Source organism: Amia ocellicauda, chromosome 18, assembly GCF_036373705.1.
Source record: "Amia ocellicauda isolate fAmiCal2 chromosome 18, fAmiCal2.hap1, whole genome shotgun sequence".
Classification (NCBI taxonomy): Eukaryota; Metazoa; Chordata; class Actinopteri; order Amiiformes; family Amiidae; genus Amia; species Amia ocellicauda.
Genome location: NC_089867.1, coordinates 18,661,267 through 18,803,092, shown reverse-complemented (window position 1 = coordinate 18,803,092; position 141,826 = coordinate 18,661,267). Strand labels below are relative to the sequence as shown.

The window sequence follows — 141,826 nt, the reverse complement described above, 5'->3', positions numbered from 1 at the left end:
TAAAACAACATAATTGAAAAAAATAAAATAAATAACAGACCTGAAGGAAGCCATGCGCATATTCCAGTGCATTATCAAGTTTATGAATTTAATTTATCTGTCAAAGACCGATTGATCAATAGTGTTTGATGTATTGATGCGGTGTGTAAACTTCTTGATGGTTCAATACCACATCCCTTTGTAATCCATTAACCTTTCCCATGAGTTCAGTCCTACCTGAGATTTATTGGGGCTGCTGTAATAAATGCACTTGTACATCATTAGTGCCCTGTGGGACACAACAGTGTGTTCTTATTCAGAAAGCCCCGCCGGATGCAATTTCTGATTCTTCCATACCGTTCTCTTTGTTGTTATTTTCGGTTTGAAGGGGAGCTGTGTATGATTTGGACTGCAGGGGGACAAAGTGGTTGGGAACAGGAACCTACTGCCCAAATATTTGGTTTTGTTTTGTTGGTGGAGAACAGAGTTAATTTAAGGGCCTAACATGTTCTAAGAGAATAGTCTTTACGCAAGTCTCCTATGTATTTGCTGAGATAGTTTAAAGCTTTCACCTCATCAATCTGACTGCTAAGCAGAGACCACTCAATAGCCGGGAATATTGATGCGGCCTGAACTCCATTGTTCTGTTTAACTGAACACTCAGCAGGTTAGCAGGATGAGTGTCTCCTCAGATCAATGATAGGATATTTAGCCTTTCACTTCCCCGTTGCCTGTTCCGTAGAGCCCCATGTGTCGTCCGCTTTACTATGACGGGGGGCTATTTTTTTTTTATCAGCGGGACTCCTACCCTGCCCTACCCTGCCCTATTTAAATGTTTACCCCCATCCTCTACACAGCACTAGAGCAAGGAGAGGCCTCTTTCATTGGGGCAGCCGTTTTCATTAGTTTAGACCTAAAACTAAACAATAGCCCCATTCACACTGAAATGCCGGCAAATTGCCAGCAAAGTTTGCCTGCTTTTTTCCTATTGCCCCCCCGATTCACACTGGGTTTGAATGTCGGAAAATTGCCGGCAAGGATCCATTCACACAGAAAACCGAGATTGCCGGCAAAAGTGCTGTGGCCATGGGAACGAGATGCTACAGAAGCCCGTGGATTCGAGAGAGGAGACACAGACAGATATTCTGGATCATTTCCCCATTTAAAGGTCTGCCTGTATAGAGAATATATTTTGCATGATTTATTGCTACATAACTTCTGACGTGTGGCAATAGTTAGCATTACATATACCAACCTGTTGGTTCATCAATAACACTCAGACTTGCTGTGACTATATTATTTTCAACCTCCGCCATTTCTAACAACCCGGTCCGTTTCTAGTTACGGTCACAAGTTCTTGTTCAAAGGTGGCTTAACCTTGTGTTGTGGTCGCAAAAATGGGCCCCTATTCCGATTGGGTACGGCAGTTATCTGACGCGCACTGTCAACGCGTAAGGACTTGACGCGGCAATCATTTTCCTGCTCCATTCACACAGACTGGCTGTCAATTGTTTCAGTGTGAATGGGGTTAATGTAGTGTACATTTTCCTCTTCAGATAAGGAACAGGTACCAAACAAGGGAAATGTTCTGGTTGTCGCCTATACAGCTGAAGATAACACTGAACAGTTTAAAAAACTGTGATCGAAAAGAAATGCCAACTTAATGTATTTTTTGCAAACTTTTCAACCAACAGACCTCACTTCTTCGGTATTGAACAAAATAACTTTTGTTTTGTATTTTGCAATTACTGAGGTCATTTTTCTTATCTACAGAAAATCTTTTTTTTTTTTTTTTTTTTCCTCTGCACTTCTTTCACATGTATTTGTTGCAACCCATTTAGCTGACTACAAAAGGAAATAAAACCACACAGAAAAAAAAAACGAAAAGTGGGGGCTTTTACGTTTGTCTGTTTTTTTTTTTTCCTTTCCACAGCTTGTCGCGAATTAATGTTCATGCGGCTCTGTTTTTGTAGATTTCTTCAATGTGAATGAGGTCTGAGAATGACCTTAACCTTAATTCAAACATGGCTTAATGGTGAGCTGCATTCCTCGATGCCCTCAGGTTGTAGTCGCCCTGGTAATCGGTGTCATTGCAGACAATTCTACTTACAAAGTATGGACTTTATTTTATTTCATGGTTATAGTGTGACTATTTTTATCATTTATATTTCTAAAAATACAAAAACTGAATTATCTCTACTAGCAGAAGATCCAAAACTACAAAGTGAGTTATTCTTGTGTGACACTGCTGAAACAATTATTGGTGGGAAAGGAAAAATATATTTTTAAAAATGTTGGTATTTATTTGGTGTTCATATTGAGGGCAGAGAATATTCATTATGAAGTTTAGCCTAAATCCATGAATTCGCAGTTGCACCTTAACAGGGTGTTAATCCAGAGATTTAGGCCTCTGATGTTCCATAATGTTTTGGAACTGTATTTAACTGCAATGGAAAAGCGGTAGATGCAGCCATGCATGTACCCCGATGTGCTGCCTGTATATGGCCTCAATACAAGGCAGTAGGAAGTCATAAACTACTTTGTCATCGCTGGTTATATAAACTCTCAACAATCGACCAGTATCAGATTTCATCCAGTGAGATGACAGTCTCTTGAAGTTCTCCTGGCCTAGTTTCAAGTCTAAATTCAACAAATATATGGATGTCACGGTCATGGGACCTGCCCACTACATTTGGGGGCTCAGAATGTTGGTGCAGCACGAGGGTCTTGGCATCTGTTAGACTGTGTTAAAGATGGTACAAAGATAAGCCGTAGAAAAAAGGCACAGCACCCTTAAAAAATGTTTAATAAATCTCCCTTGTATTGAGAACCCCCTGGAGTGTAAGTGCAAAGACGGTATTTTATGAATTGAGCCATAATGAACCATCACTATCACCGTTATGAAAAATGCGAAAAAAGAAGAATGCCCTGTCCACAGCGGTAACAGGTTAGCGTGAGAGGAATCGATTTACTCGCTTTCTTTGTCAGCCTGTTGAGCGTAAAAAGGACTGGAGGCGCTGCACGGGCAACAGGTGTAGAGCACTCCAACATTTGCAAATTAGACAAATCATAAACCCATAAGGATAGCACCTGGAGCATGTTAATAAAAGGGGAAGGAAAAAGAAAAGAGACTCGTCCTAGTCACTGAAACAAACATGTCAGCAGATCTGTTTTGGTAATTTCTCTGAATCCAGCAACATATGGGCCAAGAGCTGCTGCTGTTTATTATCTTTGCTTTCTCTGCTTGAATAGGAATTATTAATAATTTTTAAAAACAGACAAGTAAAACGGGCCTTTGCAGCACAAAAAGTAATGATGTGAGAGCTTTTGAGTCAAGACTCACTCACTTCAGCTGCCTGGTGCTGTGGCATCTGTTAATTGCATTGCTGATTGTTTGTGTTTTTTTTCCTAAAGATTTCCTTCATTAATTAAGTGGTTAACAGTGTGGCTTCCCTGTCAGGAGATGACGAAAGAAAAAAAAAAAAAAAAAAAGGACATCCTCTACCTCCCCATGCACCCATCCCCCCTCTCCCTCATGATCAAATTGCACAAATCGTAGCACCATCAGGCGTGTTTTGGGTACACAGTGAAGACATTCCTCTGCAAACGCTTCGTTTTGTGTGTCTGTATTCATTGACGGCCCTGCAGTCTCCAGGGGATGACCTTGTTGCCTACGCTCGTCCCTGGATTGTCACCCAGAAATACAATCCAAATATTCTGACGCTGCTCAAAAACACAAACTCCCTCGCCGGGCCCATAACCTCAGTTCTGGAAGGAGCCGCAGTACTGTCGAAATTCCTCTTGTAACAGAAAACCCCAGTCAGTGATGCACATTTTCTATTAATAGCAGCAGCAGAATCTTCCCAACCTTTGCATCTTCCATGCTGCAAATGTCACATTGCTGATGTATTCCATATTAAATTACATACGTTCGAGGGAGACTGACTGTGTGCGATCAACAACTATAATGTGGAGGATTAGCATTCTACCCCATCACACCTGTTTTAATTTTCCTGTTTTGCAAAGGACACAGCTGTAGCACCAAAAAGGGGCATTTTCAAAGACACAGGGCCTTTTTTAGACTCCAATTGTGACACTGCACACTGGGTTTCAAGCTAATCGTGTGGGTGATGCCTTTCACCACAATCTGCTATTAATAAGAACCCAGAGAGAAAAACGTGGGTATTCAATTGGCATGTCTGACTGCCGTGCCCAGTGAGGATCATTGAGGGGTTTTTCATGCTTTGAAAAGTAATTTTCAGTTGACCAGCATCAGAGAACTCAAAGGGGTGACATTAAAACGGACTGCTCTAACTACTAAACGCTGCTCATTGTTGTGAAGATGTTGCTTTCACTTGCTTTGCAAATCAGGAATTGTGAGCACAAGATCAGTGTGATGGTGTGAGCATAGAGGGGGACAAGGAAAAGAAGCTGAATTTTCCTACATTACACAAATGCAAGTGCAGCAACTTGCATTTCAAATGTCTAGCTGTGAGAGACACTTATACAATCAAATAGGATTCCCTTTCCGAGTCTTGTATAATTCAGCACTATATTTAGGTTGAGGTATCCTTGTCAATCCCTCCAGCTTGTTTGACATTACAGAGTATTTATTTTACATAACAAGCATGTGAGCAGAAGGTCTCTGAGGGCTTTTCAAAACTCAAATCTCAAAAGAAGTCAACAGAAAAACGATTTTTATCTCCAGATTTCTCATATGGCATTTTCCATTTGCTCTTTCATGAAACTGACTTCAGCAAGCGATAAGCTAAATAAACAGATTACTAGTGCTGCTGTAATTTAAAGCATTGATGCAAGTTTGAGAATAAGGGATTCAATTGGGAGCAACTCCCATGCTGGAGAGACCGTGTATTTTAAATGTATCATTTGAGAAGAAGCCATGAAGCACGGTTTACTCTTCATTACAAACGAGAACATTTCTGTGGAAAAAAACGTGGAGTTTTTCTTGTTTTGAATAAAAAAACTCAAGCTTGAGCACTTATGCAAAAATGATGAATGACATGCTAAAAACAAACCAAATGGTGCCGTTGTATCATTAGAATAACATCTTTATGGAAAGTTTTTTTTTTTAAACACTCCAGTTCATCGGCTTGCTTGTTTCATGTTTGTGTTTACATTTGAATTCATTTACAACTACTGCTATTTGATTTACAAATATCAGCATATATTTCCACTTTTTCCCGTCAACATGACTTTTGTTGTGTTGTCATTTCTGGTATCTGTAGGAAAACTCCTGCGAGCCCATCCGGTTTCTGCTATACATTGGGAGGTGGGGGGGAGGTGCAGTTAAGACAGCAGTGTTGCTGTCTGAAAAATTGTCCTCGGCCTGACAAGTAAGACTTGTTAAAACAAATATACAATGTGCCTGATGAAATCTTAAGACCTTAACGTGAGCTTTGGCTTTTATGTGCCTTGTGAAAACAGTTTTCACAGATTTCTACTGACTACCGTAATGGGAGGAAACACAGAATGATCTTGACTAAAACAAGGGTCCCTTAAACCATTGTCTAGAGGTCATGCAGTGTCTCGGCCCACCCAGATACAGGAGGTTGCAGGGGATGAGTGGTCGATGTTGGAAGCCCCCTTTGTGGCAGTGAGTTTGTACTGTACTGCAGACTCGGATCAGAGCTGCAGAGGGTGATGGAGGGAAGACACTCACGTTGTTATGTGTCGAAGGCTGACCTGGTGATAATAAGTCTATACGTGGGATGATTACATTTATTGGAGGGCTTTTCAGAGGAGGCAGAGGTGTTACCAATTTACAGATCATTAAAAGGGTTTTACTAATGCTTCAAAGCCAACTACTAAAGACTGTATATTTTAGTCTATGATCCTTAGACACAGCCTTCAGAAAGAGCTCGTTTGATGACAACATTCATATCCATTTGTATCCGTGTTGCTCTTAATAGCTGATTTTATTTTAATTTACTTTGGAAATGGGTGACAGACGTTATTTTGAGGGGGAGGCCTTTTTGAAACCTTCTACACTGTAGTTCAAATACAGGCACACTTGTAGTATACTTAATCACGTTCATCATTTGTGTTCCAATTACATTCACTTGTGTGTGTTTGTGTATTTGGAATATGGTTGATGCTCTACAAATACAATAATTTGATTATTGTGAAATAGTCACTGTCTTCTGTGATAAATAAATTCACAAATATATGCATATACTTGCTATTGTATTTGGTTCAGCTGTGTTTTAATTGTTGCATCTGTCCTCGGGATACCAGCAGTCTCCTCATATTACAGACATTAAGTTCAGACCATTAAAGTCTTCTGAATGTAAAGTGTTATAAAAGATGATAAAAACTAAATTTCAAACCATTTTTATTTGACCTTTAATAAGATCTTTCCTGATTAAAGCAACATCTTAATATCAAGCAACAAATTATATATCAATTAATTGAAAACACAAGACAGGTAAAAAGATACCATGTAGATATTAAATGTTTGTATTAGTACTGTTTATAACTAGATCGTACATCAAGTATAACTAAAACATATGTTGCTTAAAAATTGCAGAAGTTGTGAATGTAAATGAAAACTCTGTGTTGAGGAGCCGGCCTGCTTACACTGCTTTAAATCACTATTTATAATAAAATGCATATAAAGCAGGGCAAAATTAATTGTGAGTTTGTGGAGAATGACGAAAACCAGGATAGAATTCAGCGGGAGGTACAGGTATTTATGCAAGAATAACTGGTGCATTGACTAAATGGTTTTGTTTGAAAGAGTTGCCGCAGCAAAATTAACTAGTATTTCTACAGTGGACACAGGTGCAGTGTGATCACGGGAGCCGCTTGTAACTGTGGCCAGGTGATCCAGCTTTACAAGAACACACCTGCGAATACCCCAGCACCAGTGGTGGGAAAAACATGGCGGATGTTGCACTCTAACCAGGCCTCGGTATTTGTTGATGCTCATCTGTTTTCTCACAGAAGCAAAATGCCAGGTCAGTTCTGTGTTTTTTCGTTTTTTTTTAATAATCACATGAATGCAGTTTTTGGGGCAAATTCATAGGACAACAAGACGGAGTTTGGTTTCCTGGAGGTAAATTGGTTTTTCCTTTTGGTGATTTATGTATCTTTTCTTTTTGTGTAATAATAAACAAACAAGCATGTATATATATAGTATTTATTTTTAAAGCACTTGAGATGTTGTTTACCATTCATTTACTTGCGATATGGACAAGTTAAATTTAAATGCATCACTTAGGTTACATGTAAATGTTTGAGGAATGGCAAAAAACGTGTGGATTTAATTATATGGACAGGATATATTTTGTTGTTGCATAAATAGACAACTCTTATTTAAGTTTATTTAAAAATGTATAATAATCATACCACCATAGTTACTGGGTTAATTGTGGAATGTTGCTTTCATTTAACTTAATTTGGGTAATTTGTTGACATATAGGGGTTGTTCAGTGCTTATTATTGGAATATGGATTAAAGTCGGGCAGGGAGAAAGTATTTGGGAAAATTATATAATCGGTGTAGACGCAATTAATTTCGGATAATCCATTTGAGTGTACATTTTTCCTGTTTTTTTATATCCATGAATAAATGTAATTTAGGTACTACAAAGAACTATATATCCCTGAAGATTTGTGTTTATTCACACTGGCTATTTACTGTGTTGAAGCAGAATAATTAAACGTCTAATGTCTGTTATTATTGGGAATTTCAACAAGTGTCTGGATTGGGAATACTCGGATATGTTTATTTATGTTCCGCAGTGCATGATCCCGCTGTATATTATTACATGTCATATTATTTGTGTTAGGGGGTGAAGTAAACACATTTGTTGTAATAGTTTATTCATTTCATTGTATGTAGTGGGGGTTTTAGGCCTTTAATCTGCCTGCGATAATGAGTTTAGTCTTTCCTTACTTGAATTGTTTAAATGTATCGTTTAATGGGACATAGTCTTTTTGTTGAAAAATATTAGTTTGAAATGGTTTGTAAGGACAGATTGTATCCTATATAGAAGGTGATGATTGGAGCATATCATTATGGTAGCATCTGAATTACATGTCGAAACCCCGGTAGATGTGTCTGATGTCAGAGTGTAGTACTCATCCGCTGTGTACACACAATGTCATCCTAGATAAATGTATCATTAGCAAATCTAATCTTTTTCTCAAATTCCTCAAATTGTCTTTGCAATGTGCACTAATGACCCCCTTACTGCAGGGTCTGTGCAACAGCTGACGACTTCATCACACACAAACACATGAAAACGCCTCCTTCAGCAGGTAAAGTCTTCCTGTCTGAAGACAGAGGACCGTCCTCTACTCAAGTGTAATCCAGTGGTCTGCTCCTTTAAAATCTACCCCTTGGCTACATTTAGTAGATTTTTTTACATGCACAATATGATTGTGTAAATTACAGTAACAAACTGAAAGTGCTAGAGACCATTTCAGATGTCCTAAAGGTTGTTTTATTCTTGTCCAAAATTGCACAATTAATTCCTTGTGCCAGTGAATATATTTGACATAAAGATAATGGAGCAGACTTAAAAATAATTATGCAATCTTGTCACAATATTTCTTTTTACTTTAGTAATTTAATATACCATTTGGTATATTAAAAATTGGCACCTATAAACTATTTGTGAAACCAGAATTATGGTTTATCATTTATTGTAAAACCTTTGGGTTATCGTTCTGTTGTCCTCATATTAGTAACGTATAGAATCAAATGTAATGCACATTGTCAAATGTGGCCTTATAGAAGAAAATGGATTTGTAAAAGGGATCAGGCATTTTTATGCATTTTTTCAGCAAGACCTTACATTGTGTTTTAATGTAAATGTGATCCATTGCATAATCTTGAAATATGTTTAGTTATTTTGTACTTCGTTGTTGCAGGATTTTATTTGCTCATGTTTTAGGGTGCTTCCCTGCAGAAACTTGCTGCAGTTCAGGTTTTCAAAAAGTCATGATGTTAATTTTACATTCAAGTATTTTTTCCCTCTCTCCCTCTTTTGTGTGTGTGTGCATCTTCTGCCACCTTACCTTATGCAGATTTCAAAGCCTCTGCTCATTGGATTTGTAGTGGCCACATGAGATAAGCAGTGACCTCTAGTGTTGGCCCACTCAGGTCCAAACATTAACTAAGATTGTTAATGAGAAGAAAGGATGTCATTTTTCCTCTCAGGCTCCAGGGTTTAGGAGGATGCAGTTTACTGGCCACTGCTCCCACTAGCCACACTGCCTGGGAGGAACACCACCCAGTTCCATGTTTTCATGTACTTTCTTGGTTAATGAAGGTGGGTAGACTCTGGCCAACAGTTGTGCCATTTGGCCCTCATAATGAGGATGTTCTGCATGCTCCCCCTATGATCATCCCTTGCTGCCCCTAAATAAAATATATTTCCACCGTTTTCTCCTCATTTTAATTAGTGATGTTAGTTAAGAGATTTTGACAGGGAAAGTTGAAAAGCTCAACCAAAGCCTAGTATATGAGACAGGCAGCAGAGTGGACATCTTGAGGGCATGAAGAGGAGACTCAGCCACAGTCTGCTGAAAAAAATATTTTATTAAAATAAATGTTATATTATTTTTATTAAAATATCAACACATTTACAGTCAGAGGTCAAAGAGCAAGCCAGAATTGTTGCGATGGAGCAAGACTTGAGGGCTGACTCACTAACTGCTAGCTGCCAGAAGGGAACACCAGAGATTAGTTTCCTCAACAAGGAATAAAATACAATTCAAGGATTTAATATTAAAATGTAATGCCTTTACAATAACATTTCAGACACGGTGTTAAATAGGAAGGCTAATCCACATAACTATATTTATCATAACATTTTGTTTATCACCCTTCAGGTTATCTTTACTACTCTTAAAATAAGCATCACAGACTGCCAATTGTATCATTATCAATGTTGGGGGCTGGCGGAGGTGGTGTTTCCTATTGAACATAATCAGTGAGTCTAATCTGAAGATGGTGAGAGAAAGTCATGCAAAGAGGTTTGTTGATGTACAATATTGACCAGCCATAATGACTCAATGATTCAATTGGAGCCGCACATAACATACGTTTTACTATACACATCTATTTCAGTAATCAAAACTTTCATGGCAAAACAAAATAACTACTACTGGGAAAAAAAAAATCTGTTTCTCAGTGTTAATATATGAATAATATCATACCTTGTCAGTACTGAGAAATTCTTATTTCACCACCTGGCAGAGAAATCGGCAGAGCCCAGCCAAATGTGATGTGAATGCACAGGGACAAATATATTCCATCTAGAAAATATAAGAATAAATGCATTTACTTTAAAACATTTCACACAAAGCTTACAAATACACATTTCTAAGAGATCAAAGTAAGTTTTACACTTACTTTACCACATCAATGGCATATTTTCTTGCTTTAAAGTCAATTAATGAAATATGGCTCTTATATTCAGCAATGGTGGCATAGGGTACCTGACTGTAAATGCAAATAAGTGAGCAGCACTTTGAAAAGTGGAGTATTTTTCAGTCGAAAATAGGGTGCATTGAGTTGAGTTGTCAACAGCAGAGCAAGATAAATCATTCACTATAATTACAGATTTCATATCACTTTTACTGCCCTTAAACATTTAAAATGTATTTCAAATAAAATAAATAAATAGTGGAGTTTGCCACTGTTCAGAACATAAATCCCTATGTTACTATATTATCACTAAATATTTATTAATTCACTTCACATGATTACAGCAAAATTATTAAAAAAGCTGATAAAACAGGTAAAATCTAATTATATGTAGTTTAGTGAACACAATATACAAAAAACAAGCACTGCTAACACTAGGCATTTATTTAAAAGAAAAAGAAAAATAGTACACTGACCAACAGGCCTCGCATAGGCAGTACATCATGTGCATTCCCAGGTTATATTTTTAAACCCAGTCAATTTTGTTCTTAACAATACATATTCTGGTTGCCTATCCCTGTGGAAACAACGTGCAGAGACCGATATCAGATGTTCAGGATCTGACCATAATTTAAGCTGCTGCTCACAGCAATGTAGGTTTGAATCCTTGGCAGAATTACACAAGGAAAGTTCTGCAAAATAATAATTTCATACAATATTGATATTCACTGAATCAAAAAAACAAACGGATTTTCTTCATAATAATCAAAAACGATTGTAAACATTTTTCTTGATATGTTAAATTAGAAGATTTGAGAACAATAGTATGAAATTGGCTTCCCATTCATTAGGCCTTGGTTTTAAATTTTTGTATTGATGAAAACACATATAGAACCAAGACTTGGTGCTGGTGTCAGTTTAAACAGACTGCCATATTACTTGGCAGTAATATTACATAATAATATGAAAATATTATGTCAGTCTTAAAGTTTAACTTGTTCCAGTAAGTAGAGAATACAGTAGTACATATGTACAGATAATGATCCACTGCAAAGTAAGTACAGTGGGGGAAAAAAGTATTTGATCCCCTGCTGATTTTGTACGTTTGCCCACTGACAAAGAAATGATCAGTCTATAATTTTAATGGTAGGTGTATTTTAACAGTGAGAGACAGAATAACAACAAAATCCAGAAAAACGCATTTCAAAAAAGTTATCAATTGATTTGCATGTTAATGAGGGAAATAAGTATTTGACCCCTTCGACTTAGTACTTGGTGTCAAAACCCTTGTTGGCAATCACAGAGGTCAGACGTTTCCTGTAGTTGGCCACCAGGTTTGCACACATCTCAGGAGGGATTTTGTCCCACTCCTCTTTGCAGATCCTCTCCAAGTCATTAAGGTTTCGGGGCTGACGTTTGGCAACTCGAACCTTCAGCTCCCTCCACAGATTTTCTGGGGGATTAAGGTCTGGAGACTGGCTAGGCCACTCCAGGACCTTAATGTGCTTCTTCTTGAGCCACTCCTTTGTTGCCTTGGCTGTGTGTTTTGGGTCATTGTCATGCTGGAATACCCATCCACGACCCATTTTCAATGCCCTGGCTGAGGGAAGGAGGTTCTCACACAAGATTTGACGGTACATGGCCCCGTCCATCGTCCCTTTGATGCGGTGCAGTTGTCCTGTCCCCTTAGCAGAAAAACACCCCCAAAGCATAATGTTTCCACCTCCATGTTTGATGATGGGGATGGTTTTCTTGGGGTCATAGGGAGCATTCCTCCTCCTCCAAACACGGCGAGTTGAGTTGATGCCAAAGAGCTTGATTTTGGTCTCATCTGACCACAACACTTTCACCCAGTTCTCCTCTGAATCATTCAGATGTTCATTGGCAAACTTCAGACGGGCCTGTACATGTGCTTTCTTGAGCAGGGGGACCTTGCTGGCGCTGCAGGATTTCAGTCCTTCACGGCGTAGTGTGTTACCAATTGTTTTCTTGGTGACTATGGTCCCAGCTGCCTTGAGATCATTAACAAGATCCTCCCGTGTAGTTCTGGGCTGATTCCTCACCGTTCTCATGATCATTGAAACTCCACGAGGTGAGATCTTGCATGGAGCCCCAGACCGAGGGAGACTGACAGTTATTTTGTGTTTCTTCCATTTGCGAATAATCGCACCAACTATTGTCACCTTCTCACCGAGCTGCTTGGCGATGGTCTTGTAGCCCATTCCAGCCTTGTGTAGGTCTACAATCTTGTCCCTGACATCCTTGGACAGCTCTTTGGTCTTGGCCATGGTGGAGAGTTTGGAATCTGATTGATTGATTCCTTCTGTGGACAGGTGTCTTTTATACAGGTAACGAGCTGAGATTAGGAGCACTCCCTTTAAGAGAGTGCTCCTAATCTCAGCTCGTTACCTGTATAAAAGACACCTGGGAGCCAGAAATCTTGCTGATTGATAGGGGATCAAATACTTATTTCACTCATTAACATGCAAATCAATTTATAACTTTTTTGAAATGCGTTTTTCTGGATTTTTTTGTTGTTATTCTGTCTCTCACTGTTAAAATACACCTACCATTAAAATTAGACTGATCATTTCTTTGTCAGTGGGCAAACGTACAAAAATCAGCAGGTGATCAAATACTTTTTTCCCTCACTGTATATGCCTATGGATTTGAGTGTCTAAATAGCTGACAAACATTATATACAGGCCAGTGTTTTGATATTTTTTTATTTAAGAAGTTAAATATATATATTATATATATATATATATATATATATATATATATATATATATATATATATATATATATATATATATATATATATATATATTTAGCCATGTAAATATACAAAGAGATTAATCCCCCTAAAGGGACATGTATATTGACAGAATTGTATGTATTTAATGCTCAGTATTTGGTATTTGAGGGGTTAAATTGCCTTAGGACCTCTCATCACCTAACAGATATTGATTTACATTTGTCATAAATCTTAAATAAAGTTGATGAGTTCCACAACAATTTACTTCCTATTCTCCAAGTTTTCCACTAATATTCTATATTTTAAATATAAATGAAACATCCGAGTTGGTAGGCCTTATGCATATGCATATCCCCCATTATATTTACCTACCTACATATTACTATGTAAATATTATGTAAGCAACACAATTTGCCTTAGAAATATCACTGAGTAAGAAGCCAAGCAAATATGATTAGGTAAAGGAACTGAATTTCAGTTTTGCCAGATCCTCGCCTTAATTTCCCCCCAAACTGGTCATAAAAATCTTCCAAATCACACATTTTAACCCCAAACAACTTTTTGTACCGTTTTATAGTATTACAACAATATGGGGTGGTGCTGCTGATTTGTCGAGTGGTACTGAATTGTCTGCCGCGGGGGATACAAGATCCATAAGAACCTAATTACACAGAAGATAAAATCCACCCATTTCAATCTGCATCCCCCTAGGTTAAATATATAGGCTATCCCCCAAGATTGCCATACAACATACAAATGTTACCCCCAAATATCCCTCAGGGCACTTAAAAATAACCCAAATTTGGGGTAAATTGTACGATCTGGAACCTCTGGCAAACTTAAACAAAATAATAATAATAATGACACAGAGTAAACTACCTTTTAAAAACTAAAAGAACTACTTTTTAAATAGTACTTGTTCTGGGTATAGCATATAAAAAGAAATACTGATTACATTTGAAGGAAAGGTATCTGTAGCTAACACACTTTAAATAAAACTGCTGTGAATTTAACATTGGTGTACTCTCACAGGAGTGCCAGGTTATTTATTTGTAAAGTGTTAATTGTCAACGATGCAAACAGTATTTTCACATTTACAATTTCAGAAAATAACAAAATGTATACGCTAGATCAAATAAAAGTTTTATATAAACATCACATCTGTTAAGATGTCACTGTCACTAAAAGATAAGGCACGTCATATCAGTAGTCTAGCATATATAATTTAAAATAGAGATGTACTTGTCATTACAGTGACGCCCTCGATTCTCAACATCTGGAAGTTTGAAAGGCTAAACGTCCCAAATTCCTGTATTGACTGACACGTTGGCTAGATAATTTTGAAAACCAGACTTGAAATTCTAGTATTCTTTTTAGATAAGCAAAACATTCACCCCCTCGCCTTTGAATGAAATATATGGGGAAACCCCTTTAACAAATTGTAATGCATGCTTCCTCATTCAACCCCATAAAGTCAGCACTGCTGCCAAAAACATAGTTTTTATTTTTGCGTAGCACAGTGTTTTGTATTGTCCCCTCCTTGTCGTGGCAATATATTGCATGATGCCATTTGTGTTCATTGTCAGCGAATCTGCTGGGGTTTCTCACAAGCAAACTGCCCTGTTACTCTCTGACTTGTGCTAAATGAACCAAATTTAAAGCTTAGCACTTAAAAAGTCTTCAGCTGCCAAGAAGTGGTTGTAGGCCAGCTAGTGTTTCACTCACTCGCCCGCTACTGTAGGATCAGAAATGCTTTCAGAGACCCTCAGCGATACAGTGTTGCTCCGAGCAATCCCCCCTTCGGATTAAGTTATACTGTTGAAAACTATTTCCCTCAACCCTGGAGACCAGTGGTTTGGTTTGAAGCAACTACTTGAAAATGAATGGTTCTTTGGCTTCAAGCCAGTAGAGATTAACAATTTTATCCACTTGTTTCATGTTGCAACTTGCTACTTGTTTGTTCTCGTTCAAAGTCCTGTTAAACACCATGAATGACTAATTTATAGTATGAAACATACTTGTAACAAACTAAAACAAACAGCATGAACTGTTTGGTATTGCTGTGTAAACATTTATATAACAAACTGACAGAGATGTCAATGTTCAAGCTATTTAACATTGAAGATTATTTTAGATTACCTTTACATGTTTCTGTTTGCTCATCAAAATAAAATACTAGTTATACTTTCCACACAACAACTATTCAGCTCTGATTACGGCTGATTCCAAAGTTTGCAGGATGATTCTTGACTGCTAAGTTTAACTCTGTACAAGACCATTTGCCCATATTTTCTAAAATTGCTTACATTACTAAACCCATTTCCAATCTGTCCCCAAAATGATAAGTAGAAATCACATAAATGAGTATATACATTTACATTTAATTCACATTTTTCTTTTAATTAAACTAGACATCACAGCAATTTAGCTATTTAAGTGCTCAGTTGCACCATGTCTGAAATACACAACTTAAAACCGTCACACAAATAATGTCCAGGTACATATATAAAAAAACACCACCACCAAGACGTCTATGATATACTGTTAGTATACAGTTCCATAGTCAAATTTAACTGCACATTGTTTGACACATAGGATATAGCACTTTTGGCTGAGTTTATTCTGATGATGCAGTGGCAAATGCTCAATAATGTTGTAGAGACGTTGGCAAATTCACATTATATTGAGCCATGTTCTCCTGTCTCTGTGGTTACTGAGAGAACCATTGCATTTGTGTAATTGTGACTGTTTTGACTCCACTGTTATGCAGAACTGATGTGTGTACCTATTGCTATATTTTCTGTTCTTACACAAACCTTCCCGATAATGAACCTGAAAATAATCATGCAATGTAGTAGGTACTTACTCTTAGTTAATGTTCCTCTTATTAGGACTGATAATGGATGTTCTTGCTCATACTGTGATTGAAATGTGTGTATTTTTCGACAGCTGCAAATCAACCACTCATGTATATCACAATGTTTTGGACAACACTGCAATAATAGCAATGATTGAAGTTGAAGTTGATGCCATACAGATAAGGCACCATAGGAAAAAGCTGGGTGTATAACACACCAGGTCAAGGAGAACTGCATTGAAAACATTTCATAGCCTACTCAGAATGGTCACTTATGTCTGGAATAGTGAAGTGGGAGAAAAAAACATAGATACCAGTTTCTTTCATTGGTGGCAGGGAGCATCTCCTCTTGACTTGCAGTTTCCCTCACTGTATAAATGCATTGTGAATAGCTGTCTTCTGTTGTTTTGTCTGTTGTCCCAATACCTTTGGTAACATATTGTTTATGTACATTATGTAATTCTAAGTTTGTGACATTAAGTGTTATCCCCCACAAAACATTACATGACAACACCTTAAAATAAAGACTTTTGGCAGTTCCCTGCTAACACAGGTAAAGTCAGATCAAGAATGTTGCAGTTTTATTTATTGTGTGTTTGACAATTGCATTTGAAGATACTGTGCACTGGATTCCTTTCTTCTACACTGCATTTAAAAAAAACATTTAGTATGACCACTCTTTGCCTTCAAAACTGCATCAATTCTTCTAGGTACACTTGCACACAGTCAGGGATTTTGTAGGCATATAGTCAAGTGTATGATTAAACAATTATACCAAACAGGTGCTAATGATCATCAATTCAATATGAAGGTTGAAACACAATCATTAACTGAAACTGAAACAGCTGTGTAGGAGGAATAAAACTGGGTGAGGAACAGCCAAACTCAGCTAACAAGGTGAGGTTGCTGAAGACAGTTTACTGTCAAAAGTCATACACCATGGCAAGACTGAGCACAGCAACAAGACACAAGGTAGTTATACTGCATCAGCAAGGTCTCTCCCAGGCAGAAATTTCAAGGCAGACGGGGGTTTCCAGATGTGCTGTCCAAGCTCTTTTGAAGAAGCACAAAGAAACAGGCAACGTTGAGGACCGTAGACGCAGTGGTCGGCCAAGGAAACTTACTGCAGCAGATGAAAGACACATCATGCTTACTTCCCTTCACAATCAGAAGATGTCCAGCAGTGCCATCAGCTCAGAATTGGCAGAAAACAGTGGGACCCTGGTACACCCATCTACTGTCCGGAGAAGTCTGGTCAGAAGTGGCCTTCATGGAAGACTTGCGGCCAAAAAGCCAAACCTCCGACGTGGCAACAAGGCCAAGCGACTCAACTATGCACGAAAACACAGGAACTGGGGTGCAGAAAAATGGCAGCAGGTGCTCTGGACTGATGAGTCAAAATATTAAATATTTTGTTCGCCGAAGGGCTGGAGAGCGGTATACGAATGCGTGTCTGCAGGCAACAGTGAAGCATGGTGGAGGTTCCTTGCAAGATTGGGGCCGCATTTCTGCAAATGGAGTTGCGGATTTGGTCAGAATTAATTGTCTCCTCAATGCTGAGAAGTACAGGCAGATACTTATCCATCATGCAATACCATCAGGGAGGCACCTGATTGGCCCCAAATTTATTCTGCAGCATGACAACGACCCCATACATACAGTGAATGTCATTAAGAACTATCTTCAGCGTAAAGAAGAACAAGGAGTCCTGGAAGTGATGGTATGGCCCCCACAGAGCCCTGATCTCAACATCATCGAGTCTGTCTGGCATTACATGAAGAGAGAGAAGCAACTGAGGCTGCCTAAATCCACAGAAGAACTGTGGTTAGTTCTCCAAGATGTTTGGGCCGACCTACCTGCCGAGTTCCTTCAAAAACTGTGTGCAAGTGTACCTAGAAGAATTGATGCTGTTTTGAAGGCAAAGGGTGGTCACACCAAATATTGATAGATTTTTCTTCTGTTCACTTACTTTGCATTTTGTTAATTGATAAATATATATCTATGTCTATTTTTGAAACCATTCTTACTTTACAGCATTTGTTTACACCTGCCTAAAACTTTTGCACAGTACTGTATGTGTCAAAGCACAGAAAATATAGTTATATACAGAGAATAGCTGTTTAGCATAGGTGATCTGTCTGCACAAAAAGAAAAAATGTGACAAAACCAGAAAGAAACCATGTAGGAATGCATGAGAATTTTCTTTTGTTTATTCAAAGTTGTACAACTTTGGGCACACTTCCTTGTTGCATGACCTAACTGGTGCCAATGAATGGAACAGATCTAAAAAAAAAAAAAGCAACAAAGGGATTTCATCTGTGCCGAATTATTCACATGCAAATGCAAACACCCGAAACTCATGAAAAACTAAAAAAAAATCTTAAACTTACCTACATAAAGAAGAATGTGTTGGGTTGATGCAATACTTAGGCTGACTTGATTGCAATGTTTGTGGTGTTATTTGAAATAGGAGATGAAATAGAAAAGAACCCATCCCCCAACACACACCTCTCTTCCTTCCTTCAGAAATGCACCAGTTGTTTTCTCCGAGTGTTTGACCTGTAGTGTGTCAATTGATTAAAGCAGTGATACTCATTATTGGACCTGGAGAGTCATGGGATCTTCTGGTTTTCGTTCCACCAGAATTAACAATTACTGAATCAATTATGGGCTTAATTGCTCTAAATTACCACTGTTTCTATTAAGGCTGTTAAGTTACCTATACAACTGGCAGGACTGTAGCTCTGCAGGACCAGGAGATAATATCAATGATCTATTCTGATAGAACCTAGATATGGCTTGGTGAAAATAATTGGACATGAATGTGTTTTATCACTCCCACTTTCTCCATTTACCTCTGCATTAACATGAAACAGATACGACTAATTTGAGGTTTCGTACAAAACCGTGGCAGCAGATAAATATGTTAATTAAGACAGAATATTGAAATATGATTACTAATATTTGGTTTGTGAGGTCTGACAATGGACTGATGGCTTTATAACAGCCCAGATCTCCTTTAACACGCCCACAAGAAAAACCCCAACAACATTCAAATGACCTTTCCTACATTGTAATTTTTCAGATTGTAAAGACAGGAAGGATTCAGATTCAACAACGAACACAATTAAAGGAGACCCACATATGTTGGCTTTTCATAGAGTCTTCATTTATACTAAAGACTTCCACCTCAAAGCCACTTATAATTGAATACCCGAGACATAGCTTTCCATCTTGCAGATTAAAGTTCCCAGTTATCCCTAAATTATCTCCCAACTAATATGCACAAGAGCCTGTGTGTGCAATACAAATATGCAATTTCAAACGTACCTGAGGTTTTTCTGTCTCATAAGCACAGGCCCAAAAAAGACGACGAAAGAAAACCTTGCTGCATGTGGCTGCCATGAAGCCCTGCTTTCAATAAGTGCTTGTTAATGTTAAATTGGGTGAATGTGTGTCCAATTCCTTTTTTTCCTTTGGGGTTCCTGAATTCTAATTTCTCATTCATGGAACAGCTGCTACCAATGCCACAATGGCTTCTGAATGAGTTAATCTAGTCTGCATGCACGTATTTAAAAGACACGACCAAACAAAACAAAACAAACAAACAAATGAACCAATTGAAAACAAAGACCACCAAAAGCAGCCAACTCAAGCCTCATCTGGACTTAAACACCATAACCTTACTGTTCGATAAACCCTGATTATTCCGTTACAGCTGCAGAAATTATAGCTTATACAGCCTGGAGAGCACTAGCATCCTACTTACTGTTGTAAAGAATGAAATCTGTCTTGACAAGTGCTGATCTGTAGATCTCTGACATCGTTGTGATACATTGGCTCTATTACAAAATCTGTGGAACTACTGTCTACTGGACGATTTCGACCAGGGAAGAGTGGTGACACCGTGCTAACCAGTTTAGCCAGCCACGGAAACTCATTGTTTCTTATTACAGTACAGATTGGTCCTGGCCAGCAACAGATATTAGTTGCACAATGTCTGTTGACACGCATTAATGTGAGTGCAGTGTTTGGGCAGCTTGTAAATGTAAGAATTAGATTACAGTTTTGTCGTTAGACTAAAAAAGGAACAGCACTATTTTACACAGAAAGCAAGTCATTTTTCCCCTATGTGACAATACAAAATAATGTTCTTGAGGTTTCAAATCATGTTTGGGTTACACATATTGGATTGGATTGGATTTTTGTAAAAATTCCCCCCAATAATATGAGCTCATATTAAAATGAGACCTATGTTTTCACAAGCTAGATTTGCACATTTAAAGACATCTTCCACTAGAGCAAAAAGCTTTAAAACATTTATCTGACACTATTCTAAAAGTAAGTATTATATAGTAGATTAAAATCCCATTCCAAACATTCACTAATGAAAGCACATGCAGCTCACTGAGATACTGTGTCCATAAGCTGTCTCCATTACTGTTATTTTACAACCAAGGAAATCAGACTAATAAGTTAGGATCGGTAGCTATTCTCTATTCCTGATTTTATAAGCTGTGCAGTTATTAAGTTGAAATAAAAGGCTCTGCCCTTGAGTTTTATGAGATCCATGAACCCCTTTCGTCTTGTTCTTGTTTCATCGCAACAGACAAGGCCAACTGTTATCCTATATAGGTTCTGCTGTGTGATCATAATCAAAGCTGCTATTAACAAGTCATTCATCTGTTTGTGTACTAATCTGCTCTATATCAGCCATGTGATCATCACAGCACAGAGAGCTCAGACATATGCATGGCACACCTGCCATGTGTTCTTGGCCCTGGCTTTTCTACTCAAGACTGTGGCATGATATGTGAGCAATTTCTCATGGAGCTGCTCTTGGGACATCAGTGATATAACACATTTTGTGTTCAAGAACAAAGCGGAAGCACAAATCTGAATGAAGTAATCAGAATACATGTGCATTTCTGTCATTGACATTCAGTTTCACAAAATGAATAAATCTATAGTCTCTCGAACAGGCAAACGTTGAGGTTCTCCCACACTCCAGAGAGGTATATCATTACTGAAAGGAGAAAAAGCTGAATGAATAATAAATTATATATATATATATATATATATATATATAAGTAAAAACAAGCAACTGGCCTACATTTTTTCCAGTTTTTTTATTTTATTGAGTGAAAATCTCAACCCTTGCATCAGTCATGCAGAAAAAAAAAAACAAATAAATAAAACACATATATTAAATTTCTAACAGCACTAAATTCAAGTGGAAAAATATTCAGTTATTAATAACATAGGTGCCGAGGGATCAGATTCAAGTATTGGAGCAAACCTTTTTCAATTTTTTTAAAATTCTTTTTCGAAATCATATAAAAAAGTCAAGAGTTGTCTCCATGTACAGAGTGTTTGTGAATCAAGCCTTTTTTTCCCCACAGAAAAAATAAAATAAAATTACACATTAAAATTCAATATGAGCTAGAGATGGCTTATAGTCCTAGTGTGCAATATATATTACAAAGGCTAGAATTTTATTTTTTCCCCCTCTTTTGCTACATTGTAGTAATCTTCCTTTTTTATTTCACTCTACAGAGAACAGACATTTAATCCAGTTTCTTTTTTTTTCTTTTCTCTTTGTCGGTTAATTAAAACAGTAAAATGATCTGTCATTTCAGCAGCAGCCTATACAGGATTTGGAGGTCGCTTCCGTCTGGTTTTTGTTTAATATAATTTTCATGTTTATTTTTTCATTCTAGATTATATACAGGATGCCAGCTGGCAGACAGATGGTGATGCGTTTACCCGTTTTTATTTAAAGAAACATCACAAGGAAAAAAAGAGAACAGGAGGAGAGATATGAGCAGCTGTGAGAAGGGATGAGAAGGCCGGCCACTGTACGGGATTCACTGCGCAAGCCAACATGAAGCCACTGGCTACCAAAGGAAAAAAAGAAAAAGAAAAAAGTGATTTTACTCCTTTTCCCCAAAAAGAAATAGAAAAGAAAGATAACATAATCATCCAGCTGGCACCAGCCGTAGGATTTGCCTTTCGTTTGAGAATATCCTTTAAAGATACCCAGATGTTCAAAGTGGTTTAACTGGCCCATACTGGGTCTGACTGGTGGCTTACTGGATGGGCATACGGAAGTCCACGGAGCATTTTTGTACTGACGAGTCCCACGTCATGTCACTTTTCAGCCACAGAGGGGAGGTCCATACCAAAATGACAACAAATATTGTTGATTCCATATCTGCACACGGCAGATGTTTTATTTTCAATCTCTCTTGGGACAGACGAAGAAAAAAGTATACACAATATAAGCACTGTTCGTCCTTGGGAAGAAGCGTGTGTAGGCGAGAGAAAGAGAAAAAAAATCGAACATTGTGAAAAGGGCAATAGCTTCATTCTGACAACTACACCAACCAGACAAATCCTACAAAAAAAAAAAAAAAAACGAATGTGGGCAGTCTAGTCAACAGCATGGCTCTGGCAACAAGAACGCAGCGCAAACGGGTACCACAAGTGGATTGATACATAGTCTGACTTTTCACCAATAAGGGCCTGTTTCTCTTTCAGTCAGGGATGTCACAGTGGCAGAGAAAGCAGTCTGATAATCGCCTGCAACAATCTTATTTTCTGCACTGGCCTGTCGCTTTCAAAAAGACTGATGCTTTTACAGAGTTTGGAGGTGGGTTTAAATTAAGATTAAATTAAGGTGGGTCATTGCCAGAACAGAGACCGTAGTAGATTCACACAGACACAGTTTACACCCAGCAGTTCAGCTAAAGTACCACATGACATCCCCTGGCTGAAACATAAGTGTGCACATTTTAATTGTTATAATAATTATAGTTTTTATTTTACTTTTTACAAATCTCACTATTTTACATACGTAAAACTTATCCAAGTGCATATTTTGCCTCCCAGCTCATTTTCTGTTTTACATTTGTTAACAACAACAACAAAAAATAAAAAATAAAAGCAAATAAAGAACTGCCTTTAAGTTTGAGAGGAGACAATATGCTTTAAATTAACCAGTGAGGTGGAAGGCAGGCAAGAAAAAACAAACAAAAAACAATAACAATTTAATTAATTTAACAGCACACAAAAATGACCAAAAAACAAACAAAAACAAAAACAAAAAAACAAGGTATTAAATTAACTAAAACTTATATTAACAATTCTATTTTGTGTTTTCTTGTGTATTGTTTTTTAAAATCTTTTTAAAAAAATTATTTTTATTTTTATACAAAATTCAAGTTAAAAACTTAATCACCCCAGCTGCTGTCAGTGCTAAAATCTGTAGAGGGCCCAAAATAGGGTGTTTGAAAAAGCCCCTAATTAATGCTATGTCTAATGGAACAAAAAGTAAAATCAAAAAATGTCACACACAACCAAACTATATTGGGACTATTTCAGAATTGTAGTTTAGTTTTCTTTTAAGGGAAGCTTTTTTTTTTTTCTTTCAAAGAGCATTTTGTTCTATATATAGCCTTTACAGGAAAAATACTGTACATTTTTTTTAAACTATTTTTAAGGTAATCATCCACACATTGAATTACCTATAATCTCTTCAGAGTCACGTTCAATATTGACATTTGGTGCTCTTCATTTTTACACAATAAAATACATACAGTCACTCTCAAGTTTGAAAGATACAGTCATACATTTTTCAACCAAGAGATGGGCTCGGCTACAAAAGCAGGATTCTTTTCTTTTAATTTGTAGCTATCTGTATATTTTTATTATAATATTTTTTAATATAAAGAATTAATTTAAATCACAGTCCTTGTTAGTGTTTCTCCTTTGGCCGTCTCAACTACATTTGAGAGACCGGTTTTCTGGCAAATTCATCCAAATCTGGAAGAGGATAAAACCAGTCTTTAATTTAAATAAAACACAGAGCAACAGTTCTTTGTCATATCAACTGTTATTGGCGACTCATTGCCAACTGAATAGTTTATATGATCTTCCCTGTTAGAAACATGATGTAAATGTTGTATTTTTTCATAACTGTGTAAAAAAATTGAAACTAAAAAAGTGCAAAAAACCCCTCTAATTCTCATTGCAAGGTCACATAAATATTAAATAAAACCATTACAATTTGAGTTCAACCATTCTCATGGTTTAGCAGAACAAAACAAAAATAGAAAATTTACAGTTTTCTTTCTGTACATTTCACACACACAGTCCCGTTCCGCCGCCCCACCAGAGCCCAGTGAGTATTCAGATCAGCTGTTCAGTAAATCCAATGCCAAACAGGAATGAAGGTGTCATGACATGTTTTTTTCCCCATTAGATATGCAGACTTCCTTCAAGAGAAAACACACACACACAGATACACACACACAAACAAAGTAAAGCAAACAAAAAATTTAACAAAACTAAAAAGCATCTGGAATTACATGTGGAACAAAGAAACCCTGAAGACTCAGACTGCCTGTTGTTTTCTACCATACACTTCCACTGACAAAAGAGTTTTACACTATAATCTCTGGCTACATGATTTGGAAAAATGCAACTCCTTCTCTTCTTACTTTGCAGATGTATCAAAGCGTTATTCCAGCCCACATATCTCTCCTAAAAGCCAGGAAGACAACCTCGGCCTCTCCACACCCCCCTGGTCAGTAGCATCTTTACCTCATTCTTTGCAATGCAGAGTTTGCTTCTGTGACACGCTTTCAACCTCTATAGGTTTTATAGGTAATGTTTGGACAGAGAAGCTGTTGTCCTTGTAAATCATTTGGTCAATATTGAAACTCACTTTTTACTCAACATTTTAATGCAACTTGCTATTGCAGCAAAAGGCATTACTGACGAAAATGAAGGAATGGTTATGCAAAAGCAGATTTCCCATCCGTGTTCTGAGCTCCATAAGATAGAGAGACAGGTGGCGTTCAGACATCACACATAAAGCTTGATGTGTCGGGGTGAAAAACAAAAAAGTGGACAGTCTGTAGACTTCTATTTTTTCTTTTTTTTTTTTAGCAAGGGTCGTCCCACGTTTGGATTTAGAAGGACTTATGTATTGTTTCCTGTTCTCTGCAGCCTTCCTACTTTCTCGATATTCAATTTTGAATACAGCACAAAATGAAAGCAGAAAAGCATCGACTCGTCACAGAGCTGAATCTTAGATGCTACTGGCCAAGAGTAAGACCTGATCTAAATTAGTAAAATACATTTAAAAAAATAAATATGGAAAACAGAAAATAACCTTGCAAGGGATGAACGGAAAGGGCACAAGCCACAGTTTATGCAGAGCACCCTGCACTTCAATAATAATAATAATAATGCATTTTGTGTTTCATTTAAATAAATTACTCTAACGCATCCTTTTTTTATATATATTTCTCTCTATATATTTATACAGTGACTTCCCTTTTACTGGTAATAAGGGTTCAGCAGTTCACGTAATGACTGCCTTGACAATTTCCTTTGTATATCAACATCCACACACATATATATATCATATTTTTTTCCCTTATGGTGTTTTTTTTTTCCACACACTAGAAAAATAAAATAAACAAAAAAATAAATAAAAGTCAAACATGCACACACGCAAAGAAAGGATTGATGTGTAGCAAACTGTTTACATTTATTATAGCCCATGTTATGAAAGGGGGGCTCCGTTTGTTTCGTCTGTTTGTTTTATGCATAATTAAATTAATAATGTTGGTCATCTTGTAAACATCATCATAAATCATTTTGGGCCATCTTTTTTGTTGTTGTATGTCGTGTGTTGTTGCTACGCGAAACCACTTTTCATTTATATTTGTTCATTTTATACAGATTTATTTTCTTCTTCATCCTCCTCTCCTTCTTCTCTTTCATTTTTTCAAACAGCAGTTCTTAGGGGTCGGCTTCTTCATTAGCCAGTCCGGAAGAGTCAGCGTGGTTTGTGGAAGCATCGAAGCTCTCTCCATTGTCTTTGTCGCCAGCTAGGCACTCGGGCTCCGGCATGGAGTCTTCGTAAGAGTCTGTGTTCAAATCTTCATCCTCATCCCCGTCGTCATCCTCCTCGTCCTCGTCATCGTCGTCTTCTTCGGGGTTCATCTCCTCCTCAGGCGACAGGTCGTCCTCGGCCTCCCCAGAGGTGGCGGTGGTGTCATCCTGAGGGGTCGGCAGGCTGAGCTGGGTGGGGTTGGACCCGGCCAGGTCTGGGATGTCGTGGTGCATCTTCTTGCTCAGGTCCAGGGAGTCGTTGAGGCCGATGCCTGCCGGGTTCTTTAGGAAGAACAGGGAGCTGTTGGCGTCGGTGCCCAGGTTCAAGGAGCCGTCCAGACTGATGGAGGAAGCTCGATGGTCGTACTCAGAGGAGCTGCCGGCAGCGGGGGGGAACGCAGGATTATCGCTGAGAGGGAGGGCTTGCCCACCGTGGGAGGTCAGGGGCAAGGAAGCAGCTGAGGTCATGGCTCCGGCGGCCCCTCCCAGGAGATGAACCTCACGGCCGGGGGACACGGCGGGCAGCTCTCCCCGCTCCTGCTTCTCATGCTTGCGCTTGTGTGAGTCCATCTGGGACATGCCTACCACGGTGTGCTTGCACTCGGGGTAGGTGCAGTGGAAGTGGGAGCACTTCAGCTTGTACTTGCAGTCGGGCACCTCACAGTCGGCACTAGAGCTGAACTGGCAGAAGCCGGCGGCGCTGATGACGTCCTGCTTGCCGTGGTGCTTGCGGTGCGCTGTCACCTTGGTGCTGTCAGTGCAGCGGAAGCCACAGCGCAGGCAGTGGAAGTGGGTGCTGTTGCCCGAGAACTGGCAGTCGGGGAAGTTGCAGCTGAGCGACGACTTGAAGCGCTTGAAATCGTCCAGCACCAGGTTGTCCACACGGTCGTGGTGCTGAGCGTGCTTGTACATGTGAGTGCGGCCGCAGAACTTGTAGCCGCAGTTCTCACGCGTGCAATGGTAGTGCGTCACCTTCAGCGAGAACTGGCAGCCTGCGTCCTTGCAGTCCTCGTACAGGTCGTAGCGTCGAAAGCCCTCCAGCATCATCCCCTCGTCCAGCATCTTCCGCGACGAGGCCGTCTTGCGCCGCTTGCCGAATGGGGACATGTCCTCGATGATCCAGAAGCGCTTCTTGGCTCCGGAGGCAGTCGGCATGGAGATAGTGTTCCCTGGGAGGGGGAGGGGAGAGGAGAGGACATCAGATTAGGAGACTGATCACAAGCATCTCCTCAGTGCTGCACCTGCACTATATGCATGGGCGCAGGGAGACCGGAGCTCAACGGATTCGATGAGAATATCAAATTCAGTTCCAGTTTCCACATCCCTCAGAGGAACCTCGTCTTACTCAATTAATTTACTGACCTGATACTCTTTGATATTTCACTTCTGTGCCCTGTGTGTGTGAGTGAAGCCTGAGATCAACAGTACTTTTCAGATCTGCGCTTTCATTTGGGCAAAAATCCCTCAAGCCAGTTAGTGTTTAAATGTTCAGTTTCAGCTGAAACTTGAACTGAAATCTGATTGTCTTCCGGCCTCAACACATTTCCATTACAGTCATTTATTAATACTTCTACAACCTCCCGTAAGTCACGTCCTATTCATCAGCATCTATGCAGCTTTAGAAAAAAATAATAATAATCTTCTACAGCCAATTTCAAAACCTTACTTTATTTGGGGTCTCAAATTCCACAGTCCACTGCTAATGAGGTGACTTGGGGCCAGCCCAGCACTATAAGAATCAATGTATTCAATAAAACTTTAAACTCGATTAAAATAAATGGCTGTTAATGGCCACTGCAGCCCTGTCCAGAGTGCTGTTTATGAGGGGCACATTCCTCCACATTTACTTAGCAAATTGCAGAAAACTAAACCCATTAGACAACTGCTTGGTCAGGAAAGTCAGGCACTGCGTTACAAATTCGGTGATCAGTTTGCAAATCTATCGACAAGACAGATATATAGCGACAGATATAAATAGAATGTGTCATGTTAAAAAAATTAAATAATAATCACTTCATCAGCAGGCAGTACTGATATACATAGACATCAACCCATAGGTATCTTCTGTCAATAATTATTTATACTTTATATTGGTTATTATTCTTATTACAGTTTTACTAGTAATGGTGTAAAATTATTTTTCTTATTTTGGAAATGTTAGTAACATACATATATACAACACTTGCAGGTGCAAAATGCAGTAAAGCATGGGAATTGTGTACTACAGCTGCACAACATGTGAGTGTCTTAGAAGAACGTGATTATGACAGGTAGGGTATTCCTTCATTCTCTATGCTGCAGATCAATATGAGGAATTAAATTTAAAAACACACTCCAAAACAGTGGAAATCTATAGTCATTGCAAACACAAATCCCCCTTTCCCCTCAACAGCAACTAAATAACTTAAATTGTGTTGCTCTGTACCTTTAATTGTTTTAGCACGGTCATACTACTATTTTCCTGTTCCTTTGATAGAAAAATTATGCGGTTTTATGACACTGAACAGAAAACACAAAAACAAGACCTTCTATCATACCTACTAACCACATTTTCAGTGCAGAACCTGGCCTATTCTGTATCTATGTTTCAGCCTCTGTTACTCAAAAGGCTGCTGTCAGGAAGTTTGACCACCAGTGTTAAAAGTAAACTCAACTTCACTTCAAGGTTAGCGGTAAGGAACTGCGTCTGAGGGAGTACAGTATTGCTAATCTGTACTGAAGACATTTTGCATCTTTTCAGTTTTTTAATGCAATATTCATGCATTTTGTGTGTCACAGATATATTAAAACATATTTAACAGTCATGGAAGGTTCCAGAGAGAGCACAGTTATGAGACAGCACGACAAGGTTGACCTACTTATCAAATGCAACCAATATGTTTTGCTAAACTGCACCAATTAATGATGACACCCTCTCTATATGCCCCTGAAAAATCAGTTCACAATAGGACAGAGTAAGTGTACAAGTCGGGCGTATCATGAACAGTAACTATTAAGGGTACAGAGATCATGTGTGAGGGGAGGGGAGCGTAGGTGTATTGGTAATAAGTCATTGTGTTCTACACAAAACCAAGATCACCTGTTTTGTTAACTTTTGTTTAGTTTTGGTCTGTATAAGTACCTGCAGCATCCTGAACTATAGGGACGTCACTTTTAACCGGAGACGGAGCGGCAATGATAGGACTGAAAGCTGGCGTACTGGTTGGCATGACAACACTCCGAGTGGCTCCGAGAGTGGCGCTGAGCAGAGAATATGAGAGACAGGATGGAGACAGGAGGTATGGAAGGGAGGGAAGAGGAGGCCGGAGGAGGGCTGGAGGGAAAGATGAAGGCTGGGGTTGGAACTGTGGCTGAGGAAGTGGAGGTGGAGGAGGCTGAGGTGCATTGTGGGTAGCGGTAGCATCAGCAGGAGTGGAGGCAGCAGGAGTGCTGGCCAGGGAGCCTGATCCTACACAGATAGACAATCCAGGGTGTGGAGGACACAGAAGCACAGACAAGGGGAGATACAAAAGGGGAAGAAATTAAAAAGAAAAAGGAAAAAAGAAAGAAAGCAAATGAAAAGAAAACCCCAAACAACAGCCCAAGCAATAAAGATGAAAATGGAAATCAACTCATAGCATGAAAACAACAAACACAAACAAACAAATAATGAAATCCCATTAAATGAAGGCAAGCCATTTTAAGAAATAGAAAGCTAAAAAAGCAAAAGAAATCTGTAGTTTTTGTTTTGTTTCTGTGAGTGAGAAAGTGGAGAAAGATGCAGGTTCCAGCCCACTCCATCCACAATGCCATTTTGGCTTTATTTTTCCAATGGTTGTTTCCAAACCTTTGCAGTTGCAACAGTTAAAACAAATGTGATGGTAGGTGGTGATGACTATAAAATTGTGATAAACATAAAACTGCAGAAAATGTGTACTGGATACAGTGGCCTGTCAACACGTGGTAACTTAGCTTAGTGATTGAGCTGCAAGATAACTAAGAAAAAAACAAACAAACAGCTACTTAACTGGTATCAGTTTTACACCTAATGACTAACCACAGGAAATAAATAAATGTACAACAGGATTTCTAAAAAAGCACAACTGTCTGTGACGTTTGAGTCTTCATTTCCCAGAAAAAGACTAAAACATTTCTGTGGGTGTTTCACTTTTCTGCTTGTGTTTATGAAAAGAATACGGGTGAATGCATCATATGTTTAAAAAAGAGAAAAAATATTCAGTTTTCTAACAGCTTATCAACATTGACCTGCTGGAATTATCTGTACAATATAATTTTTTTTGTAAGTAGTTTGACGTAAACGCCTAGAAGTGATGGCTGAATTATTACACCCCCCAAATGACATAACTTAAACAGCCATTTTCCTTTCCTCAGAGTGCTGAGCGCTAAGTGAAAGCCCATAAAGAGTGGTGTGCACGCTGCTTCCTTCTCACCCTCCTCTTGACTCACCTGCGGGGGAGCTGTCGTTGCCCACCGGGGTGCTGGTGCAGCTGCGGTCTGGGTTCGAGGACTCAGAAGAGAGGCCCATGGGGCTGCCGCCACCCATGTAGTCCATGTAGTCATCGGTCTCGTCCATCATGCTGGAGAAGCCAGGGGTCAGGCTGGAGTGGCCGGGGCCAGCAGACATGTTGGCCATGGAGTGGATCTCGTCATGCCTCTGGCCGTGAGAGACCATCTGGAACAGCAGCAGGAGAGAAAGCTCAGTGAACCAGGAACCCACGAACACGCACACATTAGTGCTTCCCCTTAAAGCTAGTACTGTTATGCATTTATCTCAATAACTAATCCATTCCCTAATAAGAGGTCTAGGCTTGGTCAGTTTGGTCGCTAGTTACCTGCGATGGGACCCTATCGAAGTTCTTGCCCAGCATCCTTCTCATGTGTTTGCGGGCGTGGGAGGTCATCTGATGCTTGAGCAGGAAAGAAAACTGGCAGCCCTCTCGAATGCAGTGGAAGTGGCTATTCACTTGGTTGTACTTACAACCTGCATAAAAATGAAGAGGAAGGTGTCAGTTTAGCACTTTATTTTACCAGTGGTAATGTTACGCATCTGTAGAAAAGGAGAAAGGACAGTAATCTAGTCATAACCATTGTAAAATAATATTCAATGATTTATTTCAAGTCAGGTTGCATATTTGTGGAGTAACCTGTAAAACCTGTATGCTGCATGGAGTAGGGAAATTTCGATTAAAACTTTATGGTCTTACGTTGGCAGCTTTATACATTGTCTTTAGATAAATGTTACAGGAAATATTTATGTATTTTGAAGGTCCCTAGGTGTGTTCAGTAAATACCTTTCATAGTGGTGTAAGAAGTAAAAACTAAATTAAATCTCACGCAGGAGGGGAGAATCAAATCAGGTGGTGCTTGGCTTAGACAGTCCTCTGACAGTTGACAAGTTGAGAATTTAATTATCTTCGATTTCAGTGTTTTTTTTTCTTCCCCTCAACATTTCCCATCAGTTTTCTTTTCTTTCAGCCTTTCTCATTCAGGAGCCACAGTGGGGTAAAGAATGTGAAAGAAAAGCACTGCTCACTGCTGGGTACAGCTCCTTGGGTGTGGAAGTGGGACGGCGAGTTTCAAATCTAGACTAAGGGGCTACATTAGTGTTGAAAGGACAGAAGGAAATGTGAGCGCTAACACTTGGGCCTATGGTCTTTCAGAGAGGAGCCAGCACTTAAACCAAAAGAAATTGTCTCATGTGGGGTGGTGTCTGCCAAGAAAACAGACATATACCTTTCCATAATAATATGGAAAACACAATAATACATAAATAATACATTTCTGTATACAAATGCATCTGTCCAAGCTTTGTTTGTTCTAATTATCTGTGAGGCAGATGGGGCGGGGTGCTCCGGGGTGATGTGAATGCAGGATTGTAAAAACTAAAAACTAAAAAAGTTTAGGTTTAGCAGAAATGCTTGAATGAATGAATGAACACCACAGACAGTCATTACATCAGTGGATTTTTTTCTATATTTTAGGCATATTTTATTCTATTTGGCCTTTAAAATATGTGTTACCAATATATTTAAAGTTTTAGTGAAGCAATAAAAGCCATCTACTGCCTACTTGTACCACTTAAATAAATGCAAAATATATTTTATATATATATTTTTTAATCTAGTGTATTGCTGCCTTAAATTTTTTTTTTTTTTTTTTACAGATCTACAGATCCTAATTGCTATACGAATTCAAATTAAGTTACTGGTTTTCGTAAGTTAATCAAATATTGTGGCAAGCTAGTTATAATTTTATTAAGAATCAGGCGCTGTGAAATAATTGAAACTCGACCATGTAGGGCAGGTACAGACTCGTTGGTTACCATGGTGCCCACAGCACTGTACAACGCGATGTGTCATCAAATTGCTTTGTGCGAACCAGCTATCACATTAAACACGGAAAGTTGAGTAAATAACAGTAACTGCAAAATATCAGGGCTGTTTGTAAAGTGAGATTCAGGTAGCACTCGGGTTCTGTTTACTGTGGCTGTCATGGATACTGCAGCCAAGTAAGCGCTAAACCATAAATTCTTTATGACTGAATGCTTGGTTTTGTACTAGTTCTCCCCTCTTTCTTTATTTCTCATTAACACACAATGCAAATAGTACCTGGAGAAAGGGAGGGACAAAGAATAGACATTCAGTTGCATAGCAATTTGTTTATTTTTTTCTACCTCCAGCAAAGCTGCTTTCAAACAGAATAACAACTTACTTCTGTTGATTTAGACTTGAAATAACGTGGCAGCACAAACAAACTGAGCCAGACGAGCACAGTAATTAACTCAGCTAATTGCTCATTCTAGGCAGGTTAAACATATATATATACATATACATATATATATATATATACATATACATATATATATATATACATATATATATATATATATATATATATACATACACACACAACATAATTGTGATTACATACAACAAAATACAACAAAAACAACTATGACAGTGGCAGATAGAAAAAAAATATTCATCAGTATGCTTGTTGCTCAGTGTTAACTAAAAAAAAAAGAAAAGAAAAGTATAACTCTGATGTCTAACACCACAGCCAACACATAGATTTCAAAGGGTCGCTGGCTGTACCCTGAACTGAGTGACTGGAAAGGGTTCATGCTCATTTCTTGCTCGTTCCTGCCCGCTCTTACCCAGCCTGCCACATTCCTCCCGCTTGGTGAAGTATTTGAACCCATTGGCGGCCCGGCGCTCGGCCTTCTCGTGTTTCTTGATGTGCCAGGGCAGCTTGGTGGTGATGTTGGTGACAAAATAGCAGCCGGGGCGGAGACAGTGGTAGTGCCCCCTCATCCGAAACTCACATTGCTGGAACGGGGAGTTGGAGGGGTGGTGTGGGGAGAGACGTAAAAATAACATATTAAAAATTAATAACAACCAAGAGATATATCTCTTTTGTTTGTTTTTGAAGTGTATCCAGCAGCTATAGGATGCTATAGGACTGACTGGTTTGTCTGGAGGACTCTTGTCCTCCGCTCAACACCGTGAACCCTGCTCTGTAACAGTCTCCTGCACTGCCCCGCCTGAGGCGACTGGCATCCCTCCAGACCTCTGAGACCTCTGGTCACCTCCAGGCGCCACCTCCGATGGTCCGAGGTCTCGGAAAACACTATGTTACAACAGACTCTTCGTCTGTGCTGCCAGGCTTTTTGCTTTTCATTTCTTTTCTTTTTTTAACCATTTTTTTCTGTTTGGTGGTAACCTGTTTCAAAGCTGCCATCTGTTTCCTTTCCCTGAGCATCCCACAGGAGGATGACTAACAAGATCCGCTCATCTCAGGAGGGTATTTCTAGGGGAATGATTCTAAATGCATAAATGAATGGATATAAGCTGGCGGTGGTTGAGGGGGGGGCATATTTAGGATTCAGTGCAGGACAGGAAATAAATAGCAGGTTTAGAAGGCAGTAGTAAGAACCCCCATCTGGTGGAGGACAGCTGTCTGTGTCGGGAGTGACGGGGCTCTCGAAAGATATCTTGCCTTGCGTGCCGGCCCAGAGGATCGGATCCTGTGATGTTTTTTCCTCACCTGATTGGGACAGAGACACTGCAAGGAGTAGTAGGAGAACTGGTCTCGCACATTCACAAGGTTGTTGTTGGGGTTGATGTGGTCCAGGCAGTGTGACTCTGCCTTTCCGGAGGTCTTGCACACGTACTTGCAGTTGCCAAACAGACAGTGGAAGTGGAACTTGTTTGCGTATTTGCAGTCTGTGGCCAGGCAAGGGTCGCTGCAAGCCAAACGAAATGAGAGAAATCAAGCAATTCAATGAGTCCGTGAAGTAATTAAAAACTAATTCACAAATCAGAAAGAAAAAAAGAAAAAGGGAAATAAAATCAAAAGGGCTTTGAAAAAAAAGGTTGCTTCAATTATAATCTTAGCAAAGACAAATGGATGTTTTTCCCATTAGTAATTAAGTGTTCCCAGAGGTCAGTTTACAAGGTAAAGCATATAAATACAATTTCAGAGACAAAAAAGTAGAATCTCAGTCATAACCATTCATAGCCCATAGATTTCTGTTCTTTTGCCAGGGAGTGACTGGCCGTAAACAACTGGAACTTATAAACTTCTGCTTCCCGAAACAATCTCCTCTCACAGAGAGAAAACCGAAAAACAAACAAACAAATGTGTCTTTAATAACAATTTAGGGCCAGATCATTTTGTTAGGGGGTAAATAAATCTAGTTCGAGCGTGAGGCCGAGGAATGCATGTGTGGAAACCATGAGGAGTCTGAGAGGGGGCTGTTTTTTCGGCAGACACAGCCATTACTCAGTGGTCCTGTCTGCTTGGCGGATGTTAACGGGTCCCTGGGAAATTGTGGTAGGGCCATTAACCCCGGTACAGTCCCTTCAGATAGAACCCCAACTTCCTCACCACAGCATGGGAGCACTGTGTCTCTGGAAGGAACCACGAGGCCCGTGCTTAAAGAACCGCTTTGTACGGCATATAAACACATATCGATCTCTGCCACCCCTGGCCCAGAGCAGCAGCAGCGATGTCTTACGCAAAACTTGGGCTCATTTCAACAGAGAATCTTCCCAAGGCCTTATCCCACTCTGCTGCGCCATTCTGTTTGTAACAACACCTCTGACTAATAACTAATTAAAGCGTTCTTTCCTTGCACAGCTTGGATGGGGAAAAAGCGTTTTTTCGATGAATCCCGCCTTGACGTGGCTCTGAGTGTTAATATCCATAAGAATCTCATCTTCAAAATAACTAGCTCCAACAAATACAAGGCCAGCGGCCAGCGGCCGGGAGAAAAAATATTTGACACCTTTGTCTTTATAGGATGAGGGTCGTTGTAAAACTCCATGCATCTCACTGAGAATATCGATGCTCTGTTATGATGCACTTTATGCAGTGATTTCACCGCTCAGTGCTCTGGCCTCTGGTACACTTACTTGTCCTGAAACTGAAGGAATCCTGGCTTGACTTGCGGCTTGGCGTTCTCCAGGGAGGTGGTGGCCAGTGGGGAGGTGGCAGGCAGGCTGGGAACCGAGGCGGGCAGCTGGGGGATGGAGCCGGTCAGCTGTTTCCAGGCCAGGAAAGATGGTGCAGATCCAAAGCTGCCCGTTGGGGTGATAGTAGGTACCTCCATGGAGGGTGCAGTTGCTACAGAGATGGGCACAGGTGGCTGGTGGGGCACCCCCTCGTCGTGGTCCTTGTCCTCACCCGCAGGGTTTAGGGACGGCTCGGATTTCACCTTCAGAGTCGCCCGGAAGTGGAAGCTGAAACACATGGATGGGCAAGGAGCATACTGTCAGGAGACTTTTTTTAAATGTTAGGGAAAGCATGGTACAGTAAAGGATGTTTGAAAAAACAGTCAGTACAGTAGATGTACATTCTACTGACATTTTTAATTTATTTTCCCTATATCTCCAAACTATAAACAGAATATTGCAGAATCTCAAAGATATCAATGAACGCACAATGATAAGCAGGGTGCAGAATTCTTATATTACATATACATTTCTAAGCATTATCTTCTTGTTGCTGAAGTGCTTAATTCAGGAGATTGCTTCGCTGGCGGTGAGCGAGCCCCACAAACAGACTAGCACTGATTCCGATACAAGATGAGATTAGCCAGTCAGTCTGTGTTATTTATCAAAGGGAGAGAGGGTAACAAACATTTCAAACTCAGCGATGGGAATAGCCCAGCCATTAAAAATAAATAACCCCCCCCCATAAAAACTCAGCAAAGCCTGGGCAGGTTAGACTGAAGTGCATGCCCATACTCACTTGGCGTGTTTCACTGCCCCATCGAGTGTGCTGAAGAGAGCGCCACAGTCCTCAACGAGGCAGTGGAAGTGAACTTTGTGCAGAAAGTCACACTGAGACTCACAGAAGTCTTCAGTGTCAAACCTGGCAGAGTATAATCAAGATGAGTAATGAAATTCTTAGCATACAACAACTTGGAAAAAACAGCAAGATGCATAGTAAATAGATATATTTATATATCTATTTTTCAATTAATGAATTACTTCACAGTTCCTTTATACTCTTAATAAGGCCTTACGCAGCCTGCCTACAGTAGGGACATATTATTTTAAAGGGCAAATGTATGAGTGTAACAGGTAATCCAGTATTAGACAACCAAAAGCAAAGATAAAGATTTTTTCGACAGGAAGGAGAATTGTGGGTTCATCTGCAGGGAGGGCTCACCTCCTCAGGTAGGTCCTCCAGAATTCCACAGGCTTCTCCTGCACATGAGTCTTCATCACCCGGCTGAGATACTGAGCCGCCTCGGAGCCATCCCCTCCCTGGCCGCCCTCCAGCTCCGTCTTCAGGTGCAGGGCGCTGAAAAACGCCGGGTTCACATGCGACATCTGCAACACACACAGCGCCCAGTGAGAGGGGTCCCCCATACGCCTCTGCAGCGCAAAGGTCTGGCCTCTCGGAACAGAAGGTAATGTTCAATCAGACGGCTTGTGACACGTTAGGTTTATTATATATATTTAAGTATACTGTATAATATATTTTTAAGTATAATTAGCATTTCCTTAATGTGTGTTTTTCTTTCTCAGTATGGAGTATCGTATGTCGTCTTCAAGTTTGAACACTATTTTGCTCCACATACATGGGCACGAAGCACATCATTCAAGGTCATCTGGAGCGAGACTTCCTGATTGAAGCATCCCCTGCTGAGCTTTTACTTACACTTTGTGCATGGATTTATAAGTGTGTCAAACAAGGTCCCCCCCCAAGCTAGTGTGTGTGGCCACAAAACTGTATTCCAATGCCTCTTTAAATCATCAAGGTAATGGATACACACACTGCATTTATTTTAATCTGCAAGATATATGATTAAAACTATGTCCATTTTAATTTCCTCAAAAACATACAACATTTAAATGCGTTCTGCTACTTCAGCTCCGAGGCTGAGGTTCATTCTTTATTCTTGAAAAGAAAAAACGGAAGCTGACTAGTTTTTTTTTTTTGTTTGTTTTTTTCTTAAGCAAATAATTTGCTAACTCCATAAATAAAGAGAGAGGGAAGAAGGGTAAGACAGAGAGAGAGAGAGAGAGAGAGAGAGAGAGAGAAACGCTGGCAGGGTTCAAAACAGCTCATCAAAAAATAAACATCTCTATATATCTGGCATCGCATCCTGCTACCAGTTCATTATATTAATTTGTGAGCAGTGGGCTGAAATTATGCTGTATGAAAAATGGCTTGAAAATTTAAATGGTACAAACTCATCTTATTAGCGATGAAACATTAAAAAACAAACAGCCCCCTCTGCGTCCTGCTAATTTGTCTTGGGATGAAAGCGGTTTGATGGATGTATCTTACCTTATTCATAAGTGAGGATAAAAGAGATGTATTTTCTGGTACAGGGTGTCCGTTTGATGCATTACTAGAACAAGGAAAATGAACAATGTTTAGTCAAGATTTGCATGAGAACAGTAAATATTTACATTCATCACAGAGTAGGAGAAGTTATCAGAAAGAAAAAACAAAACAAAACACTTCTTATTACAAAAATGGCCTGCAAAGGAAAATGGGACCTGAAGTTCAAAGCCACATCAGGACTGAAATACCCTTGAAAATTGAACATAGCGTAAAAACATATAAATATGATGCCTTTTTTACTGCTTGACCATGCTAGAGTTCAGAGGAAGAAAAATATTCATATCCGCGAGAGGTGAAATTATTTGGGGGACAATAAACAATAAACAAAGCACAATTATTGTTCTGTTACATTTTCTACCACTCTAACATCAAATGCAGTTTTACACAGAAAATAAAAATTCTTGCATTCTTGATCAGACGTGGTTATTTCCACTCAGTGATGGAAGTTGTGGATCTCTTTTAATTCCCCAGGCGAACAATGATGAAACCTTCTGGACACAATGGAATTTTCCCTGCCTTTACCATCAGCGCCACATAGAGTGAAGGCCAACAGGGAATCTGTGCATTTAGTTACCAGCAGCACACTTATACTAATTAGCACAGGGGGGAGAAAGGGGTGTGTGGGGGTGGGGGGTTATATGCATTATTGAGAGAATAAATAGATTAAAAAAGCAAATAAATAAACACAAAGGGCAGACATGCCTTGATGTAGTTAAAGGTTTAAACCAGATCAGAGATGCACAGCTCGGCAGTTGCCTTTTCCCCCTCTCATATAAAGAGCACAGAGCTGTAATGTGTGCAGCACTAAACCGGTGTTAAGGGTGGGATTGCTGTACCTGTGGTCTTTCTTGCTCAGGTCTAGGCTGTGCTCCTGCAGGGAATCCTGGGAAGCTCCAGAGGTGGCATCAACTGGCTCTTGCTTCACTTGAACCAGATTAAACCGGCCTGCTGAAGCTGACTGCCCATTCCCTGAGGAGCCAGAAGAGAAAACAACAAAGTTATTGTTGGTCAGCATTATTTCCCTGTGACGAGATCTGACCTGACTTCTGTCCCAGCAGAAAGAATACTTGCAGTGATAATTATTGCAAAATTATGTCAGGCCGTCAAAGCTACCGGGCTTTTAAATGGTGATTGAGAGAAGGGGAGAATGAGGGAAAAAGACTCCTTTTGCAGCAGTGCTTGTCAAAACTCATTTGCGAGCCTGCCTCTTAACTATTCATTAAATGCGATGCTAATGCTGAGGAAAAGTGGCAGTTTCAGACTGGCCACCCCTCCCTCCCATCTTTGGCTGTCCTCGTTACCCCAGCAACGGACAGTGGCCACCAAAACTGAGCATGCCCAAAAGGAACATCTGCCATGTCAGTCAGATTGAACCTGACAGCCAATCAGATCAGTTCAAATAGCGTGACCTCTCGATCGGATTTCCTGGATAGGTATTGCATGGATGTGTGGCTTGAGACAGGAATGGAAAAAAAAAATTAGAAGATGACGATGAAGAAGAAGAAAGGGGGAGAGAGAAAGAGAGAGAAAAAAAACTGACAGAAATATGCGCCCTGGATTTCTCCACAATACCCAAGTGACTGAAATATTAATTTATCCTCAGGCTATACAGAGAAAGCTGTGCTTTTTTGTAGATGGTAAGTGGTATTTTATTAAAAAAGAGAAAGGAATAAGAAAGCAGTCCCTGGCACGACCTTTCCAATCTTGTGCTTAGTACATCAGCAGTGATTTGTTTCAGAAGGAGCATGCTCTTTGAAAAAGGACTACTGAAGGGATTTTGACAAGCAAGGAGTCAACAGCTGTCTCTGCACTTGGCCTGCCATGCAGACACATCCTATTCTAACAATCTCTGCTGATCCCTGTTGAAGGAGAAAAACCTGTGCAGCTACTGTACGACAGCACTGAAGTACAAGCCAGTCCCTCAGACATAAAAGCTTAATCTACAGGCTGTTCCCATTAGTTGTGCAGGTGAACATTCCCAGTATGACTTGAACTTCATTACAACCTACAGAATAAACAACAGAGAGGAAAGGTGGACTTTTTATCCCAGAGCCAGAAATATCCCTCGTTTTGTCAGTCTCCTCGGTGTAAATCGTTTTGACAGTGGGTGAGGTTTACCCACAACAACCTAGCTGTCAGCCCAATGTGAAAGCACAGTAATATTAGTGTCAGATCCCCGTTCGGTCATAGATCAACAGCTATAGCCCTTGGATAAACAAATCAAACCTCTCTTGCCAAAACGTAAGGAGCTTTCTGGGACCAGACGAAGGATGGAAGGGAGCAGTGTGCTGCTGGGTTTAGCCTGCAACAAATATATATACCTGCTTACTGAATACATGAAAGAGGTGGCAGAGCCCTGATCTACAGAATACCAGTCCAGAACATTGCCCCCTTGGTAAGAACTGCCTACAGACAAATAGAGATGGCAAGGTTATGTTCATTTGGAGCAGAACCAGAGGAAATCAATTAAAAAAGAACAAACAAACAACACAAACATGTCTCTGGATCACAGCTGTCTTAACACATTCACCAAAGACCAAGAAAAGAATCAGTGCAAAAAAATAAAAAAACAACTGAGTTGATCTCAAAGCAATGTTTTTCTGGAAATTTTCCAGGAATAATGTTCTACCATGTAATTACTCCTGGTAAGTTACAATGCTAGTGAGAGATCATTTGTAACAGCGTGTCTAATTAGTATACCCTTAAGATGTCTGAATCTGTTTTCAAAAACCACAACTCGGAAAAACACTTTTGGGTAAATTTGTTTGAAGGACTAATAAAATAACAGACACAATGCCTTGACTGAAACAGAGTGATTAAGAGAAAGGCATTGAGAGTCTCTCTGTTTTAAATGTCAGGTGCTTTTGTTGTTTTTTTGTGTTAGGTTTGTTTATGCCATATCAGTTTTGCTCACAACGTTTATGTAGCCAAAGCTCATGTATATATAGCCGATTGTATAATTTGAATACATTGCATAGTAACTCCACAACAAATGTAATAAAACTGCAACTGCTCATTAGTTATTTAGCCATCTGTCCACACCTCACTCAAACAAGCAGAGAAGTGACTTAAAATAGCCGCAGTCCTGAGCTCTTTCACACCTTAAAAACAAAGCTATAGCCTCACCATTTACCACTTCCTCCTCATATTTCAGAGAACTGTCCAGTTCACACAGAATAGATTAACAAAAGAAACATGATTTTGCAGCAAAGTGAAAGATGCCTTCTTATTACATTGTTTTCACATAAAATGGGCCAGTCCAAAAGAAAACAAACAAGACAAGAATGCTAACTAAAACGGAGCAGCTTTAAAATGTGTTTGTGTTCAAGAAGTGTGCATTCAAAAATGCAACTCAGATAGTTCATGGAAAAGGTGTGGAAGATCCCCTGGCAACTAGTGGCATATAATATCATCTGTGATTTTCACTTTACTGGCCCTGGTATTGAGTGTGCCTGTTTTCCTGCTTGACATTTGGCCTCAAAGTTTTTACATACAACAGATGCTCCGGTTTTCTTCGCTGCGTTGTCTTCTAGAAACATGAATAAGCTCAAAGCCATAGGTACCTGTTTAACTGGTCTTAATCCACATACCAGTCTAGTCCTGAAACAGATTCAGTAATCATATGCACTGTTTCTGCAATGTGGAAAAAACTGAACAGGGCAGGTTTTAAGATCTTCCACTGGGATTGTGTCCTCTGGCGAACATTATTTTCCCATCTTCTTTTCCCTAAACAGACTTATTGTATTACAATCGTTGCATTGCAATAGCTCCAAATTCAAAACTCAAATTCAACCCTGCTCCCAGTTCCTGAACTTTTTTATGATACAAAGTGCGTGTTACATTAGCGCTGTGCAACAGGAAGCATGCAATATTGACCGATTTGCAGGCAGATTTTGATGCAAAGCGGAAATATGGTTATGAAGTAAGAATGGTCCGGGGCTGGAGAGTTATTGAACGCCGCAGACTGGAACACATGGACCGCTTGACCAGATATATCTCCACACTTGTTGTATCGTTATGTTTTATTTGGAGGACTGCGCACTCATTCCCACATGTCTCCAATGCCCATTCGATTACAGTGGCGGGTGATTTATATGTACAGAGGAACAATTCACCCTCAGAGTCGGTGCCCTTGAGGGGAGAAGCGATTTGTACGTCACTTTGAGGTGTGTGTTATAATGGAAATGACTGTAATGGGATTGTCTGCCTCTGATTCAAGGTAGAGCCACCTCACTGAGGAAATGGGGGGGGGGGTAGTAGAGAGGTTGGTGGGGCAGCTGGTGGTGGGGAGCTCCTCCAGCTTTCCTTCACGACTGTCAGTTCCTTCACATGACTCAATTGCTACTGATTAAAAAAGCAAGCAAAGCCCTTACACATTCCAGTTAGGAAAGTGCATTTTGTGAGAACTGTAGAGGTATAATCAGAAGATATTTCTAAGATTTGATAGGTAACGATAACATGACAATACCACTTACTGGTTTACACCCAGACTAACCACCATATAAAGTAAGACTGTTTTGGAAAATCTCTCCCATGTGCATTTAAAATAAAACACCTTAGTTTCAAAGTCATTTAGTTGCAAATCAGTACAGTGGGGACAGAGAAGTGTCAGACAACATCATGTATTTTTCAGTGTTGCAATCAGGAATTGAATACAAGTGTGGAAATCACTAACTGTCCTCTCAATAGGGGTTGTTTGGAAAAGGGGAAGATCTTTGGGCTATTGCCTCATTGGCTCCCAGACATCCCAAGAGCTCAGCGTAACAGCTTTTCTAGCCATTTCTGCTTTTACTTCAGCTTGAGTGAGAACAATTGTGAAAAAATAAATAATTTTGTTCTGTACTTTCAATTTCTGAACTTCACATTATGCAGCTTCCCTTTGCTCAGAAGCAATACGCATGCTGATGAGACCAAAAAAAAACGTATAGGAAACGTGCACAGCACAGACCCCCAGAGCATCTCCACAATCACATTAGGGGATTTTAAAGGGTCTGTTATTTACTGAAGGCTCATCTATCTGTTTACGTGATGTAGGTATCAAGTCAGTTATTATTAATGTGGGAGGAGGAGAGACAACAACCTGTGCTGAGTATTGGGTTTTTATCACTTGAAATTGGGCCTTCCTCTTCTGGTTGTGTTGCCAAATGCATTTGTAGGGCCCAACAGAAGCTCTCTCATGACTTCACTTGGCAAGGGGGAGCTCAGGCAAGGAAAGGGGGTTTGCCCCTAGTAATGACATGCTGTAAAAACAACCCCTGACAGCTATATAATCTTTTTGTGTTACTGGACAAAATATTTATAAGTGCTTATTAAAATGTTGCATAAACACATACCAAGATTCATTTTCCTAATAGCCTTGCCACATAAATCAGCCATAGTCACAGTTGCATTTTTACTTGGGATGTTGGCATGAAAAGCTGACCCAGGTCTAGCTGAGAAGAACTTGACACATACCATGCAGGGCAGTAAAGGCGTACCAGCTCCTTCTGGGTATACAAAATAATAATCAGGCACCCTTCTGCCAATCTGTTTGTTGGTACCTAACAAAGACTTCATGGTAGTAGGAAGGTACAACTGATTCAAAATGGAGGAACTTGGTTCCTGGTTGTAGCCACCCACCTGTGTCTGGATTTCCGGAGGGTTTGAGAGCCGCAGCTGCCAGTCTGGCCATCATTGGTGATATCAAGCCCTTACTGGCAGAGATCTTCCCTATGAGGGAGGTAGCCATGAGGGAGGAGGGGGTGGGCCCAGCTGCTGCCTCCCCCGAGGCCGAGATGCTCTGGCAGAGGGAGTCAGTGGGTGCAGAGGGAACACTGGACACGGCTGCGCTGAGGAGGTTGGCGGTCGACACAGGGAGCTGGAGCGGGAGCCTGGGGAGGAGGGGGAAGAAGGAGCCGGTACCAGAGAGAGTGGGGTTGGAGAGGGCCAGGGCCACTGGCATACTGCTGGGCATCGTCTGGGAGAGCAAGCTGGACATCTTGCTGGAGGGAGGGAGGGCGGTGGTGGGCTTGGCGGTCTGGCTGGAAGTGACGGCGGTGGTGGGAGTGGGAAGAAGGTGTGGGCCAGAGGAGGACTGCTGGGCGGTGGGCGAGGCGCTCAGGCTTGAGTTCTTGCTGCTGATGGCCGAGAAGTCCATCAGGTCGTCGTTGCTGGACTCATCTGGCTCTTCTTTGGGCACCAGGAAGGAGGAGGACAGACCCAGGACCCCCGTGGAGCGGATGTGGCGTCTCTCGTGCTTGCGTTTGTGGGAGGTCATCTGGCTGGTGGAGGTAAAGGTGAAGCCGCAGCCCGAGCGGATGCAGTGGAAGTGGTTGGTGGCCTTGCTGTAGACGCAGCCCTCGTACTTGCACTCCTCGTACTTGTAGAACTTCTTGAAGCCATCCTTGGCGTACGCGTCGTCCTTGATGTGGTAACTCTTGTGCTTCTCGATGTCACATTTGTTCTTGAAGGTGAAGGTGCAGCCCGGACGCCTGAGGAGTTAGGGAGGAAGAAAGGAAAATCATTGGAAAAAATAAAACCAATGAACTAAAAAAGCGAACTTATCAGTCACAAAAAGGTTTTTAGAGAGAGTTTGTAAATCTGATCGACTATTCCTATAATTCTTAGATTGTTATGTATATAGTATATCTGTGAAACATATATTCAGTCTTAAATGATTTTCCTATTCAAAAGCCTTGGACATTAGATCAATCAGCACTGTGAAGCATGCTGCTTTCTTTCAAATTAGTCTTTTATTAAAAGTCACCTCAGGACTTTCATTAGTGACTAAAATCATAATTACCATTCACAATTTTTGGAGGCAAGGTGATCCAGGTTGGCCATTGACTCCCATGTGTCACCTTCAGAAAGTTACTTAACCTCTTCGTACTACAACCTTTAAATCCTGGTTGAGTTATTTTGGAGGACTGTGTCTATGAATGATTAACTCTTATTCTTGTTGTTATTTTCTCACCTGCAGTGAAAGTGTGTGGTCTTCTGCCCGTAGAATTGACACTCCACCGTGCCACAGTCCTCAGTAGCCCTGAACCTCTGGAAGCCATCGTTGATGAGTTGTGCGTTCTTTTTGTGGAAGTTCTCGTGAGTCATTACGTCTGAAGTGCTGGTGTACACTTTGTTGCAGCCCACCTGCACAAGGAGAAGAGGCCCGTGTTATAAGAAAATTGAATTTTAATACCTGAGAGTGCACAGCTTCAGCAATGAAAATGCATCATAGTGGTGATTCACCTTTAACCTGTCATCCCTCATTCTTTTCTTTTCTCCTCAGTTAAATTGCTAAACTTATGAATATTAAACAAAAATGGGAGGCTTGTTAAAAGTGGTTGCTGTCCATAAAAAGGGATGCTTTCCCACCCCCCCACTGCAAGTGTCTTTGTATTGTGCTGCGTATGTTAACCCTTTACAGCACCACTAAGGTGCAGGAAGTCTTTAGAAACCAAAGAAAATAACAGGAAACAGGACGTCAATAAATAGCATAAATACTTATGTATGCACCAGTAGAGCATGACATTTTCCTGTCAAACAACAATTGCTTGCAACCTCATATTACATAGATTTGAGGTCTCGACTTCTTAACAGGTAAAGGCTCTGTGTCTGATATCTTTCTGGTATGTTTTGATGACTGCAGTAAGTTGCTGCCCATTTGCTAGAAACTACTCCCCAAAGCATTGAAATTGTTAGGGAGAGATCACCTGGATCACTGATCACAAGACTGGTGCTGCTCAAGGCATTTCATATTACAGAAGCTAATCGTGCCTCCCACGTGTTTTTGCACTTCGAGTAAAACTTGACTTACAGAGTATGCACATGTATTGGGTTTGCAAGATCTTGCTGTTGCCGAAGCATTTGTGAATCTCTGTGCTACTCTACAAACCCTCAAGGTGCAGGCTGATGTAAATCTTACTACAGCATAGAGGAGTGAAATAAAAATAGCTCAATCATAGAACGAGCTGTATGTGGGCAAGGAAGATTCCGGTGACCTATATGCAACTTGCTGAGCGTTCTCACCCTCACAGAGGGTTTTTACAAGATCTTGAACAGGTTTCCCTAATCTGTGGTCTACTGTAGTAGCAGTTTTAAAAAAGAAAACACCACATAAACCAAAAAAGTGTGGCAGAGTAGGACGAAATGCTCAATCTAAAATATTTGATTTCAACCATTCCACTATTACCCTTCGACTCTAGTTTGGATGGAAAGAGCAATGCAAAATTGTTTAATTTGTTCTGCACCGCCCCACATTAGCTAACTGTACTCCCTGGCTAAGCTTTAACTTCTGTCATGAGTGTTGCAGGCGAGCTGTCACATGCTTTGGTTTAAAATGTTCTGTTCCGCAGCACTTATGAACCTCCTGGGTTCGAAGAAACAGCAAATGTTTGAATTAAAAAGAGCAAATGTATATCAACCTTGGCACTTTTCTCGCTAGCAAACCGGGCAACTTCACCATATTGAGTCAAACAATGAAAAAAATGCCACTCTGTTTTTTTCACTGTAAATCACGCGAACTAGTGCCAACATCTGCTCGTTCTCAGAGCTGTTAAAACAAGAGCTGAACTGTCTTATAACAATTATGCCGTTAGGGGGGTTTAAGAAAGAATATATCTTAAGCAATCCGTACCCCCTCCTTCATTTTTCCAGGAAGACAGTACTGAGCATTGCTGTCACCTTGAAAATAAGCAGACGTAAAAAATTAAACAAAACTGGTGGGGAATAATCTTCAACTCAGTACTTGGTACTAAAACATGAAAAATGTTAAGTTTATATAAACAACTAACTGAATTTTATCCATGCCAATTATGGAGAAAGAGACTGAGAGGGAACACACTGCTGGTTAGCGTTCATCCTTTTAATTTTTCTTTTATTTACTTTATGACACCTTTTGTCAAACGAATGAAAACTGCTCTTAAATGGTAATTTAGCCTTAATGGAAAAAGTGGAAGAACCGTAATTTCCTTTTATAGATGCAGTTAAACTGCGTGCATTTAAATTGCTCTGGAGACCCTCAGTGTATTTCTTGATTTGCCTCTGACAGCACAGTAGCTTTCTCTGGTTTCAGTGGAGAGAGAGTGTATAATAACAGGGTTGGTTTTTTTCCTGTGTATTTATTATTTTGTTAATTCTTCACATGCCCACTGGCGTTGCAGCTCACATCCTCCACAAAGGGCTGACACCCACAGTTAACCTGTTATGACCTTTGCATTATGATTCATGCGCTACAAAGACACAGACAGACGCCCCGTCTCTGCAGGAGAGCTCACTGCTCTTCTCTGCACTACCTGTTGGAAATGCCTAACAAATTCCCCGGGGAACAACACTGGGTTAAAACAACAGGGGGAGAGATATTACATGAGTGGTCCAGCTAGGTATGCTCTGGGCAATTTACTGTAGAGAGCAATGTTTTCAGTTATTACTGAGATAACATGCCTCAGAAAGAAGTGCTGAATAAATCAAGGCAAAGGGAGAGAGAGAGAGACTCGCACAGGAGGAGAGTAACCACAGTTGGACCAGAGAGCTTGCCATTTATTACAGCAGAAGGTAAGTAGGGTTAATTGATCTCTCTCCTCTCCTCAGAAGAGTGTCTGACACCTTGAAGTAGAGCTGTAACAGGTACTGTATCCCCTATGGCCACTATTAGCTCACCTTAGCACTGGATCCAGGTATGATTCAGATGCTATGGGATTGTTCCCCCTCTTCTGATATTGAGTGTTCAAAGCAAATGACAAGATTGAATTTGCTTTTCGTTGTTTCAATTGGTCAAGCCTATTCAAATACTACACTTTCAGCCCGTGGTTTTATATTTCAAACAAGTTTCCTTTGAATGCTTTTCCCTTTTCTTTTTTTCTTTCTCCAAACCCCTTCCTTTACTGTGGGCAGCTACTATATCCCAAGCATAGGATAGCCATGCAAAAATGTGAATCAAAATAAAAAAATAAATACAAAATAAAAATCCCCAGAGAAAGTATACAAGTTTTTTTTTTTCTTGCTTTTGCTTTTGTGTGTCAAATGTTGGAAGTGCTCAACGTGTTGCACAGTAGAAGGAAAGAAAAATATAAAAATGTAAAAATCGTTGCGAGCCGAAATCCAATGTGTGGAAGACTGCGGCTGTTTTGAAGTGAAGGTGGTGGTGTGTATGTGTGGGGGGGGGGGGTGGAGTGGGGCTGGGAGCTGAAGGGATAGTAGTGGAGGTGGGAGGTGGGGGTGTTAAGCGTCTCGGCAGGGGTCCCATGAGCTGGCCAGTGTGGGAGGGTTACCTGCATGCAATGGTAGTGCGTGCTCTTCCCATTGAGGTGACAGCCGTGGTAGTACACGCTGCAGTCGTCCAGGGGGCTGAAGCGCATGAACCCGTGCTGAAGGGAGTTGTCCCGCTTCTTGTGCATGTTGTAATGCCGGATGACATCCTGCTTACTGGTGAATCTCTGCGAGGGACAGAACAGACACAGCAACAGGTTTTTTTTTTTTGTGAGAAAACCAGCAACAGGTCGCTTTATCGCTCTGGCAACAGCTGCAGATAGCAGAAGCCAACTGGCAACGCAAGGAGCTGTGCACAGCCAGCAGAGGAGTCCCAGTTCACGTTAGTCCTTACTTATTTATTTACTTTTGTGAAATGTATTCTCAGGAGGGGGAAACAGGGAGGGTGGGGGTGGTGGTGGGACGTGTGAGTGAATGAGTGTATGTGTGTGTGTTCAATGAAGAAAGTCCACTTTGAAATGTGGGAACAAGCTTGGTGTGTTTTTTGGCTTCGAAAAAAAAAATGCAGTTCCATGCAGATGGTTGTTAACAGTACAAGGGGGAAAATAAAATAAATGAAAACAATAAATAAAGAAACCAAACCAAATCAAAATGTTTCTTAAAAAGAAAAAGAACGAAAGTATTCCCTATCTGAGACATTATTAATTTTTCTAATTAAAGAATTAAAGCATAACGATCTGGCTGACTTACAGTGCAAGAACTAGGGAATTTTCAAGGATCCAAAATTAACCAACTTTCCCAACCCCCGCCCTACTGCTGCCAAAATGGACTACCAACACAAGGAATACAACACTGACTCCAGAGGAATGGGAGCAACCCCATCTTCTGTAATTGGGTTTAAGCTGATATTACAGGAACTGAAACAAGAGCTTTTGTGTATAAATCAATGTGTCTGTCCAACTTTAATCCATCTTTTTCTCAATGTTTCATGTTAACTACAGAAAGAGGGGTGAGTGCGGGTGAAACAATAATCAGAGCTCTAAGATACTTAGAATAATTGCTCTTTGCTTCAACATATGATACTTTTACATGCAGAAACACAAATAACAACAACTAATGTAGTGGTAGTAATTTATTAGTTTTTGTCAGATTACCCCACTGCTCCGAAGTCCTTATTGATTTAATATATAAAGTAGATGGTTCCTGTAACCAGTCTGCTACCAGCTGCTGCTTTATGAACCATTGCTTTGCTCCCTTTCGAAAATCATGACAAAGAATAGTTCCCATGTTGAAGCACTAGTAAAGCAAAGGCCTACATATATATATATATATATATATTCGTGTATAACAAGAATTTAAAAAAAAAAGGGGAAAATGAAAAGGAGGTCTTCAGATGAAAATGCACATATTTAGCTGGGTACTCCAAAGGTCGCAAACAGTCGTCACATTTATTTTAGGTTTGGTTACACTAAGGGGTGGGAGCACATTTCCATGAAAGGAGAACATTTGACACAGCAAGTTATTGGAAGCTGGCAGAAGGATAATATTCCAAGACTGTGTCAAGTAACATTCCATGAATTATCACCTTGAACGTTTCTGATTTGAGGTTGAAAGTTTAGCAGTATATCGACACCGGAGAGTGCAAATTACCCTTTGGGTACTTGATGTACTCTTTCAGAAAAACAGGAATGCTTTCTGTTTACAAGGCAGATTCTGGAGTCTATCAAACAGCACAACAAGATAAAAAAAAGTATATCTGCTTCATATATATATATATATATATATAAATAAATACACACACAAACAGACAGACACAGACACTCATATATGTTTATATATATATATATATACACGTATGTTTATGTGTGTGTAATTAAGCATATAAACTAATTATACAGTTATTTCAGATATAATGGAGTGACAGTTAAAACAGCTTTTTGGGCTGGTGTATTTAGCAAATATACCAATGGTGAAATATATTGTTTAAATAGTTTCTGAGCAAAAAACAAACAAAATTAGAATATATATAAAAAAGTGTTTAGTCCAATTTCCCTGTAATGTTCTATCAGGCATGGATATACTTTACTGACAGTTTAATATCATTTTGGAATTTGAGGATAGTCTTTTTTCTTTTTAAACATTTTCTTTGTATATTTCTTTGTATACTTGCTAATGCTAATTGTGTTTGTTTTGTCCATGACTTGTCCAGAGGCTAGCAAAGGATTTATATTGTGAATAGGGATGAACAGCACCCCCAGGACTGGAGCAGGTGTCCAGGAACCACAAAAAGAAGACGTATTTCAAGTGTATTTACCATTAACCCGAAACAATTGTTGGAGTCCAACTGTTCCTAAAACTTGGCCATGTTCCAGTAGTTTGGACCAATATCTCACCGTGTTTTGCTCACATGAGGTGAACTTTACCGTGAGTGAGATTAGGCATGCCTCACAACACTGTATTTTTATCACTGTAGTTTACTCAGATAAGTCAGATATTTTAGAACTGCTGAAAACACAAATCTGTAAAAAACACCTGGGTGTTGTCCTTCAACATGCAGGATGCTGTAATGAAGTTAGCCCACCAAACTATAGCTACTAATTCCAAATTATAAACTTAACCAGGATATGGCAATTTGGCCATCCTAAAACACTATGCATCAGTTTTATGCAGAAGACCTTCAATCTACCTATGTTTCGGGCAGCTTATTGGCGGACTTGCTATTATTAGATGTGCTTTCACTCCCCGCTTTTGTTTTTTCTCAGATTGCCATTAACAATCACTGTGGATAAAACTCAGTGGGTGTCTTTCTTTTGAACATCTACAGACATAAATAAATGCATGAACAAACAAACAAACGAAGGACCAATAAACAAATCAATCAATAAATAAATAAATCAATACATATTTTAACAGAGCCTTGCAATAATCATCTGGTATGAAGATGAAGAAAATGTGTCGGTAACAATGGGGAGGAATAAACTGAGAGATGGAGACGTCCCCGAAGCAAGCAGTCAGGGAGAAGAACCTTTTGTCATAGCAGGACACGTTTCCAACAGTCCTTTAGTCCTCAGTCACAGGTGGAATACACTGCCGTTCAAAAGTTTGGGGTCACTTAGAAATGTCCTTTTTTTGAAAACATACATGAAATGAGTTTGAATAGGAAATATAGTCATTGACGAGGTTAGAAATAATGATTTGTAATTGAAATAATAATTTTGTCCTCTCCCACAACAGCTCAATAGGGTTGAGATCCGTGCTGGCCACTCCATTATAGACAGAATACCAGCTGACTGCTTCTTCCCCAAATAGTTCTTGCATAGTTTGGAGCTGTGCTTTGGGTCATTGTCCTGTTATAGGAGGAAATTGGCTAAAATCAAGCGCCGTCCACAGGGTATGGCATGGCGTTGCAAAATGGAATGAGATATCTTTTACCCTGTACAAATCTCCCACTTTACCACCAACAAAGCACCCCCAGACCATCACATTGCCTCCACCATGCTTGACAGCTGGCATCAAGCACTCCTCAGCATCTTTTCATTTGGTCTGCGTCTCACGAATGTTCTTCTTTCTGATCCGAACACCTCAAACTTAGATTCGTCTGTCCATAACACTTTTTTCCAATCTTCCTCTGTCCAGTGTCTGTGTTCTTTTGCCCATCTTAATCTTTTCTTTTTTTGGCCAGTCTGAGATATGGCTTTTTCTTTGCAACTCTGCCTAGAAGGCCAGCATCCCGGAGTCGCCTTTTCACTGTTGACGTTGAGACTGGTGTTTTGCGGGTACTATTTAATGAAGCTGCCAGTTGAGGTCCTGTGAGGCGTCTGTTTCTCAAACTAGACACTCTAATGTATTTGTCTTCTTGCTCAGTTGTGCTCCGGGGCCTCCCTCTCCTCTTTCTGTTCTGGTTAGAGCCAGTTTGCACTGTTCTGTGAATGGAGTAGTACACAGCGTTGTACGAGATCTTCAGTTTCTCAGAACAAGAATAGACTGACGAGTTTCAAGAGAAAGTTCTTTATCACTGGCCATTTTGAGCCTGTAATCGAACCCACAATTGCTGATACTTCAGATACTCAACTAGTCTAAAGAAGGCCAGTTTTATGTCTTCTTTAATCAGCACAACAGTTTTCAGCTGTGCTAACATAATTGCAAAAGGGTTTTCTAATGATCAATTAGCCTTTTAAAATGATAAACTTGGTTTAGCAAACACAACGTGCCATTGGCACACAGGACTGATGGTTGCTGATAATGGGCCTCTGTACGCCTATGTAGATATTCCATTACAAATCAGCCGTTTCCAGCTACAATTGTAATTTACAACATTAACAATGTCTACACTGTATTTCTGATCAATTTGATGTTATTTTAATTTACAAAAAAAGTGCTTTTCTTCTGAAAACAAGGACATTAATAAGTGACCCCAAACTTTTGAACGGTAGTGTATATCCAGCAACAGTTGCCGATGGGTGTCACCTGTTGTAACCTAGCACAGGGAGGCAACTGTTTGGTCATTGTGGTTGGCTCTGCTGGTGTCACTGAACCACGGTTGTTTGACTGTGATGTTATTAGGTCGGCATAATCCCCATGATCAACATGCCACTAGTTCAGCTCTAAAGTGGGGGATGCTAAGCCAACACTGGCCTAATGGGATTAGGTTATCGGGTTGGCTGAGGAGGAGGAGGAGGACCTAGAGAGATCGCATCTGACCCATGCAGAGAGCGCACTCCACATTGCACACTGCTTACCTGGTAATTGCACTCTGGATCCAGGCAATGGTAGTGTTCCCGGTACTGATAGGCACAGTGCACATGTCCGCAGTGCTGACTTCCAGAAAACCTGAAAGCAATCCAGTGATAATTATGGTTAAGGCATGAGTGGCACCAGTTCACTGCATTGCGATATCCTACACCTGTTACCAGGAAGTAAAACAATGAGTAACCAAGGCTTCCGTTGGTCCTCAAATCGCCCTTGACGACGCAGGAACATAGGAATAAACAAAACAAAACCGAGTGCAGTAGACGCTGGAGAAAAAAAATCTATGAAAACTCTGGAGCGATTCAATTTTAAAATCATAGCCTGCACAAAAATCGTATTATGAGCATTTCTCTTTGAAAAAGGAGGGGAATTCCACCAAGCTACGAGAGCCTAAATCCCTGTTTTCTGAATATGAATCCAAAGACAGACAAACGCAACACTGAGGAGCCATGCATCCGATATGTCCGCAAGTGATGGTGATGCATTAAAACTGGACTAATGGGCTAGTCCGTCTGTACATACGACTCCAAACATGATGGGACCTATAGTTAGTGACTCCTCCTTGCCTAGCAGGGTTACCAGTCTTTGACAAATCTAAAGGTCTCACAAGCTTTTATTTTTTTGCACTTTAATTCAAGTAATTCACAACATGCATTGTAGTAAAAAATCAGATCTGCCCTATATATATATATATATATATATATAAAAGATGAAGCTATGAATTGGAGTAAAACGCACCATCTGATTGAATTTTCTTTCCTTTCCCTATGATTAGAAAGCTAGTGGTGATCCCGCAGTTTACAAATGACGTTTTGAAGTGTAGGGCGGTTGAGGCACAGTCTTTATGGAATTGTTCCTGTGTTGTAGGCTAAATGACTGCTTTTTAAGTTAAGTGCTATCACTTAGATAGTATCTCTCCCTCTCCCCGTGAAACCACAATGCCAATGGTTCAGCTGATGGCGCAGAAATGTGTTTTTTCCACATGGATTCTCACTAGGAGCTCTGCAGTTCACTGTTCAGAGCAGACGCTGGGGATGGGCGATAGTGGTGAAATACTGGGTCATAAAAAATAAAGCACACCAACAACTGGCCTTCACAGCTGCCATGCAATATCCCAGCTGAAAGAACTGTCTTTAACAATAATTTTCTCTATATTTTATTTCAATATATAAATAGGGGAATTGTAATTTCAATAACGTTTTCATTTTTTGTTTCACTTTATTAAGTCAACATTTCACCAAACAAAGATTTGATTATTTACTCAGAAAGAAGATTCAAAACTAGCGAGCAGGTAAAACCCCCAGAGTAGAGGACTGGAAGTCAACTCAAGAAACAGGGTGCAGACACCACGACAACATCAGATTCTGAGGTGATGTGAAACAAACGCTCCTCTTCTCCAATCGCTCTTCACTAAAGAAAACATCACTCTATTCCAGGACCATTTTGTACACTCTTATTAAACTCTTAGCCTTAAGCAGAATTAATTAATGAGCAGACACTTTCAAACCTAGCCAAAATGTAATTTAGATTTCAGGTTAGCAGTATTGTTTTAATCAGAACATTATTTAAAAACATTAATGTAGCATTCCTGTTATGTTTGTTTATTTATTTATTTATTTTGTTTTGTAATTTTACAGCTTTCATTGTGAATTACCTCCTGCACGTTGTCAGAAGTTAAAGAGACGCATTTGCTGAGTGTTTACAGGCTCATTATAACCCTGCCAATGATGACTGTTAAAAACATCCAATTATAGCTAAAAACACACAAATAAACATTTGCACTACTGCTGCCAAAAGCACCATCTGCCAAAGCAAGAAAAAAAAATCCCACTGAACAAAATAGCTAAGTAAGAGATTTTTTTTTTCAGTGCAGGCTGGATTATCCCAGGGTTGCTTTTAGTGATCACTTTGCTGAGTTCATTAAGCTAATTGAACGACAAATCCACTGCATTTTAAAGGGTGGGGGTGGGGGGTGGGGCTGGGGCAGGTTGTTTGCATTAAACAGTTATGTTGGCTTCTTTCAAAAGGTTAATAGAAAAAAAAGATAATAAATAAACGAAACCCACGCCTCTTTCCTCCACATTTACAAACACACACACACACCCCCCTATACTGTATACACAACTAACTAAATAAATAAACACACACAAGGCCTCTGGTCACCTCTTTCTCTCATTCCTATGCTTTACTCTGGACAGTTTGAACGCGATACCTTGCAAAGGCTAATTGCCCGCCGCTATTCACTACCAGATTAAATATTAATAACGCAACGATATAGAGATTTGCTGTGCATCTCATATTACAACAGAGACATGCGGATCAAAGTGCCAAGAAATGGTGGGTGCATGAAAACGTTTAAGAGGGGAAAACAGCGAATAAATAGTACCAGGGTGCTCTTTAAACATCAAACTACTCTGATGCGAGAAGATAAAGTACTTTTTTCCCTTTTTTGCAAGGGAAGGTGGGTGTTGACTGGTTTACAAGGAGACCGTTTTGAAAGAGTGTGGGCTCATTAGTCTCAAAACCAGGGACAAATTTTCCCGAGTCAAGCCCCAGAAGCTCAAGGCAGCATTGCCCTTTTCTGAGGGTTTTCTTTTCTCTCGTTCTTTCCCCTTTTTTCTCTTCCCCCTCCATACGGAAATTGAAACTGTATCTCAGCTTATCTCCTGCCACCCTGTGCATCAACTGCCGAGATGTTTAGACAAATTTTATGCATTATGCAGCGCAAATATCAAAACAGTTCTTGGCAGTGCCAGTAGAAGCCTCATTAAAAATTCCTTAATTAAATCTTCTTGCAAAATGTAATCAGTCCAACGAGGCTTTCTGTGTGTGCACGAGGAAGTGTGTGTGTGTCTATCAGTTTGCTAGGCTTTGATTTGTGGCCTTCATGTTTCAGCTTGGAAACCTAATCATTAATAGCATAGGTACTTTTTCTTTTGAAAATTGTATTAGAATAAAACAAATGTACAGTATAAACAAAAAAACAAAATGAAAAATCTGGATGTATTTCAAAATGAATAGAGATTACAATACTGATGGTTGTTGATACAAATTGTACAAACAAGGGGCCTTTGACTGGATTACGCACTGAGAATATTTTGATCCAAGTGAGTAGATATGCTGTGGATCATAATGCTGTTGCAGTGTATCAGCATTAATGTGATAAATACGAATAGTGGCCCAGATCTCTGGCTTCTGACTTCCTCACCATTTATCCTGTACTATGCCACAAGCCAGTGGCTCCTTCAAGATTTCATTTTGACAAAAGCATGCACTTTCAGGTGCAGAAAAAATATATAATTAATCGTAGAAGTGTGAATGAAAGCCTTGATCATGTGAAAAGGTCTTTTAAAATGCTTATTTAAAAGGACAATCCAGTGAGATTTACTTAACTCAACAAAAGATTAAAGAAAGTGGTTCTTAATGGGGTTTCTGTGGCAATTAATATAAATTATTATTATTATTATGATTATTATTATTAATAATAATGAAAGCCTTTCATTATTCGACTGTCCAGAAGGAAGTAAGTAATTGTTTATAAGGAACACGTGAGGAGCGTTTTAGTATGTGGCTACTTCCACACTTTTCAGAATTACACTTCAGCCTCCACTATTCTGCTTTCAATTCATCTTCTTTAGTCCATAAACTCAGTTGCTTACTAATAATTTATTGACCATGCACGGAACTTCTTTTTCCCATTTATATCCAACTTTATCACTGCATAAAATATGTCTTCAATTAAAAAGAGGTTATTTTAAACTTTCCAGAACCCCTTTGCAAACCAGAAAATTTGCATACCTGGCGATATATTTCTGGTACAGGTTGACATCTTCAGTGACTGTTTTCTCGGGCGGCAGTCCATTCCTAATGCAGCGCACAAAAGAGAGAGGATTAATGTGAAACGCCTCCGTCGTTAATAAAAACAAACTGACACGATATTTACTTACAAGCAATTTCAAACTTCGGGCTATCAATATACATTTCTGAGGTGTAACAACGTTTTCATGTACAAATGAATCAAGAAGGCATAAGCGCACTTTGATGCATGGCCTCCCAACAATAAAAAGAAAAATGCGCCATAAATCATTAACGCTCTTTTGGAGAGTGCACTTATGCAAAATTAAGTATGCAAGAGGTCAAAAGCCCTCCAAAAATGCACCTTTCTCAAATTTATTTTGATGAGATCATGGTTCGCATGTGTCTGCTGCTGTGATGAGCTGCCTGCCGCACAGCGCCCTGCCCTCCCCGAGCAGCAGCACGTTTCGGCAGCTGCCTCCATGCCGTACTGCTGCTCAGGCTGGGGGAGGAATATAGGCTGGGCGATCCATTTATACTGCCTGTGGAGGCTCCAAAACCTGTCCTCTCTGTCTAGAGAGCCAGGATCCCCCAGAAGCGAGATCCTCAGCGTGAGAGAAGCGGAGGGGATCTTGGATTAAAGAGCTATTTTCTCAGAACTGAACCCTGCATGGCCTCGCCTCTTAGTCCGGGTAGACTCTGTGGCCACCCACAGGCAGTTAACACAGCGGTTACTTTTTAGCCATCAGATGGCTGCATTGAAGCATCAAGAGCCGACTCAGCGGGCTTTACCTGGTGGATAATTGACCGCAGCATCAGTTAAGTATACCGAGCTGAAATGTGATGGCCCTTAACGAAAGGCAAGGTCAATTATCAAGCACATAAAGCAAACTGCAGCACGCACTGATGCCATCAATGCTTCCAAACTCCTGTATGCTTTAAAGTGCATCTACTGTTGCAGACAATTTCAGCCTCCCACGGCTCTCGTGGAATTTAGTTATGGTTCAGAAGTAATTAAACCGAGGTTTGTTACACCTCCACTAAAAGAATAAGTTACTCGCTTTGCAAGGGCTATGCAGAACATACACTTCGAAATTATCTTCTGCAGCGCACAACCAAGGCTTTTAGCTGCTTATGATGTAGTGTATGTATAGGGCCTGATAGACATTTAATACAATTTGTATTGTAATCTCCAAACTATGACAAGTATACATAATGCACCATTTTATTTCTGTGCACGGTACAGAAATGTTTTTTGTAGAAATTGTAATAAAAGTCATTTTGAAATAAATGATTCACTGTAATTGAATAGTATGTGTAAACTGAGTAGTGAAATGAATACACATAAACATTTTAGCCAGTGTGCATTATATATCATTGCCTGAATTATAGACTACTCTCATAACATTAAAAGATAGAACTTGGTGGTAAAGTACATTGGTGATTGGTCACCAGAAAAGAAATGTCAAGCTTTCCCCACAGTTTATGCAGTGATCAAGTTAAAGACAATTAATCAGCTCATTCACACATTTAAAGAGTTCACACTTAAACTATTACGTGAAAAGCCTGTCAGCCTGAAAATATTTGGTTTCTTTCAGTATTATTTCTTCTAGCACGAGGTGACTACAGAATGCCTATATTACTTTTGTGGTGCTTACCATTCTCATAACTATCTAATTAGCTTATTTTTTTCCCAGGTACAAAACACAATGAAAAGACCATCTGGGAAATATCAACCATTTCTCAGTACTGAAAGGAGGAACCAAAAGTCCACCTCATGCTTTAGAGATTCTTCATTTCAAGCTTTGAGAAACACAAAGGGAATTAAGAAGGAACTATACCTAATAAAATATGTCAGGTACACAAATAGGCTGAGAATATGACAGCCAGTTTCACAATAAGAGATTTCACTGCTGTGAAGGTGGTCTTACTTGACAGTGGACACGGTCCCAGTTGTGATGGAGTCAGTCTTGGAGAAGCTGGACTTCATGTAGTCCGGGGAGCTGAAGCTGAGGTGAGCGGCCTGGTCTGCGGGCACGGATGTGGCCCCGGTGGCAGCGGCGGCAGCAGTGGAGGAGGCTGTCGGGGCTCCGGGGTTCCCGGGGGTCCCTGGGGCGGTCGAGACCTGGGTGGGGAGGAGGGGCGGCTCTGTCTTCACTGGCATGAGCTTCTGGATGTTGCGGATGTCGTACTTGGAGGGCCTGCCTACCTTGCCTGTCTTGAAGGCAATAGCGCCACCCATGTCGGGGCTGCCCTCCCCGGGTTTGAACAGGTGCAAGAACTTGACGTTCTCCAGGTCGTACTTGGAGGGCCGCTTGTAGGCATTGCCGTTCTGCTGCCTCAGGCTCTCTCCCGTCTTCAGCTTCTGGATGAAAAAGTCATACTTGGAGGCCCGTGAGGCCAGGCTCTGGATTTGTGAGGAGCTGGGTGGGGGCACGGGCAACGGCCCAGGCTTGGGATCCACAGCCCCTGGGAAGATCTGACCCTCAGGGTTCTGGTGACGCCCTGTAGCCTGCAGCAGGGTCCCCTTGTCCTGCGCCAGTTTGGAGTTCAAGTCCTCAGGTTTGGGGGCGTGCACAGGCCAGGGCAGGGTCTCCCCAGCCTTCAGCTTACGGATATACTCCTCATATTTGGAGAATCTCACTCGCCGTGTCACCTCCTCGCTGCTGAGGGTAGAGGAGTCTGAGGTAGCAGCTTTCAGCTTGTCAAGGCTGATCTTCTTGGCCAGTTCGTCCCTCACTTGCTGGTCGTCATAACCGAACATGCCCAGGAACTCATTCATGGTGTTGGCTGCATAGTCGCGAAGAGCAGAGGCTTCCCCTGAGAAAAAGAAAGGAAACAGCCAAGGCCAGAGTCAGTGATGGACTTTATTCTTACAAACAAACATCAGCAAACACAACCACGTAAATATAATTATGGACAGACAGATAGATATAGATAGACACATGTATTGTGTGGATATCACATCTCTCCCCCCACCCCAGTACATACCAGATCCCCTCATTGGTCAAGCCACACTGTTAAATAAATTAACATTCAATATCTAAAATGAAGCAGTCGTAAATACCTAGATATTTTTTCACCAAATGTACGTAATCCTCAGCTGCTCTTCTGCACGGCACTTTAATTTTAAGACTTCCTTTTTGTATTTTTTATAAATTAAGGAAAAAAAAGGAAAAAGAGATAATTAATGCTCAAGGAAAAAAGGCAAGTTCATCAATGTCACCAGAATCAATTTCACTAAATGTTCTTGTCGATGGCTTCTCAGTACATTAAACAAAGTTTTCATAAATGTACTGCTCTTGCAGCTCCCACAGTTAGAGATCTTATTAATATTGAACCTTGCCAGCATTCAGCAGTCAATTATGAATCCATTTTAGGGGGCTTTCCTGGCAATTCAGAAGAAAAATATAAATTATGACCAAAATTATGATGTGATCAAAACCACAGCTGCTCCTGTCTTCTTGCACTCCCCTTCGTTTATTTTTTTTTATTTTTAGCTAAGATACTTTTAGCCTCAGGGACAGAAACGGGATTTCCAAAATGAAATATTTGACATATTCAGCTGTGTTGTTCTGGCAGTACTCATTTCTTCCCTGTCTTATTTGGTAGAGACAGTTTAAAATTGGACCAGTTTTATTAAATGCTAGGTGCTTGCCCATGATCTGCAGTCAGTAACAAGCTGAAAAAAACACACCATTTGATTGAAGTCAGGTAGCTGTGAAGGATCTGTTTTCCTTCATAACATCCTAGGGCATAACATGCTAAACTTTGTAACGTGATTCTGAAGTCATCCTTTCAGGCCTTTTGAAAACAACAGCTGGGCACATGGTGGGACTTGCAAATGACAACAGCATGGCACGACCTGTTTTATCTTGAAGTTTTTCTTCTATTTTTTCCTTTCTCCATATGAGCAATTACAAACTCTCCTTTTCATATCGTTCTGGCCACGGTGCAGCACCTACTTATTTGTGCTCTAAAATTCAGCTTCTTATTTTAAGAGTCCATTAAACTCACCACCCTCCCCAAGGACATATGGAAATGGAGTAAATGTATAGTTTAATTGCATTATGTAGAGATTAATTCTGGCCCATTAACTTTCACCCAGGTCGGGGGGGGGGGGATTGTTTCAAAGGGAAACAATACCACTGTACCTTATCAAGACAACATAGCTGCAGTAGGAAAGCAAAGAAAAAACGGAACAAAAAACTAAAAAACTAAAATGAAAGTGTGGGTATCTTTATTTTTCTGATTCAGACTAATACAGGTCATTTTCTGACCATTTCTGTGACACTATGAACAAGCTAACAACTTTAACTGGATGTTACGAAAACTCAAGAGACTCTTGCCCTCTTTTTAGTTTTTATCAGAAAAGGCCCCAGCAGGAACCCCAGCTCTTTTCTCCATTTATTTGATTGCTTTTTCCTTCCTCCGCTTGCACTCTAGACTGTGCGATGTAACGCTAGCTACAGAGCTGGTAATTAATACTCAAAATTTCATCTTTGGTCTCGGATTTCTGTGTTATTGCTAAATCTGTCTCTCTCGTGCTTTTCATTTCTCCTCCCGGCCTGTAAAATAATCCTTGAATTTCCATCATGGCATCATGGTTACTCCTCTTGGTGGCACATCAATATGAAATGAGATCCGTCAGATCGAAAAGGGGCATGAAAAATTGAAAAGAAATGTATCGGCTATGTGAGAGGAAACATCCCCCCCCTTCTTGGTTAGATTGCCTTTTGGTTTGTAGTTGAACCTTCACAGTTTGCAATTACATCCAAAACCTTGGATGTCTAACACCAGGTGATCAGATCATTTAACTGATATTAACATATTAATTAAGATAATTATTTACTGCATTGCCACATTTAGACCCTTAAATAAGAAATAATACCTAGGCAGGTATTCTAAAATAATCTTTAATAAATATATTACTTATTTTCCCCCGTGTTGCTTCTTAACCTATTAAATTACAGAGCAGGACAGAGGCAATTAACACAAGAGTTTAATGTTGATACCATATAACAAATATCTTTGACCTGTTTTTATTATAATGCTTTAAAAAGAAGCTCTTGGTTCAGCTCCAGTTTTAAAATGTCCCTGATCATGCAGTTGCACACACACTGAGCCTATTTATCTTATTCTTTTACAAAGTGTAGCATCTACAAATCTCACCAGACTGAATCCAAAAGGGTTATATGTACCTATATACCAAGGCAACTATAGTAGCAGCACTTGGTACATTTGACACTTTTTACAAAACCAATCAGTCACATATGTCTTCCTTTAGGTTTCAAACATGCTTTGTTTGTTTACTAGGTTTTCCCACTTGATATCTGCTTTCAAGATACAGGAAACCTCTAACAGCATTGCCTTCTTATTTTCTTATACCGATGGTTTAAGGTACCAACTCTCTATGGTTTACTGGCTTTAGCTACATCAGCAGTTGAGTAAACATCACAGGAGAGAATGACAGGCCAGAACTGAGTTTGTAAAGACGTAGCTGAGTTTCACATTGAGTCTTGCTTGCAGTATTTCACCAACGGACATAATAACAAAAAAAAAACACCAACAACAACAACACAAAAATATATGTTATATAAAATATATACACTGTTGTTTGGAATTGAATCACAAAATATGGACTAGCAGACTGAGCTCTCCTCATGTGTATCTGCAGGAAAATAAACCACTTAATATTTTCTTATTTTTTAATATGGAAGGCTTGTATGTTTGAATATATATATATATATATATATATATATATATATATATATTATGGCTTCAACACCTTAGAGGTTCATTTTAAGTTTAGCTGTGAGGACCACCTTTTTACAGTTATAAAGGCTCTTGTCATTGCTAGTGACGCTTCATTGTACAAAAAGCATTGAGTGAGCAGATTTTATTTTCAGTAATTTGCAGGAGTATCCCATCCAGCCCTCTCTGCCCCCTTTATCATTATCAATCTCTTGATTGTTGTGAAGAATCAGATGAGATCATATCACAGAGACACCTTCCACTCATTTTGAGAACCCCTGATCTTTCTTAGTGGATCACTAGACAGCAAAGGATGCGTCATTTTTTCTTGATTTTTGTTTAATTGAGTCTGTGGTGAGACAGGTGAGTTCATAAACTTCAATAATCGCCCCAAGTTTAGACCAAGGTAAGTCAAGAAACTACAGAAAACTATAAAAAAAACAAAAATAAAACAAAACGAAACAGAACAAAAACAAAACGTTTTCCTGATATCAGGTTTCATCAGGGATTGAGTCTACCGATGTTTCAGTGCCACTATGTTCAGGAGTGCTGAATAGACTAAATCTCACCAGTAAAAAGACACTGCTCTCCGTGCCTGAGCTGGCACAAGTTTATTTCTATGCCTTATTTAAACTCATTCTTATGCAAATGCAGGGGAAATCCTTTTTTTAAATATTTTTTCACACACACACGCGCAAACACACTATCTTAAATTTCCCTTCTTGTTTACTAGAAATCCCCTTCCCATTCTTCTAAAGCCTTATCAAAGTATAGGATGTTACAATCTATGCTACATCACATTGATCTCTGTAGATGATCCATATCTAGAAGATGCACATTGTACAAAAAAATATATCTGTTTTAACCCCAAATAAGGCAGTGCTTAAAAAAAACATTCAAACTAAAACAAATACACTTACTGCATTGTGGAATTACAGATTTATATATATGTTATAGTTCCCATTGGTATTATTTTTATGTTCATTATGACATCACTTTTACAAAGGTGGCAAAGCTTTCTGCACTAGTTCGCGCATCTGAGGATGCCGGAGAATGAGCGGCTACAGGCTGTATGTAATCCAGGGGGACGCAGCAGCCGATAACCTTTTAAAACCCAGTGTAAATGTGTTTTTGCTTGAACCTTATCATAATTCCACTTAATGATGCCGCCCGCGAGTGTGTTTGTGAAGGCGCGGATCTGAAGAAATGTGTGGATTTGGGAACTGGGCTCTGTCTCTCTCTCTCTCTGTTGTCACTGGAGAGTATTAAAAGAAGTGCCCCTAATCGGAGTGCACTTCATGCTGGCAAATTCCAGAGCGCGACACACGCAGGCCTTGTCTATGTTTGAAGCAATTAGGGCACATTTTTACTTCAACAATGTGATAACAAATGGGCATTATATCTCCCTTTTCACTGACCAAACATAGACATAAAACGAGTATAAATATCGCCTATCCCACTGGAGTTTGAAAGGGAAAGGACTGGAAATATCTGCACAGCACATATGGGACTATATAAGGAGTAATTGTAGGTTTAAAAAAAATCAGACACTCATCTCACATCTCAAAGGCTAATAACTCACATATACCTCAAAATGCCACTGATTCAAGGTTATTCACAAGTACAGAATTCTTTATTTTTAAACAAACAAATAGTCTTAGTTTTACTTTTAAATAAACGCCCGGAAAGCCTGGGCTTAATTTTTATATAAACTGAGTCAGGAGCAATAAATACATGGGCATACTATGCCTAGTCAGGAAGATGCTAATGTGAAGTTAAATTTGAGCCTACTTCCTAATTTGGATGCCCGTCAGTCGTTGAAAAGGAAAGTATTCAGAGCAACTCGAAAATAAAATAAGACATCAGTGTGTGCTTTGTTTAGTAATCACAAAAACCTGCTTTTCAATCCTTTGAAAGCTCCTGAAAAATAATTACTCCAGTTGAGTTTACCAACAGTAAACAAACCACAAATACAGGGGGTTTGCAATGATGTAAAAAAAAAAAAAGAATGTCGTCTTTTGTAATACTAGTACAATTTGGCGTTTAAACCATGGTCAAATGTGTGTATTCCAATTAACTAGCTTCAGAATTCATTGTTTTCCTAGTTTTATTCTGTAATTGCCATTGTGCTGCCTAATAGAATATAATGTCTAACATCTAAATTATCGAGGAAATATTCTCCAGTTCTGCTGATATTAAATCCTTGCTGCGCTACTGTGCGAGGAGTTAAATGTTTTGAAGGTCACAGTTTCTCTCATTGATCTTGCAATGTTTGTTAATTACATTGTCACTGATGTTGTGAGAGATAATTAAGCCACTATGTTTATATGCATAATTATGTGCGCGCTGCATCAGGATTTGAAAGACAGCAACAGCAAAAAAAAAAAAATCAGACTTTTAATTGTGAGCTGTTCAGAAAACGTCGCAAAATAGACGGCCTATTTAAAAGATAGCACTGAGCAGAACTCCAAAACCTAGAGCTCTGGCTTTTGCTACCTCTTTACATTGGTAGTTTTCAGATTATTGCATTTTCTTTTTAAAGCTTGATGCAGCAGTTACCCTATCAAAGCAAAGGTGTTTCACAACACAAACATGTATTTAGAGAAATTCTATTTTAACCATGAAATAAACACTAAATGACTAATTAAAACCACAAAGCTCTTGCACTTTCCGGAAATAAAAGCAAAAAAAAAAAAAAAAAAGCTACTCTTTTCTGAGAACACTTGCTCCTGCTTCCAGAGGCTACAGATACTGCGTATTGTCGGGTGTGAATAAACCAAAAGGTTCAGAGCATATGTACATTAAGGGCATGTGCATAACAATACAAACAGATGCATCATCGAGAAAAAGCAAAAACCTCAGGCACCCCTGCTTTTTTGTTTGTTTTGTTTTTGCTTTTGATAATATTCCAGTTAAATCATGTAATTTGCTGTTGCAACTTAGTCTTATCTGCATCTATTATCACACAGTGCTCCTGCCTGTTGCATTTTGTAGCTTATTATAACCCATTCTTTCAGATAAAAGATGCAGATTGATCAAAGTTCACCAAGTGGAAACCTTAAATGCCAGTTATCCACCTGTTTTTTTCTCGAACTCTTGCTTTAGAAAATCTAGCCGGCAGTGAGCTTATCTAAAATAAATAATAATAAAAAAAAAATCATAATCTGTGCTGTATCATGTGTATCAGCTCTGGACTTACAAACTTTTTTCCCTTAATGCTTTATTGCCATGTTGATTCACTGATCATTAAAGATTAATTTTTAAGACAACTATTACAGCTTGGTCAGGGAGGTGCCAAAGGTTAGTGATGTGTGTTGGGGAACAGGGGGGGTGACATTGCCAATTAGTGATCTGATACTAAATATACGTGTATGATTCATGTATAAAACAACAAGCCCACTGATTTTTAAACTGTTAGTAGCTCATTCCATAAAGATGAACTATTGTAGCTTGTACCTGTTATTTGATTTCACTTGGTTAGTGAGAGAAAGCTGAGCTGTTGTGGGCGATGGGCTTGTTTCCACTCCAGAGAAATCCTGTTCTCGAGTGTAGGTTAGTTTCCAACCCTGGCTCTGCAGGTTATGCAGGCAGCTTCAAAGAGTGGCTAACACATTCCCTTTCCCATCCACACTCATCTAGGCTGATTAAGCCAATAAATGGTTCATGTCAGTAATTGAGATGTTGTTTGGATGGAGAATCTGAAACGCTGGGACCATGGTTGAAAACATGTGTCTTAGGCCTTGAAGAAGGGCAATTGTGCCCTCTCCAAATCATTAATCTTCCAGAGACAAGTCTGCATTCACACTGGGCCTTTGACAGCAGAAATTAGAAATTTTACTCCTAATGATTCCAGAAAGGAAGTTCCATTCCGGTGTGAACATGCAATGCAATTTAATCTGTAGTCTTACATTAAATGTTCTTTATTCTCAAAAATATGTATGCAGACCGGACTGGTGACATTTGTAATGCAGTTAAACCTAAATATAAAATCACTGAAAGGGTGCAATCAGAGTATTGTTTGATTCTCCAAGCACATGGGTTTGTTGGGAATTACAATGCAGGCATCAAATCATATTTTCTAAGAGATTTTGTTGACAGTGTGTAAGTGCTGCTGCAGCAGACTGCATTCTGGACACCTGTAATTGTGTTTGTGTGTGTGTGTGCGAGTGTGTGTGTGTGTTTCAATTATTATTACACTTGCTTAGGTGTTTCAGAATTTCTGAGGAAATGAGATTAAGTCACACATGTAAAAATAAAAAAATGAAAATGTGTTTGTGGAGGAAAACTGCAGAACACAGAGGGGAAGTTGCAGCTCTCACCATTTCACAACCAGGCAAGTTTTGCGTCACTTCAAAGTAGTAGAGCAAATGGCAAGGGGGAAATTGAAAACATTAAACCTAATTATATTATGGTGCTAAATGCCATGCTTAAAACAGCTTTGCATAGGTCTGTAAGTTTACTATATATCCTGCTCCTCATTTTTCACATCTTCGGATACGTTCTCTCACTAAACTGATCCAGTCTTTTTCCTGTTTCCATTGTCCTCAGGCTTTCATAAGAACTAGAACACAAGAAAGTGTACATACACGAGAGGAGACCATTTGACCCATCATCCTCTTCTGAACAGGCAACTTTACAATCCAAGAATCACATCCCATCTGATCCCAAGGAGACAACTTCCACTGGATTCTGGCTCTGGAAGACTAGTGGCAGGGAGTCTTTGTATTCACAAAAAATTGCCTTTCAGAGGATAAAAAAGCCACCACTTGGGCTATGGCCTTCATCAAATGTATGAGTCAGGATGTAAAGGAAACCAAGACAGAACTCAACAAGTTGGCCACACAAAGATGTCTTTCACACAAAGATGTCTTTCACACACAGGCTGACAGGAGGTAGGACAAATGGAAAATGGTTGATTACCTGGAGAGGAGAAGGAGGGCTGTCTGGCAGGGGCCTCGCTGGCGGGGTTGAAGGTGTCATCCTTACGTGGGGTGTCCTCTGAGTCCCTGTCGCCGTGGTAACTGCTGTCGCGAGAGACGGGCAGCGTGTAGGGGTTGTCCGCACTGTCCTCCTCCTCGCTGCAGCCTGTGGGCTGGACCATGTACACTCCTTCGGGGGGGCCATCCTCTGAGGCATCAGGCCGCAGCCCGTCAACACCGCGGTCCAGGGGCGGCTCATCGGAATATTCCCCGTTTACCCATTTTTCGATGGCTTCCCGCCTCCTCTGGTCCTCCTCGAAACTTGGGCCAATGCTCAGTCCTTCTGGGAAGTCTACATCAGCCCTGTCAGGTTCCTCGTGGTATAAGCTCTCCCTCTCACTGCTGTCCTGCAGGCTCAGGTCCCCCTCGGCATGCTGGGAGCTGCAGTCGTACACCACCTGCCGGCTCAGTTTGGCACAGATAGCGTTCAGCTTTAGGCCACCTTTCCTTTTGGCGGCCATCTTGGATTTTCCTGAGGTCTTTTCAGTGCATAAAGTTCTTTCAGCTGTTGAGGGTCACACAAAAAGAAAAAAAGAGAAAATTAAGACTCATCTGAATTTTTCAAATAAGATGACAAATTAACTCCTAGAGTAATTGCTTTAATAGGACTCAAATGAAATGAATAATTTATAATAGTCCGTATTCGCCAAAGCTTTAAAAGGTTTAGCATTGCCTCCACTAAATTTACATGCATTTATAATAAGTATATAAGTACATCACACTTGATACATACTGCATACATACACACTTATTAAATTACATTTAATATGGAGTTCTGGACCTGATTTTACCTTGTGTAACACATACTTGGAAACGTCATAAACATAATTACTGTCTTTCTCTATCTCAACATGGAGGGTTTCTTTATTAGAAATGTCAAGCCCAACATCACAACCTAATACTCTGGACAGGTAAAGTCTGGTGAAGGTAAGGTGAGTGTGTATGTGTGTGTGTGTGCATGAGTGCGTGTGCACGTAGGTGTGTGTGCCTGTTCCATTAGCTCAGTGTTACAAACAGAATGTCACTGGAAATCTCGAAATGCGTCACCGTTCTACCTGGCCAGAAATTACCTTTCACCAACTTAGTTTTTAGTCATTAGTGAAACATTCACTCTCACTAACAGAGATCTGATCAACGAGAGGCCGATTTAAGCTGAGAAACATATTGCTTTCCTAATGGTCTCACCTCACATTTAGCACCATTTACAAATACATCCTAGTTAGGCTTGCTAAAGTGACACTGAACTAGTACAAGAAATCAAAGGCATTAGTTCTTAGTTACTCTATTTCACAGTAGCAAAGTCTTGTTCCAATCACTGCAAAACTGTTCTAGGAGAATCAAGCAGAAAACCACATTTTAGATATAAATCAGACCCCCTACGATGCTCCCAGCAGTCATTCCGACGTGATATAATCCTTTACATGACAGCAGAATAGAAACACAGTGAAATTTTATATTCTCTTTACCGAGAGAGGCTGAAATCCTGCCAATAAGGTGGCTGCTTAGTTTTAACTCTGACAGCTTGAAATGGAACTTCTGTCGATTGTCAGACTCCATCCCGCAGCCCTCCAGCTTCCCACTGTTCTGATGGCAAGAGCCTTTCAGCATTGTACCTTTTCTCCGGTCTAGATGGGTTGACAATGCCCATACTGTATCACACAGCTACTGCCTTCCTGCTCTCTAGATTTAAGCTTCAATAAATAAACTCACTCCCTCTCTCTCTCTCTCACACACTCACTCTCTCGCTCTCTCTACACCCTGAGACAACTTTCACTTTCAGCTTCTCTCTCTTTCACTCTACCTGAAGATTGTGGGGATTTGCTGAAAGGGTAAATAAAGCTATTTCTATATGTTTCAGAAATGTTCAGAAATGCACTTTTATTTATAGTTGTGCAAGAGCAGTGAACCACACAAGAAACATGGTGCAGCCCTACACACACACTTCATCTATAAATATTTACAAAAACTATGAACGTCAGAAATTCTGAAGTGTACAGTCTCTCGCTCTCTCTCTCTCTCGCTCGCTCTCTCACACACACACACACACACACACACACACACATTCTCTAACTCTTTTCACCAAAGGTGGTCTTCATATATTATCTCATGGCTACATAATATATTATGTCTGCAGTAACAGTCTCAGTTCTATTTTCATTATTCCACAGTCTGCTCATGTCAAAGAGAGGAGGAATCATCTCGAATGGTCAGAATGAGGGTAAATGAAACAGCAGAACAGCCTGCAGACCCTCTATGGAAAGCGTGCCTATCTTGAAGGTTCAAAAGGTGTCAAGGACGCTGTGGCAATGCAGGGGCTGTTGATTCACTGTGATCTTCCAGTAATGGCTTGATGTGGTTCCACTCAATAAGCTGCTTATGACTGGACAAGTGTGCAAGACACACATTGCTTAGCTGTTATGGCGTCATGTTGAGAAGTACCGTCTTTAATAACAAAATAAGTCTCCTTGAAAGATATGGCCGGCACCATGAATAACAAACTTCAGGATCCTGCCTATTTTTAAAAGAGTGATTTCTGTTTCCTCTGCCTGACTCATCTGCTCTGGGATCAATGTTCATCACACAGGCAGGGTATGATTTCTTATCAAATGTGCAATTATTTTCAGCTCTGCCCTCTTTGCATTCAATGATCCATCACGTTTGCTCCTTTGTACACTGGGCAAAATCCAGTTAAAAAACCCTGAGCCCCCATTCTTCCTGCTTTCCAACACGAAGTCGGTATTATGAGGAAGGAAGAAAAGACAGGAAGCACAAATAAAACAGGGTCGGACTCATACACTAGAAGAATAGGACCTGTGACCCATTATACTGCTCACGAGCGAACAGCAGGCCGCGCAGAAAAGGAATCAGAGCCATGACACCAGCACGGCACACTCTTTTCTAACATTTCCATACATGCGCAGTAAGACCACACTAGAGTCCTTCATGCAAAGGCAGTCTCTACTTCTCATTGCCAGTTAAAGTGCATGTTTTCCGCCTGTCGGGGTATTTACATAAACGACATAACGACATGTATCTCCAAGAAGCAGACCCTGATGACAGATGTGAAATGTTATTCCCCTCTTGGTCCTGCTTTGGTTTGAGTTTGGAGTATCAACCATCAGCGGCTGCCAGTACATTCTACAGCAACCTGCAAATACTTGAGCCCCCATAATGGCAGCCTTCTTGGGCAATTGGTTCAGATAGTTTTTTCTACATATATATATTTTATGTTACATTATTTATTTCATTCTCCTCGTCATTTTGTATCTGATCCAGTTGTCTCTTGATTAACATGTGCATAGCCCCGCCAGGTCTGAATAGATTTTCCAGCCTGAAATCAAGCTGGTTCGAAGTCCAGATCTTTATCGTGCTGTAAATAACTCACAACAAGCCAAAGCCTGGAAGTTCAAGAGCCAAATATATCATATTAATCCCTTGGAATTTTTTCTGAGGTTTAAATGTAGCCACCGGGGCTATTTTTACGCAGCAGCATTATAAAGTTCCTACTGTAAAGCAGGTCTGCAACACAATGTGCCATTTTAGATTTTTATTTTTTTTGGTGTATTTGTATAAATAAAGTCACCTGGCAAAAAATGTGATATGTGGGTCTGCAAATTTGTGTGAAAACTTTCCTTAACAATTATATCACTTTAAAATAATCATGCCAATTATAATTCACAGTAGTTAATCAGTTAACACTTAGAGTCCAGTAAGCTACCTTCTTTAATATATTTGTTTGATTGTTTTATAAACTTAACTCATTTTGTTTGCACACAAACTAAGTACGTTTAACTCAACCTGTCCACGTATAATTCATCTACATATAAACTAACCGTGGTGTTAATATACATATAAAACCACAAAAGACATACAACGAGAGTCCTTTCAGATATCATAGATTATTTTTCGTATTATTATTATTTTCTCATTGGCTGATTTCCTTTGTAAACCTGTTGAAGAAGCTGCTCACATAGGGAATCAAAACTCATCCGAATTTTTAGATCAGCTTTTCAATTCACGTCGTTTCTTAACACATGCTTTCTCAGTTACTGTATTTACATCTACAACTTCCTTTCGAAACAATGACTTTAGGAATTATGTCCAGTCTAGAGACGGCAATATATAAACAGCGCATAACTGCATTTTTGTGTTAGACAATCACAAGCTGGGGTTAAAAGGTCAGTGTCTAGAGGACAGCAATTTGGAAAAAATCAGCTGGAAAAACTATTAGGAAGTGGAAGACATAAATTTTAAAGTATTTTTTCAGAACACCTCCGAAGGAAGATTGAGGTCATTTGGGTGTAACAGTAAAGGTCATTTTTGTGTTTACTGCGCTCAGTATTTCATGCTTTAACTACTGATTTCCTTTGCATGGCAATCTTGCTTTCCTTGTAGGAAATGACCCCTAAGACGCTATTTCTTTCCATTACTGACTATTTATGTGCATTTTCACAAACAAGCACGTGGACGAGCTACTGCCACAGTGCCACAAATCTTCGGCAAGGGGGGAAAATGGATTTGGTGAAACCTTGTGAAAATGACCCTCTTTGGACTCAACAAGCTTGATACAAGTAAAATAGAATAATAATATTGAACAACAGAGGTGGAAGAAAACTTGTTTCAAAGGGACATTGCCTATCAGCAGAGCTCCATGTTTGAAGGTAGCTCTCTTCCTTCTACAATATTAACAAGTGACAGGGATTCGGCAGTGCACTGTTTTGAACATGACTGTAATCCAAAATGATTATTTTGGTTCGAAGCTGCACAGCACTATAACTTTACGAGGCTGAATATGAACAGTGGCCGGGATTACTCTGTTCACTTAAGAGCATACAATGGGAATTGCTATGGTTACACCCTGGTGTTTACCTCACTTGTTTGTGTGCACAATAATAGACAATACAGTCAACTCTTTAGGGACACACATGAAAGAACAACCTTTGGAATACCTAGGGAGAATCCCCCCCACCCCTCGTCTCTCTCTCACTCTTGCCACAATAATAATAAAGACAAATTAAGCAGTCAAATCAAATCCACATTGCTGACTTTAAAAGTACATTAACCAAATCTGTCCATGATGCAACACTGTTTACATACCACAAAAGCGGTTTAAAGTGTAGAACCCCCTACACAACACCAACAACAAACAAGACAAAAAACTGCCTCACACAAACCCACAGCTAAAATGGTGATTTAATGATTTCTTCTCCAGTGGTGGGGAGGTTAAAAAACAGCAGAATAGAGAGATTGAATTAAACATTGCCTTTTTGTGCAAGTGGCATTTTCTGTTATGCTGATAAGATTCTACAGGAAACTGCTGATATTTTCATCATGGGCTTATAAGGCAAAAACCTTGATAAAAGTGAAGAAACTATTTTTAAAACATTAAGTGCCGCTATGCTTATTTTTTTTACAGCAGTAAGACTGTACTGAGATTATTTTAGGTACAGTATTTCAGTAACCATACCCTCTGCCCACATTATTAATAATGTGGGGAGTGGGTAAGGTTACAACTGGATGCTGTACAATATTATTTGATCACCATCTTTTGAAAATTAACCAGAGACCCCCCCGCCCCACACACACACACACACACAAATATAAATAAGGAATGTAAACTTTGTATCAGACACATACAAAAAAAGATATTAGCAAGAAACATCAAACTTATTAAAAGACATATTAAAAGGGACTCAGTACAATTAATAAATTAGCCCACAGTAGTCTTCATTTTATGGCACAGAGTATCTTTTGTAAGATGATGTGTTCAGTCAGCAGTTAGACCAGAGTACAGCCCCACACTGCAGCACACTTTCAAATGTATTATCAGACCAAAACCATCAGAATCTGAGATGGGTTTATTTCCTTCTCCCCGACAGCCAGTGTTACTTTACACTGTGTCCCTCTTATTGTATTCTAAATTTCTGTTTGTGTGCCTGAGTGATCTCTTGCCCAATCAAGTGGTCTTTTAAATCCCAATAACACTGTTGGAAGTCCATTATATCTATGGACGTGCGCTGACTTTAATTATATTATGAGCGGGGCCTGCAGTGACGAGGTGCTTCACTAACGAGTGTTTGGATTGGTGTGATCTGGCGGTGACCCTTCTCTGACTGGAAGGAAAGGAGAATCTAAATGACTGCAGTTGCACTGTTAACAGGTAGCAAACAAACCTCCTCAGGTTTTCTGTGGCAGCCTGACAGGTTTTTTAGTTTTTCCAGAAAAGCAGAAAGCTGGACCTTCGAGGGACCCTCTCAAAAAACATAACTGCGAGGGAGAGAAACCCACGAGGGAGAAAGAGAAAGAAAGAACAGCTCTGAATCTTGCCTGGTCCACTTTCCCTGCTGCCAGACACATTTTACTGATAAGTGTAAAGCTGGAGCAGGGGCAGCGCTGGCCCTTGAAACACAGACTGAGGAGAAATTATGCAGGGCTTCATTGCATCTTGAGTGACACGAGAACAAAAATAAATAAATAACTTGAGTTAATTAATATGAAACACGTCTGGGAAAAGTCTGAACAGCTCTACATTTTTTTATTTTTTTATTATTATTTAATGTACCTCCTGTCAAAGTTTTTTCTTTCCTTTTCTTTTTTCCTCTCTCTCTCTCTCGTCTGAAAGCAGACCAGTAAGAGATTATAAACCTTTAACAGGTCCCAGATTAATTGTCACGGCCTGTGCTCAGAGTCCGCTCCCTGACGTGTGCCACAAGCGAAGCCTTTGTGCTTCTTCTTTCCCAGAGAGCTTTGGGTCAAACCCCCCTTTGTGCCCCCCCCCCTTTAAGTTTCTTTTTAATATTTTTCTAATTTACAGCCATCAGGAAGACAACGGTTTCCCTCTCTCCTCCTTGGGCTGCATTTCGACCCCGAGTAGCACAGCGGAAAGAGGGTGACGGACAAAAACGCTGCCTAACCAGACCCTTGCATGTGGCCTCTTTTTTCATTTTCATTACACAAGAATAACAATAAGCAGGTCTGTGACCCTGTCGTGAGATTTGCAGTATTTTTTAAACAGTCTATGCTGATGCTAAAATTTCCATTTTCCGCATGCATATTTAATTGAGATTTGTCCCAGTGGTGCGGAAATGATTTGTTTTTTGCTCTCTGTTCACTTGACTCCTCTTCAGTGTCGCTAACCCTGATTAAGACGTTCGCGTTAATTTCCCAGCGCACACCTTTTTTCCCCCTCTTTTTTTTGTGCATTAATGGTTCTGATCGTCTAATTAAAACTTCTCGGCTTCACTGCTGATCACCGCTCGTTGCGCATCTGACCTGAAGTTTTAATTGCCGCGTCAGAAGCGATAATAATAATTTCTGGCTTCTGATAATTAAAAACAATGCCATTTCCAACTACATTAAAAAAAGGAGACATCATAGAAAAAAGTTTATGGTCGGAATATGGGAAATAACTGTCTAAGAGAGGCAACAGAGATGGCTAGATTGCAGGGGGATGGAGCTCTCTCAAGCATCACCTCTCTGTCTGGTAGCGGAGGAGCGGTGGAAGGGGTTTGCTGGACTCAGTGTTATTAAACCAAGCCACCAGAATGTGTCAATTACAAAACTCCTAAAAGCTGCACTTGCAGGGTAGGCTTAAATGCTTAAATGATAAATGGTTGTCTCTTTTGTCAAACTATTAGAAAGAAAACTATAAAACCTGATATCACCCTTGAATCAGGTTTAATTTTCAGGAGGGCCCACATTGTACAAGTCTTAGCTTAGTCAATTGCTATAAATAATTTGCTTCATACACCAGTATTTCAGAAGACTCCTAATATAATCTCAAGAAAATAAAAAGGAAGCTGGCATCAACTTGCACCTATCAAAGTATATTGATTATTTATGGCTTAACTGTAGGGGGCAGAGTTCAAGACCAGTAGATGAAAGTCCATTTTATGGGGTGTTCCTCTCACCCACAGTCTTCAAGCTACTTCATCATTACAGTTTATCAACTGTTGGAAACTGACTCAAATGATTTTGTATTTCTAATATATCAGTCATATAATTGAATTGGATCTCCACTAAAACAACAACAATAATTTCCCAAAAATATGATTAGAATGTAAAAATAAAAACAAAAATGTGCTTATTTAAATGATAAAACATTTTGCTTGGCGTTTCAGATTTTACTCTGGGAAACCATCTTTCGTCCATTAGAACACATCTCGGCGAAAAATAACTGGAAAAAACACAACACTAAACAATCAAACCTAAAAATGGCATCTAAAAACAAAAATAAAAATAAAATGTGTTCTTATAATATTAAAAAACAGAAACAAGCACACACGCACGCACACACACACACTCAAATCCATTTTATTATTAATACATCAGCTGTATGTCATCTTGCTTGCTTTTTTATCAATAAAGCACTTATTGCTTTTAGTCTAGAATGTGACCTTGCGCGCGGCGTGCTGTCTTTGGGATGACCTCGTGGAACCCAGGCTGACTTTCTACAGCAATAGCCTCCGGCAGTTATCAGCGCCCAGAGCGGCTTTAGCCTCAGTGCTGTCCTCCAGCCACACAACGGCAGGAACAATCCGAACAACATCCAAGAGAACAACACAAAAGAAAGGAAAAATGCTGTAGAAAGAGAGACCGATAAAGCTTGAATATTTTTTTGAAGTGCCACAGAAAAAGAAAACAAGCTCACTGGAGTGCCTGACAAGAGTGTGCTTTAAAGTGAAATACATGCCTCTAATCACAACCTCAATGCTTCTGGGTTTCACAGACAGAATAGAACAGACCTCTTCACACTTAAAGAGACTTCTCTGTTACATATTCAGTGATGTATATATGTGTATATATCTACATGTTGTGTATATATATATATATATATATATACACAGCTCTGGAAAAAATTAAGAGACCACTGCACATTTTTCTTAAATCAGCATCTCTACATGTATGGCAGCCATTCCATTCCATTCATAATTTTATTTGGAATTTGGGAGAAATGTTGTCAGTAGTTTATTTAATAAAACAAAAATGTTCATTTTACCCAAAGACATACCTATAAATAGTAAAACCAAAGAAACTGATACTTTTGCAGTGGTCTCTTATTTTTTTCCAGAGCTGTGTATACACACATAAACACAGACACATACATGACAAGTTTTTATGAAAAGCTTAAACTCCCCCAAAAATGTAGACAGATTGATAGACTATCTTAGATAAATATAATGTAGGTAGATATTTTTAATGTTTAATCAGATATTTGATTTTCCTGACCTAACTTGAATTCCTTTACAAATGGAAAAAATACAGCTTACTGACAGCTTGCTACTGAAGAATGTGTATTTAAAGTCAAGCTTGTTCAGCTGGAATAGTACTTCAGATTTTGGGTTTTTCTTTCTTCCCGCCTCCCTCCTGTATTTTAAAAAGTGCCCTTACAAATGATTAGTCACAGCCCTTTCCAAGAACACCCAAGAGCAGGGACAGTGGGTAAAAATTGTATCCACTTCACTATATTGCCTTGTTTTCAGGCCTTTTTGCAAATGAAAGGGGTCTGTCACCATTAATGAGCGTCTGTCAGACTCAAAATGCAGAATTACAACCTGAGCCCACCAGCTGGGTGCGAGTATTAACTCTGGGGAAGGAAAATTAAAGAACAGATGACCCAGCCGCATTCCTAGCGATAGCACGGCTCACTTGGAAAAAAAACCCCTAAAAAACACACACACACACACACACAGGCTGTTTGCTGGAGAAAATGGGCAATGGCGAAAGAACGCGACAAGAGCGAGACGGGATGATCAGTCAACCGTTGAAGGACCCTTCAGCTAATATCGGTGCAGATTAGCTGGTTGAGTTGTAATTTTGTCATGGAGATCCCTAGTTAGCGACTAGGCAGGCAGGCAGGGAGAGCGGCAGGACGGAGAAGGGCTGCAGTCCAGCAATGCAGTGCCAAACGCGGTCGAGGAGAGAGACCGGGAGCCCCGGTGGTGGTTGTCACTCTGACTCATTATCTTTTGGATATATTTAATTTACCAGTTCTTGAGTGCGCTGCTGAGTAAGCCACTCTGCCATTAGGACCAACTCTCCAGGGTAAAATACAACAGAAGCCAGTCGATTAGTTATCAATTAAGAGCGGAGAAATCCCCACCTGGTGCACTCGGTCGGCAGGCTCCCCTGAAACGCCCGGTTCTCACGCACAGGACAGAGTTCACATCCACCTCCGTCTCAGACAGTTAACAGAAATTAGCGGGAGAAAAAGGCCCTGACTATTGGCCTCTATTTGGTGGTTTTGTGCATTAGGTTAACCTTGATATGAAGCACTGTCATACTGGATAATGTCAATCACTGGCTGCCCTCTCCAAGAGCCTTAATGTGAAAACCTAAAAAGCATTCTGTTTAGATGTTTAGACATGCCCCCTCTCCCCAGCATATGAATTTCATTATAGGGAAATGGGTTGTGGCATTTCTTTAACAAGACTCTTAAGACTTTTTGACAGCCTATAAGGCACTTTGCAGTTTAAAAACAAAATAATAAATAAGGTAAGAATGAACACCAGCTCTTGCCAACCCATGAAGTGAGCTGCGCAAGGACAAGGAGTAAAAAATAACAATTGATTAAAGAATGAAAGAAAAAAAGAAAAAAAAAAAAAAACAGAATAGAACAAAAAAAAAAGAAAAAAGAAAAATATGAGGTAGCCTCTCTCTGGAAAAACTTTGTAGCTCTAGGGAAGGCTTAATTGATTTCCAAGGTTACGTTTTTAATTTGTTTTTCAGATACAGAGCTTTCTGATGACCACAGCTTGTGTGTACTGGATGTTTTTAAAGCAATTTCCTCAAAATCGGCTGCCTTTTTATTGTTTGCCTAAAATGTTATTCCTGTGCTCTCTCCTTGAAATATGAGGAAGAGGTGACATTAACTAAAAACATACATTCCCAGACAGGATGCCTTTCTGACAGCATCGATCCCAGACTGCCATTAAAATGTTTTCTTTGCTGCAGTCCTCTCTCCCTGTTTTCTTTTTTTGATTTTGGAGAAGAAAAAGTTACAGGTGTCCCCCTGAGCAGACTTGTGGGAGAGGTATGCATCTGAATGTAGCTAACTAAAGGCTTTTAAAAAAAATAGATTCTATCGCATGGCAGCAGATATGTACACAGATGTGAGAAACACCCATGCACACACACATATATAAATATAGATGTATAGACAGATAACGAGATATAAGTGGATATGCTGTGTTAACTGGAAACAAAAATAGTCTCTATAACTTTGAATTTGATGCTGCCATGGCCTAGCAAAACATCCCCTTGTGCTTTTAAATGGGTATTCACACCTTAGTTTTTACTTTCACATGCAGAAGGCATTTCTTCTGCATTCTAGCATTGGTGCTTCCCCTACATTCACTGCACTGAGACAAAATCCCTTCTTTTATGCCTTCCTCAATGCAATTCGGGGTCGGCAAACCGCATGCTTCGCTCGAGCGGCCGGATCGGTTGAGGATGTCAGTGGTGGCGTGCCCACGCTGTCTGTGTGGTGTCTGCAGTGAGCTGGGGAGTTCCTTCTCTCCGATTCCCATGACCACCAGTGCCTGAAGACATGATTTCCACAGGGGATTCCCCAAATAGCAGTGGGGCTCGTCCTCCACAGTCTTTACGGCTGGCTGCTAGCTCTAGGTCACTGCTGCTGCTTTTACCTTTTTCAGCCCGTTGGGGTCACAGCACTGGAACACTGGCCTCTTAGAATCTCTATTGAGGTGTATTTGTTTCTTGTTGTTATACTGTTTATGTTTTGTTAAGTTTTACTACCATTGCATTGTTGCTTAGCTGCTGTTTGATGTGTGTGTGTGTTTTCAGATTGTTGTTTGGTTTGCTACTATACATCTACTTTGGTTATTAGAAAATAGAAATAAACACTACTGCTGTGCTACAGTGTGTCCTGGAACCAATGCTACTTCTGACCAGTCATCAAAATTTGCAGCACAACGTCTCACAAACACTAGACACCATGAATAAAACAGGGATGGGATTTTAGAATCGTATTGTGGTATGCTTCTTGCACATTTCAGTTGTATTTGATAAAGACAATGTGTGTGTACTGTACCTTACACAAATATTAGTTTGATAATTTCTACAGTGAATATTTCTGTAAACTCTAAACTCAAAGGTGTTCTCTTTTTCTTGTTGTTGTTAGTATTGAGAACAATATAAAAGGAAGCTCAGCTTGCTGACTCAGTTGCAGTTTAAACTATGGCTATGACCACAAAATGAATGCATGTACCTTTCAAGTCTTTATTCTGCATCAAGAGTCCTTTAAGTGGTATAACGCAACATTTTCAATGCACAGTAACTGAACTTGACTAATTAAGATCGAACAAATGTGATGTAAAAATGTTGTTTTCTCATGAAACTTAATATATACTGAATCTATACATATATATATGATTGCATATTTCAAATAAAGAAGCAAATACGCTCTGAAATACCATGTTTTTTTTTACTTCAACTCTTGAAAAAATATTTAAAATTTCTGAAAGATTAATATTCTTCTTCTTTTTCTTTTTTGTGTGAAAATGGATACTCTGTTGAAGTGCAAATCTGATGAATTACCGTAGCAGATTGCTGTTATTAATTATTTAAGCATATTTTATAAATATTCAGGTCTGTCATGCATCTAATAATGAACGCTTTGGAGAAGGTTACTTCCCGTGTGCATCCTAATGTGTCAGAAATTTCACTTTTAATCACAGTTGTGCCAGGGCACCATGTGAAATCTAAAAATATAAATCTCAGTTATAAAGCTTTGTAATGTGCTGAACTACACAACCACAATTTCTTAACCCGGTGTTTTACAGAACTTAAATGAGACTATTTGGTTTATCTGCAATCATTACCTATTAATACAATGGTAATATGAGAGAGAAATAATGTGTCAACAGAACTCTATCTTCTGGACACACCTAGTCCCAGTTCTCTTCCAACCATATGGCGCTTTGCATATTCATACCGTGCGCCTGTGAACTGCAATGCTTAAACAGTTCTTCAAGTCAAAAGAAGAAAAGCTGCTAAAACTTTTTCTTCTGCTTCTGCTTCTTTTATTTTTTTCATGTCTGGTTTCCTTTGAGACCAGCACGGGCGATGAAAGCTAGTCCCACCGCTGCTTGAATTACAAAGGCTTGCAAGTAACCTTTAATGAATGTCTCATAATAGCAATAATAATAATAATGCAAAAAAATAAAAGCAGGTACCAGTGACTGTATGTGGGTAAACGGTTTTGTTGTGCACGCTGACGGCTTCACAGGCAGAATAGATATCGCGGGCATCCCCCACTACAGTCCTCTCAGATTTACACTGTCAGAGTGGAGCTGCTACCCCTTCATTAAGTGTGTGCTGCTCCTTGCAGAAGCTGCTTCACGATTCTCCACTGGCTCTTTATAGAACTAGTAATTACCCCAGCAGCCACCCTTTCTTTCCTGTGCCACACTTGTTCACAGTGCCAATCTTTAGCCAGGCTTTGTGACGCAGTTGACAGAATGCCAGCTATAGTGGCGGCAATGTGTGCTGTATTAAGCGATGCTTTATCAAATTAGTTGGGTACCCAGCTGATACATAATAAAGGTAAGAATCCCACTGTTCTGCAGACATCAATCCTGCACACTAAAGCCAAGCCAAATAGCTGGGATTTGCCTGCAGCAGTGACTCAATCCCCACATTATCCTGATCAGTCTGCAGCTCAGTACCAGGTTAATCTCATCCTACCATACAAGATGATGATATTTCATAATAATTAAACTAAATAATAATAATAATAATAATAATAATAATAATAATAAGGGTTTGCATGAAAAGAAAACCAAATTTTTAGCAATGCATCTACTCTGCAGGCTTGTTAAACTTTGTTTTTATTTTAAATATTTATATTGTAACATTTGTCTCCTGTAAGTTAGCACACCATTAAAATATAAATATATATATACTTCAAAGAGAATGAAAATCTGCTTTTTTCCACACATTTTTTATTTTTTAATAATAATAATAATAATAATAAATTATTATTATTATTATTATTTATTATTATTATTATTATTATTATTATTATTAAATAATTATAATAATACTAATACAGCTGATTACAAAATGTTGTGTTAATCAAAACTAATGCGCTGGTGAATTTATCAAAAGTGACTCCTTGTATCTGCACATTTTCTGAAATGTCTAGTACTTACAGCGGTTTCTCTCTGGTGAGAGCCAGCCGTACAATTGGAAAAGATTTGATGGCAAGATCAAACAGACCACTCTGCACCCAGGGATCAGGCTACCTAAGAGTGCCAACAGTGACTTTAATTTTTTTAAGCATTTCTTTAAACACACAAAACACAACAAGAGGAAAAGAAATCAAAACTGAAAATTCAACTTCACAGGATCTCAAATGCTGCGAACATGTCGACGTGTCAGCTTGTCCCAGTCAGTCATGTTAAAAACAGAACTCCTAAGACACCAGCCTTCAATGCACCTTTAATTCAGTTAATTTGATAGAACTATGTTTGATATAAATATAAAAACCGCAGTGATGCACAACATCTGCAGACCACAACACTTTTCTGATTCTGTTTCAAGATCCTCAGATACAAAGGCTCCTAAATGGATTGAAGTTTCTATTCCACTGGTTATAATACAATTCATTCAAATTTCTCAAAAAACAAAACAAAGAAGCACAAGACCCCACCAAGTCAAGAATCCTGTTTATTTTTTCATCACAGATTATGCAGTGAAGGACTGCAATATCCAAGCTTATTCAGAAAATGTCTTTCAAAATATCTCTACTCTGACTTGACACTTAGGACTCAAAAGCAGCAAATCCTTTTCTACAGATCTTTTCCATCTGTAGAAAAAGAAAAACGCAAGATCAGCAGTTGACGTCAGGATGAACATTGTGTGTGTTCTCAGTAATTTATCACTAAGGTAGAAAAAAAATCTGGCAGAAAGATAAAAGTGGATTCTTTTAAAAAGTTAAGAAGTTTAATTGACAAAAGAAGAGCCTCTTAATCCGACAGGTGTGGAAAATCAAATAGGTTTCATGGATGCACGGAGAAATGAACAGAGATGCGTCTCACACAGTCCGGTCGGAGTCTGTGGCAGGAAGTGACAGATCTCCCTTGCATCCAGAGAATGTGGTTTCGTACAGGTGTTGCCTGGGCTGTGTGTGAGCGTTGTGTGCTTGCGGGACGTTACAAATTAGGCCTCTGCTAAACTGTGGCCTGTAAAGACCTCCAGAGAAGATATGCTTGAAGAACTAAGCTCTTTCCATTGTGCTTCACGTTCAACAATTGATTGAAATTCAGTAGCCCTAAATATCCCAAAGTGAAGGAAGAAAGCTGCTGTTGTCTCAGTTCTAACAGATTTGCTCAGTAACTTTGTGAGAAGAAGAAGTGTACTATTAAGTATCAAAGCCATGCTTTTTGCCGTCTCGACACCAGCTTTGAATCAAGAAAACGAAAACAACACAAACAAACCTCCTTTCTGCTAGATCAGTTGAATCTGCCACAGTGTTAGAAGATGAATTATGACTACACTGGTGCAGGGGAAATCTGTATTTATGGGGGAGCTGAGCGAGTGTTAAATCCCTTGTAAGAAATAAAGTCGTCCCTGAGCGGACTAGAGAAACATTTCACTCAGTCTAAAAGGTGGTTAGGAAAATGAAAGCCATTCCTCTTCGTAGGGATGCACTGTTGCTTATTCTAAGATGGGGGGTGAACTGCATTCAAAGCACATGAATCTTAAAATTGTGTCTGACTGTTTGCTGAATACTTTCTTCATGCCTATTCACAGGTAAAGTTAGAGGCAAATAAAAGAGAGCAAATCCTAGAAAAATCCTCACAACACACTTGTTGCATTTCCTGTATTACTGTCCAAAGCTGGGAGTCCAGTGAACGAACTGGTTTGCAAACATAGCATACAAAGTATATATATATATATATATATATATATATATATATATATATTCCTACATTGGGAAATAAAGTAATTTGATTTATTTCATAACCCTTTCATTTATAAATATATACCTCAATATGTGTGTGTGTACCTTGAACAATTATAGCATGGCACACAATTCCACAAAGATTTTATAGCCACAAACACCAGGGCCAGACACACCTCTAATTAAGATGAGAATTTCTGCCCCCTTTCTTTCTCCGCAATCAGAATTATTACTTAAAAAAAGGCTCTATCTTTTGCATCAACTTAAAAGGCCTATATCTTTTTTTTCCCCTTCGACTCTGTGCAGCCTCACTTACCCTAAGTATCTCTATAAATCAGCCGTTACTGTTAACATGTACTCCACAATTCAGTCATCAATCTCGTACTAGGTCAGAGTGAAAACAGAGGAAAAAAAAAAAATCTGGTTAGTAAAAACACGCGCACACACACCGATGCATTAAAAACAACCAGAGCAATCTCTCCAGGAAACGATGCCAGGTCACCAAGGAAACAGAAGCCAAACTCAATTGTGACTTCACCTTTTTAAGCGGGCCCTGCTCTGTTTGCCGTAAAACAAACAGCACACACTGAAAACAAAAACCTGCTACTCAATTACTGGAGGTTCCTGAAAGGGATTCTGTTAACACAGCTCACGCTGCGCCAATTAGGGGCTGATTCGGAAGCTGGGCCGAAATGAAAAAGAATCGGTTGTGAATCTCTTGTCTGAGTCTGAATGACAAAAAAAGTATTTATTGAACAAAAGGGGAAACCTCTGTGAAATGTGAACTGGATTAAATCTTCACAAACATTCCTTCCCTCGTCGAGAAGCAACTTGTGCACACACTCCAGTGCCACTGTTTACACCACTGCACAAAACCCATTAGTTGTTAACAGACCTTGTCCATAATGATAGCATCCAAAGCCAGACAAAAGCCCCCTAATAAAAGAAGCTGGGCACTGCTAACCCAACAATTAGAAGCAATTTAACTTTTACTTGGCTAACAAAACCAACTGAATAGCATCCTTAATTTCAACTCATACAGCACACTTCAGCAATGACATAGCTTCCTGGATTATACAGTGTGTGAATGTGCGCGTGTGTGTGTGTATATATATATAGAGAGAGGGAGAGAGAGAGGGAGAGAGAGAGAGAGGGAGGGAGAGATTATTTATATCCTAAATCTTAAAAGATATACTTAAATTATTATTATAAACCATGCATGAAATAATGTTAAAAAGTTCTGACAGCAAAAGAAAAAAAGTTTCAGCAACATATTCACAATGCACAATTTAAAAAAATCACCTTTACCAATTACGCGTAAAGTATTCAGTGCAAGTTCCACCTCTTTTTGTATTTTGCAACAAAAACTAAAAAAAATGAAAAGCTGCATGTGCTAATTGCCATGTGAACGCCTATTGAATTGGTTCATTGTTAATCAGACAGAAATGTAACAATGCAATTCAATTACAGGATGTTTAACTTGGCAGTTTTTCCGTTTCTCATTTTTATGATAAACAAGAAAAATGAATTATAATTAATAGTGATTGCATTGTTTCTTTAATTGCTTCTCCAGGACAAGTTAATTGAACAACAGAAAAAGCATTATTATTATTATTATTATTATTATTATTATTATTATTATTATTATTATTACTACTATAATTGTATTATTATTATTATTACTACTATTATTATTAATACTTGTAGCTGTAGTTGTACTTGTATTAATATGCATTGTTTCAATAGTAAGTGCAATTATTAAATTAATACAAAAACAAGTCCCAGACATCACACACCCTAACACCCCACCCCACCCCCACCATCACCTCTACTTTACACAGAACAGAAACTCTCTCAGCTACACAACGTGTTAATCACATCATGAACTGAGCTCCCTGCTGCGCCCGGCGCTGAGAGCTGTCTTACCTCGTACGAGACAGTCCAGATTGCTTTGTCTCACCTCTCCCTGCAATTGTGGTGGAATTCGCTCCACGAAACAAGGCATTTTCCCCTCTGTGCGTCTCCTCGCCTGAGCTCCGCTAACTCTCTTTCTCAGCACAGATGTCAGGGCTGTACATGTTTACCCACTTTACCAGTAGGGGTCCTTCACCACCCTCCGCTCTCAATAGCTGGTGTGGAAAAACAGCCCGGGGAAGGGGCCACTTAACCCGCTCTTTAAATTGTCACACTGAACCTGTGCCTCCTGAGTGTCACAATACCTTTGCACGCCTGCTCCTGCAGTATGGGGATGTACTCTTACCACGGCACAAATGGATTGCATTACAAAGTGTCTCTTCCTACCGAGTCGGTTTTCAAGAAGTGCAGTTGCAATTGGAAACATTACAGCGGGAGCCTTGAAAGGGAGCATGCATGCAGTAATTACGCTGCTGACATTTATGATGTGCAGTTCACTTTAAGGGCATTTCTCTGACAGAAATTAAATCTAGTATATTTATTCATATATATATATATATATGTTTGTGTGTGTTTATTCTAAATATTTATGATTATGATTACTTGTGTAAAAAGCATATTTACACAAAAGTGTAATTTGTAAAAGCCTTACACTATTTTTCCACTTTCTTTCTTACTTTTGGAGCATATGATTTCACACTAAAGAAATGATCAAAATTGAGGTGTGCCATGAAAGTCAAGGTCTCCCGGTAGTTTATGGTTAGGGACAGTATGGAGCTATTCAGACATACAATTATACCACAACACTGAGAATGCCAATGAACGTTCCCCAATCAATTTTTTTAAATTATTCCCCTGTAGCTAAACATGTACAAAAATCATTCTGACGTGTGAAATGTATCACAGTTAGATTAACAGAGATACGTGTTTACAGCAGCTTCTGTAACTGACACAACGGTGGAATCGCAATGAATTGGAAATATTCACAAAGAAAGTAAAGGGAGATTTTGTGTTAGTAAGTTTGTTTGTTTGTTTCTGAATGACTGGAAGTGATATCAGAAGCTCTGGAGCCAAATTGCGAATTTAACTCTTTGGGTTCTGTACTAGAATTGACATCGTGCCAGGTCTGCTTCTGTGTGTTGTCTCTGAAAATGCAGGACTGCATGATACCTAAAAAAGGAAATTACAGCTGACAGAAATTCTTGGAAGATAGCAGAGGAGTGGCAAGGATTCAATGATCTAAATCCCTTGTATGTTAAACATTACCACGCACAATGAAAAAAAAAAAAAAGTTCCAATCGAATTTTAAAACTCGTATTGCTGACTAGACTCATTAACTTCCTGCCTGGTACAATTAAACTCCTGGTGAGAGTTACTATGTGTCCCGACTCAGTGAGGTGAAGATTCATAGTAAAGTATTTATGAAACTCAACAAGGCACCTTATTAGGGCAATTTTTATAGCACTCAGTCAAAGTGTTAAAATATGAAACCTCAGGAATGACAGCTGTCTTCAGAATATGAAACTTGTAATGTTTTCAGTATTTACCTCTGGCTGAAGCTTAATTTACTGAGTCCTTTTTAAAAAAGTGGTTTGCCATACCAAGGCTGAGGTATACATAAGTACAAGGTGTCTGCTAGATTTCCTAATTTGAATAGTATTATTATTATTTAAGGTTTTTTTTTTAAAGTCACACCCCCCCCCAAAACTTGAAGAAATACAGACTGCTGGTCAATTAAAATAAAAAATTCTGTGAACAATTTTAGAGGAATCTGCTATTAACAGGTGGCCGTTAGAGCAGGGCTCTTCCAAATCAGTACAAATATACCCAAGAAACTACCCACATCCCATCATAAACTCTTATGTCATATCACTATTTTTCATTGTGCCATAAATATAAAAGATACAATTAAACTAAAATTATAAAAGTACTTGTGGTGTGGAAATTCAGTCACGGAACTGAAATCCTGCAGAACAAACTCGACTTCAGTCTCATCTCACACCTTCCCTCCTTGAAGCTGATGAAATACAGAGGCTGGTTCCTCTTTTCCCTGCCTCGGTGCATGCAGGCAGCTCGGTGACAACTGTGACAACACGCACAAAACAAAAAGAGGAATCCCCTCTTTTCTCTTTCTCTCTTAATTGTTGTTTGAGAACACAGCCTGATGTGTCCTCCTCTCTACTCTCAGTACTACTGCAAATGGCTCTCAAATAGCTGATCTGTAAATACAGTCAAAGCTACTTCCCCTGTCAGTCTCCTCTCTCTCCATTGCAGACTGCCTGCAATCCGGATCCCTCAGCCACAAACATTCACTCCACCCCCACCCCCCACCCCCGCCTCCTACCTCTCTGACACCCCCCACCAAGCCAACTCCATTCCCCCTACCACTATAAAAACACAAATATGCCATAACTCAGTCTGCTGAGCCAACCAGCCTCCATGTTGCCCTGTATCAGGGGGCCTCTCAGGAAGGTCACCAACAAATGGTTTTCCGATTCACTGCCCCTGAAATAATTTTGTGTATTAAAACCTGAATCTGCACTTTCTGGCCTGAAAGCTTTTCTAATTATTCCAGCGTCCTTGGGACAGACACAGATCCTTCACAGGAGAAACAGCCGACCAACCAACCAACCACTATAACCACTGACACCCCCCCCCTCTCTCCTCTCCTCACTCCTCACCCCCTCCCCTCCACAGACAACCCCCCCCCAATCTGTTTTCAAAGCGTGTCTGTCCTTTATTAAATTGTTTTCTTTTCCACATTATCAGTTGCCATGGAGACCTCATCTCTCGGATTATTTGAATTTCATTATATCTATTGATTTGGGAGCATTTCATCTTTTTTATTGTTTTTCTGTCAATTTTCGAAACGAATAACCATCTAATTTGCGTCAGCGCTGATTACGTTCGTCCCTCAATAGAGGTCGGCAGCTGCACCGGGGAAACAAATCAATGAAAAAACATCATAAAACTCGAAAGTACAATCAACCAGGATATGGGTGACATTCCGTGGTTGCCGAGACGAAGTCATCGAAAAATATATACTTTTTTGTGCCTCGTGTGTGTGTGCGTGTGTGTGTGTTTGTGTTCATGTGTTTTGACTATTATGTCTGTACTATAGTAAATGTACCTTATACACACAAACACCCCCCCAACAAAAACAAAAAAAGAAAGAAAAGAAAATGCTTACTTTGGATTTAAATAATTTATGCAATTTTAGCATTTATGTATAAATTTTTTAATAAGCCGCCCGGAGCAAAGTGGCCATTAACAAAACACACAGCTGTCCAATGGGCTAGGCTCTGCAGATCAATTGCGCTTTTTTATGACATGATAAAATGCTTTTAAAGCAATTTACACAAATATGGAAAAAAAAATTGCTTTACAGGCTTCATTTATTCATAAGGCAGGGCATAAAAAAAAAGTCTTGCAAAAGCCAGCAAGAGAAGATGGTCCCGGACTTAACTGGAATGGACTAGCTGTCCTTCCTACAAGGACATAAAGTTTCATTACCAATGCACACAGTCAAAGGCAATTTAGGAAACGCAGAGTGCAAAAGAAAACATCAGCATATTGGAACTGTTCATGTAATAACAGTCACTGGCGTTTTCTGTTGCTTTTTTTTTCTTGGGGGAAAAAGAAAAAGAATGTAAACTTTGCATCCCTCCATGGGTGTCCCTTCGACCTGGGTCAAGGTGAAGGAAAGCAGAGCTACAGGAGTGAGCGAGGAAGTGCGTTGTGCTGGTCGGCCTGCTGTCAGCTCACAGGGCTGCACAGCCAAAGGCCACCTGCACATGCTTGCTCTGCTAGGATGAAGTTGTATTCGACAGAATCGCACATCAGAGTTTTCAGCGGTTCAACAGGAGTCTGATTTATCAGGTGGCACCCATAACTTTACAGGCTGAACTGGCATGTACATCCCTCAAATATTGTCAGTTTCACACAGCGCAACATGTGTGATTCACATAAACACTCCCTTCCTGATCTCATTGTACACAGGTTTGCATCTTTGAAAAGTACAAATCTATTATTATTATTGTTATATATTTTTAAACAAGTATTAATTAAAAGGGATACAATCTTCTTCCCAATGTACTTTTTTTAAAGCAGGTATTAGCCTGCACAGATAAAAAAAAAAAAAATCAAACAATATATTTCCGTTTGTGCACATGTCTAATTATTTACAGCACAATATAGGAAAGTGTGATAAAGTGTAATCTGATTTAAAAGTGCCTCCTGTTCTGAGTGTGACAGTGTGCTGAATGCTTTAATAAATTCACTGTGAGGGCTCCATGTTGGTTACACATGTCAGCGTTTGACAAAGCATTACTTTTCTTTAACAATTTTCAGCGCTCAGGCATCTCTGAAATGAGCGGCTAACAAATGAGCTTTTTATGTTTATTTGTGAGTGGGTGTGTCTTGCTGGAAGGCTCGTATCCAGACTACTAAAAGAACCAAGCAACCAACTGTTTGAGAGTCAGGGCTCTGTATTGCTGTGCTTTGTGGCGAAAAACTTCTATTTTTTTTCTTTTCTTTTTTTAAACAAAATACAGAACAAGTTAACAGAAAGAAATGGCACATTGCAGTAAACACTGTTTTATGTATCAATATGGATTCAATGACAGTAATTACAATGTTCTCGCTTAACCCTACAATGAACTCCAGGGAAGAATTGTAGTCATTTTGAGTGTGGGTGTACAAAACAGCTGAAATGATTTCTTCCAAAACAGAAACAAAAAAGATTTACCATGCTTTAGTGTATCAGATGTGTGAAGTAAACAACAACAACAACAATAATAATAATAATAATTACAAGGAAACCTCACAATTTTATATGAACAGTTCATGTAATATAACCAACGGAATTGTCTAGTCATTACATTTTTAACCGAAAATAGGGGATTAAGTTTCCTTTGAACAATTCCATGATTTTGCCATTGTGCACAATACGGTAGCTTTGAAAAGGCTTTTCACTCTCTCTCTCTTTTTTTTTTGGTCTTTCCAGCAGCTTCATTTTTCCCCCTTATCAGCACAATAAAAATAACAAGCTTGTGTCCCAAGCTAAACATTCCCACACAGAATAATAGGTTGTGTTACATGAGATCCCCCCTCTGCGAAGTGTTTACATAGAAATGATCATAAATGAGTGCTTCCTGCACCAGAGGCTTTCGATTACAGTTTAAACAGTAATTAAAATGGCACAACAAAACCAAGGCCTGGCGAGAACTGGTCCACATGTCTGGCTTCCCTCTCTGACTCTCAGAGAAAAGGGGGCGGAAGGCGAAGCCCATCTCCGAATGAATAACAGGGTGCAATCCCGTCAGCCTCAGACTACTTATCTCACATGTTCTTGTTTCTCAGTTCCACACTGCAGTTACTGTACTGTTACACCGACTACACAGATCTGCTGGCTTAACCTCAAAACATGTAAGCTACAAATGAAAAGCGACGGTGTACACAGACATCTCTGTTTACAGTAACCGCAAGGAAAGTTGAGAACTGTACTGAAGGTAAAATCCTCATTTACAAAGTCCTTAAGGCACACAGACTACAGGGTATGTAAATGTTAATGTTTTTTTTCTTGTTCACGTCAAGATTTGTAAACGCAAAACCCGACAGAAATATATAACATGACTCGGGAAAAGCACCCCGTACGATCTCTTATGTCCGACTCAGAGAGTTGGCTTTATTTCAAGTCTGTTTTAGCAAGACAGGGGAAAACGGTGCGTTGTCTAGGTTGTTTGCCGGGTCTCTCAGTCTGGGCTGTAAAATGGTCAGTGTGAAACAATGACAGTTTCTTTAAAATTAGGTCACAGGACCAGACAACTGTAAATGGCCATGTTTTTTTAATCATTCCCCATTCCACCCCCTCCTCCCCACCCATCTAGTTCTCTGGTAATTAGCCTGCTTGTACATGGAGTACAAATGACAAAAACCAAGGCAGAAAAAAAAACTAATATTGCACACACACACAGATAAAATGACCTATTTTATAGGTAATCCACAAGAAAGGGTCACAAATGCACAGCAGTTACACTAAAGGAAAACATTGTATTCCTCGAAACAAATACATACATACATAAATAAACAGAAAAACAAATCTGTGCTCCACACAAAAGCTACAAACTAATTCTTGCAAACCAGCCAACCTTCCCAGTCAGCTCCAGCCCAGGCCAGCTATAAACCATCAAGCCACTGTCAAAGGCCTTAAAAAGCGCAATTAAGCCGGACTTGAGTTAATTATTAAAATGTATAATTATTGACCCCTGTTTTCAATTCCCCTGAAAGTACATTAGATATATAAAACTCAGAAGACTGAGGAAAATAGTCTCTCCCCAGCTCCCTAATGCACTCGCACAACTTCCTCCAGCTCAACCTAATGTGGCTGCCCACTGATGAAGACCGCACTTAATGAGAAGCTCGTTCTGAAATGAAATATCTCAGAAACTATCAACAAGGATTAGAGTCAAGGCCTGGCCAGAGACTCCCCCTCCACCTTTCTATGTCACTTCGGGTTCAGGCAGCTGGGGCAGACAAGGCAGGTTTGAGGGTTAACTGTCCCCAGGAGGCTATCACTGAACTGGGCAGCCATCACTCTGCTGGTGTCCTGGGCTCTAATTTGACAACTAGGCCCTAACAGATTAGCATCCAGTCTAGATTAATAAAATTGGGTGACTATAATTAATTAAAATCATTGTTGTGTTGTTGTTTTTTTATTGTCCTTTGGTTGATTTTTTTGTTTTGTTTTGTTTATTTTTTAAAGCAGGGGGCATATTTTAATTAAAAGAAAACATTGTGTCAGCAGGAGTGCATTTGTCTGCCTGTGTGTATATGACCTTTACAGTGAACAACATTTTGTATACCCTTGTGCCAATTACGGGGGGCCGATTTCTAATATTATTGGCAACGAGCGTGCAAACGTCTACCATGTATGCTTATTTTTTTACCCTTTTTCTCCCCTGAGAGACAGCAGTGATTAAAGGACTGCAGGTGTGGGAATTTTTAAGGGAACTTCTGTAAAGGCATCCTCTGGCCTACCATTTGTTTAAGGTTATTATTATCAATACGTTTTGATTCTAGTCAGTATGGTCGAAGTAGTGTATTATAAACATCCTGTTTGTTCTAACATTACATTCATGTTTTATGCATCTTTACATTCAGATACAAAACAGAAAACGTCATAGATTTGCAGATATCGTTCTGAAGAAGATATGGGTCTGGTAGAAGAGGACCAGGGAGAAGAAATACTGTATCTTTGACAAGAACCTACATGCAACACAGTGAACGTGTGCCTGGAAAGGACAGGTTTGCTATTTTAGTGATGCATTTATTGTGATGGGTCCTCAAGATGCTGCAAGCCAAGGGCACATGGATTAAAGTATTACAATAATCGCATTTCTGTCTTGAAATACACCTGCCTAGCGATCAGTGCAAAATGCAATAGTGAGCGCAATAACTGCTGGGCATATGTGTATGTATTTAATGTATATTACAAGGCTAAGGTACAGATACTTTCACAAGTTGGTCACAATTGTATTTTTCCTGTTCTTTCCTCTAATATAAAACTGCCATTATAAGCCAAAGAATTAGACACAAAATCTGTATCAACGGCACAAACGAAAGTCTTTGAAACAGCTCTCATCTAATTAAGGATGTGTGGCTTTTATTGCTGTTGGAAGGGGGTGTGTGGAGGGGGGGACATAAGATAGCAAGACTTAAGCTATAATAAATATGCTTATTCGATTTGCAGATGAAAATTAATAAGAACTAAAGGTGATTGTGGACTTGCGTGAACGTTTAGGTAAGTGGTTTTAATTTAATGAGAAGCGTTTAGTACGCGTGTGACAAGCCCCAGCGATAGCGATCCTTTAAAACTAGGTGAGTCACAATAGAAGGTCCTGCAGATCCTGTTGCTCACATTAACATGGTTTAAAAATATATACATAATTTCCAACTCTGTAAAAGGACACAATAGCCACCGAGACAAACATGTCTTCACCTTGCTCTCTGGGAAGGCAAGGGTGCTTAACAGATCTGTCTTGTAAGGATGTCTGACATCTGAGCATGCCGCATTTGTTGGAATAGAATGGCGTTCGTATTCAAATTTTAAAAAATCACTGCACTTGGGCACCCTCAACGTGGCACTGTATGGCCGAGGAGATTTTCACAGCGCATTTGTATAAGAGACCGATGCCGTAACGGAGGAGCCGCACATGAGATGTACTTTAATAACAGCAAACAAACAATCCAACAAAAAGAAAAACAGATGTGCTTGATTACGCTGAACTAAACTGACACTAGCTCTAGACTTGTCTGCAAATCCAAATCAGGTAGGCTGAGATTTTTTATTTTTTATTTTTAAATCAGACTCTGTACATGCAGGCTCTTGATAGCCATCATATTGTTAACTGACTCCACTGAGATTCAGCCCACGCACACAGATACAGGAAGAAACCCACTGTGAAGATAGAAAGATATGGTGGAATGGGTCATTGGCTATTTTAGCTTTAACAGAGAAAAGAGGAGCGCTGGTGAACTTCCACTCTGGTTTCGAGTTGACGAGGACCGAGCGAATGTTCTGCAGGTGTGCTGCACGCTTTGAAACACACACAGTTTCCAGCCTGCAGATCGCCAGTGACACAAACATGACAGATCCAGAGAAGGAAAGCATTGATCCAACACATTCTATCACTGAACCAAATTCTAGTGAACCACAATCCATCGGTGTGTTTGGTGTCAAAAACTGTGTGGTGCCTAGCAGGATTATTATTCAGTTCTCAGTACTGAATACTTAAAGGTAGAAGAAAAGATGAGTGCAATATGATGAGGGCAGCAATGAGAGAAAGAGAGTGAAGTCTCCTCTTCTTTTTAAATTTCTAGAGTGACACAAAGCAATGGGATTCAATTTCTATCAACACCAACATATGAATAAGAAGCAGAATCTTAGAAGCAGGCTATACTCTACTTATACCAATCATTAGCCTTAATCTGGAAATATTATTTTTTGTTTTACACAAAACTGATGATGCAATATATAAATTAATAATTTAAGCTGATCCCAACAAAAATAAAACAGAAACAACATTTATGAGGACGATGTACATTTGTCTTAAATGTCAGATTGGGGGTAGTCCTGGTAAAGTATCTTTTTTATAGAAGTATTCTAGAGCATGTTGAGAACTAGGAGGGGAAAAAACAACTTTAAATGGTTTAAGGTTCCATTAGTCTGTTCATTGCCATAATGGAGTCCTGTCAGTGAGAAGTGCAGCTGAGTCTTCACAGGACCCACTGTTTTTAAGTTATTTTTATGTGACTACAGCTATGTTATTAACATTTAATTAGCACCCACTGCAAATGGATAACAAATTATATATATGTGTTATATATATATATATATATATATATATATATATATATATATATATATATATATATATATGTGTGTGTTATATATATATATATATATATATATATAGCACACAGGCATTGCATTTTTATAAATATCTAAAAAAACATTTATTTCTAGAATGCAACACTTCAAAAATAAAGAAATTATCCTGAAAGTAACATTAAAATGACACGCTGCTTTCCTTAAAGGGCAGGGGCGACTGGCCAGGTTCTTATCATCTGGGGGGAGTCATTATCTTCACTACAGGGAAAAGAGACGGTTTCTATTAGGTGGTTAGTCGCTGGGCTGCATACTAATTTCATTTGTGATGTTTATTTAACATGGGAGGATTGATAATTCCATAAAGATCACACAGTCAGATTTCTGCATACGAGTCCAACAGCACATAGGGTAAAATTACTATTTTTGTTCCTTCCACTGCTCTGAATTATAGAAATTAAAAGCCTGTCTGGGCAGGCATTCTGAGGTTATTTCCAATGCTAGTTGTGTGAAATTGCAAATCATACTCTTTCAGCTTCTTTTTTTCATACCTCCTGTTTTGGAAGATCCCTCTATCTCTCTCACCACAAAACTTTTGAAATCACTATTATGCAAAAATAACCTTGATTAGCGGAGTAAGAATGTGTGGACGTGCCTGTAGTGTTTGTGACTCTGGTTGGAAACCAAAGTCTTTTGTGTACAATACAACGGCAACAAAAATAACAAAAATACGTGGGGTATTTTATTATAAATGACAATAAGTTATGTACAATGTGGCGTATGAGAGGTGGGCAGGAAATATAACTTTAAACATGACTACCACACAGCTCTACCTACATTGTGACCGAGAGGAAAAGAGTAGTAGGATATTTTCCACATTAAGGGATGTTGGAGGTATGTAACTAGTAGCAGCAACAGAAGTTAAACACAGAGGTCTGTCATCATAAAATAAGCAGGTCTGAAAGACAGATAGCCAAACTGGGCCTGATATATATACCGTAGCACAGCAGGACCGGGATGTGGTCATTTTTAAATGGCTTGGACTGTTTGTCTCTGAAGGTGGGAGCCTGAAACCCTCCACAGACACAGACCCACTTAACTTGGACAGACAGATGTCGGCTCTGTGAAAGGGGAGGTCACCCAGGGAAAGGAGCTCAGGTATTCATGGCTTTCTTGGAACACTGATCATCAAAAACTAACCAGCGAAGCATCAATGGGGATTAGAGGCCGAGCCATCTGTTTTCAAAGTCAGCGCCTAGCCTTTTTTTTGGTTTTATTTGTCTTGCTATGAGAACTGCCCTCACCCTAGCAGACTTCACATCTTATTGGCTTTGACTTGACCCAGGCAGGCCAAGAGCAGGTCAAGACTGAATTGTATTAGCTGGAGACGAAGGAGGAAAAGAAAAAGTGGACCGCAATTAAAAACAGATGAGACAAAAGTGGGGTCAAAGATGATTCTAATGGGAACGAGCACTCAGTATGAGTGTGGGTAAGTGCTGGAGCGCTGGATGTGGATGTGTATTGTATTGCAACAGGTGGAACATGTCCACTGTGCTGGGAGGTCAGCTGAAGTGTGATATGTTTAAGCAGGACACGGCATTGCACGACTGAATATCACCAGAGAGCCCTGCAATTTCATTATTGAAAGATTTGGATGGATGGACCTTGCATTATATATATATATATATATATATATATATATATATATAATTGTAATATAATTGTAATATAAGTCATCATTTGATAATGTATGTTTGGCGTACCAAGCCATTAAAAATGTGCCTAGCTTATAAAAAAACAATACCATCAGAGAAAAATTGAAAGGTCTAGAGGTCAAATGACTTCAACCTACGGAATGACAGCTTTAGAAGTATCAACCAATCATCCCCAACTTTCTGAACTCAGTCGAGAGAGAGAGAGAAATGGTTTCTGCTGCCAGGACTCCTACCGCACTGACACTTCTGAGGCAACGTCTGTCAGTCCCAGTTTGTAGAGAAACAACTTGAACTTTCATAAGTTCACGAGCACAGTGGAGGCCACCGCCCCCCTGCCCCCCTAAGCCCCCCCACCCCTCGGGCCCTGGGCCCCGGGCCCTTGCAGGGTCAGGACTCTCCTGGCGTTCGGTCTCCCCAGCGCCCTGATGACTCTCTGCTAATACGAAGGCTTTATTGACAGTCCGCGCCGCGGCTTGGACGCATTAATTTGTTTAGGGTCCCTTCCCCATCGACGTTTCCTCGATAGTCGGCTGCCTTTAGCTCTGCCGCACAGCCCCTGACCTGCCGCCGTCGCTTATTTCCAGTGCTCTAATTGTTGCTTAATCACATATCAACCTGTCACTTAAAACCCCCTTTTTTCAATTGCAGAAATTTACATATCGCATGAAACTAATTTCTATCAAAAGCTATTCTGGCTGTGAAAGGTGTTTCTCTCACTCCCCCCCCACATGCACTTGGATAAAGTGCTTGGTATTCACATAACAGGCTATTCCAGCAGCAGGTTTGTTAACAGGGTAACACTTAACAAGGGTTTAAAAAAAATAATAATGGGAAGAGCAGACAGGGGAAATGAGGATTAGGGGTGAGACGTGGGAAGGGGGTAAGCGTATATTAATGGAGTCTTCCTTGTCATCATAGCTCTATTACAATTATTATTAATAATAATAATAATCATTGACTGTAACAACATATATTACATATGAACTTACAACAATCTCAAACGAACCCTTAGAGTTAGCCTCCAGGAGGACACTGTGGAATACTGCAGGAATGTCTCACACCTCCTTTATAAACAGTACTCCTGTAGTGCATTATCATCACTATCTCAAATTTTTTGGGGTTATTATTGTTGCTGTTCCTGAGGCAAGGTGGAGGAGCGGGAGCAGAAACAGGTGCTTTAGCCCCACAGATCGAGAGCGTCTTCTTTTCCACAGCCCAGTGAAGTCTGCTCTCGGGGGGGCTTTTGTTTTAATCAAAGAAGGGAGGGGAGGTCCTTTGTTCTACCCTTTGTTAGAATAATTGATAACGGGGGCTTGAGAGTTTGCAGGTCTCCGGTGGGAGATGTTCACTCTGAGCTCCATCCCGGCCTCCACAGGACTTTAATCTTGTCAGGAGCCTAGCCCTGGTGCCCTCCACCTGTGGCCATGGCCCCCAACCCCCCCCCCCCACCCACACACACACACACCCTACCCCCTCCTACCCCCCTTCCCATCACCTACTGCCGCACAGCTCCTCCATAGCTGGCATGCCTGGGTCACAACAGGACCGTCTGGGATCAACTTTAATTAAGTGTCTCTTTAGGGGTCCAATAACAGTGTGGGCCAGTGTGAGCAGAATGGGTTGAATTCCAGAAACCGTACTGAAAGAGGTGGAGAGAAACCCAGGGAACACATTTTTGTATGTCAGTGCAAAAGAAAACCCATCAACATCGCAAAACTTCGCACATGGGTAAAGAGTTTATTTTAATTCTTATTTATTTATTTTCCCAATGGAAGGTTTTCACTTTAATGTTAATTCAATTTGCCGTCTCTGAGGTGGAAAAGGATACATGCATTCGAGCTAATAGCTGTGGTTGGTCCTATTCGAGGGTAACTGTCAGAGTCGCGAGGTTTCAACAAATTTGCATTGCTGTTGATTCCATTTTCAGACGGGAAATGGAGATTTATTCCTGAGAGGCTCAAAGTAGACTGCTCCTGACAGATCTTTTAAGGATTAAAAAATGGCTGGCACTTCCTTGTCCCTTTTATAACTGTCTTCTCAATTCTATTAGGGGGGCTTATCTTACAAGAGGAACCCCTTTTAACCGCTAATGTAAGGCCAAGAAGTGTCTTTAGTCACAGGGTTAGACATTTAAACAGCACACTTAGTAACTCAATACGATTTGAGAATTGTAACAAAATAACAATAATAAAAACTATCAATACCTGTATCATGCAACAACTTACAGGCTTCTTCACACCATATCAATTTGCAGCAATTAAATCTCTAATGTATTTTATTTTATTTACTTTATTTCAGGTGGTTAGGAAGGTTTTCACATGCATAGTGGTCTCCTATTAGAATAACAGCAGACTATTATTCTAAACTTAAGAGAGCCTTTTACAAACAAACTCTGTTGCTATGATTTTAAACACAATTATCTCAGACCAGGTAAGGTGTAGGGTTGCTTTTCATTTTGCGCTAATCATCCCTGTTACATGGTAGATGTCTTTTGCAACGGCCGAACCCTGCAACACCTCATTTCTTCCACAGCCACACCTATTCAACACATCCTCCATCAGCCTGGACAATGACAACACAATCAACATCTTCACCTTCAGTGGTACAGGAGAGGAATGGGATGAGGGCACTGTGTCTGGAAGTGTGTCTTTTTCTGTGTGAGTGTGTGTAAATGTTGGGGGGGAAGAGGGACACATCTTAACCCCACTAATTTTTTTTTTCTGTGAGGAGCCAAGTCGTCTCAAGACTGTCAAAAGCATTTTCCAGAAAGCCGAAGAGAGGAGGAAAAAATCTGCCATGCACACACACGAGGCTGTCAGGTAAATTAGATCTGAAAGCTGACAATTTCTGACCATATTTCCTTGATTATTTCGAACAAATGCACACCAGCCGCTCTAAGGAGATTAAAGTGACATAAAAGTCCCGGGTGGGAGGAGGGAGGGCACAGAAACCAGGTCACCCCCATTCGTCCCCCCGTCTGACAGCCGCTATATCGCTATCCAATCCAATAAAAATCCCCCCCCCCCTCCTTTTGCTTTAATTAATTTTACAGCTAGCTTGCTTAATTACTTTCAATCAAAATCCTCTTGCCATCACAAAATTAGAAATGGTTCAACTCCATTAGTCTAAATTCTTCATTTACATACACAAAGACTGTCAGCTCTTGCTAAGCAAACGGCTCTCGCTTGATGAGATTGCTTGTTTTTTTTTTTGTGTGTGTGTGTGTGTGTGTGTGTGTGTGTGTTTTTTTTTCCTTCACTGGTGTTAATTTTTTTTAAAGGAGAAAAGTATCGTATAAACATTTAAACATGAAAAATCATCCATACACACCAAACACTTACACACAATTTTAGATAAAAACTCACAGACCCCGTGTATTTTTTTTTATATATAAGAAATAAATATGGCTCATATGCTATTATTTTGGGGTGGATTTACTTAAATTGTAGTCATTTTGTTGAAAAGAGGAATTTGTGGGAAAAAACTAAACCCACTTGGGTTATTTAGCAGAAGACCCAGCAGTGTAATAGATAATCACTTGTTCTTTACTATGAGTATGTTTTGTTGTTGTTGCGCATTATTGACAGTTTACCCAATAAATCTGGACCTTTTCGTGGCCAACCGTCAGCAACCTTGCCTATTTGGAAAGCGTTTTGCATTACTTGGAATCAGCTGGTCGAAACGCAATGTGATTTCAGAGGTCTCACCATTATTTAACTCACAAGGCGTCCTCCCCATCACACACAATGCCCAAGGCCGACACATCATCAAGAATTAAGGACAAGCGGATATAGTTCCTAGGCTGCCCATCAACCCACCCCCAACTGAAATAACCACGGATCTAACGAAGAAATCAAACTCGCCTGGAATTGACTTCTAATTGCAGTCCACAAATTGCTGAGCATTTGTTTTTGTTTGTTTTGGTTTTATAACGGGCCCCACACTCACAAAGCGGCCTTCAGAAACTTTGAGCTGTGCCTTCCCTGAGCAGTCTTGTCTGCCGACCAGAGCACTGACTTTCACCTCTCAGTGACTGCCTGTCACATCCCCACAGCTGAGAGAACCAAAAAAAAAAAGAAACACATTCAATAAGAGGGATTTGCTGAGATTTCATCAGTAATGTATCTTGCACTATTTTAAGCTAATTGTCACAAGTTGTAAAACAATCCCTTAAGTGACCAGTGGCCACCTCAGCATAAAAGCCTGTGCTGATGGCTTCAATTTGGTACTATTACGGGTGGCATGTCCCCCCTTTATGCCTCCATTGGCACTGACTTGCCCTTTTTAACCGTTCCCCATTAACACTGTTAATTATCCAAATCCATCATTCTTGGGGTAAATTAAGACTGCCTCTTTAATTCAATTTCATAGAATAATTTCCATCTCACACTCACTATTAGCCCCCCAACTACCACCACCCACCACCATCAACACCAACCACCGCCACCACCTCTCTCCCTCCCTCACCCCCCAATCCACTTTACTTTCAAGACAGGCAGGCTGTCAGGTTTTGCAGTTATGGTGCAGAGACTATTGCTGTGTCTAGCCTCTGCTTCGGCTCATCTGTAGCCGGTTCTGCCGCTGAGAGACCACTGCTCTGCCCAGCTCCTCTGCCCGGCGCAGGGCCTGTCTCAGCAGAGGACCAGCCATGCTCAGCTGGGCTTGGATAATCCTGTCACTTCTCACATCCCATGCTGCCATGAGCCTTTTAAAGAGTCCCAGGACACTTTCATCTGAGAGGTGAAGCAGGACTTTCCTTTCTCTTTCTTCTTTTGTTAAAAGGTTTTCACTTTTAAAGACTGGCTGATACTGGTGAGTGGGGAGGACTGAGGGCAGGGATTTGCTCTGGGTATGAGATCACCATTCTCAGCCCCAGGCCTCATTACAACTGCACCCAAACAATCCACACATTTTCAGTAGTAGTGCACCGTCCACTGAGATCTGCTTACATAACCTATTACTTTAAAATCATGATGGTCCTGAATGTTTTTTGTTCACCTACCAAATGTACAAAAAGCTCATTAAACAGAAAGAAAATTAATCAATCCAAATACTCTGTTTATTTAACTTCTGTACTTCATTAACCTGCTTAATTGTTTATATTTGACAATTAATACGAGACCTAAACCAAAAATGAGGCAAAAGACTGAAACTGTCCAGATACCCAATCATTAATTCTACAAAATGTGTTTTAAATGGCTGGCTACTAAGAATTATTGTAAATCTGGGCCAGTCTGACCTTGTAATATATATATATATATATATAAATTATATAAATTTGTGTGTGTATATAAATAATTATAATTATCATTGTTATTCTTTTTAAATTTTTAAACTACAATTAAACTGTGTAGCCCTTAAAATTATGTGAGTAAATACTAAAACGTATTGAGCTTGTGCCCCCTCGAATCCACCCCCCCCCCCAACATAAATAAATAAATAAATAAATAATTAGCAAAGAACTATTTCATTCAACCACATTCTCATCCCTCACTGGCATGCCTACAAATGTCCCTCTGATGTTTTTATGGCCCCTCACTAGAAATTGCCAAATAAAGTCTCACATTCTCATAATTACTAACTCAAACACAGGACCCCCCCCCCCCCAACTCCCACCACTACCACCACCCACTTCCCAGCACTTCCCAAACATTCAAGCGTTCCCTTTAAATTTCCCAGACACTCATTGTTTGTCTCTTTTGGACAGACTCTGGGAGAGTTTCAAATGATTTTAGCCGTGATTTAATTTTGCTTGTTAAAGAGTGATGTCAGCACAATAGAGATCGAGGCTCTAAATCCACTACATTCACCCAAAATACGAAGAGTAGATAATCACGGGTGACGTCTGCGAAAACATTTATTATATTCGCCCATCGCCTGGCTGAAGCTGCTAAAACAAATCAACGTTATTTGCTATTTTTCTCTGGGAAAAAAAAAATTATCTGAACTTTTTAGTGAAAACTGTCTTCCCTTTAAAGGGACAGTGTGGCTTTGTTATTGCCACGGCTCTTTTGTGTCTCAACAATACAAAAGAGCTGGGTGGCTTATTCTAGTTTTGTTAAAAAGTTGTTCAACATCCTCTGTGATCGGATCTGTCAAATTCAGGGCACATAATGCACACTTAAAAGTGTAACAGACTGGGAAGAGTGTGGAAATTATCTTTTGAACCCCCCAATACTACATTTTGAATGCATGACCACATTTCTATATACAAACACACAAGAATAAGCAAAAAACACTGCTCCGTGTGTGTCAAAAGTGGAAACTGACAAATACGAAGGATATATGAGTCACAATGCATGATAAAATTAGACCCACCTTTATTAGGAACAAGTGCAATGAGCTATTTTTACTTGCCAAGAATCTGTGATTCTTAAGCAGTTAACTCTTCGCTCATCCTTGCTAGCTTTACTGGGGTCCTATAAATGGTCTGGTGCAGGACATTTCATTATTGCAGATAACAACAAGATAACCCAATGCTTTTCTCAGAACTTAATAGGCAGCTGATTGGAACTTTTATCCAAGGCTGCATTTACGCCGAACACAAAACAGACCCTCGGTTTGTGCCAGCCCTCCCGTGAGTGATTCTGAATATTCCAGACCTTTAATCCTTCAAAGCAATATGACTGAACCTGCTTTCTGTTTGTGTTGTGTGGATAAAAGGAGCATTTCAAACCTCTAAATATTGCAACACATCCACCTTCTGATCACCCCATCTAATTAAAATATATGTATAGAACTATTATCTCTGATCCTTAGGTGTGTTCCCATATAGAAAAAAACAACAAAAGGGTTTCTCAGAAACTGTGTACTTTTTTAAAGGGCAGGGAACGTCTTATGAAGTTGCTATCTGTCAACATAAGATCTTTTAAAGCTCTTTCTAGAAGTGCTGGGAATTACAATTTTTCACACATAACCAGCAAACACACTTTACAAATTGAAACGTGTAATTAACCAACAAAAACTTACAGTGCCTAAAATAATCTACAACCCCTCTCTAAAATGTCACCTTCTGTTGCCTTTGAAATGCATTGAAATCATGTTTTTTTTTTCATATATCTACACATCCTACCCCAAACAATATATATATATATATATATACACACACTAGAGATTTTTAGAAAATGTATTAAAAATACATACAATAAATAGCTTGGATGGATAAGTATCCACCCCCCTTTTAATAGCAATCCTACATTCTCTCAGGTGTAAGCAATCACCTTCAAAATTGCACACCAAGTAAAATGGCCTCCACTGGTGTTAAATTGTAATGATTCACATGATTTCAGGATGAATTCAGCAGTTCCTGTATATTCCCTGTGCTGGGAGATACATTTCAAACAAAAACTCAGCCATGAGCACCAAGGAGCTTTCAAAAGAATTTCAGGACAAAGCTGCGGAAAGGCACAGATCAGGGGATGTGAATAAAAAAATATCTAAGGCCTTGAACATCCCTTGGAGCACAGTCAAGATGATTTTTAAGAAGTGGAAGGTGTATGGTACCCCAAGATTCTGCCTAGATCAGACTGTCCCTCCAAACTGGATGACAGAGCAAGAATGAGACTGATCAGAGAGGCTACCAAGAGTCCATAAGCAACTTGGAAGAGCAATGGCCAAGCCTGGTCAAAGTGTGCACCTTGAATCCCGTTTGAAGAATACAAAATAAAAAGACTCAGGAGATTCTAAAGCAATGTGCCAAAAAGGTTTGTGGTCTGGCTAAACTAAAATGGAACTGTTTGACATAAATGCAAAGTGTTATGTATCGGACAAACCCACCACAGTGCATCACCCAAAGAACACCACCCCTACTGTGAAGAATGGTGGGGCAGCATCATGTTATGGGGATGTTTTTCATCGGCAGAGACTGGAGCACTTGTCTTGCATAAAAGAGGAAATGATTGGAGTAAAGTATGCAAAAAAGCTGAGACTGGGACAGAAGTTCACCTTTCAGCTGGACAACGACCTGAAGCACACAGCCAAAACTACACTGGAGTGGCTAAGGAACAGAAAGGTAAATGTCCTTGAATGTCCCAGTCAGAGCCCAGACCTAAAGCATAATTATTAAGCAGCAGCGTCTCAAGTCACAGGCAACTAAAAGTATTTTTTGTGAATTCTTCACTAAAAACTCTAGGAATTGTGTACTATAAACATTTCTTTACAGAAATTTATTTCCCACCTTCCAAAGTATTCTCACGGGAAGGACATGGGGCTTGGTCACAATAGTAATTAAAACATGCTACAGTACCCAGTTATATATATATACACACACACACACACACGCATACACATTTTGTGACTGGAGGCACATGCCAGTGGAAGAGAGGGAATGAGTGAGGGTGTCGTGTTGGTGGTTGAAATTCTGTGCAAGAGCATCATGGGAGGTTATGAGTCGGTGTGTGGAATCTGGTCCTGACACACAGGGGTGCAGCCATAATCCCTTGAACACCTCCCGATGAAAAACAACCGCCTTTTCTCCAGCCAGCCGCCCGCCGAGACCCCTCACTCACTGACAGAGACTCCGCTCACCCCTCACCTCCCCTGCTCCTCCAGGAGCGCTGAGGCCGGGGAGTCACACAGGATATTTTAACGGACGTGCTGGCAATTTAACCCTCCGAGTTATTAAAGCACTAATCTGCTAAATATGGCCATGTTAGCACTTTTGCCACTATTAATAAAACAAGTCTCTGGAGAGAAGCAGGATGTGTATGCCATTGTATTGCCCTGGGATGTTTTTTTTTTGTGTTGTGTTTGTTTGTTTTAGTTTTTTTCTCAAACTGATACACAATTAGTGTGTATGTAGTAAATAATTAACTTAAAAAAATGGGATGAAACTCTCCTTATCCCTCTCTGTGGCTGAATAAGATCCATGTGCTGTTCAAGACTGGTAGGAATTTTAGGTTATCCAGTCCTGTACTCCTTTCAAAATGAATGAAATAATTAATATTTAAAACGAATAAGGGAAAAACATCACCCTTGCAAGACCTTTTTTTCTTTCAATTTGTTTTTTGTTATCCAGTCTTTGCCCATGTGGTTAGTACAGTATCTTTGCATGCACATTTTTCTTGTCCATTAATTTGCTTTGTTATGTAGTGTACTCCTCCTTCCTCAGTCTCTTCTCACACTCCCCACACACTCTCTCATACCCCGGCCCGGGCACTGGAGCAGGCAGCGTCAGTAAATTATGCCTGCCTGTGGCATGCCAGGGGTCACTGAACTGGAAGTACAGTACTGTCTCCTGCACTGGCAAAGAGGACTTGCCAGTTTACACTCCCTGTGGGGAATCGGGCGTGGGGGGGGGGCGTGTGTGTGACAAACATCTCTGTCTCAGCCTCCCAATACGCTCAGAGGCTTTTCCAGAGAGAAAGAAACCCACCATGGAAAGATGAAGGCAGACAGATAATTCCATTCCATTCTCAAATTCCAATTGAAACTGCTGTTGTGCGTTGTGCAAAGCCAACATTTATGAATGAGTGAAAGAATTAATAAATTATTAAATTAATACATATGTACGTAAAAATGAACATATGCAGGTACAGCTAGCTACAAGGATGATCAAGCATGTAAACTGTTTTGAAAAACTTGGCAGAATCACTAAGTGTCAACTTAAAAATGCTATCTTTGCTCATGTGTGATTTTATGCAGCGTGACAAAACATTGCTGCAAGTAAACCAACAAAGTGAAAAAGGATGATGCAAACCAACACGGGAAGGGGGGGCGGGGGGGGCGGTAACTTAAAGTATGCGATTTATCTGGGCTTGATTGCATGTTAATCGAGGTTACGTGTATTAAGTGGAATCTAATTGAAAAAGACTCTGGCAGCCTGACAGATAGACATGATACAGATGGATAGAGCGAGAGCTGGGAGAGAGGTATTACGACGGGGAGAAGTGGAGGAGACGTGGAGTCACACCGAGGTCCACTGAGATAGAAAGGACGGGACACGGACAGCATTAGTGGAAAGGCTGGAAAGCAGCGCAGGTTAAAACTGCTGATTTGAGAAGCTGGAGAGCAAAGTGTTTTGCATATTGAAACAGGAATGGCCGAGATGGAATAACTGACAAATGCATGTTATTACTATTATGGTTTTTATTATATGATTTTTTTTTTTTTTTTTTGCTCAGGTATCTAGCAGGTTCCGAATAGTTTCCCTTAAGTGAGTGTGAACATGTGTACTTTTTGGAGCAGCTCCTTCAAAGTGTTGAGAAAAGTATTGTGGGTTTAAAAGCAGACTTGCACACACAGGGTAGAGTGTGACATCTAAGGAATGTGCAACTCACACAAGTCCAGTTGCTACAAATGTCTATTTCTTCTTTTTTTGGAAGTAGAAAAAACACATCTTCCACAATCAGCAGGCCAGCTGGCTGAACATTTCTTACCTCAAAGAACAACTGCTCCGATCCGTCCTTCCCCCTCTCCCTGTCTCTCTCCCTATAACTTTTTCTTTCTGTTCTTTTAAAAAAAATAATTATAATGTAGACAACTGTTTTAAAGCCTTATTCTAAATCCAAGGCATTCAGCTTGTGAGTCACTTTTAAAATGTTATCAGGAAAAAGAAGTGGAAACTACACCTGTTAAACTGAGCAACTGGACTCTGAAATGCCATCTTAATTTTTAGCAAATTACATCAGAGAGAGAGAGAGAGGTGATGGGGGTGAGCCAGTTCGGTCAGGGGGGTGGCCTTGGAAAAAAAGAACTGGCTGTAACTATTAAGGATGGCACCAAATGCTTCATGTGAAATTCCATTGGTTTATAGCTTTGTTCCCAGCATTGCTTTCATTGCAGGTTCAACACAGAAATGTCATTCATTGTCATCTTTAATCATGATGGTGTGCATTAACAGCTTCCTTCAGCTGTGCATCAGTAGGGCTATATTCCCTGTGTGGGGTGGAGTCTCAGTCCAGACATTGCCCAAAAGATCTCCATCTTCCAGCCCAAAACAACTGTAGTGCTGCAGAACGATGGAGCCAAATCATCATACTAACAGAATTAATAATAATCCTTATCAACATATATATGATGGTCCTTGTTACGAAAATGGTGTATCCTATATAAAGATTTTCCAGAATAACCATAGCTCAATTTCTCCCATACAAAGAAAGGAAAACCAATGTGCCACAAGCTGACAAAACATGCCAAGCTTAAACAGCCTAATTTCCCAAAACAATACAAATTCACCGAAACTTAAGCCAACACAGGTAGTTATTTTAAGTTTTATTTTTCAAGCACAGACAGTTTTCAAATCAGGATTAAAGAAAGTGTCCAATGCTCCCTCAGAGAAACACAGGCACAGTGCTATATAAATGACCCTGTCTGTATCATACACTCTGTGACATTTAAGACTTTAGGTTCAAAAGCGCTTTGAATTATGATGGGAGGAATATATTTTTAAATATATCAGGGAACAGAGCCGCTATATTCATGTACTATAAATACAAACATGAAGACCTAGGTAAGCATGGTAGTCAACATAATGTAGCAAAGTTACATTACTGTACTTTAAAGTTAACTCATCATAAAATGCTGCTCAGATCATTCCCGACAAGTTCCCATCATAGAATAGTTGTTTCGGCCATTATGTGATTTGATCCCTCTTGACTATAACACTAATGGCATTAATAAGGCAAAATCACTATTTTAAACATTTAATGCAATTCTCTAATCTTATATATGTATCTGCCAACCCCCACCCCTACTCTTTATCGTGCAAGTACACATACCATACACTTACAGTATACTCCATTATATATATATATATATATATATATATATATATATAAACACACAGACATATATAAATATATATTTACCTACATACATGTATATACATATATACATACATGTGTCAATCTATATATTGCTTCCTTGGTATGTCACAGTAATTGATTACAACATTTTGCACAGCTAGAAAACTGCAAGCCTTGAAATTCGACCCACGCTATTTTAAATCCTTTGATTGTGATATTAACTCATCAAGTCCTGCCCAGATTGAGCGGATGAAATTTCCCAACCTCAGGATATTTCTTTTTATACATATATAGCTTGCCAGAGTGTATTTCTGAATGTCAAATCATAACAAATCAGCACAGAAAAGATCAAATTATTATCTTCCTAACTGCAAAGCTGAAGGACGGACAGCGCCTGTGCTAGACACCAAAAGTCCAGTTACATTTTTAACTCACAAGTAATGAGATTTACAGCCCTGATGTTTGCCAAAAACACTGGATTTGTTTCTTGCTGCCTGACACTACGGTGCGGTTGTGAATTCTGGAGGTTTTCTGATTTCCACCTGAATTCTTATAATTGCAGAGTTTTGTCTGGATCAGGTAATATATATTTTTTTGTATAATTATAATATACGATGCATCTCTTAAAATGTCTAATATGATTATACATTATTGTTGTTTTAAATAAAAGCTTAAAGGTCAGGACTTCCTGGGTCCGGATCTAGCCTCTTAAAGAGTGAGGCAATGTGGAAGGGAAGACCTCACCTAAATTCAGCACTAACTCAATGGTACACTGCAGTCCACCTAGGTAAGGCAGAACTGCGCTGGTTTTTAAAGATACACGTGGCCTCATCTGTGCTTCAGCGTGGGATACCGGGAAACCCCAGAAAAACAAAGGCATGTATAATGCTGAAAGTGTGACTTTCTTTCTCCTGAAATCTCTACATCATGAAATAACACCATATGAAATGTTGCACTTCCAGTGTTTCCATTCGATGTCTGCCAACACATATTAAGTTCCATGCAGAGCAGAATTGAAATGCCAGTGCCCACCAGAATCCCAAATTTTAGATTATTTGAATAACTATTTTGTGGGCAAATGTGTAGTGAAAAGACTACACTGTGTAGACTACAGAGATTTAACAAAAATATAAATATAACAAAATTACTCTTTCACAATCACACCAATTAGTCTATTTGCTCAGTGAATAGGGGAGAATGAAACAGTAGTGTTCTTTGCAGGGTTGCATCATGTAATGGTTCTTATGGTTCTGTTTAAGATAACTTATGTGACCTCTGTATAGTTTGTGGTCACTGATTAAAATAAAGAAACATGTACAAGTATACTTATATACGTGTGTGTGTGTGTGTGTGTGTGTACTGGGATGACCCTTTTGACCCATGATACTGTAGAGGACTCAAAATTCAGTCCAGCTTAAGATGTAGCCTCAGATTTCCACTAGTGAATGCTGGCTGATTTGCTTACCACAGGATGAAGCTGATTTCCATTAAAAACAAAAAAGCTAAAAAAAAATAAAAAAAAACTCACAAGAGAAAAAACAAATACAACTCGGTGGGCCTGCGCTAAAATGTTCGCACTATCCACTAGCTTAAACAAGCGTCTCCTGTACTGTACAAATCTGTAAGATCCTTGAATGTCTGCAAGATAGCTACAAAATAAGAATAAAACATGTATTCAATGTAGTCATGGCATTCACAGTTTCAGTGTCCTTCCATTTGTGTTACTATTGCTTTTAACAACAAGCTCCTATAAATATTTACAAATAATCTCATAAGCACTGTGAGACAGGCCAGACTTTAGGTTTTTCAAAGAGTCAGCATAATCTACGAAAAAAAACATTTTTTTATTGTTTTTTTATGGCACTCCTTAACAGGAATATCAATACATTTATATTAATTATTAATAAACAAAGGATCGGATTAAATGAGAGATAATGACAGAGCTATATGACTCATAAAATAAAAAAAGCTTCTAAAATCTCATCTATCATGTAGAAACTTGTGAAAATACAGGCTCACTTTTCAGGGGGGGGGTAGGGTTTCAGTCTGGGTGGGATATGTCTTTACACTACAGCAAATAGGAGCATGTGAATACTGTGCACTGCAGCAAACTAAATTATTTTTTTAAGGGCCGTTTTAAATTGGTAGGTATTTAAACAGCAACTCACAACCAGAAGATATCCGTTAGTTCTTCCGGGAGCTCACATAAACCACTCTTTACCGTTTCTTTGAAAAACCATTTACACTAAATTAATGTTTTACAAGTGCTGCTGTATTCTCATTCAGAAAAAAGCCTCTATTAAAGCAAGGGGTTTCAGATTATACAGCTAATTGAAATTCTAAATTTCAATGCCAGCTTTTTTCCTTGTTCTTCTCTTTTTTTTTTTTCCAACTGTGCACAACAATGAAGGCAGCACTTTGCGTTCTACCAATGATATCCAATCATAAAAATAATGTATGCCTTTATGTTTCTTGCATCCTCTTATAAAGCTAATGCATTCGGGAGACAGCTTAATAAAGCCTGTAGAGTCTCTGGAAGTTAGCATACTAATTTGACTCAATATCATTCTATTACAGAGAGTGGCTGAACAATCCACAACTCCAGCCTCCGATTCGAGCTCTCCGAATTATACAGAATATGCTGAATTCCTACAGCAAATGAACGCTGTGTAAGTGTCGATGACAGCCACACTACTATACCATACCTCCCTACGAACAGATGAGGGGGGTAACAGGTGTACGATTTGTATGGACTTTTTATTTACTTAAAAGGGCCATGTGTCTCTGTGCTGCACATAAGGAAAAATAATCAAGTAAGCCCTGAAATAGTTTTGACACGCAACTGATGGGATGTTGAGCTAAGACGAGGAATGGATAGAATATGCCAAATATTATTTTCAACGGGAAATATAAATCTCTTGCAGCGTATGAAAAGAGGCCGCCTGCTACATGGACCCCACCTGAAGCCTTCCTAAGAGGCACACAGAAAGAGCAGGTCTTAGCCATGCTTGCATTGTGTAACTGATGACTAAAAGGCAAACTAAGAGGCTTATATGTTACACTTACACACAGGCACACGTACGCATGGTGTTGGGCACCTTCCTACACATGGAACAATGTTCAGCATTGAACAGAGGAGAAGTGGATCATATTGAGACCGTCTACACCCACTAGTCTCTCATAAGTATATTTCTGCTTTAATTAATTGTTTTTTTTTAAATGTAAAATTACAATATCTCCAAGGAGATCATATTTGGTTGGTTTCAGTTTTCTATTACAGGCTATTATGAATGTACTTCTTTGCAGGGAGAGGCAAACATACATATAATAACAAATAAATTCAGAGGAAGAAAAAAATAAATGCGTCATGGAAAAAAACAACAAACAAACTCGTGTTTACTTTGCTAATCGGAACATATAAAAACAATCCTTCAATCATATTTACCTAAAGTGTCTCACTTTTCCTGATATTCTTTTATGGGTTTGTTTTCCTTGAATGAGGTGGTATAACTTTGCATTCTTGCTCAAGGTCAGTGCCCGGCTTGCCATGTGGAATATTTGCTTATGGGGCTTTTCAGGCCACTTCTGCTGTATTTACATCAAATATTTTTTGATAAGGGATGTAAAAGACCTATAAAACTCCACCATAAACGGGAGAGGTGTAGCTTGAAAAAAGGACAAAAGATCAACTGTTTTTTTTTTTTTTTTTAATCTTACAAGTGTAGATATTTTCCACCTTTTCCAGCTGTCAATACCTCATTGGATGGAAACGTACTGAACTTCAACATTCACAGATAAAGGCCACTTTATTTTAGATGCAGCTAGTGTTTCTTACAGCACGGCTACATTCCTGATACCCCCATCGCAATATAATCACTTAACAAAGACAAAGGCATTGGCACGGATGAAAACATCAATAATGCACAAGTACTTTTGATTTTCTACACGAGACACGACACAGGAATAAAGACAATTCAAATGTGGCAATTCAGAATCCTGGAATCCTAGAATCCTTTTGTAAAGTAAGCTCCTGCAAACAGGCCCCCTTCACCGGTGTCAGAGCCGAGACGGACACTGGGACTGAAATAGAAAACGGTAGCTCTCTTGTATAAACATCAGGGGCCTTGAGTGGCGATACATTGCGTGATTTCATAAACAACAACATGACTGCCGACATGCAATTTATGATTTGTGGTCATGGAGGTAACATTGAAGGGATTACTGTACGGCCATAGAAAGGAGTCGTGTCGCACTGCGTTCACACTGCTTAGTGATATTATGCAACCATCAGTGTCAGCCAACAATGTTTTAATTTTGCTTTTGTTTATATTTTACTTATAAATCAGCAGAACTAACAGCATGTAGACAATGTACATGCAAAAAAAAAAAAAAATACAAAAGGACATACATAAAGACCCAGGTTTCTACACACGTGGCTGGGAAGCAGGTGGAGATGGAGAATTTCCCAGCTCACAATCACACACCAAATTATAAAAACAATGATTGAGGTATTGCTGACACACAAAAGGGTTCTAAAGAAAAAAAATATTCTTGCAGCTGGCTTTCAGTGTATTTATGACTAATAGAAAGTTGCCACATTCGCACATGGCAGTTGTGATGTCGTTGTTTTTCTTTAACCTTACAGTAAGGACTCCTTATACTTGTTAGTAAGAGGTCCTTTAATCTAAGAAGTATTTGTAAACAAGTATGGTTCAGGTAAAATAAATAATAACAATAGCAATGATGAAATGCTCGTCCTCCCTCACACGAGCACCTCTATGCTGTGACCGGGTTTGAGGAAAGTTAAAAAGTGTTTATTGTTATTATTTTAAGAAGGTTTCAGAAGCATGTTGGCTTATTTTCTGTGACACAGGTGAGGACAGGAAATCTAAAAAAACAACAAGTATTTCATGTTTGAGAAAAGGAAATGCATTATTTTATTGAGATGATAGATTACCAAGTTTTACAGGAAATACATTATTGTCAGCGTGTTTTGTCAGCAATTACTGGAACAATAGCCTTTCAATAATCTCACTTCATATACAGCTTCAGTTTTCAAACACAGAGGAGCAGACAGGCTGTTTTCAAATCTCTCAGCATCTTTTCATATTTCTTCAGAGAAAGGGAGACATAAAGAACGAGAAGTGCTGGTCCTATATTAGCTTTCATGTTTCGTTTTCTTTTATTCTGCCTTTGTTTCAGTTACACCAGTGAACGATCCCCTTGTTAGCACAACTGTTAAGACCGGAGCTTGGTACACAAATTGCGCTCGCCCAAGCGAATTTGTTTTGCAAGGGTGACCTGTTTAATCATCTCATTTTCTTTGCGGACGTTTATTCATCTGGTTTCCACGGTTACAGAGAACATTAAGGGGCTAGAGTAATAAGGCTGGAGAGTCAAACAGGTAATAAAAAAATTAACGCCATTTTCCTCAAGCCGAGGACAGGCAGTGAAATGAATCAAGGGAGAAGAGAGAGAACGGCAGGGTGAGAGGGGGCTGGGAATATTGTCCAAACAATTAGAACTCCAACTCGTTATTTTACTCAGAAGAAAAGATCAGGTGATATATTGATGGCAATGACAGTTCCAGTCTTACTGGTGCAAACGCAGGAAAGTTATTTAAAGCTACACTGCCCATAATTGTGATATCCTGCTTTCTTATCATACTGGTGAAAAGTTATAAACTGCACTTGCTTCCTTGTAGGTCTTGTTCCCCACCCCGCCACCCCCACTCTCTCCCCCACACCATTTTAATTTAAAGCAATATGTTTACTCTAATAATAAGTTATAAAACTAGTGATTCTACAGAATGTGGCTTTTGTGTGTTTTTTTATCTAAAGCATTTTTTTCTTCATACCAAAGTTCAATAATACCACCAACTTTACGTGCAATGAAGGGCACTAAGCGAGGTCCGGATACGTTGGAGTCTGACTTCCTAAATCTTCACCTTTGTTGTTAAGTGAGACACTTCTAAATATGACAGAAGGGTTTTTTCTAATGTGTACTCTTGGGGCTGTCCTTTTGAACGGCTTCATCTCAGAACCAATAAAGCAAAGAAAGAAGAAAAGCAAGCATAACGTCTGTCCAAATATAGAAAATTCCACTACAACAAACATGACAGGTGTTGAAAGCATGCAGAGAAAGCTGGTGCTTTTGAGCATTCATACAGCCAGGGTGCCTTGAATTCTCTAGCTGAAGCCAAGACAGGGATGTTTCTTTACACACCAAGCATGAACCAACTACACTGCCAGACTCTACTCTAAGTTTTTTTTTTTTCTTTACCCAAAGTTTTAGAAATATTGAAAATGCAGTTTGCTCAAAGCATACAGACACAAACCACATATAGTTTCATTAAACACTGACTGTTTTTCTGGTTGTATCTTACACTGTAGTTTGTATTTTTTTTTTCACTGTGTCATTTACTGCATTACATTTCCTAGAAATCTGATAGACTGATCCACACAATATCAATTTTTGTTTCAATTTTACAGTTGCATTATCATACAGAGACTAAAAGGGCTGATCTGGTTTTATTATGTTTCTTACATCATTACACCGATTATTTCCGTATACCCATTTGCAAAGAGAGACAGAAGTATATTAAAACTCAGATCAGGACACTAGGAACTCAAAATGCCGACCTGGGCATTGACTGTCATATTACTGACTACATTACACATTCATAAAATCTACACACTGGAAACCCATTACATGATTTGTTTGTCAAATTGCTGACATTGTTTTCATATCATTCACTAATATCTGAGCCAACGATGGTGTCGTTTTTATCTATTTATTCATTTACTTATAAATAAAGTAATCCAAAGCGGTGGCACCACCTGTCCATGTGGAACTGCAAAAAATCATAAGTGTGATGTATGTATGAATGTATGTATTTAAATTTTCGGATCCATACACCAAGGACAAGAGTGTAAGGCTTCAGCTTGCAGGCTACTGTTTGAGAGAAAAAAGTACCAATAGATTACAGTTTAACAAGATAGCGCATTTGGGGAACCCTAGAATCTGAAAGCGTTCAACAGGGTTATCTAAAATGAGCCTGGGGCCTTCAATAAGGGCGCTCACACTGGAGAATACGGTATGTTCTTTATTGATATGTACAAAAGCTTGAAAAGCTAAGCATTAGCCCTTGGCCCACACTAAAGAAATTCACAAAAGGGGTTAAAAAAAAATCACTAAGCTCAGACCATGAGACAGCCAACTGTTCTGTTAACAGCTTCTTAACAGGTGTGGGGCCTAAGACCATGTAATCCTATCAAGTTTCAGAGTTAAAAAAAAAAAAAAAAAAAAAATCAGTCAAACACCAAACTCACAAACCCCCTGCTCTCTCCCAATCTGTTGCCAGTGACAGCATGGAACAGCTGGGATTCAGATTTATCATGTACCGACAGTAATTATTGCTGGTGCTGGCTGCTACTGACCCAACTGAATAGAATGTCACAATCGAAAAAAGAAAAAAAAAAAACTTGTGGAAGAACGCCGTGGCCATGTTTGCAGTCAATTACCAGAAAGGACAGGATATTGGTTCTGTGACTTACTAAAACAAACAGTGTTACTTGCTGAAGGTGACTAGAAATAAATAAGCAGTTTTGTTTTTTTTGTATTATTTTGTTTTTTTAAATATTAATTAAAATTAAAAACTGTAGCTAAAGGACCTTGGTGTCACTGAAAGCTATAATTCTTCACCCATTGTCTGTAAAGGAGGGTATAAAATGTTGGACATAAATGTTGATGATTTAAGCTAATGAAATTGGAAATGATTCTCATTCGTTTCAGATGCTCTCCAACAGTCAACTCTACAATACAATACCCAGGACCACCCAGACAGCCTCTTAATTATAACGCGCCTGCCATCCATCCAATTGTGTCCGAGATAGCAAACTCAAGACGTCTCCCCATGAGATAAGCTGATCGTGGTATCAGAAATGCCACCACAGCCTATCAGGTACTTCTGAGTGCGTTTCTTTCCTCTCACGGATTCTTGCCCGGTATAGAGAGCTGTCCAGGGCCTAACTTCTTTGCCCTGAGAGCATGAAGAGACACAGAGTTCAGTTTCATGCTGTCAAACTTCTGCACAGAGTCACGCGCCGCTGTCGGTTTGAAGGAGGCAGAGGTGCCCTCAGAGGAGCAAAGCAGACAGGATTTGCAGGCCCCCGTCTCGGTGGCATCTATCTAACCTGGGGACGGGTGGCACACCTAAAGACGCCCGCCACATTTAAAAGGATTAACTGCTGCATTTTGCGCTCGCTTAATCTTCCTTTCAGACGTCCTAATAACTGCTCCTCAATAACTGAAGCATGCAAATTCATTCCGGGCCGGCGATGCTTGAGCTGCTATACAAACGTACAAGTGTTTTATACTGTGCTAATTGCTTCCTTTTATTCTTCTTTTCATTTTTTTATACTGCACCAGGAAGAGATCTTTTCTTTTTTCTGTAAGCTTCCTATAAAAATATAACATACATAATTCCAGAAAGCTACAGCACTCCAATTTAGTTTATATATTAATTTATTGGATACGGGACGGTTAGGGGGAAAACGGGTATATGACATACTAATATATTACTTTTGTCACACTTTTAATTTCGTTCTTATCTAGATAATTAGAATGGATGCTAAATTCCGCTAATGTAATTATCCCCCACTGCTTAGAGGAGGCAAGGTTTATTAAATTCAACCTCTTTTTTTTTTAATTCCCCAGTATCCTGTTTGTCCACCTCCTCTCAAAGACAGTCACAGCTGAGGTGCAGATGATTGAAGCCCACAGTTGGTACTCTCTGTAATATGGTATTACATCATCGCATCTGAGAATTCTGGTTTTAATGCAAGGGTCCTCTGCATTATTATTCATATTCATATTATTATTATTGGAATCGTATACCTTCTGTTCCTAATTCTTTCTGAAATACACGATTATTGATAGAGGGGCAAAAAAAGAGAGGAAAAACTACTTTTCCCTGCAGATTTCACTAATAACACAGACCAGGGACTAAGGAATTACCTGTTTATCATTCTGCAGTATGTCATTCCTTCCTGAGTATTAATTAGGCTATTACTTCATCCCAGTGATGGGGAGCTTTGAGGTTTTAATTACGATCTCACAACTGGATGAATGCACAGATACTTGTGTGAAGAAGGGGGCGGTAATGAGATTTGGCCTGTTTGAGTTCCCGTCACCTTCCCTGAGTGGACCCCCAACCCCCCCGCCAGGAGCTGGTCTCTCCTCACACTGTTTCTCTCCATACAGACAGACGCCCCTGTCCGTGTCAAGTACACAGAGCAAATGCCCCTGTGCTTTGGTCTGCGTTCGCAGCCAAGCGGATTCCGATCGGATTTTCTTATAACAGCGACAAAGTGAATGATGATGTTTTTCAGCTTGCGACTCGTTCTGGACACGTACCATGCAAATGCACACAGCCGAACCTTAAACTTCCCAAGCCTTCGATGTGTCACTCACTCCTCCCAACTCTCACAGCAGCAGAACACACTCTAGTCAATCAGAAAATAATGCATTATTATACTACAAAAGATACATATTTGTTATATTTACGACATTTTCTAATTTAAATTATTATGCCTCTTAAATGCCACATCAGACTGAATAAGAAATAGGTATTCTGAAATGTGTAAACACAATTAACAAACTTTTCACAAACATACATAAATGAATAACTAAATAAATATGTAGAGTGCTGTTAACCACTCATTGTTTAATTGCAACCATACACTAATATCCAGACCTACACGGCCACAATTATGAAAATATTATTAGTGTTCTTGTAAAACTTTGAAAACAGTATATCTTTGAAGTGACATTTGCTTTGTTTAAGAATGAGCACTTTTCTTCTTTTTTTCAGTGTGTTTACTATAAACAGCCACGTTGTTATGAAAACTTTCTACATTTTGTTTTTTTAACAATTGACCTTGTTCTCTGTAGCTTTTTTACTGTAGAATATTAAATAATAATCTAAACCACTGTTTCTAAAATAAGTTATTGTAATATTACGATAAAGCACCAATAATGTGTAATTAAGTTTATCATCAATTTTAAGAGCCCTTCATTTTTTCTTCAAGCTTTAATTTAGGAAGCGATCTATACTTATTAAACTGCTTTTAAAATTCAGGTTTCAGTCTGGGCTTGTGACGCAAATTCTTAAAAATATTTGCTACACCCTGTTTTTGCCAGTAACCTGACAATGTATGAATTATATATTAGAATATAAATTATTTGCATCAGTTGACATTATGATACTAATCACCTCATTGCCAAAACTCAGTCATCCCTGACAAGGCCCGGAAAAGCAAAATCCCTCAGGAGATATTGGCATAAAAGGGGTTAAAGACATTGGCTACATTTTTTTTTAATGGCTCCTGCTAAATTTATTTCGAAACTCTCTTAATCTACAGTACACAACATTCCCATTAGCATAACCCAGCCCCCTCATAAAAATTCCGGCTAGTTTAATTAAAAAATGTAAATTTACTGTCATCTAAGGAGCCGGAGAATTAGGATGGCAACAGCATTTTTTATTGCTTAAGACATCAAATTGATTCGGTTATTGCTAAATTGTGGTAAAGGTTATTAAAGGCTACAGACTTTGGATTGTTTTTCCTCTTCATTTCATCCCATTTTTCAGGAGTGCAGTAAAGGTGGCTAAGGGACCAGGGCTAAATCAGCCTATTCTCTGAAGAAGAAAGCAATCACTGCCTATTATGAGTCATAAAATAACACCATTTGCCATTTATAAAGAGGAAAAGAAAATTTTTGTGCACTTCTTCAGAGAGGAGATTACAATTGAGGGCGTGTTCAGAATTAGTGCGAGTTTCACATTTTTAAGCCCTTTATTTTTTAAATTAAAAAGAAAGAACCATGAAACAGAAAAACAAGCTTAAATATGAATGTATTTGAATGTAGACTTTAGTTCAGAGCTATAGAATGATCAAAGGTTTTTCTGGGGGAACCCAAAAAGGTAGCGCTTCTTATCGAGAGTATGCTACACTTCACCTAAATGACCTTAAACTCTATTCAAACCTCGCCCGCCTTGTTTCATCTTCTTGTTAAATATCAGAAACATTTTCATCAATATCAATCATCAGTATATCAATATCATTGTGTCACTTTTGTTTGTTGCTTTGAGTCTTGAAATGATTGCTTCATCTTTTTAAAATGGTATTGTGCACCATTCCTGAGATTACATAAACACATAGGAAGTGAGTGAGCCGTACAGAATGTCAGGAATCAAGACATTTGAGGGTTTTGAACATTCTGGAAGAAATAACACCTCAAGAGTACGACTGCGGAGGAAGCAACAGTAAAAGCAGGCAATTCACTGTTGATCAATAATCCAGTACAAAAAAAAAAAACTCACAAGAAAGAGGCACTTAACCTTTCCTAATGAACACATTTCACTGAGAAACTAATACAAAAAAATAAACTAAATAAAATATTATCAAACTACTGTCAAACAGACCTACTTAAAAAATATTCAAAGCTTGGTTCACTTAAAAATAAATACAGTTGAATGGAATACTACTTCAACTGCAATTCAGTAAATTAAACAAACAAAATATATATATTTTATTTTTATTTTATTTTTTTATTTAATTATTCTATTTCTTTCCTTATTTATATCCAGACTAACCTAAAATGGAGCGCTGCTGTAATCAGTAAAAGCTCTATCACACCTGTCATGGCTTGAAAAGTGACACAGCTAGGCGTTATTTTAATTTAAATGTCTTCAGTAAATAGCACATTAACAGAAAAACTAGATCATTTTTAGATGTAAAACACAAAGCAACAGCCACACACAGTAAACAGAGTCTAGCCGAAGTGAAACATGACATTCACTCTGTCGAGCTGTGAACTCACTTTCTACTTTTATATGGAAAATAGAAAACAATTCAAGAGGCATCTGGGTGAAGGCTAAGCTTCATACTACTTAGCTATCTTTGGCTGCCTACTAATATCTCTTAATCCAATTTGATGTTTTACAGTTGTAGTCCGCAGAAATTGCCCAGTTAGGCTATAACAATAGTGAGGTTTATGAATATATACATTGCAACGGGTGTGAAAAAACTAAACACAAACAGAAACCAAGAGCGTAACATTGGTAACATGTGTCCGCTTACACATGTCACAGCACCTCTAACTCAACACTTTGTTTGCGCTATCCCCCTTGGCAACAATCCCTTAGGCCATCCAGTGGAGGCTAATGACAGTTCCCGTCCCTCACACCAGAGCCTGTACACAGCACACCGAGCGAAAGCACAACATTCACTTACTGACTGACTTTCTAAAAATGAAAAAAGGAAGAAAAAACATCCCTTTAATGTCACCCCCCCTTCACTGCCCACAGTCAAAACACTAGTGTTAACTTTTTTTTAATTTCAAAGAAATGCACTAGCATTAAACTTAGCCTCTTCTGAGTTGAAATAAGAAAATGAAACTAGCTTTTTGGTAAAGCTCTTACTCTTTCCTGATACACGGCCGTGGCAGCGTGATAACAGCTCTCGAAACCTGACTGATCCCACTTAAAATAGCAATCACCCTTGGGCGCAGTCTCTTGGTTATAAACATAGGTGTAGCACGCTCAAGAGCACAGTTAAATCACAAATCAGCTCACACACACATACAGCTTGTCTCTGACTTGCTGAGCACTATTCAATACAAAAGTTAGCCTTATTACAAACACACACACACACAAATATATAAATGTATATAAAAAAACAAATAAAAAACTTACCATATTCAGGGAATTCGAAGTTATATCCACTCAGACATGTAACTTTCATAATATTACTCAACTCTGGTGGTTAAAGAGATGAGAGATGAGTAGAAGTAGGGGAACAGGAGAGCTAAACAGCGAAATAAAACAAAAAACTAAAAACTTCCTTCAATAATGTACTAAACTCTTTGACATGTAATCTGTCAATAGTTTGGAAAGGGAGATAATGCTGGCTACAATTAATGGATTTGATTGGCAGCTACAGTTTAGCCCCTCCTTCCTGTCGTTCCACAGGGGGCAGGTGAAAGAATACTAAGCCTGCCCCTGCCTGGCTCGCTTGTTCGCTGTCTCTCTCTCTCTCTCTCTCTCTCTCTCTCCCTCCCTCTCTCTCTCATACACACACCAAGCTGTTCGTGATGTTCTCTGAATAAGCAGATAGGAAATTACAGTGGAGCAGGAACCCTAGCAGTTTCTTCCCATAGTGGGCTGGCCTTGCTATCTCTGTGGTCTACTGGCCTTTCAACTCTCGTGGGGTGGAGCTATCCCCTGCTCTTTTAAAAAAAGGGGAGGGGGGCATCATAAAAGCATTTTTAAAAAGCAACCAGAGTTCCTGGACAAAAGCAATATATACACACACATATTTAAGACAGTACTGATGTTGAGGATTGTCATTTTTATGTTTGTTTATTTTAAGGTATTCAAAGGAATATTTCTGAAGATTTTTTATGAACACAAAAAAGAATGATTATTCATTCTGGAGTGTTTAGTATTAAAAGCTAATATATAGTTTTAGAAGAAATAATTTGTTATAAAGATTCTAAGAATGCTAAATATAGATCTGAACAAAAAATAGTTTCAAGTTTGATTTCGAAGAACTTAAATTTACAGTTAAATGAAACTCAGCCTTTAGTGTGTTCATTAAAGTGTTATTTATTTATCTGCTTTCAATTTAATCAACTCAAAGTCACATTTTTAAAAAACAGCATAAAGCAATATATTAAATAAATGTGTTTACTGTAAAAAAATAGTATTGCATGATTTCAATTTGTATGACTTAAAAATCATTAAAAAAATATTAAAGCAAACATCTTGAAAACATTTTTTTTTTTTTTGGGGAAATTACAATTTCTTATTTGGAGAGTACACTCTAATGCATGTGCACACATCTGAAATCAGAACTTCCAATCTCCTCCAGTAACGGGGTGTTCAGAGTGTGTTCATTACATATTTATGTTTATCTTTCTGTACAAACACACACACACACACAAACAGTTCTACAAGCAGTATTGACGGAAGGAAGTGAACCACGAGAGAAGGCCTACAGACGCATATTATATTTTGAAAATACTTTGATCGGGTGGTGGCTACCTTTGAAATGATTTTCATGGCTTTTTCTTCACTGTTTTTTTTTTAAGTTAAAAAAAGGAAAATATTGATTAGAAACCTGGCTCACTATTTGTAATCTGATCTAGGGAGCAGTTAATTGTTATATAAAGTGCATTCCTGAAGCTGTGACACACACCCAACCCCCCCCCCCGCCCCACACACACACACACACACACACACACACACACACTTATATCTCCCTCTCTTTCTCCCTCCTCTCCCTCTCTTTCTCTCTCCCTCTGTTTCTGATAAGGTATCGGTTTCCATTGTAATTTCAGGTGAAATGATCAACTGCAAGCTGTTACCAGGTGACAATGAATACTTTATAAGTTAAACGCCTTATTTGCCTGGCAGTTTCTTCACCAGAGGCATGCAAAAATGCTTTTGGGCTTCACAAACATGTTTTGTATTTATCTGTTTATATAAACAACTAATGTTAAGCTCATACTTTTACCAGAATTAACAGAAAAGAAAAGAAAGGAAAAAGCTTATGTTGAGGAAATGGTTTAATTTTTATTGATTTAGTTGTATTTTTTAAAAGCATTCAGATAGCTACATAAGTTAAAAAGTTAAAAGTCAACAGTTATTGAAACTCAGGTTATTTGCTACTTGCTGAATTACATTTATGATGCAAGAAATCCTGCTCCTGTTGTGTTCCTGTTTGATGTTAATGCTATATATACATACATAAGAAGAAGAAGAGAAAAAACAGGTTTCTGGTTGATTTAGTAATTATTATGACTCATACTCAAACAATAGAAAATGTATCGTCCTATTTGATATCTATGCAAAAATAAAGGCTGCTCTCTTACACAGTCGTAGTATTTCCTCCCCTCCACACATGCACGCACGCACGCACGCACGCACGCATTCACGCACTACCTCAACCCTGACATGAAAAAGCAAAGACTGAAAAGTATAAAATAGGGTCAAGAATCGGGGCAACATGGGCTATTGTTATGGTAAGCTACCTAAGGGAAATGAAGTCAGTTAAACCAACTGTAAGCTCATTGTTCTGAAGACACATTATGTTTTTACCCTAAATAAAGCACTGATCACATCAAACACACATCACCTCCACATTACCTTTAGCTGACTTTTGATACTGTATGACAAGCCTTGCCATCAAAAGATTGAGGGGAAAGAAATACCTTTGAAGCACAAAATCAGTTTATGAAAGACCATGAAAGATTCTATTTTTCTCTCAGTTTCCACACCCTCGGAAGAATAGACCCGTTTTTAATGTTCGGTACCCAAGCACTTCTAAGGAGGGAAACTCTACAGTATGTAGATACATATGTGTACCTTTCTTTGATCAATAGCATTTTTTGAGGCTTATACATAATTTTTCTTCCTAATCCAGCTCTTTCATTTTCAATTACAAACAAAGCAGAGACTACAAAACGCCATGTTCACCAGTATATAAATATCACTTAATTTAACTTAATTTAGCACTGTTTTAGAACTGTGTTTAAATAGGCCTAAATACAGTGTGGTATAAAGTACCAATTAGGGGAGATATGACTACAAATGTATTAGTTGGGCAAATAAAATGTGTATTTTAGAAGCTCAGCTGGAGATGAGACATCTGTTGTGTATCACTCGAGGGACTACCCAAACAGGAAGCCTTGAAAGGGCCTTAAAAGCTCAAAATTGTTTGTGTACAATATTTTATGCAACTAATTGGGTTTCTTGAAGCTAAAACTAAAAACGAGATTTGTATATTATACAATGTAAACTAATGAATCTCAGCCAAAAAATGAAAATAAAAAAAATAAAAAATGGAGACACTTGTTTTGTGATGTTTTATTCATTTTTCCCCCCCGAGTATTTTGGACTCAGTTTGCTTTTGTTGAACTACTGTCTTACAGTTGTGTACTATACTGAAATGTAGAGAATGGTAATTCCTAGATGGAAAGCAGGAGATAATTGTCTACAACATACCGCAGCCTTCAACCATGCTCTCCATATCCTGAGAACATGTCAAGAGGATTCATCACATTTGTTTGAACTAGTATAGATACATCCACAGTGCACAGCCTTTTTAACGCATTTCTTCCTTTGTCAAATTACAGGTTGGAGATCTAGCCTAACTGCTTAAGTTTGTGAAAAAATTGAACAATCAACAATTTGCTGTAAGACATGCAAAAGCGGTTGTAAAAACACAGTGGAAATTCAGCAGTGTCATGTAATCAAAGAGGTTAAGCGTCTCAATGAAAAGCTTTTATTTTTTCCCGAAAGCCCGGGATAGGTGTTTCCAAGGCTAGAGCACCGCGTCCTAATTAGCTGAATTGTAACATTTTTTTTCTTCTTGTTTTAATTTCCTTTCTGCACTGCAATCAAAAGGTAACTGTTGCATCAGCTGTATAATAGCTATTGTGAAGTGCAGAATGACACAGACAGAGAAACCAGCAAGGCCGATAAACACCAGAGAACAGACCCAAACTTCAGGTGCGGCACACGACTCGATGTTATTTAAATAAACACATCAATGCATAAATAAGTAAATAAGTCAACAGTCTATGGGAGTATCTGAAGTCGGCTGATGTTTATAGTCACAGCAGAAGGGTTAGCTGTATAGCTACAGAGGGGCGGGGGGGTGGGGAGGGGTACCTAGCGTCCTGGGGGTGCGTCAGTCAAAGGAAGGCCGGGGCAGACGTCGAGCAGCCCCTGGCCGTGCGCTCTGGGGGCTGCTGGTCTGCTGGAGAGCTCCTGTAAGAGTCCCATTCCACCAGGACAAAAGCCAGGGCTGAGTTGAAAGATGTGAATTCAGCAGCTTTTGTGCTAAAAGCCGGGGGACCTGCCGAGTGAGAAATCTGACCTTTGCCGAGAGTTAGATTGTGTTTGAACTCTCTTGCCGGCTCTGGCAGTGGGGTAATGCATGTGGGGAAGGGGGTGGTTGGGGGGGCAGTGAAGAGAAAGGGGGGGGGGGGGGGCGTTTACAAAAGGCTAGGGATCAAGGGAGAGTGACTGCAACCGTCCCCACAAATGGCAGTCACTTTTTTTTTTTTTTTTTTTTTTTGCACAAGGGTGGGGGGGTGGGAGGAATGAGGGTCAGTTTGTAATTTTTTTTTAATGAAAAATCCCCTTATTTGCACACATTTTGTAGTCTGGGAAGCGAGCGGATAGTAGGTGGAAAGTAGAAAAAATAAATAAGTAGAGGACTCAGCAAACTGAATAGTGTACATCAAGAAAAAAAACTACATTTTGATATCGCTGATATGATTCATCCACACATTTTAGAAAGTTATGTTTTGTTTTTTTAAGGCTGGCAGTGATGAATGTCCATACAAAAAATAATAATGTATTAATGTCACTTGTGTGACACTCAAATATGGTCTCATACAGTATTTTTCCCTATGAAGGGATTTTACTTGTCATGTTAATGATTCTTGAATATTCACTAATTATTCTGAGTTCTGTTGACAGCAGCTAAATATCCACTTAATTTAACTTTTCCATTAGAAAAAAACAACACATTACACATGGAGAAAACATTATAAATAATAATAAAAAAACTCCTCCCCGTAACTCTGCAATTATATATATACATAAATGTGTGTATATATATATATATATATATATATATATATATATATATATTTTTTTTTTTTTTTTTTTACAGAGTTGGCAGTTTTCAGCATCTCTGCAAATGCACTTTGCAAATGTATTTAAAGCTCATCATATTTTTCAACATGCTTTTATTTTCCCCCTCTTTTAATCATAATATTTTTAACATTTCTCTCCGGATGCAGACACTCATAATGCAATATCCCTAATTGTGATCTCTTGCAATCTGGTTTTTAAAAGGCAAACAGAAAAAAGGCACATTTCTGAAGGCTCTTTCCATAATCATTTTAGACAGATAGCCTTTTCCCATCGCAGATGAGCAAATATTTGTAAACCAGCTATCTAATGGAAAATTATAGTGAAATTAGAGCGAAATTCATGACGGAGAAATCCGATTACCGTTAATTTTATTATGCCATCTTAGCCCACACAGCATATTTTTGTTCAGTTTTTTCCATAAATACCTATGCCAGGGGTCTCTGTAATCAAATAAAATTGAAATTCATCTTCCCATTAAATTCAATTAGCCGCAATTTCTAAAGCCTATCAAAGATTTTAATTACTAAATTATAAAATTCTCTGAAGCTAAATCGGGGGTAAAAAAAAAAAAAAAAAAGAAAAAGAAAAAAAGCACATCCTTGCATCAGAAAAACAAATACCATGAAAGGAAATTGTTTATCAAAAAAGATATCCTCTGGAAAATGCAATTACAAAGCCAGGCTTCTTTCAGCACTTCTGTCAACAGTGAGTCTGGGATAGACAGAATGCCAGCTCCGAGCTCTGAGACATGACTTTGTTAAAGTGCATTTCATCTGTAGATGTCTGCCCTGCGAGTCACTATGCTATAATTGACTAATTGACACCTTAATTTCATTTATGGCCTCTTGTGTCCAGATGACACCCATTAAGTGTACTGGACGACCTGACTCAAGCCCCGAGACCACCAGTGATACAGGTGGTCTGCAGAGTCGCACACTGTCCCAGAGAAGGCAGCAGGCCGGGTTCTGATTATGAGTATGATAATTAAATGGAAACGGATAACATATTGACTTAGCAGAAGCTTAAGAAAGCCTGTCCTCAAGACTTCAAATCCCAAATACTTGCTAATGCTGACTGTTGCGCAATTGAAGTCACAGGATAAAGGGAATCATGAGGACTCTGGTGAACAGCAGTGAACCCCTCCCGGCGCAGAGCACTGAGTTCGGAAGAAGGACACCTTGGGTTCATTTTCATGGGGATCATAAAGAGCTGGGATTTTAAAGCCCCATTCCTTTTTCGCATTTTACAAAATAAACCTGCTGTTAATCTGCAAGGTTTATCTGAAGAAAGACCCACTGAACTAAAGACACTGAAATCCTTTGAACACTGAATCTACTGCCTTTTTCCTTCATCTGCTGCTCCTCCTCCTCCTTCTCCTTCTTGAACTTCTTGCTCTTGTTCACAAGTGTTTTGTCGACCGTACAGTTTGCATCAAACACCTATCCAGTGAGGCCGTGACAACGGGACAGTACTCAGGTCACACAGCGAGATCAGTTCCCACCCACCCCTGCACCTCGCCAATGGAGGAGTAAAACAACAGCACAGCACTCTCCTATCCCTACAAAGCAGGGGCTGAAAAGACACCTGCTGCTATTATTCACTTAAAGCTCTTTAACTCTTCACACTGTTTGTTTAAATGGTACAAAAAAAATTCAGATGCTGGATTCTATAATGATGAATTAGATAAATATTGCATTTAATTGTTTTCGGACGAACATCGTTACCAGTGAGGAAACAGAATAAAGGCGTTATTTCCAGGGCTGCCGACTCCAATGTCTAATAGACGAGGCTCAGGAAATATTGCTAAACTGAAACTTTAATCTGCTTTTTCCATACACAAGCTGGCTGGGTATTAAAGATAATCTTTTTTGTGTGTCATATGGCGGGAGATATGGATGGAGCTAATTTTTAGAGACAAATCTGATATTTGTCAACTGGTTAAAAAAACCTGGGGATTTTCTCCTAATCCTGCAGCGGATGTGAAGGCGAGTTAACAACGAAATGCAGATGGCGTTTTGCGCACAAAAAGTACACAGCGCCGTGATCACTCCATAAGGACAGAAACACACTAACCTCGCCAGTCACAATCAAGCCAATTTGCAGCAATGGATTTTTTGTTTTTTTCAGGCTTCTTCTCTTTCGTTCAAGGAGTGGTTTTCTATTATTTCTACTTTCCCCCTTCTCTTTTTGTTGTTGTTGTTACCATGCTTCCTATTTATACAAAGGGCCTTAATAAAAGGCTTAGAACCAAGTCACAACTTGTTTTTTTTTTTGTTTTTGTTTCCTAAATAGCCAATGAAAACAAAATAAGACATTGAATTTGTAAGGTGTCATGTAAATCTCTGAAAAGGCTAATTTAAAATCCCCTGCAGGCAGTTTTAGTGTATCTCTTAAGACTTTATACTTTAAGGGTATTGTTTATCTTTTCCATAGATATATGTGCAGTATAGTTAGCCTGTGGAATTATGTTCTGGTGTTGCTTCAACTTGCTATTTGACACACATAGTAACAGTTCCATACAAAATAATAATAATAATGAATGATCTGGACAGACTGCTAACCCATGTAGGCGTTGGGCACCGGACTTCATTATTCTACCCATTTTGTGGGTGTTAACATTATATATACACGGACGTCTTTGTACACCTACAGTACAACAGATACTAATACATTTTAATTTAATTATTTTATTGATAAGTCATAATTCTCTGAGTTATTTAGCTTGGGACAAAGCGATCTTTGGCAAAAGTACAGATTTTTACAAATACAGCCTGTGTCGCTCGATTGACAAGCATAATCATGCGTGTACCTTCGTCCTGTAGATCAGTGGAGAGAACAAGCGAATCTACGCTGTATGAACGTGTATGAATTGTGTCCCTGGCCCAAGGAATTCCTGATCTTAAGTGTTTGATTCAAGAGAGAGGGAGTTTTTAAAATACCTTTAAAGGGCACAGAGTTAACATGGCAGCTCACCCAATAAAAGTAAAGCTTTTTAAAGAGGTAATATACTTCTCTTCCCGCAGGCTACAGACTTCCTTCTAAACCAACTATTAGATATGGAACGTGACTGGAGCAGACAGTGAGGGACACAGTGAATTAGTATCAGCCGAAGAGAGCAATGTCTCTGCTGTGCACTGAGCAAGTATAAAAAAAATCACATCTAGGCATTTCACAACCCATTCAGTACAAATACAGGCACAGTTGGAACTGCTCTATTATTTAAGAGGCACAAACAGAAGAAGAATTTTCAAAAACAAATTAGATTAAAATTGCTATCTTTTTATATTATGTTAAAAAGCAAGAACTACCTATATGGGAGGCTCTAAGTCATAAAGAAGGGGACAAGGACATCTCACATTTGAAAGAGTCACTCAGAAAAGTGTCAGTGTAGGCGGGCAGATTACAGGGACATGTCCCGGGTTCTGGCCGGGGTGAGGAAGGTGTCCGCGGGCAAACAGAGTTGAAAGCTGCTCTTGCTCAGGTTCACAGTATGATGTAGGTTCTCTGATCGTATTTCTAGAAGTCTAATTTAATGGTATGGTAAATAAAGTCATTCTAACCCCAAGGCACTGTAAATAGGGAACAAACAGAGAGTAAATAATTGAATGTGTGTGTGTGTGTGTGTGTGTGTGTGTGTGTGTGTGTGTGCGTACAAGGGGATTTGGGAAGGAGAGAGTTACCTGAAGTCTCTCTTAAATAGCAATAAATGCAGCAACTTCTTTAACCTTCAAAGAGGCTTTGTATCCTTTGGTCAAATAAATAAATCCACACAAGAAAAAAAGAGAAAGAAACAATCACTAAAGCTCTTTTGGTGTAATTGACTGAACTGCAAGGACAGCAGAAAATGCAGACACTGACAGTGTGAAGGGGACTCTGTCAAATCACGAAACTAACCAGGAACCCACACCCCCACCCCAAGATCCAGCCAGCCCAAGCACCTCCGTAAACCTTTCGCATCTCCTTAACCCTGCGCAATCTGTCAGCTTGACCATGGCAATGTGTGGCTTTTGGGTAATTAAAACAGAAAATGTAACTAAACAAAAATAGAAAATAAACATCCACAAAGTCACAGCAAAAGCACATGCAAAGTCCAATCAAACACGGAGCTGCACGGTCACACAGCCACATTAAACAGCACTAAACAATAAGACCTTATTCTGCATCAGCCTTGCTCAAAGGACGGACAGGGATAAAACTTAAAACCCTCTGGCTTTATCTCTCCCTCAGATTTTCCATAAAACGACAAGCCAGAGAGCAGGGACATGTGACTGGCATGTGGGTCAGGCAGGCAGATGGGGGTTTATGGGGAAGAGGGAGGGAGTTTTCGATGGAACTGTTGAAAATAGCAAGCAGTAACCAGATTAGATCAATAAGGATTTTTTCTATATCTGTCTTTGAATAGGACAGTGAGAAAGAGAGAGAGACAGAGAGAGACCGAGAGAGAGGGAGAAAGAAGAGATTCTCACAGCATTGTCTCTTTTTTTGAAAAAGTTACATTTTGTATTTCATTATTTATGCATTTATTGTCAGAGATGTTTATAATATGTCTTACAATCCCACACTTCAATGCATTTCATACACACCTGTATAACTATTTAATTTGTGTTTCCACATAATTGGTTAGATTACAGTGACAGGTTTGATTCCTTTTCTTTTCTTCTTTGCCTGTTTCAGTGTGACAGCTGGTTAGGTCTGATGGAGGAAATGTGATACCCTCTGTCAGTTGTTCCAATAAACTTCTAAATCCTGAGCTCCTGGTTTTAACCACCCCAAATCCACTGCTGAAACTCAAATCCCAGCAGAGACGTTTCTACCAGCAGTTCTGCGGAAGACCGTTAAAAATCATCCCAGTGCGGACAAGAGCTTGGCAATGTGGTTAAATGCAAGCAAAACCAATAGAGTGTAGGCCATTTTATGAAATGTATCAGAGGATAAGATATTAATGTGGAAACAACCTGTCACCCATTATACAGAGCTGTAATGAATCAGACCACTCTAATGTACTTCCAAGCTTTTAAAAGATCCAAACGTTTGTGGATTTGTCTTTAGCATTTACACTGTCACTCACAATGCCAACATCAAATCACTCAGAAGCTGCGTTTACGTGACACAGTTCTGATGCGCCCTCGTGCACAGTAAGTCTACAGCAGGGTGATTTGAAGCCCATGAAACACTTTATCATGTGAAGTGTCTGGAGGTTGTTTTTTTCTTTCATTGCGAGTAACTTTAGCAAAGTTAACCTTTCCTCAGAAAACACAACATAGAGTACAGGGAGCAGTTTACAGAGGTCCACTACCATTAGTGAGCGAACGGTGAACACAACCAGGTTATGGTTTAGTGCAGCAGCGATGTGCATTTCTGTGTCATTAAAAGCCATTAATTCAGATGGCTTTCATATCCTCTTCTTGTGTTATGTTTGTTCAGTCAAGTTAAATAAATGAAGAAAAAATGACCTTTTTCTTTCTTTTCATTTTTAATAGCTATTTTTGTATGTAAGAAGAGATCGAAGCCGACTGACTGATGACCGTCCACCATTAATGAGGGTTTTATTCTCATGTCTGAATTCTTCCTCACCTTGTTTCTGATACTCTGCCCTCTCTGTGGCAGGAAGAATGTAATACAAGCCTTTTCGTAATCGTACACCGTGTGTATGAATTTTCTGCTTTTGACACAAATGTCAATGCGTTGCATGTATTTCCTTTTTGAAGGCCTCCTGTTCCTGTCTGAATAAGGATGGGATGAGACGACGAGAGCATGTATTATTTCTCTTTAAGCATCAGCTGCAGCTCTTGCATTGACCTTGGCCTAGTCTATTGACCTGTCCCTCCTTCCCTCCCTCACACTGTTACAGGGCATAAACAAGGTATTGATAGAAATGGGACGATACCTCAACAGCACAATTAGCTCCCATTCAAAAGTGCATTTTCCCTTTTTTATTTTTTATACCATATTTTTAAGGACATCTGAAAACTCTTCACATAAATACCCTATGCACCTCGTAACTGTTACTGTGTCGCCCTGTTTAAAATAATTATTGATCAAAAACAGTGTCTGTCTGCACATAAGGGCCTCTTTCAATTGATTTTTTTTTCCTAGCTGAAAAAATATAATAGAGTTGCCATGAATTAAGGGGTGTTTTGCTTCAATTCATCTAAGCGACCTGACAATAAATTTTTTGTTGCCAGGGAAACATGATAACACAGCTTTCTGCCTGTTGCACAACAATCAATTAATTGAATGGCTTTGTGCTGATGTTTACTGTTCTATTTAGGCCTGAAAGTCAGTTTCTTTTTTCCCCAGTTTTCAGGGTTTTGTTTAATAAATCCTGAAATACAAAAGACACTGTTAGAAAAGCCAGGTGGCCATGTCTGAGACAGCACCATATAAGGACAGGCCCCTTTGTATGATTCAAAAATTCAACTAAGACTGTGTCAACAACCCATCCCACTGCAAATACATGCAGCATTGCTGTTGAAAGGACAGTTGTTTTACATTACCAATATAAAGGTCTAAAGCTAAGCCAGTATGTTTATTCTACATCCACCAAAACAACTGCCTGGTCCTACCCATAATGCTGCTTTTTAGTCACAATGTAAGCCTCTACTGTAATTAAAAAAGTACAATCCCTGCTGTATATTTGATATATTATTAATTATTATTATTACCTTAGTTATTGTGTTATTTTGTTTTCATTATAAAATTTTGTCCAGTGTTTTTATATGTCTAAACCTATGAATTACATGACCGTTTTACTTTACATTTCACATGAGAAACTAGTCTGAGACCGGTAAGATGGAGATGCTGTTGAATCATTATTAGTCAGCTGAGATGTTCTCAACATAACCACATGAACTTTGAACCAAAGAATGTCAAGTGTTTCAAATCTAATATATAATTCTATTTGCTGATGTTTTGATTCCCTGGATACTGACGTACCTACCTCTACACTAAAGCACTGTAAACATTACAGATTTCACAAATGTCACTTTCTGTCCTCACATTAAAATGAAGTCGATTGTCTTATATTTGTGAGCCAGGCCATCTGTTTGCCTTTGACCCTTGTTTGCATGAATTTGACTTGCAAGGTTACAGAAAAACACTGTCCATCGCTACATGAAGATGCCCGTTTAAAATATTTCAGAAGCTGTTGTGGAGACTCTTATTACAAGGAAGCAAATCAACTTACACCTCCTTCACAACCAAAAGAGGCAAATGTAGAACGGGTAAAGGAGATTAAATTACGTGCCCAAGTGATTGCAAAGTAAATCAGGGGCTAATCTTGCCTCTAAAGCCAGTATCTCCTGACCCTTAATGCTTAAAACTGCTTCAAAGAAACAAACCCACAGTGGGTGATCTCAGGTGAAAAATGCCAGTGACCAAGGGAGCCAATACATATGGGACACAAACACAAACCATGAAAATAGTGAGATTATATAGAAATATACAATACCTTTATTACGGTTTTAAAAAGTGATCTGATGGCGTTGGTCTTACCTTTGAGTCTGCTAAATTACAATTACGATTTCAATATGAGTCAATCTCACTTTGGTGTAGCAGCACAGGTATATTAATATAATACCAGATATCATCAAGCAGAAACTCGACCATTACCTTATCAAAATCAGTGGGTTACAACTCAAACTCAGGATCTGGTCTCTTAGCATAGTGCGGGCGGACTGGATGGAACGGGGGGACCGTCAGTTGCTTTGGTTCCTTTCAAAAGATAACAAGGGTTAAAGCTGAGTTTAATGGCTTTCCTTTTTGAACAACCCCCAAAGTTGTTAAGTTTTTCCAAAAAAGGAAAGCGTTAAAACAACTGCCAAGTTTCCCAAAGCTTAACAGTGCGAAGCAGCCTTTTGATGGGAAATAATAAGACGTTCCATCTTTCAAAGATGTACTTTTCCTAAAGAATTGTTGATTGCAGTGTGTCCATTACTTGGAGGGATTATGATAATATTCCACATTGTGCTCTGCGTGATGCACTGGAAATTCAATACTCAAAAGGTTAATGCAATCAATTAGGATGACAAAGGAGTAAAGTAAAACCCTCCTGCTTGCTGAAAAAAAGAACCAAGGGAAGAGAGGAAAGGAAGGTATTGAAAGCTTGAATGGATCAGGAAAGGGGGGGAAGCCACTCAAAAAAACTGTCATCCATCCTTAGAGATACTGTGAAAATGTGCTCAAATACAACACAAAACACTAAATGGTTCCTTAATGGCGAATAGTGCAGTTTACCACTTAACAACCCTGGCAATAATATATTGGGTACTAACATGCAATCATTATTTTCTTTTGATGGTAAACAGATACATTACAGAGAAAGAAGAATGGACTGGAATTGCATGGATCTGAATACAGATTTATTTCACTTTTTTGTTTGTTTTTTTCTAAAAAGTTCACTGTTCTCTTCTAGGCAGTAACCTGACGTTTCCAATGTTACGTTCATCTTTTCTTTTCTTTTTTTCTTGCACAGCTTGCATACTAACAATGCGAATGCATGGGGAAATTATAAATATTACACTTTCTGTTTATGCAGATGACAAAGGCATTCATTATTTAGGAAGACGGTACCATGCTCGGCACAGCCTCATTGTTTGAGATGAATGGATAAAGGTGAATAGCACTATCGAGCTCTGAAACTACTAATCCATATTAACTTTTCAAACTGCAGATCCGACTGTAACTGAGACAATATTATAATTAAATCTTGGCAATTCTCAAGGATGATAAAATTGCAAAACCCCATCACTGATGTTTTTGTATTGACTCATATTTAGAAAGCCTGTTTGTTTTCTTTTTTGTTCCTTTATTTTCTTCTATATTTTTTTAAAGAATCATCTAGAATTAAAAAAACAAATAATCCTAATCCTACACTGCCGAAAAAGAGGTTACTAACCAGCCCTGATAGAGATCTCACCTTGATTGTGCTGGGCCTGAACTAATGCAGTTCTAGTGCAACAAATTAAAGGGAGAACTCCCCCTTTTTCCACATGAGAACACATACAGAAAGCTTCAAACACAGACAGGGACAGTAGCTCACACCAGACAACAGATGTGTATGTGCCAAGACTTTATTTGACTTTTAACTGGTTACTTAAAATTACTGAGGGGGGAAAAAAGGGAAAAAAGAATGGAGTCCCACATGTCAGTACACAATTACAAGTAATCAGCATGGGTCCAAACGGCACTTGTTGACAATATCTAACTATTAAATCTCAATTTTATATGCCAGAGTAACTACCTTACAGCATTTGAAGGCGGCTCCTTCTAATTGGTTTTTCCATTGGTAATTACTCTGCTGCTATTGGGTTTTTGAACTATGGATCCCAGTTTGCCTTTGATGTTGCGCTAAAAAAGATTCACTTTTTTTTCTCCTTTGAAATGAGGCTTGCAGTACCGGCATACAATTATTTGAATTTCAGGTTAAGAGAGTCAGCGAAAACTCTGATTGTGAAATGAAAGGTTGCAGGGTGGATAAGGGATGGAATACAGCAGGTCAATGTACTTCAATATCTGTGATTAATTAATAAAAACAAGAGAAAGGGTTATTGTTTTCAGACAGATTTCCGGTTTTGAACAGTTAGGATCTCAAAACTAAGTAGTATGAATATTAAAGTACATTAGTACATCTGATTCCACAGTTTGCCTGTAGTTACTAACTTAGCTCTTTAGTTGGACAATTATACAGAAGAAGTGAAAATACTGTAATTAACTCAAGCTCTATATAACAAGGAAAGCAGACAACGAACAAACACAAACATGTATGTTGCGTTGCCAGTTACCAAGACTCTACATCGTCATAGTAAGAATTTCACTTGTCTCATTCATGAGACACAAGCGCAACTGCTTTAATTTGACCTACATCACGTTTTTCTGTTTTTGCATTTTCAGGGCCATTGACCACGTCTACGAAACAATGGTGGAAATGGGCTTTGAAGTTTTTATGAATAAAAGTGGGGGGAACAACAACAAAAATGCCCTCACAGCTGGACAGCCCAATGTCAAAGGAAAAACAAATACTCTGGATGAAAGGGGGACACGCTGCTCCTGTCTCTGCTTCCTATGGGCTCCAGCCACTGGGAGGAGGGCTTTGAGGTTTTGGCGGGAAAGATGGATGGATTCTGAAGAAAGTCTATTCACATGGAGATGTTACATCATAAATATTTACACAGTGCTGGCGTTTCCATGTTGCCTTTGCATGTTTTGACACACTGGAAAAACTCAAAGGCCAAAAAGAGAGAGAGAGGGAGTGGTGGCTCCAATGGGGAGGTGAGAGGGCTGGCAGTTACTTGTATTAATAATAATATGACTAATAAAAAGTTTCAAACTGCTTGGAAACAAGATATTATGTTTTCTGTTTCAAGCAATGTCCCCAGCTAATGTTTAATCAATACTTTATTAGCAATTATGTGTGGATGTACCAATGTTTTATTAATTACTTTGTTATGTTTGACAATGTTCTATAAACTGCAGTGTATACATTTCTTTAATAACATAGAAGAACAAATTATTTGAGGACTGATCAGGATCTGCTTCCTGTACATACCACAAGATGACGTGTCTGATTACGTGTCTCATTGCTAATTTGAAAAATCTTCACAATGAACTAATCTGTTCTGATTTTTATTTTTCATTTAGTTTTTGTGTTAACTTCTACAATACAATGCAATACCCAGACTATTCTTAAGGGAAAGGTAACATCATTAATGACTAATCAAGTTCAGGATTTAGGCTTGTGTCTTATCTACAGCCATGCTCAACCCCACAGAGCCTTCCTTCTCACTCATTTTTTCCTTAAGTACAAGTGACTCTTTCTCTGGGTTGGTGTCCCCTTTAAACCCATACAAGAAAGAATTTATGTCAACTACAATGGACATATCATGAAATTAGTAAGACATCTGGCGAGTAGAAGGGGAAAAAAGGAATGGAAATCATTAAAAAACTAGCAAACAAAAAGTCCTGAATATAGATGCCAACATAATAAAATGTATAGCATGTCTGCTTTCCAAACATACTGTTGCCCAACAGTCATGATATTTTTGGGCTGATTGGACAGAAATTGTAAAAAGGAGCTGTGAATAATGTTGTTTTAAAACAGCAATACAAAAGTCTCCGTTGCTAGCATAATTAAAAGCCTCCAACTCCCTATGGAAAGTGAGAACCAATGAAAACAAATTCAGCTGTTTAATTTTCTTCCCACTGTTTAAGAGGGAAGTGGTTCTGGGAGACTTCTTCCTAGTCTCTGGGATCCTAGAGGTATGGAGAAGGCAAGCCGGCACCATGTAAAGCCAGTTGGGTTTTCTGATTAGCTGAATTAAATATATCAAAACCCAATTAAACTAACTATACTCCAGCTACTAGGGATGAAACAAACAGAGAATTGGGTCGTATTGCAAGAGGAGTCAGAGGATGCATGTTCCCATCTCAAAGATGCACTAGGGCTCCAAAGACTGCTGCTGAAAATATCAGACAGTATTTCAATTTACTGAGCCTCTTTCCCTCCAAAGATTTGCCCTCTGTTCATCCCCCAATCAATACAACTGAGTCACAGGAGGAATTAAAATACCCAAAAAAAAAATCTTTTTACTCTAGGTTTAAATATTTGTTTTCTGTTAAACTTTGCCTTTTTTTTCCCAGACGGTAAAACCTAAACATCAAACATCAGTTTCTAATTATCTCTGTATCAGTTGGCCGGCCTGCTATTGTACATGTACACAAACATATTCAGATATTTCTGTTTTGAATATTTGATTTCATTAAGGCACATCCTTCTCCCTGATTAATACTCTGGTTGTAGCGATTTAGGTCATCTTGTCCAGATATTGATAGAGGATTGGAATGAGCCTCCCAGACTCCATTGTTTCATGGCACGAGGGCCCTCAGGTGACACGAGAAAACCTCACTGCAGCTTCATTCTTTATGACATGATACAGTACACAGCATCACTCTTTATTCCTAGATTGTTAGTGACTTGGAACCCACAGGCAAAGCTAGTGCATTTGCCCTAATTACAAATATATACTCCACCATTACACTTTGACAGCGTTATATATCTTTAGAGCAGCACTTTTCATTTAAAACCTTCAAAATTCAAGGCTTTAATAGCTATGAAAAACTAATATGTATTGACAGCTCCTAGTTTTTTTCTTCTTTTTGTTTCTCCTCTATGTGTGCAGGATGGTAGCTGACAAAATGCAATCAGAGTCAGTGTTAGATACACAAGTGCTGAAAAGCAGTGAAATATACCCCTGTGGACTCTGGTAGTGCAGGGTTTCCACTGCAGTTCTCTACAATTATACTTAATTTTATGTTAATCAGCCTCAAAATAAAACTGTGCAATTCTAATAAGTCAATTGTCAATTTTTACAACTTGGATTGCATTGATCCGCAGGGATTAATGAAGACACTTTACTGTGTTGTTGATGTGAATGGGGTAATAGTGAAGACTGTAATTAGACATGCTGAACATTCATCCTACCTCGTTTTCTCTTTGTGGGAGCAAATCACCCTTTTCCTGGAAGTTACTTCATCCTGCAAGAAATCAAGGCAGAAAACAAATGAATACAAAATGCTAAATATATCTGTGTCTACAAACGTGTACAAGTTTAAAATAGAGTATAGGTTTTCTGCTTGTACAAGTGTCCAAACACCCATTGCCACACGTTGTGTGTCGGCACACATGTACACCCTGCTCAGTGATGAACTCACCTCAGTTTACAATTGTGAAGGCACACTGTCACATCAGGGAGTAACTGTACCTCAGCCTGACAAGTGAAAGTGACCCCCCTACACACACACAAATATACACAGCAACACACACACACACACACACCCTCGCCCCCCTCCTGCACGGAGAACAGGTTTAGCATTGGGTGAACCAGTTTTCTGAATATTTCAGCCCAGCTTAGGAATGATGCAAGGTGAATAATGCCAATTTACTTAGAATCAGTAATCCTACAATCAGATTGAAGGGAGGATTTTATTAGCCAATATGACCTTGGAGATCCTTGCATTAAAGCTCTGGATGCCCCTTTTTTAAGGCGGCAGTGCAGCTATCATATTTAGAAAGACAGTAAAACGAACGGTGACCCCTTCTTGCTGTCCCCCCCGCCCGCCCGCCAGCAGACAGCGCTGCATTGGAGCTGCACCTGAACTCCAGCACATTTAACACAAGAGGCGGCCAGTCAGTTCACGACAGATAACAGCACTCCCCTTCTCCAGGAAAATACCACAAGGGTGCTCATTCCTGTTTTCTGGAGATATATTACATCAGTAAAGCTCATACAAGATACGTTTTGATTAATTTTGTTGTGTAGAGAAATGCCTATTTTAGCACACCCCTTTAGCAAATAAAATGCCTTTTAATAAGTTAGAGTGCATGTAATGTTCCCAGAGACAACCGATATATATCTACAAACGTGTATTTGTATCAAGTCCACTGGTTCTTTATTGTTTGTTTGTCTCATTTCAATGAGACCACTCCTATTAAAAAAAAAAGTGAGAAACTGCATGCTCTGTTTAGCAAACACGCATCTAACCCATCCTTAAAAGCTTTCTTTTTTGTTTTCATGGGTGGCTTTAGTATATTTATCTAAGAGAGAAAACAATGAAAAACATGACTGTGGTACAACAATTAAACACATTAGTCAGTGGCTTTGAGGTGGGGAAGTATCCAGTATTAGATGATCTGAATCTTTTCTTAATTACATTTTTTCTTTGCTGGAACAGAATGAATAAGCATTTGTATTTACCCCTTGATAAAAGAAGCTGTTTCAATTTCCATTTAGGAATTCAAAGGTCATTCCTCTCTGCGTTTGTCATTTTATGTGTCAGCCTCTCCTCTCTAACCCAAGGAGGGTGGTTGCCCACTGTCTTTAAATTTTGCTAAAGCTGTGTGTCTGCTGAGCTGAAGCAACTATGTGTAAAGTTTGGTAACCTTGAGAACACAAGTAACTGAAAAAGTAATAATAATTCTAACCTGCTCTTCCTACTTATTTTATATCTCCCCTCAGCAACCTAACTTCTACTCGGCAACAGTGCAGTTATTAATTCATGAGGCACTAATTAGTTCTTTGTTTAATTTTGTGTTAAACAGACTGACCGGAATGATAACGACTCACGCTGTAGAGCTTCGGTCCCACGCCGCCCCTGTTTTCTACAACAAGGGAGCATCGTGCGACTAGCATGATGAACCCAATTCCCTTCTAAGTTGCACTTCATTAAGTCAAAATGTGACAAGGAGCTTAGAGGAAGAACTAGGAGATCCGATCGTACATAACAATGCAGGCAAAGTAAGTTTGGATGAGGGAGCCGTAAATTCCAGCATGCATGTTACTAATTTTCTATTTTTAACCCTTGGGGGCTTTCTTTCATTTTCCTCTAATTGTTTCTGTTCCAGGCTGCAGTATCCTCTTTTTAAATTACAGCCCCTATCAACTCCCCTGATCAAATTTGCACACATGCTAAAAAACTGAACTTTGTTTAATCTTTTACATACCTCAGCTTATGAGTAAACAAACAAACAAACAAATACAAAAAATAACATCTTCAACAATAGGATTGGCCTTTAAAAAAATGAGTCTCCAAAACTGAATGTTTAAGGGAATGTTAATGTTTAAAAAACAAAACACCTTGGATGTCGACATGTTACAAAACAAAAATAGTGAGCAACCTTCACAATACAAATGCACAAAAAAGGGAAAATTACAATATTTGGCGGCCCAAGTGGATAAACCTGCTGAACACCACCAAAGCAGAATGACAAAAGCGAGTTTGAAAACAAAGGAATGTTTGAAGATGTTGCTATTGTCTCATATTTTACATAGTTTAGTATTGATACACGCAGGCACATAATTGTGGGAGTAATGAAACATTTACAATATTTACAGTAGGCATATTTTTGGCATTTAATTATACTTTCTCCAGAATATACATTCAGATAGAAAAACAGATTCCCTAAAATGTTTTACCCTATCTATATGACAGAAATTATAACATATTGCTTACTCAAATTGTACACCTGCACTGACTGTTACATGTACAACAACAAAATGATAATTAAAAATAAAATAATGTTTTAGAAATATTTAAATTCTGCTTATGTCCAGATTAGATCTACAGCTAAATGATTTATGTAATTAAAATGTCTATAAATATTTAACAAAGGGTGGAAATTAACTGTTTGTTTATGATTAAAGTTTTTTTAAAATATAAGAGAAATAAATAAATTCAAATTTAAAGTGATTTAAAATGATAAAACCGATTTCCACAAATGTTTCATTCCTATTTCAAAATGTTAATTTGAGGCATTCTTCTTGCCGTTTAAAATGACACTGCATGGACTAGTTTGCATTCACTGGTGCAGATAAATAAACAAGGCAGGGAAAAAAACATATAAAGAATGCACAGTACAATGGCAGGCAGGTCAGTAATTAGAAACTGTGTTTGCACAGTAATAATTTTAATATATTCATCAGGAAAAAAAGTGCATGCCTAGCATGATAATTCACTATCAAGGAATACACTCCAGCTTACTTTTAACCTTTGCAACAAAGTGACAGAACAGTACAGAAAAAAAAATGTTTCAATGGAAAGGAAAAGATTGTAAAGATAATTTAGATTTATAAATAAGCTGAGAGCTCTGGATATCAAAGACATAATCACAGTCCATAAGTATGTTTTAAAGGAGTAGGCTACATTCTTTAAGAAGATCAAAAAAGTAAAGGCTAATAAGAGACTTTAAACCTGCAGCAACTTTTTTCACAATCAACATGAAGAAACAGAATCTCTGTTATCTGTTTGCCGAACCTTGGGTGAACTATGCATTATTCAGTTCTGTGATTTTTCGTCTACAGAATACACAAATGTCACGGGTTAGATTCAGCTTTTATCGGTGAAATACCAAAATCAGTTTTTCCATTACACATGCAGAGTGTAAGCACCGACAGTCAAAGCTTGCTTGTTATTGTGGATTGGAGTGATGTTATGGAAATTTTTGCAAATTGTTGCAGGATGTCCTGGTACACGAAACATTCACCTCACTGAAGCATATTTAAAGATGAGAGTCGGATCTGTCGGAAAAGAGCACATACACCGCCACCGCGCAGGTGCCCACTTGGGACAGATGTTGCACACCATATTCTCTCCACAAAATCCCACTGAATATAAACAGATCAGAC

The 141,826-nt window shown here is 39.3% G+C and overlaps 1 protein-coding gene across 8 annotated transcripts; it reads right to left on the bottom strand.

Annotated features, from left to right (window-relative positions):
- Positions 1–23,028: 23,028 nt before the first annotated feature.
- On the bottom strand, positions 23,029–138,181 carry casz1 (castor zinc finger 1). Of its 8 annotated transcripts, none has more exons than XM_066690419.1 (19): positions 138,127–138,181; positions 67,164–67,727; positions 58,421–59,309; positions 56,493–56,558; positions 52,685–52,775; positions 48,008–48,172; positions 44,716–44,888; positions 43,383–44,233; positions 38,600–38,732; positions 37,704–37,767; positions 36,576–36,739; positions 36,153–36,275; positions 35,315–35,641; positions 33,945–34,143; positions 33,055–33,226; positions 30,731–30,879; positions 30,345–30,570; positions 29,020–29,346; positions 23,029–27,067 (listed from the first exon to the last, which is right to left on the bottom strand). In XM_066690419.1, exons 2-19 carry the CDS (start codon positions 67,681–67,683, stop codon positions 25,806–25,808), a joined length of 5,901 nt encoding a protein of 1,966 aa, XP_066546516.1. In that variant the 5' UTR covers positions 67,684–67,727; positions 138,127–138,181; the 3' UTR covers positions 23,029–25,805. The 8 variants fall into 8 exon arrangements, with proteins under 8 accessions (XP_066546516.1, XP_066546514.1, XP_066546512.1 ...); XM_066690417.1 differs by lacking the exon at positions 138,127–138,181 and adding an exon at positions 120,672–121,057; XM_066690415.1 differs by lacking the exon at positions 138,127–138,181 and adding an exon at positions 85,077–85,156.
- Between the last annotated feature and the right edge of the window lie 3,645 nt (positions 138,182–141,826).

What these genes read in the sequence shown, in the direction of transcription:
- casz1 (XM_066690414.1), bottom strand. Translation starts at nt 68,830, where the DNA reads ATGCTGAAAGGCTCTTGCCATCAGAACAGTGGGAAGCTGGAGGGCTGC. An exon ending in CAGGATTTCAGCCTCTCTCG is followed by an intron (nt 67,728 to 68,688) that starts GTAAAGAGAATA and finishes GACCCTCAACAG; the next exon opens with CTGAAAGAACTTTATGCACT. An exon ending in CTGAGCAAGAAAGACCACAG is followed by an intron (nt 37,768 to 38,599) that starts GTACAGCAATCC and finishes TCCTTGTTCTAG; the next exon opens with TAATGCATCAAACGGACACC.